Source organism: Spermophilus citellus, assembly GCF_964194105.1.
Source record: "Spermophilus citellus genome assembly, chromosome: X".
Classification (NCBI taxonomy): Eukaryota; Metazoa; Chordata; class Mammalia; order Rodentia; family Sciuridae; genus Spermophilus; species Spermophilus citellus.
The window spans coordinates 102,896,061-103,040,239 of record NC_138190.1 but is presented as its reverse complement, the minus strand read 5'-3'; positions in this window follow the sequence as shown (position 1 = coordinate 103,040,239).

The following is a 144,179-nucleotide window of genomic DNA, read 5'->3' as shown; positions in this document are numbered from 1 at the left end:
GGAGAGATGGTTTTCTAGCTGCAAATTCTTTTAACTTTTCTATATCATGGAAGGTTTTAATTTCATCTTCCATCTTGAAGCTTAATTTTGCCGGATACACAATTCTTGGTTGGAACCCTTTTTCTTTCAGTGTTTGAAATATGTTATTCCAGGATCTTCTAGCTTTCAAAGTCTCTGTTGAGAGATCAGCTGTTATCCTGATTGGTTTACCCCTAAATGTGATCTGCTTCCTTTCTCTTGTAGCTTTTAAGATTCTCGCCTTATTCTGTATGTTGGGCATCTTCATTATAATGTGTCTAGGTGTGGATCTCTCATGATTATGCACATTCGGCGTCCTGTAGGCTTCTAGGATTTGGGATTCTGTCTCGTTCTTCAAGTCAGGGAAGTTTTCTCAAATTATTTCATTGAAGAGATTGCTCATTCCTTTGGTTTGGAGCTCTGTGCCTTCCTGTATCCCAATGACTCTTAAGTTTGGTCTTTTAATGTTATCCCATATTTCTTGGATGTTCTGCTCATGGTTTCTTAACAGTCTTGCTGAGCTGTCTATGTTCTTTTCAAGTTGAAATACTTTGTCTTCATTGTCTGATGTTCTATCTTCTAAGTGTTCTACTCTGCTGGTAGTATTCTCAATTGAGTTTTTAAGTTGGTTTATTGCTTCCTGCCTTTCTAGGATTTCTGTTGTTTGTTTTTTATAACCTCTATCTCCCTGTATAGTTGATCTTTTGCTTCCTGGATTTGTTTATGTATTTCATTGTTGAAGAGATCTTTCATTGTCTGATTTTGCTGTCTAATGTCTTCCTTGAGACTCCAGATCATCTGAAGCATGTATCTCCTGAATTCTTTATCTGACATTCCATCTGCTGCAGATATTACCTCTTCTAACGTTGAGTTGACCTGCATTGCTTGTGGTCCTTTCTTTCCTTGTCTCTTCATACTGTTCGCGTTTCTTTCTCCTTACTGAGACTGTTGTGTTGTTGAATTTTCCCCCTATATATTTGTATTACTCCTGTATAGTTGCAACGTCTCCTGCGCAGGCGCGGGCAGGGGCTCTGCTCCTCCTCCAATTGGGGCACTGTGCCTACCACATCGGCAGGCCGCTGGGCCTGTTCTGCTGGTTGGTAGCAGGTGTGCCTACCTTGCAGGCGCGTGGGGCAGCTCTGCCACTCCCAGGTTGCTGGGCCTGACCTGCTGGTGGGTTGCAGGTCCGGCTACCTTGCAGGCGCGGGGGGAGGGTGCACCCCTATTTGTATTTAGACAGTTACTCGAAATGGAGGACGTAATGCTTGGGATGAAAGTTGGGGGGAAGGGGAAGGTAGGTGCTCTTGAAAAGAAAGAAGGAGAGGGAGATAGATAGCATAGAGGAGAATGGGAAGAGCAGTAAACCTTGGAAGGGGAGAGAGAGAGGGAAAAGGGAGAGAAAAAATTAAAATGAAATAGGAAATAAAATTAGGTCTTAGAGATCCATTTTCTTCTCTTCCCGTAGGCAAAGCTGTGCCCTCCGGGCTGAGTTTTGCCCTCAATGTGTCAACAGCAATCCCTGTAAGGCGGTTCCTGGGAGTCTCTCAATCCTGTTGGTCCAGAGCCGTTTCACTTCTACGGCCCCTCCTCCCCTTCCTCCTGCCAGCCAGCCAGGTCCTGCTCACCGGAGGCAGTTCCCCAAGGATCTGGTTACACTTTCAGCCCCACCGAGTGCTCTATTTCCCTAACTACTGAGCACTCTCGCTGTCATTCATCTAAGCCCCAGTGCTGTGGAGCTGTAGTCTGGGAGTCAATTGTTTAATTTTTCCAGACCCCTTTGGTGGGCACACCTTCGGAATCTGGCAGCTAAGACCATTGGTGTCGCTGCTGGTGGTAATAGGATTTGGGGGTTGAGGATCCCCTCTACTTCCCTCAGCCCCTACAGTCACAACCACACTGCTGGTGGTAGGAGGAGTTGGGGGTCTGGAGTGTCCTCTGTTTCCCTCCGCCCCTACCGTCACACCCTCTCAGTTCGCGGTTGGGGGAGTTGGGGGTGGGGAGTCTTCTCTGCTTCCCTCTACCCCTACAGTCACGCCCTCATCACTGGCAGTAGGGGGAGTTGGGGGTCGAGAGTCCTTTGGCCCTTACGGTCACGCCCACGGAGAGATTTTGAAGTTTCCTGGTTGTTTGTATCTGGTGTGGGTGGGAGTCACACACCTGCTAAAATAGATTCTGCTGGGAAGGAATCTCTTTGGTCGAACTTTGGTGACTTCCCCTCTCTGCTATGGCGGGCCCCTGGCTCCTTGCCGGAGTGTCCGAAGGGAGGGGTGGAACTGGCTTGTCTCTGGTCTGACACAATCTCTGGTTTTAGTTCCCAGTTCGCTATTTCCTAAAGGGTTGGTTAGATTCCCTTCACGCTGTCTCGGGGGGGGGGAGCCGTTCGCCGGGTGGGCGGGGCTGTTAGTAGAGCCGGGAGGGCACGGGCTGTCTGCTGGGCCAGGCAGGGACACTTCTCGCTGGGCCGGGCCGCCGGGGGCTGCCTGTAGAGCCGGGCAGCTGCGGCCGCCTGGCTAAGATCCGGGTGGGCGGGGTGGCCGTTCGCTGAGCGAGAGCAGGGCCTCCCCGGGACGGCGAGATGGCGGGTGCCGTCTGCGGGTTCGGGCGGGCTGCGCCGCTCAGGGCCGCCGGCCGCTTTCTGAAGCAGCTGGTGGCCGCGGGATTGTACCTCTGCACCCGCCGGGGGGCCGCCTGTAGAGCCGGGCAGCTGAGGCCGCGTGGCTACGAGCCTGGCAGGCATGGTGGCTGTTCGCAGAGCGAGAGCAGGGCCTCCCCGGGACGGCGGTATGGCGGGTGCTGTCTGCGGGTTCGGGCGGGCCGCACCGCTCTGGGCCGCTGGCCACTTGCAGAAGCAGCTGGTGGCTGCGGGACTGGACCTCCGCGCCCATGTGGCCGGCCAAGATCCACTTGTCTGGGACAAACTGACACTTCTAATAAACCTACCAATTCCCGGCAGGTCCCCTCTTAACGCAATTTTGCTAGAAGTTCCTCAGTAGGTAGACTGCCGCTGTTCCAATGGGTCTTTCTGATCCCGTTAATGTGGAGACATTGGAATCGCTGCTTCCTCGCTGGCGGCCATGTTGGATCCTCCTTAATCAGAGTTCTTGCTAGATGCCTAACCTAAAGCTCACTTCTCTAGCCAAGAAATTTGTAAGCACCAGATTCCCTGTAGTCAACTATTTTATCTTTGGTGGTAAAATAGCTATGTGGAAGGAAGGAAGGAAGGAAGTGTTGAGAGCCACAGCCAAAGGGGCCCCAGCAACCTTCCAGCTGCCAGCAAACTTCCAGCTGCCGGCTGATGATTGGCTCACAGCAGCCCCAGCAACATCTAGCTGATTGGCTCCTCTGCGGTGATGTTCATTGGGCTGTTTCCCTGCCCTTCAGACTGCCAGCTGATGATTGGCTCACAGCGGCCCCAGCAACATCTAGCTGATTGGCTCCTCTGCGGTGATGTTCATTGGGCTGTTTCCCTGCCCTTCAGACTGCCAGCTGATGATTGGCTCACAGCGGCCCCAGCAACATCTAGCTGATTGGCTCCTCCATGGAGCTGCTCATTGGGGGACTTCTTTGGCTCCGCCCACACGACCCAGCCAATCGGCCTCAAGAACAGGAGGATTGTGGGAGGTGGTGAGGGTTGTGTGGGGGTGAGAGGCTTGTGGGAAGCCGGTGGTGGCAGTTGGGCTCTGAGGGGTTTTTCCTGAGGAGCGGTTTTGTTTGTTGTTTGTAGTTCTAAAAATAAAGTTAGTTTCTTTTGACAAGTGGCTCCTGAATTGTGCCCAGCCAGACTGCGGCAAGGAAGGAAGGAAGGAAGGAAGGAAGGAAGGAAGGAAGGAAGGAAGGAAGGAAGGAGGAAAGGAAGGAAGGAAGGAAGGGAGGGAGGGAGGGAGGAAGGGAGGAAGGGATAGATAAAAGGAAGGAAGGAAGGGAAGGAAAGGAAAGAAAGAGAGAAAGAGAAGGAGGAAAGGAGGGAGGGAAGAGGGAATTTCATTAAAATAGAGGAAAGATAAATGGAGTAGATGAAGGGAATTGAGGGGGAAGAAGTAGGGACATGAAAAAGGAAGAACAGTGGAATGAATCTGACCAAAATTTTATATGGATTTGGCATGGTGGGTCCCACCATCAAGGGTATACACAGGACACACACACACACACACACACACACACACACAAAGGTAAACTATAAATGTATTGAAGAGTGATCAGAAGAGAGTATGGGGTAGGGGATTGAGTATTAGGGATTGAGTTGGAACAGATTGAGTTTCACACCTTTGTGATAATGTCTGAGTGTATCCTGGTGTTGTATATAACTAAAAAAATTTTTTAAATAGCTAGAGTGGCTCCGTTGAATGCAAACAAAACACTAACTGATACAGTATTTGGCACCAACCATTCAACACATATTCATTGAGCAATTATGACAGTTAATAAGACAAGCAAAAACCCCTGCCTTATAGACTTTACATTCTGAGACAAGTATACAAAGAATAAAAAATACATTCTAGAAAAGCAAATGATATAATGCCCTAGAAAGTGATAATGACATCAAAGTAAAATAAAAGGGATAAAGAGCACCAGGATCTGGAACAGAATGAAATTTTAAATGTAGTGGCTATAGTATTCTTTATTAAGAGTACCAATTTTTAGATTCCAAATAAGTGATATCATCAACTATGTCTTTCTAAACCTGGTTTATTTCACTTTTAATTTATTACACTTGTTATGTATTTATTTTATTCTTTTCAGTTATATACAATACCAGGATATACCCTGACACAATCACAAAACATGGAGCACAACCTGTAACAATTCAGTCCCCAGCAGTTTCCCTCACTCCCCCCCATTGCCCCCTCCCTCCACTCCACTAATTACACTTTTTATTTCTAAAAAAAAACACCTTACTTTCAGAAATATTCTTATAAGTTGATGAAGGTCATCCTACCTTGCTGAAATACTCCATATCATCACCCTTTAAAGCCAGATTCAGGGAAAGGATTATGTAAAAATAACTCCAAGATTCTTTTAATTTGTATCAGTAGAAACTTGAGTAATATATGCAGGAGTGGTTCTAATAATGCTAAAGAAGGAAACAAACACAATTTGGATTTGTAGAAATGGATACACCTAAAATAATTTCTGGAGTCAACATGCTATCTAAGTGATTTATCAAAACCCATAAGGATAGAAGCTCTGGTAAAATTCATGGACTTCCAATTGAAACCTTAGAAATTCGCACACTGGGATTCAGGGTGAATTGGCAGTAAAACATCTTACATACAGATTGCACCTTAGTTTTAAGTCATTTTGGTGACTCAGAATATCTTAGTCCTAATATTGTAAGATTGTTAGTGTTCATAAATGTCTGGAAGAAGCAACACAAAATGCTCCAGAAAATAAGATATAATCTGGAGTGTCACACTATTTCTAAAGCAAATATAAGTATCAAATGTGGCATACATGAAAGATGAACCAAAACAGGTGACTTGAACAAGGAGCAACAGCAATAACAGAGCACAGAAACTAAACTGCAGGGCTCCAGATGCTATGCATAGGTATAAAAATAAGTATGTTTACTGATTTTTAGGTGATAAGAAAAAGATAGGGAATAGAGAACATAGCCAATTTTTTAAAAGATAGAAGTTATAGATGTGAAATTGGCTATGGTTGAGAATAAGAAGTAGTGGTTGGGTTAAACAGAGATGAGATGCCACAGAAAGAGAAGTACTGAACTGAATATAGTTCTAAAGAAAATATCTAGAAAGAGGTATGGAAAGTAAAAACTATGGGGAAATAAAAGGGTAGTCAATTCTGCTTCTGAGTATATACCAAACAGAAAAAACATGCACATATGCATTGAGATTATATATATATATATATATATATAAATGCTCATTGACACATTTTTGAAACAGTACTGTTGTGGTTTAAATGTGAGCCTCCAAAATTAATATGTTGAAATTGAATCCCCAACGTGTTGCTCTTGAGAGGTAGGGACTTTGGTAACTAAATAGGTCATGAGGGTAGTGACCCAATGAATAGGATTAGTAACTGTATTCATTTATTTTGTGATATTATGACAAAATACCACAGACTAGGGGCTGGGGATGTGGCTCAAGCGGTAGCGCGCTCGCCTGGCATGCGTGCGGCCGGGGTTCGATCCTCAGCACCACATACAAACAAAGATGTTGTGTCCGCCGAGAACTAAAAAATAAATATTAAAAATTCTCTCTCTCTCTCTCTCTCTCTCTCTCTCTCTCTCTCTCTCTCTCTCTTCTCTCACTCTCTCTTTAAAAAAAAAAAAAAAAGAGGACTCTGGCTTAATGACCAAAACACATTATATTAAGCTCCACCTCCCAATACTGTTTTGTGGAGATTAACTTTCAATGAGTTCTATAAGGGATAAAACATTCAAACCACAGCACTGATCTTATAAAAGGACCTGAGTATTTGTTTGTTTGTTTTGTTTTTAGGTTTTATTTGTTTGTTGCCCATTTGCCCTTCTTCCATGTGAGGAACAGCTGGAAGATATCACCTCAGAAGCAAAGAACAAGTCCCTACCACCTACCAAATTGTTATCATCTTGATCTCAGAATTTTCAGCTGCCAGAACCATGAGCAATAAATTTCTGCTGTTTATAAATCACCCAGTCTCAGATATTTTGTTAAAGCAGTCTGAACAAACTAAGAAAAGTACCAAAGAAACTCAGATATTTTCCAACATAATGAATAAATTATAGTATACTCACAGAGTGAATACAATACAATGAATGTACACTGTAGTTATATATGACAACATGGATAAGTATCAAGACTCCAACAATGAGTAAAAGAAACCAGACAAATAACTCATACTCCTATTTAAAATATACTATTAATACATTCATTTAAGTAATACTAAAAACATGTAAAATTATGTGATTAGGGATGCATATTGAAGTAATAAAATTATAAATAAATATACAGAGATACATAAAAAGTAACATGATAATTGTACTTTGTTGGGAGGAAGAGGTATTTAAGAGATTCCATGCAGAGGATTTCTAGAATGTAGGCAATGCTCTATATTGTAATCTGCACAATTACTCTACAAATGTTCATGGTATAATATCTCACTAAGGTGTACATTTCTGTGTTATGTACTTTTCTAAGTATATATTATATCCCTCACAAAGAATGGGTTTTAAATGAGAACCACATACAGTGGTTTTTTTTCTGTGGTGTGTAGATAAAAATGCGAGATCCACAATAGAAATCTGTTCCCTTAATTTTAATAAGAATTAAGACTTCAGTTGAGCAAGGTGGTGCACAACCGTAATCCCAGTGACTCAGAAGGCTGAGACAGGGAAACCAGAAGTTCAAAGCTAGCCTCAGCAACTCAGTGAAATCCTTTCTCTAAATAAAATATGAAAAAGGGCTTGGGATGTGGCTCAATGGTTCAGTGTCCCAGGGTTCAATCCCTGGTATAAAATAAATAAATAAATGCATAAAGATATCAACAGTGACAGATACAAAGTGGTAACACTTAATGAACAGAGACAAAGTGAGCATGCTTACTGTAATAAGTAGCAGAGTTAGAGGGTTATGCAAATGGTTTGACATGAGGAAGATATTGGTAGTAGCTAGGAGGTCCTTGGATTAAAATACAAGTAATCAAGTAAGATGATACTGGATCTATATAAGATTATGGTCCCTTCCTCAATCCCCAAATCTGAGTCAATTCACAGATCAAGAGACTCTTGTGAAAAAAAAATCCTATAATACCACCCCCAAATATACACTGAACATCTTTCTCCCTAGCTTTACCAATGGGACCTTTTGGCTACTTATCAGAATAACTGTATGCTGGAGAAAGATAAGTACCTATAACCTTTAGGAATCATTGGATACTGCCTTTGAGTGACATTAATTAATAGGGCTCCATAAAGCCACTGTAGTCTACTAGTAAGTACAAAGACTTCACAAAATTAGATGACAAAATTGAATTTTGGCCATCTCACTGTTTGTTGGTACAGTGGATCTACAAAAGCATTCTGAGGTTATGTCTTAGTTCCTTTCAAAATGCAAAGTTGGAATTATTCCTTGGCAAATGACATAATACCAACATTGGCTTCCTAACCTATAAAGCCAAGGGCTATTATGGACAGAATGGCAAAGTAAAAACCTGAAGAATTACACTTGGTACAAAAGTAATATGGTATTCCTGGGAGAAGCACAAAGAGTAGTGAATGACACTATCAAAGATAGGTTTAGGGATTGTGATTCCTATCACATTCCATTTAAGTAGTGTATTTTGCCTTTACTGAAGAGAAGGATCATAGAGACTGACAGTGAATTATCTTTAGCTTAATCAGTGAGAAGCTTCAATTTACAGCTGCTGTTCTAGATGTAGTCTTTAAAAGAGATTGGTGCAAATCAACACAGTCCCTTGCACCTGGTGTGCAGTTATCAATCTGGAAAATGTGTTTTTATCACTGTACCACTAAGCAGAAAAGACCCAAAACAATTTTCATTAACCTGACAAGAACCACTCTTACATATTCACTATTTTATTTCAGGGATACATTGATTTTCTGTCATAATTTAATATACAGTGACATGATCATCCCACAGAATGTCACACTAGTGAATATTATTGACAACATTATGTTGATAGAATATGATGAGCAGGAATCCCAAATGTCTTAGTGGGCAAGAGATAAAACCCATAAAAATCAGGGATTTTCTACTTCAGTGAAAATTATGGAGACCCATTGGCCAAGGATATACTGAACTATCCTTTTCAATGTGGAAGATAAGTCTCTATATCTCACAATCCCTACCATTAACAAAGATGTGGGGATTTCTTTGTTATTTGGTGGCAGCCTATAATTGAATGAGTTGGTTTGACCCATTTTATCAAGTAACTGGTAATTCTGCCAACTATGAGAGTCTCAGCTCCAGTGGTTAGACTGCAGAAAAAGCAGCTCAATCACTTGGGCGTATGACCAAAACACTCAATGGAAACTTAAAAATACCTAAAAGCAAACAGAATGAAAAACTGTATTAAAAAAAACTTGTAGAATGTAATAAAATGTATTTTGAGGGAAATGTATACCTGTAACAAAAAGGAAGTTTTTGAGAAATACATAGCTTCACAAGAGAGTTATCAAAAAACAAAAGAATAAACCAAAAGAAAGTTCAAGAGACAATAAATATAAGACCAAAAACTAATGAAATGGGGGGGGGGAAGAGAAAAAAAATTAGAAGGTCTTGCTTTAAAAAAATAATAACAAAATAGAAAAACTTCTAGAATACCAACATTTTTGAAAACTGAAGAAATGGAGAAATTCCTGGGACAATACAATTTATACAAAAGTATTCAAACAGAATTTTTAAAAACAATTAAACTATCTTAACAGCTATTTAAAAAATTCAAAACAGTGGTTAAAATCCTCCTACAAAGGAAACCCTAGGTTAAGAATATTTTATAAATGAATTCTAATGAACTTTCAAGAAAAACATAATCCAAATTTTTTAAATACTTTCAGGTAATAGAAAAACAAGGAATTTCATCCAAACTATTCTGCAAAGCAAGTAAGTAGACCTTGACACCAGAATAAAAAATTTATGAGAAATAAAGATTATAGATCCATTTAACTTATGAATGGGTGTAAAACTCCTAAGAGAATATCAGCTTGAATTAAACACAACAGCAGATAGAAAAGATTATATGTATATACCTATATATACATATACATACACACATATATACATACATACATACACACACATATAAATTTTAAAAGCAGAAAATATATTCCAGGTATGCAAGGATGGCTTAGAACATCCATAAATGCAAATTATCATGTTAACAGATGAATTTTAAAAAACAATATGACCATTTCAGTAAAGAAGAAAATTCTCTCATCAAAACCATTTTTGAGGGGCTAGGGTTGTGGCTCAGTGGCAGAGCACTTGCCTAGCATGTATAAGGCACTGGATTTGATCCTCAGCACCACATAAAATAAATAAAAAATAAAGATACATCAACAACTAAAAATATCAAAAAAAATAAAAATAAAAACCATTTTTGATAAAATAATACTCTTGTTAAATTAGAAATTGAACCAATAAAAGTATCTGTAAAATAATCCAAATACTAGCATTATCTTAAATGAACAAACATTGGAAGCATTCCATTTAAAATCAGGAATGAGATCAGGAAACACATTATTACCACTTTTTTCAATATTTTACCTTTAGTCTTTTCCTGTGTAATAAAACTTTATTAGATATAAAGATTAGATATAAAGATTGGAAAGGAAGAAACAAAATTATGATTCCTTGCAGATTTGTAGATGATGTGATAATGTCTATAGAAAACCCAAATGATGTATCTTTGCATTATTAGAAACAACAGAAGACATTAGCAAAATGGCTGCACAGAAGATTCATTTGAATTTCTATTCACCAGCAACAAACCATTGAAAATGTACTTAAAGAAAAGACATAATTTGCAATTAATAGTACCAAAGATGTCAACTACCTAGGAATAAAACTTATAAAATATATACATATTTTAAAGACCTAAATAATTTAAATATGCTCTTTTTTTGGACAGGGATACTTAATATCTTAGAGATGTTGGTTTTCCATAAATAGATGTAGAAATAAAGTCAATGCAATTTCAATTTATATTTCAAATGTGTTTTCTTGTGGCATGATAATTAGAAAATTTATGTGGAAGATAAAAGGGCCAGTAGTAGCCAGAATACACTTGAAGACAGAGAGTAATTCGGGGGTATCTCCTTGTAGGATAATGGACATTACTATAAAGCTATAGTAGTAAAATAGTACAGTATGGAGCAGGGATAGATGAAATGACCATACCAAAACCAGACTCACCCATAATATAAGACAAAGATGGCACATGTGCTCAATAGGGAAAGTAGGGGCTATTTAGGAAATGAAGGTGGTAAGATAGTTACCATTTGAAAAAAGATTAAATCAACCCCTGCTTCACACCACATCCCCAAACCATCTTCAGATAAATAAAGGATTTAAAATTCAAAATAAAACTAAAAAAAATCTTTATAGAAAGCATAGGTGAAAATCATTTTGTTAATGAAGTAGTAAAATATTTCATTTTAAAATTTTATTGGTGCATTATAATTACACATAATAATGGGATTCACTGTGGTATGTAGACCATATATTTTGGTCTATTGGATTCCCTCTTACCTTCCTTCTCTCTCTTCTTCCCTCCCCTGATCTCCAGACTATAGTCTACTAGGTGTTTGTCAACAGATGAATGGATAAAGAAAATGTAGTATATATACACAATGGAGTTTTACTCATCCATAAAATACAAAATTATGTCATTTGAAGGAAAATAGATGGAACTAGATAGCATCATGTTAAGTGAAATAAGTCATCCTCAGAAAGACAAGTGTTCTAGGTTTTCTGTGTTTTCTCTCATATGTGGAAGCTAGAGACAAAAAGGGAAAGAAAAGAGACCTCATAAAAAATCAGAAAATATTTCCTCACAAGACACTAAAAAACAATATTTTTTACTATTTCCCAACTCTTTTAAAAATACCTTAAACAAAGTATAAAAGCCCAGGCATGGTGGCACACTCCTGTAATCCCAGTGGCTTTGGAGGCTGAGGAAGAAGGATCTCAAATTCAAAGCCAGTCTTAGCACCTTACCAATGCTCTGAAAAACTTAGAGAACCTGTCTCAAAATAAAAATTAAAAGGGCTGTGGGCTATGGCTCAGTGGTTAAGTGCTTCTGGGTTCAATCTGTAGGAAGGTATGTAGACAGGAAAGAAGGAGAGAGGGAGGGAAGGAGGAAGAAAGAACATACACAGAAATTCTATATACCACAAGAGAAGCTCAAACAATGTATTAGAAGAAGTGAACAAAGGACATTTAAAAGAAGAGGAACCACATAAGACCAAAATACATATGAAGAGAGTTTGACATTAGTGGTGGTTGTAAAAATGCAAAACAAGACATTAATGCCATACCAACCTATACACATTTTACTAGCAAAAAAAAAAAAAAAAGTCTGACAATACATAATGTTGGAGATGATGTGAATCCACCACATGGCTTACACATTGCTCCTAGGTATTAAAATTTGTTCAACCAGTTTGAAAAATCAGTTCAACTTTACTTGTTAAAATTGAACATTTATATAACTTATGGTTTTGCAATTTCACTCCTATATATGTACCCAAGATAAATTTAAAAAGCATACTGATCACAACATGAAAAGTTTGGAAATGACCCTAATGCCCATCAGTGAGAGAAATATTAAATTAATATTAAACATTTAAATATTAAATTAATTAAATAATATATTAATATAAGCCAGTCAAAATGAAAGAACTACAACAACACACAGAAATGTGTGACTTTTAGCAAAATAATGTTAAGTAAAAACAAAATAAATACAAAAAATTATATGCATCCTGATACCCATTGTGTAAGGTAAAACACAACTAAAATTTTAAAGTATACTCTTTAGGAATATATTTCCATGTAATAAAACTATATAAAATGGAACAAGAGAATCATGAAGAGGTGAAATATGCTGGTACTGTTTCAGATGGAGGGAAATAAGAGGGATTACAGGATGTAATGTGAGGAAGGTTAATTTCAAGGTCCTACCTTTTGTTTTGGGTGGTTAAGTGGAGAATCTTATTACATTGTTAAAAACTATACTTAACTAAATAACTCAATATTTTGAGACTGTGTTCCCCAAGTCCAGCAAAAGATAAAATTAATAGAAGACTACAGAAATCCAGTACTAGTAGAACTAAGAAGAACTTATGTTTCTCAGGAATGTTCTTAGGTCTTCTCACAAACTAAAGAGCTCTGACCTCAAGACATTTGACTAATAGCAGAAAAACATAGAGAAGTTAGAAGAAGCAATAATTTATAAATGCTATAAAACCCTGATCTTATAACCAGTTTCAAAATGAGAACTGCAGTAGGTACCCATTTTTTCTACCTTGCTTACACATAGACACATATACATATTTTCCTTTTCCCCAACTATTTTATATATAATGTGTTATAAGTAATTAAGTTCATAATACTCTTTAAGTTATATTATACCAAGGTGAAATGATGACAAAATCATAAGATGAATGATCATTATTTAGAGATGGATTTGGTGACTGATTATACCATGGATCTTCCCACTTTTGGTAGAACATGGCCATCGTTTTGTTGAGAAAGAGTTGCACCGTATTAGGTATTACATATCAGTCATCGCTGATTTTTTGGAAGGTTATGTATGAAAAGACAAAGATATATAATTTTTGGTAGCACAAAAAGATGGTGAATCTGCTGGATTGAACTCAACACTCACTCGGACCTCCTCTTACCATGCTTTCCTGTATTTCCCAGTATGGAAAAAATAAAATTTTATTTCTGAGACTGCCTTACAGTTGTTTCACCAATTAGATGTACTTTCATGAGATTTAGAAGAAGAGTGATTTTATCATTTTTCTGCAAATGTTTTGATTGTCATTGCTGGCAAGAAAAGTTTTCAAGACTTTGGATTTTTCTAGACCAGTATTCTAGTGTCCATTAGCTTAATTGTTGTTGAGAACTAATTATATTGGTGATAGAGGATGGACTTAGCTGTAGATGACCTGGCACCAAATTCATGGGGTTCACACAGCTGTAGTAATGGTGATTTCCCAATTCCTCAAGCAGAGCCCTCAACAGTTCCAGTGGAAGGGTCCTGATTCCCTGCCTTCCTGTTATGAGCAGAGGTAGCATATAATTTAGCAGACCAGTTCCACAGTGTTATTCTGAGATCCATATCTGGAGGCCCAGTTTATAACTAATTTTTCTAGACCCTGCCAATATATTTGAAAGACTCCACTCCCTATTTTAAATACCTAGAAAGGACAGTGGTTTTTTGTTTCCTATAACTAAACCCTAGTTGATAGAGTTGTGTTCTTGAGAAATAAACTTTACAGGAAGTCCTTATTTTCTTATTGAAGAAAAACATAATACAAGAAAATCACAGTTTAATTTTGATTGAATTTCAGGGGTTGTTTGGCTTACAAAATGTTAAATTTAAATTTTTCTCTAATGCCCAGCTTATCTATCAATCTTTTAATTATATATGCAAACATATTTCCATAAAATAAATAATTAACCACATGACAAAGAAAAATCCTGCTCCAAATATTTATGGATTTATAAATTGCACTTGTCATTTAAACTAAGCCTTTAAAATACAGGCATTTTCACTAAAAATAAACTGAATTAAACAGTCTAATATCAGTTTATATTTATCAAGGGCTTGTTCTGAGCTGAACAATTCTCTATCATCTTGCTTTCATTATTTTCTCCTTGCTACAGAAAATAGCATCCTTGCCTCCCAACAATAAACTAATCAGAAATTATTATTTTTCTTTTTGAGACAGTCTCACTATGTTGCCCAGGCTTGTCTCAAATTCCTAGGTTCAAGCAATACTCCCACCTTAGCCTCCCAAGTGCTAGAATTACAGGTGTGCCTGGCAATGTGAGATTATTTTAATGAGTAAAGCATACACAGGTGTTTTTGCAGCTTGACAAGCCGTCATCTTCTATGGATTTGGACTCATTTCTAGATCTAGTTAAATTACCACTAGAAGTATCAGAAAAAAATGCAAAGTAAATAAATTCCTACTTGTATGTTAATAGTAGGAAATGCAGCCCCACTCCATAAGGATTGTTCTTTAATGGGTTCATATAATGCTTTTATACTTAAATATTCTAATTTCTAGAAATACATTTCCCAGTGACAAATGGAGGGATACATTTTATCTCCAAACTCTCCTCTTCATCTCTACTTCTACTACCCTCTTACAAACTTCTCTAATTTCTCATTTTGTTTTCTACTGCTGCATCTTAACAGGTCTCCCTTTGTTATACTCTTTCCTTACAATCTACTCTTCTCCCAGTAGCCAGAGTGACCTTTGTTAATGGCTAAACCGAATCATACCCCTACCCTTCTTGAAATTCTTTAATTCTTTCTCTCTGCACTGAAGACAATGATTCTACATCCTTAACATAGGCCAAATGATCCTTGATGTTCAGGTACCTGCTAAATCTCTAGCCTTACTCTGAGGCTACTTTGCCATCTTAATATCTCCATTCTGGACTTGTATTTACTTCCTTGAATACCTAGGTCCTTTGCCATCACAATGCCACTTCAGCTGCTATTTCCTCTGTTTAGAACACTCTCCCTGTAACGTTCACATTACTGGGTCCTCTTCATCTTTTCACAATCTGAAATATCACTTCCTCCAATAGGCCTATTCTTTCTCTTTGGACTCTGTGCTCTTCCTTCATAACCCATATCACAGTTGTGTTTATGTACTTGCTTGAGTTGACTTTTCCTTTCTCTCTCACTAGACTTTAAGTCTCATTGTTGTAAGAATGGAGGACTCTGATTCCTTCACATGTTGGTATTGTTAGGGCAGAGTGGAGAACTAATGTTCCATTCCCTACCAGGCAGATCTCTGGTTCTCCCACCTCATGGTGTTGGCCAGCTGAGTAAGAAGTTGGTCTTCGATACTCTACCATGGGAAAAAAGTAAAGCTCTGATCCTCCTGTAAGAATAGTGTCATCAGGGTCCAGGGGAGAGCCAAGTTTTCACCTACTCCTAACACCAACAAAATTAAAGGGTTCCATACAAGTTGAAGCTAGTAAGCACTGTTATGCCCACTTTTCCAGGTGGCAATGAGGCGTCAATGTAGCAGCAATAATGAGAAAGTGTAAAGCATGGCCAATTGGTATTCAAATTCCATTTCCCCCAGAGTCAAAAGAACCCAGTGGGGAGCTAGTGAGTCTCAACACCTGCCAGGCATTAATGAGACTGAATGTAGCAGTGTTAGGCTTTGATGGCTGGTATTCTACTTCCCCTTCCTCTTCCATTGGTGTCAGTAGGGCCCAGCAAGAGCTAATATTATGGTCCTAATGCTGCAGCAACAAAGCAGTGTGAGTCAGCCTACTTGCCCCCAGACTAGGGAGCAGTTGGGCCCAACAGGGAGGTGACCTTATACCTCTTCCAGTTGGCAATGAGTGTACTACTGTCACTGAAAAGTATCACCAGTTCCAAGCAGGGAGCTAATCTTCTATCCCAGCCATCTGCAATGAGGCAGTGTGACTTGGTATCTCTTTGCCAGGTATCAGAGACAAGTGGGAAACATAACATATACACCCAACTCTCATGCTACATTTCAAAAGAGGACTGACTTCTAAAAAATATTAAATATGATTCAGAGTCCCATAATGTAAAAAATATACAGAATGAAATAAAACTTACTTATCATACCAAGCACCAAGTATAAAATAAGTGAGAAAATAAAATCAATAGATGCCAACATTAAGATAAACCTGATACTGGAAATATCTTTTTTTTTAAATGATTGAATAAACAATTACAAATGAATTTGAAACAAATAAAAAGAACAAAGAGAACATCATGGCCAAGAAATAGAAATTATAAAAAGGAACCAAATGAAAATTATAAAAATTAAAAAATGCAATATGTATAACAAAAAACTCAGTGATAGATTTGAGATGACAGAGGATAGAATTATTGAACTTGGGGGCAGACTGAGAGGATTCTACCAATGCAAACAACAAAATGAGGGAAAAAAAAACAGAATGAAAAAAAAAAAAAACATGAACCGTCTGGAGGATCTATGGGCCAAACAAAAAGAGCTAATGTCCATATCTTTGTAGTTCCAGAAGCAGAGGAGTGAGAGAGGAAATGAAAACATATTTTAAGAAATACATGTTTAAATCTTCCAGAATTTGGCAAAAACTCCACATAAATCTGCCGAATCATGAAAATGAGTGAACCCGAAATAGGATTAGCCCAAACAAATCGATGCCAAGGCACATCATAACCAAATTTCTGGAAATGAAAGACAAAGAATCTTGAATGCAGTCAGAAAGAAACAACACATTACTTATAGGTAAAAAACAATTCCAATGACACAGGCTTCTCTTCAGAAGAAGAAAAGGCCAGAAAGAAGTGGTGGCATGTTTCTCATGTACCGGAAGCAAAGAATTTTTAACTATGAATTCTATATTCAGTAAAAAATATCTTTTAAGATTGAAGGGGAAATGAATTCCCTGACAAAGGAAAACTAACAGAATTCATCACTAGTAATCCTACTCTTAAAGAACAACAAAAAGTTCTCTAAACATACTTGAAATGATAATAGAAGAAACTTGGAAATTCAGATAAGGGAAAAACATGAGAATAGGTCAAAATAACCATAAATATAATAGGTTGCCTCACTTCTCATGGGTTTATTAAGTAGTATTAGATGATTGTAGCAAAAATTACAACACCATATGATGTGGTATCCAGTTGTGTAGAAACAATTATAATTTAAAAGTGTAAAAGATAAATAAATCTAAATAGAAGTAACTTTTCTACACATCATTCAGGTGACAATATGTGAGAATAAACTGCTAATTCATACATATATATTGTAATATCTAGAATCAACTACTAAGAAAATTACACAAAGCAATGTACTTAGAACACCATAAAGACAGATTTCTTAAAATAATGTTCAAATAATCCACTGTAAACTAAGAAAAAACAAAACCCAGAAAAGAAATAATAAAATTTTATCCACTAAGAGGATAATAAGGAAATTCCATGAACAACTATCTGAAAATTTGACAACATTAAGGAAATGAGCAAATACCTTGAAAGACACAAACTGTCAAAATTCACACAGAATAAACAGATAGGGATATGGCTGTAGCTCAGTGGTAGAGCACTTGCCTGGCATGTGTGAAGCATTGGGTTCTATCCTCAGCACCACATAAAAATAAATAAATAAAGGTATTCTGTCCATCTACAACTAAAAAAAAAATTTAAAGAATAAATAGGGGGGGTGGAGATGTGGCTCAAGTGGTAGCGCGCCTGCCTGGCATGCGCAGGGCGCTGGGTTCAATCTTCAGCACCACATAAAAATAAAATAAAGAAAATAAAGATGTTGTGTCTGCTGAAAACTGAAAAATAAATATTAAAAAATTCTCTCTCTCTCTCTCTCTCTCTCTCTCTCTCTCTCTCTCTCTCTCTCTCTTAAAAAAAAAGAATAGGGGCTGGAGTTGTGACTCAGTGGTAGAGTGCTCACTTGGCATGGGAGAGGTCCTGGGTTAGATCCTGGGTTAGAGAGAGAGAGAAGAGAAAGAGAGAGAAATTAAATCAATAATTAATAAGATTTCAAAACTAAATCCCAGTCCACCAAACATTAAAGAAAGAAATCATACCAATTCTCCAAAATCTCTCTCAGCAATTAGAATCAGAAGTAATTCTTCAATACTTCCTAACTCATTGTCTGAGGCAATATTACCATAATATTAAAACCTGACAATGACATTGCAAATAAGGAAAAATAGAGAACAATTTCTCATGAATATATATGCATATATTCATAAATCTTCAACAAAATATTATCAAATCTTAAAGAGCAATATATAAAATCATTTATACATCATGACCAAGTAGGATTTACTTCAGACATGAAAAGCTGGTTCAACAGCTGAAAATCAATTTAATTCACTATATCAAAAGAAAAAATATACAATCATATTAATACAGGAAGAAAAATCATTTAGCAAAACACAAAACCTACATATGGCAAAAGAAAATAAAACCTCACAGAAAGTTAAGAATAGAGAAATACCTCAACTTGATAAAGAACATCCATTAAAATATGTAGCTAATATCATACTTAATGGTGAGACTGAAGGTTTCCAAAGATGAAGAACAAAGCAAGGATGTCTGCCCTTACCACTCTTATTTAACATAATACTGAAATCCTAACACTTGACAAAGATAAGAAATAAAAGTTATACATATTTCAAAGAAAAAAATCAGACTGTGGCCATTGGAAGATGACAGGAATGTCTATGTAGAAAATTCTAAAGAATCTAAAAATAACTCACCTATAATTAATATTTCAGGTTACAGGATACAAGATTGATATACAATACCATCATATTTCTGTATATTAATAATGAACACATGAAATTTGGAATAAAAGCAAACACTTTAAATTGCCCTAAGAAAATGAAATACTTAAGTATAAATCTACCATACATGTATACTCAAAATTACAAAACATTGCTAAAAGAAATTTTTATAAAATCTACTTAAATTGAGGTGTTCAAGGATTATAAGACTAAACATAACAAAGACATTGATTTTCTCCAACATCATCTACAGGTTTTATAAAACTCTTATCAAAAATCCTAGAAAAGTTTGGTAGACATAGACATGATTGTTCTAAAATTTGTATGGAAAAGAACTAGAAAATCTGTAACAATTCTGAAGAGAGTAGAATTAAGATGACTCCATCCTCCTGAACCTGATTCTAAAGCTTATTATACAGGTGTAGTAACCAAGACTGTGTGGTCTCAGTGGAGATTCAGGCACATAGATAAAAGGAAGAGAATAGAGAACCTAGAGAGCTACACAAATATACCCAACTGCTTTTGACAAAGGTGTAAAAGCAATTTGATGAAGGCAGGATAGTATTCAACAAATGGTTTAGAATTATTGGACATGTATAAGAAAATATAAAATGAAATAAAATAAAACTTGGCTTAAATCTTTCATCTTACACAAAAATAAGCTCAAAATGTGCTATGGAATTCAATGCATCCTCAGGATCTAGGGCTACTCAAAAATTTCTTAGATTTGGTAACTAAAGTACAGTTCATAGAACAAAAATTTGGTAAATTGGGCCCATTCAAAATGTAAAACTTCCTCTACAAAAGACTAGCAAAGGATGGAAAATGAGCTAGATAATGAGATAAAATATTTGTAAACTGTGTACACAGCAAAGAACTAGTAACTAGAAAAGACTGAGAAAGAATAGCAATATGAGCAAACAGATATTACAAATGATTAAAGAAAACTCACTTTGTGACTGATGTAAAAATCGGAGGGCTAGATTAGTAGGATAGCCAAAGGGCAACACATGCACAAGAATAAGTGTCTGTTAGGAAAAGTCTCTAGGCATAGGGCACTATGAAAGCATCTCTCAACTGGTGTTTGTATGGCTATGAAGAGAACAGTTTTGATCATGAAATACAAAAGAGCAAAAATGAAGCTTGCATTGTCAGAATTCAATGGCAGTTGGGAGGGAAATAACATAAGCTTGGTCTGGGATAAAAGTAATGGGGAATGCCAGGTGAGAGGGCACACACCTGTAATCCCAGCATGTCCAGAGGCTGAGGTAGGAGGAGCATAACTTCAAAGCCAGCCTCAGCAACTTGGGCCCTAAACAACTCTGCCTCAAAATTAAAAAATAAAATAAAAATAAAAAGGGCTGGGAATGTGGCTTAGTAGTAAAACACCCCTGGGTTCAATCCCCAGGGCCAAAAAGAATAAAAGAAAAAAAGTTGGGGGGTGGGGATTATCAGGTAAGGTATGAGAGAATTGCAAGAGTCAACCAATTAACCATATTAAATACTGAGTTCATGTGATATCAGATTTACATAATGAAATGTGTCCGTAACTGACTGACTTATATGTACAATACTTGGAAACCACTAAACCTGTAGTAAAGAAATGCTGTTTTGGTTGATAGATGATCACGTGATTTGCTGAGAACCCCTGTTAAAAAAGGTGAGTTCCTGAGAAATGAAAGACATTCCAAGTTTGAGGGGCAGCCTCTTTGGAAACCCACCCCCTAGCACAGGGGTATCTTCCTTGATAAAAGTGGTTTATAGTGTTGTCAATACACTCACTGTCTTTACCACTACTCCACCTAAGTTGGACTGCAACACAGGGAGCAAGACTCCACCCATGGGAGAATAGGACCATTCAAAATGAACACTGTGTTAGAACTCATTGGCAGGGCCAAAGTGCTGAGACCCAGCACTGGGCAGAAATCAAAGGTCCTGTACACAGGCCAGAGCTCATAAATGGACTGCTACACTTGCCCACGGTATCGATAAGCAGAGACCTGAATGCCAGTGGGACAAACTCAAGTTTCACATGACAACAATGCCAGGCTGGAGTGAACATGGGATACACCCAATCTCCCTGAGACTGTGTAGGTCCCCACATCTGTGACATTCAGGTAGGACCAAGCATAGTATTACCCTTGGTGGCTAAAGACTGTCCCACCTCCCATGCACCAACTTCAAGAACCACAGCCAGGTCAGTGCTCATAGACAGGACTATAGAATTGCCTCAGCATCAGGCAGGGACCTACACTCCAGTTGGATGGGCTCATGTTTTTACCCTGCATCACTACTGGCTCTGGGCTGTGGTGGAGGACTCAGTGCACCCTCAAAATTGTGCAGGTCCTTGCAGTTGTAAAATCTGGGTGCAAACCAGTTTAGCATCATCCTGGGCAACCAAGGGCTTGCTTTAATCAATGCTACCTCAAATTCAGTCAGCACAGCCTGATGACACAATTTGCTAGGGGTAGGACAAGGTTGTGAGCACAGGACTCTCTCCTGGAATTTAGCACCAAGCTGGAGAAATATAACACTAGATAGATCCTAATGGCCCCAATGTCCAGGCCTGCCTGTGGAAACAGACTCTGGAACAGCTTCATTGCCAGAAGAAGATGTGATGCCAGTCTATCAGACTTCTATTAAAGCCAGCATCACCTGTGGCAGGTCCTAGCAATTTTGGGCCACCAGTCTACCTCAGCAATAGGAAGCCCATACTAGCATGTACCCTGGTCCTTCCTCAGTGCTATCCTGTCTTGGCAAGATTTGGGCTCTAGGTGTGACATAGCATGGCGGAATTGTTGGTGGCATGTATAATATAGGAGCCTGGGGCTGGTCCATGGTTACTCTGGCCAGAACCAGGCAGAATCCCCCAAAGCCTTACCATGGGCTGGTGACTATGAATGAGGCATCTGGGCCTGCTCCATGGGGAGAGGCTTGTGGACACAGACTACTCTTTCTAGATGTCACTCTAGTTCATTTTGAACAACACACCAACTGTAGGTTTGGGACAAACCTGAGCTTTAGTCAACTTATAATGCTAAAAATGGGCAAATACACCACCAGCTAATTCCAAACAAAGCTGAACCTTGGTGCCATCCAGTGCTGAAATAGTGGAAGGAACTACAGGCACAGAGAAAATAACAACTTCCTTCAAATTACTGGAAAGACAGGCACAAACAACTCCAGGTGAGAAACACTGGATTAAATACCTAAACTTTCAGTGCTCAGATGGCACCACATGCCAACAAACAAATTACCAGGAAACCATGACTTCACCTAATGTTCAAAATGACACCAGAAACTGACAATATAGTAAACAGTATAGGCAAACACTTTGATGAAGAATTCAAACAGCTGTTTTGAGGAAACTCAATGAGCTTCAAGAGAACACAGGGAAAATATTCAATACTCCAAAAGAGAAACTTAACAGAGATGAAAGCATGTTTAAAAATCAAACAGAAGTCATTGACAGAATTACTGAGCTCAGAGATAGACCATGGAAAATCCATATTTAGAGGAGAAAAAGGGGAAAAGAATGGAGAACAATAAATAAAATACTTTTAGACAATATTAAAAAAGAAAATATTTAGTTTATTAGGATTCAAGAGGAACTTCAGAATGGCAAAGGGGTAGAAAGTTTACTCAAGCAATTAAACAGAAAACTAGAGAAGGATATGTGTATCCAGATACAGGAAGGACAAATGTTATCAGTCAGATTTAACTCAACCATGTATACCTCAAGACATCAAGATCTCAAAGGTGAACATCAAGGGTGCATCTCAAAGGTGAAAGTTATCTCAAGGCTGCTAGAGAGAAAAAAAGAAAACATACACATTTCTAAATCCTCCTGACAATACATTTCTCAACAAAAACCTTACAGGCTAGAAAGACTGGCATGAGATTTTCATGGTAATGAAGAAACAAACAACAACAACAAAAAAAAAACCCTACAAGCTATGAATACTTTGATTTATTTGGATTGTCTCCTTGATTGGATTAACAGATGCCAAAAATTAAGAGGCTTCAAGGTGCATCAATGAGAGTGGTTCCAGAGATGATTGCCATGCAAAACATCAAACTGAGAGTAAGACCTGCCCTAAATGTGAGCAGCACAGTACAATAGGATGGGGGCCTGGCTGATGCAGAAGTTCTGCTCTTGAGCAGGTATTGGGATTGCTACCGTGGTGAGGACATTGGACTCCACAGCTTCTTAACTCTTCCAAAGTGGTCTGACTAGTGACTCTCCATGGAGTTTCCAGGCCTTCAGTATCAGACTGGGGCTGTATCTTAGGTCCTTATTCTTCTGAGGTTCCAGCTTTGTGGAGTGAGCAGCTACTGGTTCTTCCAGCTCTCATGTGCAGATGGCCATTGTAGGACTATCCAGCTTCAGATCCTGTAAGCCAATCTAATAAATCCCCTTTTCAGAATCAGAATTACACACACACACACACACACACACACACACACGATATATATCTCCTATTGGTTGTGTTTCTCTAGAGAATGTTAATACAAATATTTTACCCACCAAAGCTATAGACAAAGACATTACCAGAAAAACAAAAGCTGAGGGAATATATCTCCACCAGAACTGTTCTACAACAAATGCTAAAGAAAGGGGATCCAGATGGCAGAGTAAAAGTAGGCTATACATCCCAGTTCCTCAGCAGTTTGGAATCAAAACTGCTGGAGAACAGCTATAGTGAGATGGGTGTCTAAGGGAATACACTGAGGTTAAATACTAGACTGGCGGAGACTTGGTAAAATTCAGAGATTGTGGTTATTGGAACAGAAAGCAATAAAGAGTTAATCAGATCCGAACCTGCACTGATGCTGCTGGCACAGGGAAGGTAGAAAGAGTAACACAAAGGAAAAGAAAGGAGGCAAATTTAGAAAAATCACTTTGGAAACAATGGTCTGATTTTCAATATGTGATGAGATACCTGTGGTGGGAAACCATTTTGTGAAGGTGACACCTAAGCTTTCAGCTTTAGGAAAGACAAATTACTGCATCTTCATCTCTCCTGGAGATAGCAGCAAATACTGTCATCATGAAATACCATTGAAGCAAGCCATCTAAATAATATATACAGTGTGATTTATGCCAGCCAAAGGTCGCTAAGATGTGCTGTAGCGATTTGGCACTAATCAGTGACAGGAACAGAGTCAGGTAGGGCACACTCTAGTGCCTGGGCACATGGTACTTCTCCCTACACACCAAGATCTTCCCAGGCACACACAGGACCATCATCCTTTCCAGGGAGAGTTCTGTCTGCTAGTTCTATAACATTGGCATCATCTCCTCCCTACAAGCAGAAGGCTTTCCAGGTCTGGGGCCTACTATGGAACTTCCAGAACAACCCTGACCTGGCCAAAGAAGGGCAGGTGAAAGCTTGTGTTAATAGTTCCGGGTACCTGGTGCTTCACTGTATGAACACACAAAGCAACTACCTGCATCAGGAAGGAATCTGGATACTGGGCACAAACATCCTAGGACCATCCCCTCATTGCAACCAAAGAACACACTGGTGCCCAGGTCATAAAGGAGCTGCCAAAGTCCAATAGATGTGTGCTAGAGTTGGGCATGGTAAGACTATGGGTAAAATTACCATAGAAAAACCTGTATCATTGTTATATGTAGATAGCAAATTATCTGAAATACAATTCAAAAAAAGCAATTCCATTTATATTAGATTATTTTTAAAAAATCTAGTAATCAACATTAACCAAAGAAGTTAAAGGCCTGTGTAATGCAAATTATAAAATACTGATGACAGAAACTGAACAGGACACAAATTATAGAAAGACACTAAAGGAAACAAAAATAAACATAAATAAATGGGATTACAACAAACTAAACAGCTTGTGTACAGCAAAGAACCTACAGAATGAGAGAAAATACAGTTATCCATCTGACAAGGGAATGATATCCAGAATATACAAGGAACTCAAAAAATTCAATAGTGGGCTGGGGATATAGCTCAGTTGGTAGAGTGCTTTCCTCACATGCACAAGGCCCTGGGTTTAATCCCCAGCACTAAAAATAAAACGAAGCAAAAACTCAATAGCAAAAATCATCATCATCATCATCATCATCATCATCATCATCATCATGACTTAAAAATGGGCAATAGACCTAAATAGACACTTATCAAAATAATACAGACATACAAGTGGCCAACAGGCATAGGAAAAAATGCTCAATTTATCATTAGGGAAAGGCAAATAAAAAACCAACCACAGTGAGTTACAACACACCCCAGTAACAATGACTATCATGAAAAAGACTAAAGATAAGAAGTATTGTTAAGAATGTGGGGAAAAAAAGGGAACCCTTGCACCATCATTGGGAAGGTAAATTAGTACAGGCATTATGGAAAACAGTATGGAGATTCCTGAAAAAAAAAAGTTAAATTTTAAACCGTATGATCCAGCAATCTCCACTACTGGATTTTTTTTTAATTAATTTATTTTTTTTTATTGTTGGTCGTTCAAAACATTACATAGTTCTTAGTATATCATATTTCACACTTTGATTCAAGTGGGTTATGAACTCCCATTTTTACCCCGTATAGAGATTGCTGTATCACATCAGTTACACTTCCATTGATTTACATATTGCCATTCTAGTGTCTGATGTATTCTGCTGTCTATCCTATTCTCTACTATCCCCCTTCCCTTTCCCCTCCCCTCCCCTCCCCTTTTCTCTCTCTACCCCCTCTACTGTAAATCATTTCTTCCACTTGTATTATTCTTCTCTTACCCCTCCTTTCCTCTTATATGTAATTTTGTATAACCCTGAGGATTTCCAGTTTTCCCAGCACCATTTGTTGAAGATGCTATCCTTCTTCCATTGCATGCTTTTAGCCCCTTTATCAAATATAAGATAGTTGTAGTTTTGTGGATTGGTTACTGTGTCCTCTATTCTGTACCATTGGTCCACCCGCCTGTTTTGGTACCAGTACCATGCTGTTTTTGTTACTATTGCTCTGTAGTATAGTTTGAAGTCTGGTATCGCTATACCGCCTGATTCACACTTCCTGCTTAGCATTGTTTTTGCTATTCTGGGTCTTTTATTATTCCATATGAATTTCATGATTGTTTTATCTATTTCTACAAGAAATGCTGTTGGGATTTTGATTGGCATTGCATTGAACTTATAGAGAACTTTTGGTAATATCGCCATTTTGATGATGTTAGTTCTGCCTATCCATGAACAGGGTATATTTTTCCATCTTCTGAGGTCTTCTTCTATATCTCTCTTTAGGGTTCTGTAGTTTTCAGTGTATAAGTCCTTTACCTCTTTTGTTAGGTTGATTCCCAAGTATTTTATTATTTTTGAGGATATTGTGAATGGAGTGGTTGTCCTCATTTCCATTTCAGAGGGTTTGTCCCTGATATACACGAATGCCTTTGATTTATGCGTGTTGATTTTATATGCTGCCACTTTGCTGAATTCATTTATTAGCTCTAATAGTTTCTTTGTAGACCCTTTTGGGTCTGCTGCGTATAGAATCATGTCATCTGCAAATAGTGATAATTTAAGTTCTTCTTTTCCTATTTTTATGCCTTTAATTTCTTTCGTCTGTCTAATTGCTACGGCCAGTGTTTCGAGGACTATGTTGAACAGAAGTGGTGAGAGAGGGCATCCCTGTCTTGTACCAGATCTTAGAGGGAATGCCTTCAATTTTTCTCCATTCAGAATGATGCTGGACTGTGGCTTATCATAGATTGCTTTTACAATGTTGAGGTATGATCCTGTTATCCCTAATTTTTCTAGAGTTTTGAACATAAAGGGATGCTGTACTTTCTCAAATGCTTTTTCTGCATCTATTGAGATGATCATATGGTTCTTATTTTTAAGTCTATTGATGTTGTGAATAACATTTATTGATTTCCGTATATTGAACCAGCCTTGCATCCCAGGGATGAATCCTACTTGATCATGGTGTATAATTTTTTTGATATGTTTTTGAATCCAATTCGCCAGAATTTTGTTGAGGATTTTTGCATCTAGGTTCATTAGAGATATTGGTCTGTAGTTTTCTTTCTTTGAAGTGTCTCTGTCTGGTTTAGGCATCAGGGTGATGTTGGCCTCGTAGAATGTATTTGGAAGTTCTCCCTCTTTTTCTATTTCCTGAAATAGCTTGAAAAGTATTGGTGTTAGTTCCTCTTTAAAGGTTTTGTAAAACTCTGCTGTATACCCATCCGGTCCTGGGCTTTTCTTAGTTGGTAGTCTTTTGATGGTTTCTTCTATTTCCTCAATTGATATTGGTCTGTTTAGGTTGTCTATATCCTCCTGACTCAATCTGGGCAGATCATATGACTTAAGAAATTTATCGATGCCTTCACTATCTTCTATTTTATTGGAGTATAAGGATTCAAAATAATTTCTGATTATCTTCTATATTTCTGAAGTGTCTGTTGTGATATTGCCTTTTTCATCCCGTATGCTAGTAATTTGGGTTCTCTCTCTTCTTCTCTTCGTTAGCATGGCTAAGGGTCTGTCGATTTTATTTATTTTTTCAAAGAACCAACTTTTAGTTTTGTCAATTTTTTCAATTGTTTCTTTTGTTTCGATTTCATTAATTTCAGCTCTGATTTTAATTATTTCTTGCCTTCTACTTCTTTTGCTGTTGTTTTGCTCTTCTTTTTCTAGGATTTTGAGATGAAGTATGAGATCATTTATTTGTTGTTTTTTTCTTTTTTTAAGGAATGAACTCCAAGCAATGAATTTTCCTCTTAGAACTGCTTTCAATGTGTCCCATAGATTCCGATATGTTGTGTCTGTGTTTTCATTTAACTCTAAGAAGTTTTATTTTCCTCCTTAATGTCTTCTATAACCCATTGATCATTCAGTAACCTATTGTTCATTCTCCAAGTGATGCATGATTTTTCCTTCCTTCTTTTATTGTTGATTTTCAGTTTCATTCCATTATGATCAGATAAGATGCATGGTATTATCTCTACTCCTTTATATTGTCTAAGAGTTGCCCTGTGACATAATATATGATCTATTTTTGAGAAGGATCCATGTGCTGCTGAGAAAAAAGTGTAACTATTTGATGTTGGGTGGTATATTCTATATATGTCAATTAAGTCTAGGTTGTTAATTGTGTTATTGAGTTCTATAGTTTCCTTATTTAACTTTTGTTTGGAAGATCTGTCCAGTGGTGAGAGAGGTGTGTTGAAGTCTCCCATGATTATTGTATGGTGGTCTATTAGACTCTTGAACTTGAGAAGAGTTTGCTTGATGAACGTAGCTGCACCATTGTTTGGGGCATATATATTTATGATTGTTATGTCTTGTTGGTGTATGGTTCCCTTGAGCAGTATGTAGTGTCCCTCTTTATCCCTTTTGATTAACTTTGGCTTGAAATCTATTTTATTAGATATGAGTATGGACACTCCTGCTTGTTTCCGCAGTCCATATGAGTGGTATGATTTTTCCCAACTTTTCACCTTCTGTCTATGTATATCTTTTCCTATCAAATGCGTCTCCTGTAGGCAGCATATTGTTGGGTCTTGTTTTGTGATCCATTCAACTAGCCTGTGTCTCTTAATTGGTGAGTTTAAGCCATTAACATTTAGGGTTATTATTGAGATATGGTTTGTTCTTCCAGCCATATTTGTTTATTAATGTTACTAAACCTGATTTGTTTTCCTATTTGATTACTTTCTCCCCTTTACTGTCCTACCTCCCACTGTTGGTTTTCAATGTGATTTTCCATTTCCTCTTCCTGTAATGTTTTGCCAAGGATTTTTTTGAAGAGATGGTTTTCTAGCTGCGAATTCTTTTAACTCTTCTATATCATGGAAGGTTTTAATTTCATCTTCCATCCTGAAGCTTAATTTCACCGGATACACAATTCTTGGTTGGAACCCATTTTCTTTCAGTGTTTGAAATATGTTATTCCAGGATCTTCTAGCTTTCAGAGTCTGTGTTGAGAGATCAGCTGGTATCCTGATTGGTTTACCCCTAAATGTAATCTGCTTCCTTTCTCTTATAGCTTTTAAAATTCTCTCCTTATTCTGTATGTTGGACATCTTCATTATAATGTGTCTAGGTGTGGATCTCTTATGATTTTGCACATTCGGCGTCCTGTAGGCTTCTAGGATTTGGGATTCTGTTTCATTCTTCAAGTCTGGGAAGTTTTCTCGTATTATTTCATTGAATAGATTGTTTATTCCTTTGGTTTGGAGCTCTGTGCCTTCCTGTATCCCAATGACTCTTAAGTTTGGTCTTTTAATGTTATCCCATATTTCTTGGATGTTCTGCTCATGGTTCCTTAACAGTCTTGCTGAGCTGTCTATGTTCTTTTCAAGTTGAAATACTTTGTCTTCATTGTCTGATGTTCTATCTTCTAAGTGATCTACTCTGCTGGTAGTATTCTCAATTGAGTTTTTAAGTTGGTTTTTTGCTTCCTGCATTTCTAGGATTTCTATTTGTTTGTTTTTTATTACCTCTATCTCCCTGTGAAATTGATCTTTTACTTCCTGGATTTGTTTATGTAGTTCCTTGTCAAAGTGATCTTTCATTGTCTGATTTTGCTGTCTCATGTCTTCCTTGAGAGTCCAGATCATCTGAAGAATGTATATCCTGAACTCTTTATCTGACATTCCATCTGTTGCAGCTATTACCTCTTCTAAAGTTGAGTTGACCTGCATTGCTTGTGTTCCTTTCTTTCCTTGTCTTTTCATACTGCTCGCATTTCTTTCTGCTTGGTGAAACTGTTGTGTTTTTGAAATTTTCCCCCTATTTATTTATATTGCTCTTGTATAGTTGGGAAATCTCCCTTGCAGGGCGGGTAGTGGCTGTGCTCCTCCTCTAATTAGGGTGATCTGTCTACCACGATGGTCGGTCGCAGGTTGGTCGCAGGTGTGCCCACCCTGCGGGCAGGGGTGGCGGCTCTGCTCTGCCCCCACTCCAATTGTGGTAACGTGTCTACCACGCTGGCAGGCCTCTAGGCCTGTTCCGCCGGTGGGTTGCAGGTCTGCCTACCTTGCGGGCTCGGGCGGCAGTTCTGCTCACCCCCCACTCACAGTGGGGGTGCCTGACTGCCTCTCCAATGGGTCGCTGGGCCTTTTCCGGACACGGGCGTCAGCTCTGCTCCACCCCCACTCCAACCAGTGTGACGTGACTGCCTAGGTGCTACTTGTCCACCACGCTGGCAGGCTACCGGGCCTGTCCTGCCAGTGGGTCGCAGGTCTGCCTACCTTGCAGGCTCAGACGGCGGCTCTGCACAGCCCCTACTCCAAATGGGGTGACTTGGCTACCACGCCGTCGGGTCACTGGTCCCGTTCTAGGCGTGGGCGGCTACTCTCTTCGGCCCCAGCTGCAGTTGGGGTGACGTGATACCACGCCGGCGGGTCACTTGGCCTGCTCTGGGAGCAGGCGGCAGCTCCACTCTGCCCCCTTGGCCCCCACAGCACCCAGCAGGACCCAAACCGAGAAGCAGTCACCGCAGGTTCCCCAGCCCTGGGCCAAAGCAGCTTCGGGAGCCAGAACCCAGCCTCTCTGATCCCAACCACGCTCCGCTAGGAGCAGGCTCCAAGGAGCAACCCCCGCAGGTTCCCCAGCCCCGGGCCAAAACTGTTCCGAGAGTCAGGGCCCAGCCGCCCCGAGTTCAGCGCACGCTCCACTCAGAGCTGGCCTCAACACGCAGTCTCCGCAGGTTCCCCAGCCCTGGGCCAAAGCAGCCCGGGGAACGAGAATCCGGCCGCTCAGAGCCCGGCGCACGCCTTGCCAGGAGCGAGCCCCAAGGAGTATTCTTCACAGGTTCTCCAGCCCCGAGACTGAACGATCTGTCTGCGAGACGCATGCAAATACCAGCCTGAAATCACCTATTCCGTAGCTGAATGAGCTGAGATCAGTAGAAAACAGGGATGATTACATCAGCTCTCCAAGATGGCGGCTGCTGTCCTCCTCCGTGGTCCGACTGGTGTCGAGAATCGAACTGGACCGCTTCTCTCCTCTGTCTCAAAGCCGGAACTCAGCACTAAGCACGGCCATTGCACCACTGGCAGGAGACCCCAGAATCCGCATCGCTGCATTCCCGCTCTGGCACCTCGCCGCTTCCCAGCGCACGCGGCAGACTCCAGCTGTGGGGTGGTCCGCAGATCAGGCAATGTGACCCTCCGTGCGGAGAAATCACCCGCGACTGAGCCCCCGCAGTTGAACCTCGCGCAATGGAAATCCGTCCACTAGATTCTGGAGCACCTCAATTTCACTGGAAATTCCCAACAACATAGCCTTCAGGTGTTTCACCTCGTCTTTCTTCTGCACAGTGACGCGGCGCACTGGGGTGATGCACTCCCTTCGCCGCCATCTTCCAAACTCTTCCACTACTGGATTTTTACCCAAAGAAAATGAAGCAGCATGTAGAGTGCAGGAGAGACACCTACATTCCCATGTTTTTTGTAGCACTATTCACAATAGCCACAAAATAGAAACAAAATATGTGTCCATCAATTGATGAGTGGAGAAAGAAAATGTGGTACATATACACAATGGAATATTATGTGCAAGAACATGTAAGGAACTAGAGATCATTGTGTTAAATGAATTAAGACAGACACAGAAAAACACATACTGTATCATTCAATCTCACTCATGTGTGAATTCCAAAAACACTGATTTCAGAGATGCTGAAAGTAAAATGGTGGTTTCCATAGGCTAAGGAGAGAAGGTGAGGAGCAATGGGAAGTAATTTGCAGTTACATAGGAGAAAGAAGGTCTGATGTGCTTTTTCCACAGTAGGGTGATTATAGATGAGAATGTAACTATATATTTCAAAAAAAGCTAGAAGAAAGCATTCTGAATGTCTTCAACATAAAAGTAGTGATAAATGTTGGAGAAGACGTTTAGCATGATAAAAACATCACTCAATGTATACATGCATCAAACCATTATTTTACCCCATCAATGTCTAATTTTTACGTCTTATGTAGGTTTTTAAAATAAATTTGATTAATGAAAATAAATGTACAATTGTCCGTTTCTTAGGAAATGATACCTTCAAATGACCAATGCTTACTTGTTGAAAGTACCCTGCATTTGTCTTTAATGCCTGACAATAGACAGTACCAGACTTTAAGCAAGGATGGCTACTCTCACAACCCACTCATCCTAGAAGGAACTCAGTGTTTGCATTTGTTCACCTTGATCCTTGATCTGTGAAAATGCCCACTCAGGAAGCTACTATCTATAACAGCTAACCTTAAGTTCTTCAGACTTTCTCATAAAAATAATGATGCAACCTCCTGTTGCTTCATATTCCATCTTGGACTCTTACTCTTAAATGCTTTCCAGTGCCAATCAGAATCTAAACTTTCTAAATCTTTTTTTTTAATATTTATTCTTAAGTTTTAGATAGACACAACATCTTTATTTTACATTTATGTGGTGCTGAGGATCGAAACTGGTGCCTCGTTCATGCTAGGTGAGCATTCTACCACTGAGACACAACCCCAGCCCCCTAAATGTTTCTTTATAAGCCTCCATTTTCCCAGAAGATAGCATTGTTTCCCAGGCTTTGGCTAAGATATTCATCTCTGGCTCTTCCTTCTGACCTCTATAGGTAATACTCAATGTTGTACACTGATTTCATTTCCAAACATGAAGCCCTTGCTTACTAGACCAGAATCTCAACCAGGCTCATAGAGACCCCTCTTGAAGCATACAAGGAAAATAATATTAGCTGCTGAAATTTGGCAGGGGGCAGCAATATAGAGGATAGATAGGGTTACATTTGTATTTTCTTCCTTCCTTCGTTTCTTTTTTTGCTGGAGGTGGAACCTGGGACCTTGTACATGCTAGGCAAGCACTCTACCACCAAGTTACATTCCAGCCCCACACCTGTAACTTATGAATCAAGACCAGAACCGGAATCAATGTGGGTTAGAACACAGGTCTTACTAACAATATCAGTGGTTACATTAGTAATGATAATAATTATTAAGCAATTTATTATGCACCTAATACTGTTGTAAGATATTCATGTTTAACTCATTTAATACCCACAACAACACATTAAGTACTATCATTATACCCATTTTTACATATGAAGAAATTGAGGCATAAAGATACTGAGTAATGGGGCTGGGGTTGTGGCTCAGTGGTAGAGTGCTCGCTTAGCATGCATGAGACACCGGGTTCGATCCTCAATACCTCATAAAAACAAAATAATGTGTCTACCTAAAAATAAAAATACATAAATATTTTTTTAAAAAATATACTGAGTAATATGCCCCAAAGACTCCCAGATAGGAATTGCTATCTAGGAGACAATCCCAGGTAATTTTCTGCAGAATCTTTGTTCTTAACTATACCATAGTGCCTCAAAGTAGTAACTAAGTAATAGGAAGATATTCAGTCACTCTAATATTATGTCATTCAAAAGAGGCAAGCTGGCTTTATTGTTTTCTCACCACTTTTTGAAAAAGATATAAACCTGCTATTGACTGAGTTTTGTTCCCCAAAATTCTTACATTGAAGTTGTAGTCCCCAGTTTTGAAATAGGGCCTTCAGAAAATAATTGGGTTTATATGAGGTCATGAAAGTGTGGCCCTCATGATGGGATTAGTGGCCTTATGAGAAGAGATACCAGAGCATCTCTTCTCTCTCTCTCCTTGTCATATGAAGGAAAAGTGACAAGATGACCACCTGCAAGACAGGAAAACAGCCCTCACAAGAAACTCACCATGATGATAACTTCACCTTGGACTTGAAGCCTCCAGAACTGTTAGAAAATAAGCAGTAGTTGTTTAAGCCACCCAGTCTATGATCTTTTGTTATGGCAGCCTGAGCAAAGATAGGGCTTTATAAGCATGCCTCGTCATTCTGCCCTCTCATGCTGGCTCTAGGTAGAATATTGATAAGAAAAACAGAAAAGACATTTCCATGTATGAACCCGGCACCTAAGTGGCCATAGAGACATTATTTAGAAATTAGTTTTATTGGGACATAAAAGATGCACAACAGTGAAGTAATTTCATTCAGATATCAACTTTTAGAGTTGTTTTAAAAGGTAACCTGATGCCAAGTTGGCTAAAACCCAAAGCAATACAGTGACCTGAAAGGGAAATAGGAAAGCCACAAAAAGTGAAAACCAGGCTAGATCCCTAAGGAGGAGCAAAAAGAAATAATAGGAAACATAAAAGGTAACAAGAAAACATTCCCTGATCACGCAGGGTAAGAAAGAAAACCCATAGAAGATGGCTCTCAAATAAATGATAGAAGCTGGGAGTAGGTGGATTGAGCAAAGCTGTTCCCTAGTCTTTCTGAAAATGTACCAGCTGTGATCAGTTACAAAAAATTAAAGCCAGTAGTGAAGAGAGGGTGGAAGTCAGACATAAGAAGAAGGAAATCAGCAAAAAAACAGCCATCACAATGCTGAATGGGTCATTTCAGAAAATTGGCCAATGTGAAGCCTTAGAGATCTTTTTTTGGAAGTGAGCGCATCTAGAATAAACAATGCAGACAACCAAGTTTGCAAAAGGTTAGCTTAATTTGCCTGTGATTCATTAACTCATTGCAATATGACAGCTGAAATCCTCTTTCATAGTTTTTCATGTCATTCTCCTCACACCTAGAATAAAGTGGAATACATACCTGGTGCTGAGTAAATACTTGACACCATCACTTAGAAGAGCACTGTATTCTGGGTAGCAAACATGTTTCTGTGAAGAGAAATTTATAACAAGTAATAACAATACCACTGTGATCAATTTTTAAAGTATGAAGAAATCATAGGTGAAATTTCATTGGGTATAATTAAGGAGTTTTATATTGCAATAATTGACACCTTCCCCAATAAGACAGAAAGAATGGACTTGGACCAAGAATACCAATTTAAGACTAAACATGAGAATTCACTAGTTTCAATAATTTAGAGCCAAGATGAATCCAAATCTTGCAAAGAATATAAACAAAAGAGCAATTAAAAAATTTTACTAGTTTCATGAAAATATTATTCCCACTGCTAGTTATAAAGTTTTTCATGTATCTCTATTTTACTAATTTTAGGCCTTACAGAGTACATTGTTACAATACTAAACAGAAAGATCATCCAACTGCAGGTGGTTTCTTTTTTTCTTTACATTTGCTTCTTGGTCATGTCTAAAGCCTTTGAGCAGCTATACAATGCCATGGAGCAGCAGTTTACTTGACTTCCACTTGGCCAATGCCACTGGAAGTTAACAAATTATCAATTGGTATTGGTTAAAAGGTAAAAAAAAAAGATAAGTACTAGAGATCTACAGTTGACAATGCTGAATTATATAGTTAAGAATTTTCTAAGAAAGTAGATCTTAAGTATTCCTATCTCAAAATAATAATATGTATTTATGGCAGGAAACATTCAGAAGGGGTGAATAGGTTTATGGCATAGAATGGCATAGACTGTATGGATGACATCACATCTGCTGTACTTATCTCCAAAACCATCAAGTTATATGCATTAGTTATGTGCAATTTTTATATGTCAAAAAACTTAAACACAAATAATAGTTATATTTACTCTCTGCAGAACACTGTTCTAGACAGGTTACAGCAGTGAATAAGATAGAAAGGGCTTCGATAAGTTTATGTTCTAGTGAAGGAAGCCAGGTAATAAAAAAGAAAACAAAAAATATAGTTTCAGATACTGATAAGTATAATGAAAGAAGTGATACAGTAAATAAAATGATGGAAGGCCACAGCTAAAGTGATCAAGAAAGGCTTCACTATAAAAGTAATATTGGCCAGGCATGTGTGCACACCTATAATCACAGTGGCTCAGAAGGCAGAGGCAGGAGGATCACTGAGTTCAAAGCCAGCCTCAGCAACTTACTGAGGCCCTAAGCAACTTAAATAAAATATATTTTTAAAAGGGCTGGGGATGTGGTTCAGTTGTTAAGTACCCCTGTAATTCTCAGTACCAAAAAAAAAAAAAAAAAAAGTTATATTGGAAGTGGGTCCTGAAGGAAGAGATAGCCATGTTCTTGTAGAAGAGCATTCTAAGGAGAAAGATCCATAACTAGTTGATAAGGCCATTATTTAATTGTTCAGAAAAATACTATGGTAAACTCTTAACTCTTAACTCTCTAAGCTTTGCTTATGGTCCTGTAAATCAGTGAATTTCATATTATATTCATTTCCATCTATGTTTACTATTTTCATCATTCCACAAAACAATTCCCTGAAGTAACTTTTCTAAGATTTTGAAAACGTCTACCATAACCTAGGATTGTCAAACTGAGAGTGCATCAGAATCACCTGAGGGTGTTAAAACATCACAGTCATAGCTGGGCGTGGTGGCACATGCCTGTAATCTCAGTGGCTCAGGAGGCTAAGACAGCAGGATTGCGAGTTCAAAGCCAGCCTCAGCAAAGGCAAGATGCTAAGCAACTCAGTGAGACCCTGTCTCTAAATAAAATACAAAATAGGGGTGGGGATGTGACTCAGTGGTAGAGTGCCCCTGAGTTCAATCCCTGGTACTTAAAAAAATCACAGTCATATGCACTATTTTATGGACATCTATCACTTCCCACTGTGACCCAAATTTTAAAGTAGCAAATGAGTGAAAGGTAATTTGATCCCAAGAGGAGGCTATTTTCCTGCTCAGAAGGCTAAGACAGGAGAATTGCAAGGTTGAAGCCAGCCTCGGCAACTTAGCAAGACCCTATGCAACTTAGTAAGAATCTATCTCTAAATAAATATTAAAAGGGCTGGGGAATGTGGCCCAGTGGTTAAGCACCCCTAGGTCTAATCCCTTGTACCTAATAATAAATAAATAAATAAATAAATAAATAAATAAATAAATAAATAAATAAATAAATAAGTGGCTATTTTGAGCTGTTAAAACATTTTAGCTATCAATACTATCACATCTCATAATTAATATGCAATTGTTTCTTACATGAGCCTAAGAACGAACAATGGAAGGAATAAAAATTCCTTCAAAGACACTTTAGATTCTCCAAGCTTCCTGGCACAAAGTAAAATTTTAATATAGCAGAATTGGCTTGAAGTTCTGTAGAAAGTACTGGGTACAGTTCAACTTTGAGCATGTTCTCTAATTTAAAAAGTCAATAATTGGAAGGTGAGAAATAATGAGCTCTATTACAGTGCTGATAGCTTAATGAGGGATTTGGGGTTTGCTTATGCACTTGGTATTATTTTTCTCCACTGGCCTCCTGTCAGAAATTGCTTTTCAGCAATAGTGCGGAGCGAATTCAAAAGTGAAAGGCCAATTCAGAATCATGAAAATACAACACAGTATGGGTAGGTTTTTTTCATATCACATTTAATGTCTGACTCTGGAGCCCAAATATGTGTGCCATGTTGCCAATAACTGGTAGGGATTCCTCTGCTGTTCTGGATGGAGGTGAAGATTTCCTCTCCATCTGCTGCCTCAACCCTGAAAGTCAAGTTTGCACTGTCTAAAGGAAGCCATGCTGATTTATATTAATGATACAGAAAATCCTCCCTCACTAAGGAGGAACTTTTTAAAAAATTTAGTTATAGATGGACACAATATATTTGTTTTATTTGTTTATTTTTATGTGATGCTGAGGATCAAACCCAGTGCCTCACACATTCTAGGCAAGTGCTCTACCACTGAGCCACAACCCCAGTCAAAAAGGAGGAATTTTTATTCCATCACACTCTTTATTCTCAATGAAAATGCTTTTATGAAGGATTTGCAACCAATCCTAGTGAAGGAAAGAAGGCTAGATATCTTGAGAAATGCCCATTTAGTGCTCAACACTAAATACAAAGAGACATCACTGTGGAATGTACCAGCAGGAAGTGCCCAGCATTCAGCTGTGTGAAACATCAATACTTTGAAGTTGAAGGGAAAATTCTTTTCCAATATTATTGTCTAAGTGAGGCATTTTTGTAATGCATTCTGCAACAAGGAGGACTACAATGCTCTATTTTCAAATAAACACACAACACACACACACACACACACACACACACACAAACACGCTTATGAAGCATCTTATGTAATGAACCATTCCTTCCTTGTCTCCTAAACCACTTCCCATATATTCTCCCCTCTTTTCCATTTTTATGAGAATCCTGCTTCTTATTTAAGCTAAGGCATTTGAATCAAGCTGTTGATATCTGATAATGGACTAATGAGTTCCATTACTCAGATTGTTAATTGTGCCTCAAATGGCAATAGATCTTTTCTCAGAGAAGTGGGAAGGGAGGGGAACACATTTTTACAGGATGGGCAGAAGAGAGAAATAATGAACAATCCTCCCGTCTTTTTCTAAGCACAATGGGAAAGACAGAGGGAGCAGATGAAAGCCTGGGACTGACTATAGGAGATCATGATGCTGAAATAATTTTTTTTGAATTTATTTTTTTATTGGTTGTTCACAACATTACAAAGCTCTTGACATATCATATTTCATGCATTAGATTGAAGTGGGTTATGAACTCCCAATTTTACCCCAAATGCAGATTGCAGAAAGAATTAAAAGGTGCAAATGGTGACGGTAATAACTATTATTTCTAGATGGTTAACTCTTTGACCAAGTCTCACATTTAAAACAATAGCTTAGGGGCTGGGATTGTGGCTCAGCAGAAGAGCGCTCACCTAGCATATGCAAGGCCCTGGGTTCGATCCTCAGCACCGCATGAAAATAAAATAAAGATATTGTGTCCAACTACAACTAAAAAATAAATATTTTTTTTAAAAATAAAACAATAGCTTATTTGATTCTCACAATAATCATATATGGGTTTAGCTTCACCTCCACATCACAACTGAGGAGACTGAAGCTCAGGTGGGCTGATTTTCTCAAGTTCCCAAGGAAAATAAACTACAAAGTATCTCCAGAGTCTCTATTCTTGACCATTACACTTGACTGTCTTTTACTAGATGAACTGAATAAAAATTCAAGAGTAAATAATTTCTTTACAAGTTTGGATTCTGTGTTCCATTAAAAGACAGTAGTGACTATCCCAGAAAGTTTACATTTGCTTCCAAGAGGCCATAACCTATTGTTAAAAAATCCCTAACCAGAGGAATGTAGAGTACTAGCACTACTGTACGTCATCGGATAGCCTTGAAAAGAATGATGCCTTTTTGATTATCTCTCTCTTTACTGTGTGTATGTGACGTATATACACATGTATATCCACAAACAAGTATACATGCCTATGTGCAAACACTTATGCATTTATACACAGTAAAGCATGTACACCCTGACATATAAGTGCTCCAGGATGTGATGAAGGGCTCTAGGGGGCTACTATGTTTGCCCTTCTCTCAGATGTCCCCTGATGATCCCTGCCTCTAATGTTCACACCACTGTGAGGTCCTCTATCACATTGTATAAAGGTTAGTGTATGTGAGCAATAGAATATAGTACAAGTGACATTTGTTTTGTGGTTTGAGAACTCCATCACCCCTCTCTCTGTCTCACCAGGTGCCATGTTGTTAGCAGCTCTATGGAAAGGTCCACCTGGTGAGGAAGTGAAAGCTCCTCAAATGACCATTAGCCTAAACATAGATACTTTAGCCAGGCTCGGGCTTTTGGATGACCACAGTCCCAGTAGAAAGCTTGCCTTATGAGGCATCTAGAGGTAAAACAACTTAATTCAAGTGCTTTTTGATTCCTGAACCTCAGATATCAGGAGATAATAAATGTTCATTGTTTTAAGCTGCTAAATCCTGGAGATATTTGAAGCAGCAGTAGAGAACCAATGCAGCTTCTAAAATATCAGCTATTTAGAATATCACCCAACAAAGCCTAAGATTCTCAAAGTAGGTATTTAAATCTTAAAGACAGTATATACTCAAAAAAGTTTTGGAATGCTTATTTGAATGAGGATTTACTATGGTACATATAGTCATCATTGGTCCTTAATGCCTTCATTGAAAATAAGTTACACAAAATATCTGTCACCTTACAAAACTTCACAAATGGGGAAATTTTTTGTTTTAATCTTACTGGTTTTTCCTGATTTTAAGTCTTTCTGTTTTTAAGCTCCTGATTATGAAAGTAAAGTTTGGTCACTGTAAAACATTTGGAAAATACAATACCAATTCAGAAATAATTGTGTTAATATAAATTAATAAAAGTCAAACCACAGATGAGATCAAATGAAGGAGAACTATTTTTTCTGAATTAATCATTTTATCTAGGACAGGAACTTTCAACACTCAACAAATATTTGTAATGTTCCCTTTAACATTCCAAAATGAAATTCATAGATATTAACTCCTTTATATACAAAATTTGAAAAAAAATAGCATGTCACAGTAAGTTATTCAAAGGGAAAAGGGACAGTCATTAAAAATATAATAAAATATCTTTTAATATGTAAATGCTTTGAGTACACTAGAAGATAAAATGAATTAGTCAGCTCTCTACTGTGAATGTGACAAATATAAATCCAGGTGGATTTGGGGCTGTTGTATTGGTGTTTTAAACACTGCAGGTACTAAGCCAACCAGACAATGAAGCAACATTTTTTAAAACACTAAAAGAGAAAAGCTACCAATCCATAATTCTATACTCACTGAAAATATTTCAGAAAGGAAAGAGAAAGACATGTTCAGCCAAAAGCTGAGAGAATCCATTACTGGCAGACCAAGAGTACAAGAGATGTTAAATAATTTTTTTAGGTGAAAGGAGTATGATGCCAGGTAGATACCTGGAAAAATGTAAAGACATAGAAAGAAGCCGCAATTAAAAAAAATAAATAAAGGTCAATACCACGAGAAGCATTGCCATCAATTATATGATTTTCCAAAACAATGATTGCAACTTTCTAAGGCTGTGGACCTTGAACAACTTATTTAAATACTCTATGCCTCAGTTTCTTCATCTGTAAAATGAGAATAATAGTGTGTATTTTTAGGGTACAGTGAGGATTAAATAAGATAACATACATCATGTGCTTACAACAGTTGCTGGCACATAGCTATTATTACAAAAATTCTAAACAAAAGTAAAATCATTCTTTGATAAGGGGTCTCATTCCTATATGTACTTTGTGTTTACAAGTAAAACTGACTTAGATTCTAGGCCCAGATAATCTTAAATATGTCTAACACCCACCTGAACATCTTGAATGATATTCACATGTCTTTGTGAGATGTGAGTGGAACAATTCTTCATTTTGTGGAAATGTCCTCCTCCTTTAAAAGCATCTTGCATCACTGTCTTTCTCTCTCCTGATGCACCCACCAACATTGTAACAACTGAAAACACCCTAGTAAAATCCCAAATGCCCTTTGCTGGCAGTTTAATCCTATTGAGAATCCCTAATCCAGGAGCGAGTCTGGTTACCATTCATCAGTACCTTAAGGCAATGGGAGAAACAGCTGATTTCCCAGGAGAATCTCATCACAGTCCAAATGTAATTCTGTCCTAAACTACTTATTAGCTATACGATCTTGGGCTGGTCTCTTAATCAACTCTATGCCTTGGTTTCCCACTTGTAAAGTGTGATAATAATTCCTGACTATGTTTATGAGAATTAAGTGAGATAATGTATATAGAACACTTATTTAATAATATGTTCCAAGCACTTTTCTAATAGTAATTGTTAACATTCCTGAATGTCATTAGAACAAACAAGTTGTCTATCCTTCCTGGCAGAGATCATTAGTACCCACCAAATATTCATATACTCAGTCATATTTCCTAGCCTCCTTTGCAGTTATGATGGGCCTTGTAACTTGTTCTGGAATGGAGCAGAAGCGATGTATCCATCAGGTGCTGAGGAAGGTTAGAGATGGTATTTTATCTTCATGTCCTTATTTCCCCATTCTTGCGGGAGAAAGAAATAAGCCTTTGATTAGTGTAAAATTATTTAACAGATAAGGAAAGTAAAGTACAACAGATGTAAGATCAAACTGGCTTACGGTGACTTTCATTCTCATTTATACCATGTAAACAAAGATTATGATTCCAAACCTCGAAATTCACTACCACATGTAATTTCCCTCATGAAACTGTAATACATAGAGAATAGAGCCCTGTTGAGACAAAGGTGAAGGTGGCTGGCTGGACTCACTCATCAACTAGGCAATTCTCTCCCATCCTCCATTCTTGAATAGGAAATTCAGTTTCATGTGTTAGCAAAAATGACAACTTGTCTACCATAGACCTGAAATGCTCATTCTTAAAGAGTCAAGAATACAAATGATAAAATCACGTATCTTAAGGATCCACTACAAGCTCATCACAAAATCGTAGAGATGGAGGTAGGTATTAGAAGTCGTATCATTCATTACATGTGAGGAAACTGATACTGGGAAGGGAAAAATGCTGTCACCAAAATGATGAAGCCAGATAACAGAAGTACTAGGATAAAGACCCAGGCCCCCTACATATTAAATCAGTAATCTTTCCACTAATGTCCACTTACTCTGACATATGACAGCCTATATACACATGGTTTTCTTTTCCTTTTTTTGGTATAAGCATATGGAGTGCTCATAACTTCTTAAATACTACCAGACACCAATAGACTCTGGTTTTATTTAAGAGGCTGAAATGTAACATAATGAGCTGAGTTAAATGCCTATATTTCACTGAAATATGAGAAAAGCTGGTTAAGAGTATATAAATCTATGTAGGACAAGAACATTAACCCACCAAATTCCTCACTCTCCAGAATCCCCTGGAATTATTCATCTACCACAAAATACTTGTGCTATCTGTGACTAAAATACATTTGGAGTTCATTTTCCCCAGGATAGGACTGCACAGAAGAACCTACCCCTGTTCCCAGGAAATTCTGAAATGAATGGCTGATAGGATACAGCATGAGCTAGGATCAGGAATGTGGCTGGCCATTAATAGCTTCTGGAGGTTCCTGCAGGTTTGTAAAAGGAATTGTCCAAAGTTGACTCTTGCCTTCCTGAGTCTTGTGTCTAAACACCTGGCTAACCTCACTTGATCCTTTGGTCTCCAGAAATAGCAGGATCCAGGGACTTTTATTCATACTGAGGGAGCACATTTTTCCATCCAAATATCTGTGCAGCTTCTCCATCTCATGACCATGAAGGAAGAGAAAACATCACTGGAATGAACTGTGCCTTGATCCCAAATCCTTTTCTGTGGAAAAGTTCCTAGCTTGCCCTCTCCAGTCCTACTACCAGATTGTAAACTAATAAATCTCAGCACCAGCAGCTGAAGGTCATAAAGGCCAACCTGTCCCAGCCCTTGGGAGCAGCATTTGTCCTGTGTTGCATATCAGGAGCTGCAATTACAGCATAAAAATGCCAAGGATGCTCCATTTACAAAAAGGACTTTTTTAAAAAGCATATTCCGTTAACTTTGGTATCATCTACATCTAGAAATGGAATCTTTTCTTCCCTTGGTGGGAGGGGGACTGGTGGGTAGAAAGGATCTAGTGAATACACCTGCTGGGATACCACCATTATGCAGGATGCTGACAAGGCAAAATATGGTGCATACCCAAGTGGGTTTTGTCAGGTTTTCCAGTTGTCAGTGGCTTAGTGAAATCATTAGTGAATTCCCTCAAGACCCCAAAATGCATATCCTCTGGACTTGCTGATTGGTACATATTTCAAGTTTCTCTTTCCTGCATTTTTATCAATAGCTATTGCTCAGAATTTTATTAATGCCTAAACGTTTCTATTCTTTCTTTTCTGTTGTTTTCTAAGGATGATTTTTATTGTATATACATTTTCATACATGCAAACATATACACACTTACATATATATCCATACACACACAAACACACATATATGGTTGTATGTTATAACTGTATGTTTGTGTGTGTGCATGTGCCGTAGGGGCAGTACCTATAGTCATTTTAGGAAAATTGCTATTTAAAGATCTGTTCTTTCCTCAAGCACAAATACCATAAATACAAACTTTACAGTTAAGTAATTCTTTCTACATTGTGGTGTCCCTATTTTCCTACTCAAATAACCCCACCACCACCACCCCCTACTATTCCAGCTGCCTCTAGATTTGAAGAGATGAAGTTTGGAGAAAGAAAATGTGTTCAGGCAGTGGTTCTCAAATTTCAATGTACATCAAAATTCCCTTTAGGGATTGTTAAAATACAGATTGCTGAGGCCACCCCATTTTCTGATTCTGTAGGTCTAGTGGGTACAAGATGCTGAGAGTATACATGTCTAACAAATTCCCAGGTGATAGTGATGCTAGTGGGCTGAGCACACACTTTGGGAACCACTATTGTTGTAAACACACCTGCTTCTGACTTTGACTCCACAGTTCAAACTTGGTTCCCAGAGCACAGAGAAACACAGAAAAATAAGACATCTATTTGTATGTGCCAGTCTGAGCAAAAGAACCATATAGTTTCATCCTACCACTCTCTTACAACAATGCAGGTTTGCACAGGATGAGGTAACCCACACTTATCACATGATTTGATAAGAAAAAATGGGGAAAATATGTAATAGCATATAGTAGTTAACTTGTGCATGTTTGCTGGACACTATCTTCACACTGGCCAATAAAGAAAAAAAAAGTAAGTTTAGCAGTTCACCTCTGCCCTTTTGCAGGTCTCATACTTTAGTGTGGAAATTCAGACTGTAAGGCCCCTCACCAGATGTGAATCTCAGAAACTCGCCCAGGAACTGAAACTTTCACAAGTGATTCTGGTACAGGGGGTATAAGGTCCACACTTTGAGAAGCACTGTTTTAATGGTGGGGGGAAAAAAGCAAAACACCTGGGAAAGAGACCATAGATTATTAGAAAATTTTGAGGCAAGTGTCACTTTGTATATAGTACAGATTCAGAGCTAGCAAACAAATGAAGTGATCAGAGTGAAATTTAGTCCTGTAAATGGCATCTTAGGATTTTTGGAAATAGACCCAATAAATAGAATATTTTAGTAAAGAAATTATCTGTGGCTCTGAAAAAGGCACTGAAAGATGTCTAGATTATTTGATGATTTTATGTAAAGGTTTATACATTTTCTTAAAAGCAAATGTTTTGGATTTCTTGGATCCTTAATAGTATCTCTGTGAAGTCACCTAGCCCATATTTAACAGATGAATCTATTTAATCTATTAAATGAGTCTATAGAAACAAGACTGCTTTGCCCCAGTCACAAGTTAAGCAATTGAGCCAACATTAGAACTTAGGCCTCAGGACACGGTCTAGAGACCATTCCATTGTGCCACATTTAAGTCACAGAAAGAGATAGCTGAAAATTATACCGTGTAGTCTACCAGCTTGGTATCATTTTGGGTGCTATACCATGTTTTTGTGCTGGAAGCTCATAAAACATGGTGCTAGTTAGCAGGAACCAGAATAAATAAGCAGATTGCCTCCTCTATTTAGGTGTGTTTTGCCTTCTGAGCTACTCTGCAAATTTTGCTACATTGCAGTCATAAAAGGAGGGTGAGGAAGAGAACAGGGCAGAGACACCAGTCAGGCCCATTACTCTTGCCATTATCATTGTTTCAGAAACAAACAGGAGAGTCTGATCTGCTACAAGCTTTTTTAAAAAGTTATTTTGTGAAAATTAGCATAATCTGGTGTTCCTTTGCCATCTGCAAAGGGCATTTACCTGAAGCAGCTGTTCCTAATTATTAGATAGCCTCATGTATCTGGTATGGCCCCATCTGTCTATATAGTAAATAACTTTTGCTAAATGAAAACTCAGGGAGGAAAGACAGACTAGCCAGGACAGAGTTGGTCCATTGTTGGTTCCAACATGTTATCTCTCTCTAAATGTTAAGACCATAACAGACAGCTGGTCTCAAAAAGTACCCAACCAGGGCTGGGGATGTGGCTCAAGCAGTATCATGTTCGCCTGGCATGCATGCGGCCTGGGTTCGATCCTCAGCACCACATACAAACAAAGATGTTGTGTCGGCCAAAAACTAAAATAAATAAATAAGTAAAATAAAATTCTCTCTCTCTCTCTCTCTTTTTTTTTTTTTTTTAAAGCACCCAATCACAGGAATCTGAGGGCCCAAAGCACTGGCCAGAAAAATAGACTTAAGTATCAGATGTTGACTACTAGAGTATCTAAATCTAACTGAATCTCTTCTACCCTACTAATTGGGTCAAAGGGCATGTATTTCATCTCCACCTACCTTCCTGATGGCTAAACTTCACTAGACATGAAAAAGAACCCACATTGTCCTGTTCCTTTCCTACTTATTGGGAGAAGATAGACATTTTAGAATGAGTTTTTATTGATTTGCTTTTTGCGTAATCTGTTCACATTCCAACTTGTCAGAATACTTGTTGTTCTGTAGCATTTGGGTGGGGAGATGCTATAAATAAATGGAGCTGTGAGAGTACAGCCCGCTGTCAGCATGGCTTGCAAGCCATCCCATTATACAAACACTCTGGAGTGTGCCTTATTACCTTCCACATTCAGTAGCTGGCCTCTGCCCAAGGTTAGACTGGAATACCTTAGGTACTTGACATTTCACCTTGCATTTCTTTCAAGCTCTTTTTTATCCCCCTCTACTGCAGGAAGCAGGTGAGATGAACCTCACTTCACAAGATTCAGAGAAAATTTTCATGAAAATAAGGAGCTGGATGCAAGCAAAAGGAAAAAAAATGCAGACACTACTTTTTTCCTATTGTAAGATAGTGTTCAGTATCAAGGACAGGATCGAGGCAGCACATGAGTAACAAACTTCCATCAGAACCCAACCCTTTAAAACCAATTGTTCCTTCACCTTTTAAGATAAACAGGTAATGTAGCAGAACAAATCAATATGGTTTTCTCATTTCCTGACATGTCCCTAACCTCTCCCTGTGCTAACAGTTATTTTCAAAGCAACATCAAACACTCCCTCCGCTTGTATTCCCAGATGCACAGCCATGGAATAGACATGTGCAACTATCCTGCCTGGATTTCATGTGGTCTACAACCTCTAGTTTGCTTTGATTTTGAGCAAAAATCACAGTGGTCTTCTTTAATTACTGTGGTACCAGGATTCAAGGTAGGTGTTGTGGGAGGAGAAGTATATAACTATGCTCCAGATCAGCTTCAGTTGAACTTTCCGATTTCTGAGGGAAATCCACTCTATGTTGCCTCCTCTTCCTTCGTTTTCTACTTCCAGTTTATCCTTTCTAACCTTCTGGAAGATAAACTGAGTTTTTGAAAGGAGAAAAAAAATCAAAAACCCCATTTTTCTCCTTTCTCCCCTACTACCAAGTACTACATACCAACTGGAACTCACACAATCTCACCTACATTTTTTCCAGAGGAAATTAATTTGGGTTGACATGCCAAGGAATCAGCTCTTGAGATAATGACCCACATACAGAACCTAGCTCATCTATTTAATGGGTATACCTTTGTTGCAAACAATGAAAATAAATAGCTACCACTTATTGATTACGTGTTCTATCTCATTTCTTACTAAGTACTATTATCATGTGTTTTAGTCAGCTTTTTTCCTGCTGTGACCAAAAGACCTCACAAGAGCAATTTTAGAGGAGGAAAAGTTTATTTGGTGCTCAGAGTTTCAAAGGTCTCAGTTCATAGACAGCCAACTCCATTCCTCTAGGTCTGATGTGAGGCAGAATATCACATAAGACAATAGCAGAGGAAAGCAGCTCAGGACTTGGAAATCAGGAAAGAGAGGGAGGGAGAGCAAGAGAGCAAGAGAGTGAGTGAGAGAGGGAGAGAGTGCGCTCCACTCAACATTGACAAAAATATGTACCTCAAAGGCACAACCCTAGTGACCTATTTCATCCAACCACACCCTATCTCCCTATAATTACCACCCAGGTAATTCATGCAAGTGTATTAATGCACTGATTAGGTTAAGGCTCTCATAACCCAAACATTTCACCTCTAAACTTTCTTGAATTTTCTCACACATGAGATTTTGGGGGACACCTCATATCTTGGCCATAACAATATGTATATTTTGTAGTTTTGGAGACTGGGGAGTTGAGGAGTTAACTATCCCAAGATCACAGAGCTAATATGTAGTGATATTGAGACTTAAAAAAAGATATGTATCACTTTAAAGCCTATGCTTTTAATCACTATATTACTGACTCTCAGCTCTCAACTTTGACAAGAGGTTAAAAATCATCAAAAAGAGAATATACTTTAAAAATTATTTTACTTTTCTTTTGCCTTTTTGAGTACTTTCACTTCAGCTTGCCTGAGGCAGCCATTTGGGGAGAGAGTGGGAGGGGGTAGCAGAGTGATTAGCATTTATGACAGAATAAAAAGAGAAAGGCAGGGCACCATTCACTTCTGACATGAACAAAAGGATCATGCAGTAGGGCAATAGCTTTACAAGCCAGGCTACTGTCTAAAGACAATATCAATGGTGAAACTGATGAAATTTTTATAGGTGCCTAAATGTCTCTACACTTTTTCATCTCTTGCTGAGGATGAGATATACACACATGAACAAATTACATGTAATGCTCTGTAAAAAATATATGTATGCATTATGCTGTATCTCATAAATATGTAAAACTATTATGTATCAATTTAAAAGTAATAGTAATAATAATATGTATATATCTAAATTCTTTTATCTTCTCCTTTAGCAAAATCAAGGACTAAGTTATGAGGATCAATCTCACAGAATGCCCTAGATAAATCACCCATTTCCCTGTGATATCTAGGCCAAATATATGGTAGATACAAGATACAAATCTAGGGAAGGTAAAATAACATTCCACCTTTACAGCTTTGGGGAATTATGGGAGGAAGAGTGGAGAAAGAAAGGTAGAAAAGGGAAATAAGTCTACAGGGAAAATCACAGTGTAATAAATGAGAGTAACAACATTTCCCACTTGAAACTATGGGAGTTGGCAGTGCACAGATTTCCCTTCAACTTCTAGTATAAGACTAGCTACATTAACATCTCTGGTGAGACAGAGTGTCACCAAAAGTTTAACTCGCCCCATCTGCCCTTCATTTCCATGAGGAATGCACACTGAATTCAGAGCCATTAAGTTTGTAATGGAAACCATTGGGGCAAAAATAAATGAGCCCACTACAAAGACAAGCCAGTTGGCTTAATGGAAGACATAACAGAGACTGAGTCTAAAGCAACAGAGACTGAGAAGAAGCACAGGCAACCAAGTTCTAGAAAAACCAAGAAAATGGAATTAAAACAAGGTTACTGAAATTTTAGCCTTCAGCCACAAATGCTACTAAAGCAAGCAGCAAACAGGTGACATGTGATGTTGGTCTGCCACCGTGATAACCAGAGGAAAGTACAAAGGCTACATGACTTTCCTTAACCCCCTTCTTCCCCTTTAACAAGCTCTCTACCCATAGAGTAAGATAACATCTTATTGAGGGAAATATATAAGGGCTTAAGCAGCCAGGGCAAAATGGCTAGTGAGGAGCTCCAAGGCAGAGCCAGAACAAAAGAGCACAGATTCTCTTTTCTGATGAGGTCAGCTTCCTGGTTGACATGCTGATGGACACAAGCAGGGGACCCAATCAGATAACCAAAATCCATACTCATGCTCCTAAGCAGGGAGTCCAATAGAAAGACTAAAACAGGGGCTGGGGATGTGGCTCAAGCCCAGGTTTGATCCTCAGCACCACACACAAACAAAGATGTTGTGTACAAACAAAGACGTTGTGTCCACTGAAAATTAAAAAAAAAATAAATATTAAAATTCTCTCTCTCTCTTAAAAAAAAAAGACTAAAACAGACATGTGGACCAATGAATAATAGTGAGGAACACGGGGATAATAGGGGGAGAGAGAAGGAAAGGAGAAAATTCCAGAGACCATAAAAAGAACAGGAAAAAACGCCTCTAACAATTCCCAACTCTGGGACCCCTTCTTTTCAGAAGTCTGTCTCTGTCACTTTTGCAATAAACATGCTGCTTGCTTGCTATCTCTATGTCCTGTTCTTCAAATCTTGGCTGAATGGAGACAATGAACCCAGCACCCCAAGATGGTAACATTAAAAATAATGTAGGGCATATTTATCTAAGCATTTTTGTCCAAGAGAAATTAAAATCTATTTAAAGGCATCATTTAAATTTGATTTTGGCCAGGCATGGTGGTGCACACTTGTAATCCCAGTGGCTCGGAAGGCTGAGGCAGGAGGTTTGGGAGTTCAAAACCAGCCTCAGTAAAAGCAAGGCACTAAGCAACTCAGTGAGACCCTGTCTCAAAATAAAATACAAAATAGGGCTGGGGATGTGGCTCAGTGGTCAAGTGTCCTGAGTTCAATCCCTGTTACCACAGGAATTTTTTTTTTTTTTAATTTGGCAATCTATGGCTTGTGGACCAAATCTGCCACCTGTTTTTGTGAATAAAGTTTTATTAGAAATTGGTCCCTCCCATTTATTTATATACTGCCTACAGCTGGTGTAGCTCTAAAAGTTGAGTAGCTACAATAGACACTACATGGTTTGCAAAGCCTAAAATATTTATTATCTAGTTTTTTACAGAAAAACTTTTCAATCCTTGGTTTAAACTATGAAATCAGGCCAAGGTTTAAATCAAATTGGATATTTAGTTCTAGAATTACATGGATCCAAATCTAGCTCTGCCATTTCCCAGCTCTATGAGCATGAAAACATTACTTAACTTCTCTAGGTCCCATTTTAAGGTTAAAATGGAGATTATTTTGAGGATTAAATGAGATGATTCATATGGAGTATGTAATGAATGATCTACAATGTGGTTAACATAAAATAAATAACCACTCGATAAAAGACTGTTAATGCAAATGGTACAGTCACTCTGGAAAAGATTAGAACAGTCTTACAAAATTAAGTGTGCAACTACCATGTTAATGTACTCCTGGATATTCATCCCAGAGAAATAAAACTATGCTCATATAAAAATCTGCATATGAATGTTATTATAATAGCCAAAATTGGAAACAGCCCAGATATTTTTAGATAGGTGAATGGTTATACATACTGTGATATACCCATTCAGTGGAATGCTACTCAGAAATAAAAGGAACAAACTATTAATAAATGCAACAACTTGGAAGAATTTCCAGGGAATCATGCTGAGTAAAATAGCCAATTTGAAAAAGTCACATAAAATATGATTCAATTTATATAATATTCTTGAAATGACAAAAGTATAGAAATGAATGACAAATTAGTGGTTTCCATGAGGTAAAGAAGGGGAAACACAATAGAGTACAGTGAGTATAAAAAGATAACAAAAAGATCCTTGTGTTTTTGATGTAACTTGAATTTGGTGGTGGTCACAGGAATCAATACATATGATATATAGAACTCAATACATGCCAGAAATAGTGCTGTACACCTGTAATCCCAGTGGTTTGGGAAACTGAGGTAGAAGAATCATAAGTTCAAAGCCAGCCTCAACAACATAGAAAGACCCTGTCTCAAAATGAAACATAAAAAGAGCTGGGGATGTGGCTCAGTTGTTAAGTGCAGCAGGGTTCAATTCTGGTATACAGAATCTCACTGTATTATTCCTTTCAAGTGCATTTGAATTTATATTTCAAAATGAAAGCTTAAAAAAAAGACCACTTGACCAGGTGCAGTGGTACACCCCTGTAATTCCAGCATCTGGAGAGACTGAGGCAGAAGAATCACAAGTTCAGGGCCAGCCTCAGCAATTTGGTGAGACCCTTAGCAACTTTAAAAAATAAAGGGCTGGTGATTTAGCTAATTGATGAAGCATTCCTGAGTTAATTCCCCAGGGTCACAAAAAAAGGCCATTAATATCATTCTGTTATGATATAAGCTTGTTATGGTTTAGATATTAGATGTCCCCCGAAATCTCCTTAAAATTGGTCTTGTAAGTCCTTTGGTCACAGCAGTGACAAAGTTGATAAAACATAGCCCAATATAAATCAATGTGTGTGAGAAACTATATTGTTTCACAATAAACAGAGGAGATTTTTTGAAAAATACGTTCTTATAATACCAGATTTAAACTCTTACCTTTACTTGCATCACTTGGGAAGAGAAGCTTACCACCTCCAATTTAACACCAAGATCTGCCAAAAGAAAACTGTTGACGAAACCATCCACATTATCAGCAGAAGTGGTTTCCACAAAATTGGGGATTTTCACTCAGTCAGACTTGGGTTTAAATACTTTGCTGCAATTTCATTCACTAGCGTTGTGATTATACTCAAGTCATTATACTGGGTTGTTACCAGGGCGAAATAAAAGGCATTGGTGGAACAACAGAGATTATCAGGGAGCAACTGTATTTCTTCTATTATCCCTTACACGCATTGAGCCCTAAAGCAGTTCCCATTGATGTGACTATGATTTATCATTTGCACATGGATAAATGAAAAAAAAAACATTCTTTGGGGACTTTCGACTATTTAAGAGAAGACATTTTTATAAATGGTGCACATGAATTCACCACAGTGAATCTCACCTTCAGGTATATCCACAAGGCACTAATTTTAAAAACTATAAATAAACATCAGAAAGATCAATAGAGGGAAGGGAAGAGGAGGAAGAAGAGGGGAGGGAAAGAGTAGGCACTAAGGACTGAATTAGATCAAATTATATTCCATGCTTGTATAATTATATCAAAATGTACCCTAATATTATGTATAACTAAAAGGAACTAATAAAAATGTAAAAAAAAAATAAGTGTTGAGTCAATTTCTAGGTGTGGTAATTGTACTATGGTTATAGAACATATAATCATTTGGGGAAACTGGCTGTAGGAAACATGGGACTAATCTAGTACTGTTTTTTTGCAATATTCTATGAACCTGTAATTATTTCAAAATTGAAGGAAAAAGGGTGTCATGATTCTGAACTTCTGGATATTTCATATTTATAACCTCTTAAAACTTTTTGATTCCTTCCCTCCAAACCAATAACCTAAAATATTGTTTAAAAAAAGTCAGCTGAAAAAAAAAAGTCAGCTGAATGAGACCTCTGAAGTTATCTGTATTAATTCACAAATAAATCCCTTGCACAATAGCCTTAATGTATTATCATTCAGTTTTAACAGCATCTATTGACAGGAAACTCCCTACTAAAAGAGCCCTACCTATTTAGTGGCAGATCTAATACTATAAAAACTTTTCCTGATGTGCATGGTGGTACATGCTTTTAATCCCAGAGGCTTGGGAGGCTGAGGCAGGAGGATCAGAAGTTCAAAGCTAGCTGCAAAAATTTAGTGAGGCCTAGTGAGACCGCATTTCAAAATAAAAAAGTAAAAAAGGGCTGGGGGTGTGGCTCAGTGTTTAAGCACCCCTGGGTTCAATCCATGGTAACAAAAAAAAAATTATAAAAAAAACCTTTTTCTTACCTAGATCTGAAATCTTCGTATAATTTTTACCTATGGCTCATATTTTCCCCTACTTCTCATTCCCAACATGTAAGAAAACGTTTAATGGACTCTTTATTTATTATATTAAAATAAATCAATCTTTCTCTATATAAATTAGGAAATAAGCAGTTGATAACCTTTCTTTTTCATCCCTAGAATCAGATAACAGCTATAATTTCCTGCAGAAACATCAGACCGATAATCAGCATAATTTAACAAATTCAACACTACAGGCATAATAACAGAAAATGATTAAGATTGTACTTTGGATTTATATTACACCTTTTCTCTGAACAGCAACTTATAACAAGGCTGGTAGTGGTATCTCTCCTGTCTTAGAAACAAGGAGGTTCTTGTTTTTAACTTAAGTCCTTTGGATGAACAATTTCCAAATTTGTGCTTTTAAAATATCCATTACATTATAAAAAGCTAAAGGGAAAAAGATGGCTCAGAGCACAATCCAGGTGTAAGGAATTAGCAGTTCTTTGGATTTTCTGGGAATTCACATGTGAAATCCTCATTAATGCTAATGTGTGTTCTGGAGCTGTGTAAATCTTCCATATCAAGGAAAAAAAAACATGTAATTTGGAGGACTTCAACTGACATATTCTATTAACTCTCTGAGATTCCTAACTAATCGATTTTCCTTTTATTTACTCCTTGTCTCCTCCCCACAATCCTGTTGCCCCCTGCAATGGATAAATGTATTTTTCATTATGAAAGTCATTCCAACTCTCTTTCTCCTTGACCAAGCTCAGAATGGGAACTATAAGTGTGACATGACCTTTTAAAGCCTTTTTCTCAGCCAAATCCTCTGCTCTGTCTGGCTCCCATGTGACAGCATGGGCTTCTGGCCCCTAGGGCACTAAGCACTCATAAAAATCCCTTCTTAGTAATTATTGTTATTATTTCCCATTTGGTAAGTGGCAATATTGTTCACTAGGCTAAGAGGCCACATCCTGTGTCCTCCCTCCTCCCAACAACTCACAGAATGGTGCTGACACTGTTTCAAAATATAAACTGTTGTCCTTGGTTGTGACAGGAAGAGAGTTCTTCTAGATTGTCAATTTTGAGGAATACATATGGCAGTGGGTTTAGAATGCAAAAGTGAAGAGCTTAGGAAAGTCTCGGATGAGGAAAGGGCAATGGCAACAAAAGAATGAGGCAGTCCTTTGGAAAGACCTAGGTCCCAGGGGCTGAAGAGGAGACTGATATGAGCATTCTAGAACTGGAGTGAAGATGGGAAGCCATAAACCAAAGGTCAATGCCAAGAAACAAGTAGAACCAGCCAAGTGATCTACTCAGGGCACAAAAGCAATATAAGGTACAGAGTGCCTAGAGAGTCAGAAATCCTGTAAAGTAGATTAGCATAAGGAAGTCATAAACACCAGGGGCACAGCAAGCCACTAAGTAGATCCTAAGAGGAATACAAGAAGAGAAGGGGGGAGTAGCAAGGCAACAACAACAGAAAGGACCTGGACAATTAAGCCATTTTGCTTTGTCCTATGTAAAGACTTTAAAGTGATTCTTATGAAGTCAGAAGCCAATTCTTGTATAAGTCAATCCTAGCAATCCTAGCTGAGCATATAACTTAGAGTGTGTGACAAACAAATATCAATTCCTAGAAGAAAGATATTTACTTGAATATAAACAGATATACTCAGGGAAAATCCAAGTAGATGCGAATAATCCTGAAATGTAAAGGGCAGATACCATATTTCTATTACCTTAGATTTTGGGGGGCAAGAAAAAGTGGAATTCTATTTAGGCCTGATGAGTCTATCTCATTTTATGGATTTCTGAAGTGGCTACTACTGATAGGGGTCATTTAGTGGTGGAAACATGGGAGCAAGGGAATAATTCTATAAAATGGGCTCACCCTGTTTAACCCACATGCTTTTTCAAGAACCAATTTACCTGCAGCCCTACCTGGCTTAAGTGTACAGGATATGTTACATTTCTGAACAAACTACCTGCTATCTGCAGGAGAAATGCAAGCCTCAAAATGCCTATAAGAAAACCACACATTACAATGAAGGGTAGAACTTACTTTAGTAACCTTGACAGACCTGATTCCAGAACTCAGGGAGATACGGATAATTCCTCCTAATTATAAAATCTGTAAGAATGGGTCCAGGGAGAACCAGTCAACATGGGCCAAAGTGACCTAGAGTAGTCATGGTAGTGGAGACTTGAAAGTCTGATGTCATCCTGCTGTCAGTCAAAAGTCAAGAAGTGGACCTAGGCGAGACCCTCTGGAAACTTCCCTGGAAACCAAGTAAAACTGGAGAGCAAGAAAGATGCACCATTTCTTTCCTCTTGAGAGGACCCACTCTTTCCCTTTTGACAGTGTCCCCTTTTCCCCTTTCTGATTCTTTCTAATAAACTCATGTGTTACTCTGAGCCACATATCTGAAAGAAGTCATATTGCTATAAAGTAGCAAGATATGAAGTGGCAAGATGGCAGCAGAATTTTCAGGGTGATATACATACTCTAGTTGTTGGCTTTTGGTGTGGATATGCACATGTTTCTGTTTTGCTTTCAGGTACAGGTATTTGAGTTAATCACATCCCTTGAATCATGTTACATCATCACAATTGGTCACTGGCCTTTATGAACAAATTAATTTATGTACCATTATGCCTATTCTATTCCCTATCCCTATAGGTCATAATGTGTTACTGTGAAACTTTTAAAAATGTGTTTTATAATTTGTATACTAAGAACTTCCCTCCTCATTTTTAACATACAGTTACATACAGTAAAATGCATGAATCTTTTTTATTGATTCTTTTTAGTTATACATGATAGAATTCATTTTTAATATAATTGTGTAAACATGGAATATATCATTATACCATTCTTGTGGATGTACATGATATAGGATTCACTATGGTATACAAATCTTAAGCTATTGGTTCTAGTTGTTAAACTGAGACATTGAAAATACCCTCAATTTGAGTCCAAAAAAAAAAGAGATTAAAAAATAGTACGTACTGGATAAGTCTGAAGAGTTTTCATACTGTATTTAGAATGCTGGTAACTCAAAGACCCACAGGGGAAAGACAAAAGATATGAAGTGATAAGTTTAGGATAAGAGATCTATTATTGTGACTTTTTCATATTTACCATCTTCATTCAATTATGAAATATTTATTCTCTGTATACTGTGTTCTAGATAGGGTGAATGTAGTGAAAGAGAACATAGACATATTCTCCATCCTCGTATGCCTTTAAATGGAATATGTAATATAAATATTAGAATAATCAAAGTAATATAAAAGGACACACTATAGTAAGTATGATATAAGAGAAGTACAGAATAGGGACCACAGAGCAGTGCTGTCTGAGTAATCTGAGAACTTAGGGAAAATGTTCATTGGTGGAATACTAGTAGGTTAAGCAATGGTTCAGGGGAAAGAAGGCAGAAGCTTCTTGATAAAGGGTATCAGCATATGCAAAGACACAGAGCCCAGACAGGGAGAGGGGAACACTACAAACTCCAGATTGTGAAAGAAAGCCAGTGCAGATAAACAAAAGAGAAAGAGGAATATTGATATGAGATGATATTGATGAGGACCACCCCATTCAAAATCACAACATTGTTTTGTACATGTTTGTTTTGCCCTCCAGTCGCTCCAGGTTTCTTATCTTGTTTTTACTCTCTCTTCCAGAAATAACCAGTTGGTCTATATCTCTGGGTTCCCTTATCAAGGTTTCAGGTTGTTTTGGACAGCTGGAAAGAACAGGAGGAGATATGAGAGGAGAGTCACTGTATTTATTCACCCAGCTCCCTTCCTTAGCCATCTAAGGCTGGCTAAGTCCCTTAGTCTAAGACCAGTGTGTATCAGAAGGGTTTTCTATACATTCTTTAATCTTTCCTATTTCTTATGACTTCTCCCTCCTCTTCACCCTTCAAATCCTAAAAGAGGTAACTAAATCCCACTATACAACTATACTTTATAGTTTACGTATATTCTGCCCACATCCTATAAACAAACTCTTTAAGAATTATTACACAAATTATCCAATTTGTGTGTTCCATCTCTTCCCTGCCAAGACCCTCTAACTGTTTCCCCATTCCTGTTTCTTGCCTTATTTTTCTCCATACCACTTACTCTATGTGACCTACTATATATTCTGACTTGCTTATTGACTGCCTGTCTTTCAACTACACCAATAATTCTATCAGGCTAAGAATTTGCATGTTTTATTCACCTCACATGTGGTAGGCACTTAGTGTTTATATAGGCAGGGGCCAGATCATGAAAGATCTTGCAGGCAATAGTTAGGAGCTTATATTTTATTTTATGTGCATGGGAAGCCATTTAAGAAAAAATTATGCAAGGAAGTGACTGAATCTGATTTAAGTTTTAACATCTCTATGAATAGTATTGTTGTGGGGAGACAATAATGGAATGTGAGTGACTAGTTAAGTGACACTCGCAATAGTGCAATTGACAGCCCAGAATAAGGTGGTGGTGGTGGTGGTAGCAGGGTTGAGAAGAAGAGAAGTGATTGGATGGAGATACTTCATGAGTATTCTCAAATTATAGGTCATAAATGGAATTTGTTCCTTTACAAGTTGAATTGGTTTGGCTAGAAATATATTGTCAGTACAATACACAAAGATCTCAGCAGGAATTGATCAGCTTTGTAATATTCTGAATATATTTGCTAGATTTTAGCAATTCAGAACATGTGGATAAAATTTTGGGGAAATCTCTATTTGGAATCCTACTAGAGAAGTAATTTTTGCGAGGATATAAATCCCCATATTACATCTACTCAAAACTGAGATGTCAATACATCATAGGAGCTACTGAATAATGTGACTTCTTAATAAGAACTGAGCATTTAAAAGTTAAATAATATGATATAGAAACCATTAATCCAAATGGTTATCTAATGTCTATGCTGTGCAGCACAAAGATTAGTCTTTTCTTTTCCTCTCCAGAAAATGCTCTATGATTCCATTAGCAGATAATATGCTTCAAAAAAGTGATTTCACATGTAGACAAATTCCAGCTCAGTAGCAAGCAATTTTATGTCAGCATTTCTGAAATGGAATTAAAGGTTGAAAAATGATAGGAATCCTTCTCTTGTCAGGGTAGATATTTAGAATATTTTCACCCAGGAGCTTCTTTAATACATTATCCATTAGAGAAAAATGGGATTTTACATCATCTATTATGCCAAACAGGTTCAAAGAGCTTTTAGGTGACATCAAAGACCTTAAGTCCCTATTCTTTGTGGATTAAATTATTTTAGCAATAGCTTCTATAATTCCTACTCTTTCAGCATTTGAAATAGGAACATTCCACCATACTATTCGATGGGCCTTTAGAGTATTTGAAAGATGCTCTTGAACAGGCTAAGTGGTAAGCATTCATAGAATTCCTACAGATGATTTCAAACCTCAGTGAAGACTAAATCAGGTTGAGACCTTTCTACCAGTGGAGATTTTTTTTTTTTTTTACACTTTGAGTTCTATGGGATCTATGGGATAAAATGTTACTTTAGGGAATTAATGCTTAAAATACCAATCCTATAATAAGAGGCTTAGGAGGAGCCTGGAAGGGATGGAGGATAGGATTCTCACATGGAACGATCAGAGAATATCACTGAAGCCAAAATAGTTGTTCCCATGTGCTTATTTGTAAATCTGTGCCAATTCATATTAAGGATTTTAATTGATCAAGGTGAAATGAGAAGAACATGGACAATGTGTTTTTCATAGCCCTAAAATAATTCAATATTTTTACTGTGAGATTATATTCCATTTCCTTTTTTAATATTGATTCATTCATAAAATGATAACATGAGCCAATGATAGGTGAGTTCTTTTTGTTATTTTAATGTGTTTATTGGCAAGCCAAAATGTTGGCAATCCAATATCAGTCTCTCTATACAAGGAGGATGAGGAAAATTTAATTAATTTCTGAAATCTAAATTACATGACCACCAACCTAGGTGTTTTAACATCCACCAATTTCTGAATGATGTAGGCCCAGGGAAAATATCATTCTCTCCCTTTGAGCTCTCATAGCATGTTATGTGGAAAAGTATGATTGTATGAACACTCTCCTTACCTCTTCTAGTGTGACTGTGTTGCTAATTTTGTAAATATATTGGCTATGAAAGCAACTCAAAGCTCCCCACCACAGATATCACATTTTTGCATCTATTCAGTTCAAAAGGAAGGCAGCTTCCTATGAACCCAGCCAAACCATATTACATGGCCACTCCAATTCAATTGTTGGCAGCCCAGGTCATTAGAAAGTTTTATATATATATATATATATATATATATATATACACACACACACACACACACACACACACACACACATACACACACACACACATATATTCTCAGCACCACGTATAAATAAATAAAGGTATATACCTTTATTTATTTATATGTGGTGCTGAGAATCAAACCCAGTGCCTCACACATGCCAGGCAGGTATGCTACCACTGAGCCATAGCCCCAGCCCGATAGAAAGTATTTCTTCATGTTTAGTTCAAGTATTACATCCCATGATTTTCATATACTGGTTTTAAACTTTGTGCACTGGGGCAACATAAATTAAGGCTTATCTTTTCTTTGTATCAGAATAGAGCTAGCATATCATATCTACCTGTCAAAATACTTTTTCTCTCCAGATGCCATCATTCCTTCTCAATACTTAAGCCTCTATAAATTCTAAAACTAATCTTTCCAGGAAGACTTCTCAAAACCCTCTTCATGTCCAGATCATACCAAGGTGGATGTGGTTAATTCCTAGTCATCCATTGCCTCCATTGATGTAGATCTTTGCTTGAATTCATTCATGATAATGATTATTTTTCGGAACCTATTAAGTATATTAAAGTCATAAAATATACAAACATTGGGAATCATAACTATGTATATGTTCATTATTTTAGGAAACACTACATTACCTTCCACATGGATGACACTATGGATTTAGAGGGGGTATATGAATAATAAAAACATGCTTCTTGTTTTCAACCATCCTGAAAAATAACTCAGAGATCAGCCAGGCACAGTGGTACATGCCTATAATCCCAGTGACTAGAAAGGCTGGCCCTAAGCAACTTAGCAAGACTCTGTCTCAAAACAAAACATTTAAAAATCAGTGTTACAATATTACTCAGCCATAAAGAATGACTTTATGACATTTTCTGGTAAATGGATGGATCTGGAGACTATCATGCTAAGTGAAATAAGCCAATCCCAAACAACCAAAGGTCGAATGTTCTCTCTGATGTGCTAATGCCAACATACAACAAGGGGGGTGGAGGACATAAATTCAGAGGATTAGACAAAGAGGAATGAAGGGAAGAGAGGGGGAATAGGAATAGGAACACAGTGGAATAAATCTGACAGAACTTTCCTATGCATACATATGAATATGCCACAGTGAATCTCCATATAATGCACATATACAAGACTGGGACATAATTAGAATAAAATATAATCCATGTCTGTATAAATTTATCAAAATACACTCTACTATAACTAAAAATAACAAATTTTAAAAAACACAGGATATTCAAAAGTTGTTAAAATAATTACATCTAAATATCTTATATCCATTAGGACAAAATGATAAAGTGGAAAATGAACTCTTTTTCTTTGTAAGGAAAATTTACTTGGTAGTGGATAAATAAAAAAGTCAGTGTTAAAGTGCTCCTAGATTCAATCCCCAGTACCAAAAAGTAAATAATAAAAAATGAAAACAATTCAGAGATCATAATATTCCAAAACAAAATTTTTAAAAAATAGCTGGCATTTATATAACATTATGGGCCAAGCATAGGTTAAATGCTTCGTATATTTCAACTTTTTTTAATCCTTATAATCCTATTAGGAAAGTGCTATTATTATCTCTACTTTGCAGATAAGGAAACTGAGACATGAAAAGGTTAAGTAAATTGTCCCAAATCACATCACTAATATACTGCAGAACTAGTACCAGACCCTGACAGCCTCTAGAGCTTGAGCTATTGAACACTGAACTGTAATGCAGAATACAAGTGTATAAAACATATAAATGATATTAGAACACTACGAAAATGCCAAGAAATACAAATAGAATTATATTCAGCAACATGGGGAACTGTGAGTATGAGGAAGGTGTGGGTGTGTTTGGAGAGGTGGTTGGTCAGAGAAGTCTTTTTAAAATAAATGCATCTCGTGTCAGAACTTGAATGAAAAGGACTACACTTGTCAGACTTATTCTTTTTTTTTTAGAGAGAGAGAGAGAGAGAGAGAGAGAGAGAGAATTTTTTAATATTTATTTTTTTAGTTTTCAGCGGACACAACATCTTTATTTTATTTTTATGTGGTGCTGAGGATCGAACCTAGCACCCCGCACATGCCAGGCAAGCACGCTACCACTTGAGCCACATCCCCAGCCCCAGACTTATTATTCTTAACCTCAGCCATTTTAATACTGAAAATAACTTAACAGGATTTAAAACAATTATACTATGATAAGGTAGTCTGGTTCTTGGCCTCACATATAGATTTGAAACGATGCTGGCACATGCATTCTACAGGGACACATAATTAAAAGGAAGTAAGGGCTGATTTACAAGACTTTATGAAATGGACCATAAACTTTGGAAATTGGCCATAGCAGTTGGAGATGTAGTTAATCTTGTAGGATTGAGGAGTGAGTTAGCTATTCAGAAGAAATCACTGATATAGAAATCAATGTATCTTGTATAAGACCCTGGAGTAAGAATGGTGGCAAAGTCGGAGGGCACATAAGGTCAACATTAATCACCACAAAATGTTATTTAAAATTACTAAGTTTTTTCTTTCAAAGAAGATGATTTATTCACTGAAATTTGATGCTTATCTGGTTTTGTTATCATTTTGGTACCCTTTATCTGAATTCATATTTTTAATCACTGAATGACATTATTCCTACTTTGTATCTTCTATTTGCAAATTTCTATACTATATAGGAATTTTTAAAGATAAATAAATGGGAATAACTGTTAATCTTGAAAATACAGCTCCAATTGCATTCAGGACCATGAGTCTTTTCTAAGTAGTTTATATAAATAAACAATTGCTTTTCATCAAACTCATAATTTTGATCTTGGAGCTTTTACTTTATTTTCACCAGCTGAGGCTAAAATTAACTATGCAAACTAAAAATCACACTATTTCAAATCTATTCATAAGTCATTTCACCTATTTCTAGCACATGAAAAATAACTGATTCAGCAAAGAATTCCTTTTAAAAATAAAACATTGGGGTTTTAGTCCCTTTGGGGCTAATTTATGCATTGAATGTGTTTAAGAAAGGTGAACATTTAGAACCTGGCATGACATTGCTATTTTTCTAAAAAAAAAAATCACTCCAATAAAAATGAAATGTTTCAATTATCCAGAAGATTTCAAATAACTAGACTGACTATGGCCTTTAGCACAACATCTTCACTAAGGTTTTTACAGTTACCTAAGTTTTTCTTGTTAATCCTTTTCCTCGAGTACCTGGAACATGTGATAAGTTGTACTTTGCTCATGATTGTATGTACATCTTGTAGCCCAGCTCTCCAGAGAGAATCTGTATCTCTAACTTACATCATGATAGTCTATCATAAAGTTGAACTCAGAGGATGGTGACAATGGAAATGTGAATATATCAATGAATCTTTTAAGGTTCCCAGGAATCAACAAATGAGAACAAAATTGACCAAGTAAAATTTTACCTTTGCATAGACTTATACATAGGATTGTACACTGAGACAATTCCTTTAGCTATGTCCTGCAAATAACTCTTAATTAGAACTTATAAATTCCTATATGGTTCCCATTACTGACTGAGCTTCAGAACAATACCATGAAACATCTAAGGAGGGGCTGAAGTTGTAACTCAGTGTTAGAGCACTTTCCTAGAATGTCTGAAGCACTGGATTCAATTGTTAGCACCACATTAAAAAAATAAATTAAATAAAGGTATTTTAAAAAATCTAAGGAACATATATTTATTGAGTACCTATTATAGCCCAAGTCTCCTACTGGGTACTAGAGATAGGAAAATGAAATCAAAACATGTTCTACTTTCTCAAAACGCTGACAAACAGTGAATATGAATAACCATTAACCATCTCTAGTGGACCCAGTCACACAAAGGCCATATTGCAGAATAACCCAGAATAGGACTCAACTCCTAGTCCCAGTCTGCTTTGACCTATACATATCTGTCTCTGCATACTCTGAACACCCTCACAGAAAGAGGGGGACAAAAACCCACCAGGGAAGAATGTTTCAGCTTATACTAATGTGGCTAAGCAATTCTTACGAGGTGGAAGTAGAATATGGAAGTTACATAAGCAGACTGTGAATGCTCAATATATCACAGTTCTGCTGCATATGATTAAGATACAATCATGTAAGTCATACTGGACTCTTCAAAATGGTTACCAAAGTCGATGGATGTAATTGTTAGAAATTCTCCTACACAGCCATTATGTTCAACAGATGATATTTTTCAGTTTATATTTCAATTCAAAATTAACCCTTGTCCAGGAAAAGTGAGTTAAGGGACGTAGGCCTTTAAAAAAAAATTATCAGCATCTGGGCCAGACTTGCTAGATTAGATTCTCTTAACTGGTAAACTCATCTCTAAGAAAATTGCTGCCACCTACTGATAAGAATGAAAAACAAATCCCTCCCTCACCCACACACAAAGAACAATAATAATAACAGATAAAATCCCCAAAGAGTTCAAATTCCCGTGCCCTAGATCAAAATTAATCCTTTACCTTATTATTTATTATACCCTTACTTTTTTTCTTAAAGTAATTTTTCTTAGGGGAAACTGTTGTTTTGGCTTGGTTTTTCAGGTTCAATTAAAGTCAAGAAAGAGAGCCTCCAGCTGATAATTTTCTCTTCCTGACATTACTGAGAAAAGAGATGGCACGTGTACAAAGAGATCTGTATCAATTTTTTTAATCCTGTTAAATACATATATATGTCTATATATTATGTAGATACACAAAAATAGATATAGATATGGAGAAAAAGCAGCCATGTGGTGTAGTCACAAGATCAGATGTTTTGGAGCTACTTAAATGTGGAACTGAGTTCCATCTTCAGGCACCTACTATATGTTTGCAATTGCTCCGAGTGCAAAACATATGTAGATGAATTTAATAAAATCTCTGCTCTCACAGAATTTCCATGCTGACATGGTAAAAAGATAACCGAGAAAGGAACAAATACATAAATTAGTTAATTTCAAATATTTAGTAGTAATGGTTGTGAAGGGAAAGAAAACAAGATGGAGGAATGGAGATTGATGAGAGGGCCTCTTTGTTTGTTTGTTTTTTGTTGTTGTTCTTGGTTTTGGTACTGGGAGGCTTTAGTAGTTAGCTACATTCCCAGTCCTTTTTAAATTTTTTACTTTGAGACAAGTTCTCACTATGTTGCTGTGGCTGGCCTGGAAATTGAGACCCTCCTGTCTCAGACTCCCAAGTCACTGGGACTATAGGTGTACACCATGACACCTGATAAAAGGTCCTATTTGGACTACAAAGCCTATGAGAAGGTTGAAATTAGAAGCAAGTTACTAACCTGGGAAGGTCAATTTTCTCATCAATAAAATGGAAATACTTATAGTTCCAACCTAACAGGTTCAGTTGTAAGAGTGAAAAATAGAGAAAGCATATCCCCTGCCATATTATAAGCACAAAATGCTGGCAAACATTATGGAATGCTGTTTTGTTATTGTTTTGAAATATTGAATACCAAATGCCCCAATGAGTCAAAGAATGAATATGGAGCCTCTTAATCTTAAAATGGTATTTTATGAATACTGTTTCAATATAATATGATTTTCTGGAGACAAAACACTTTCAATATAATCCATTCCTCTAATTCCATTCCTCAACTCCTCTGAGACCTGAGTGACTCTAGTGTTTTCCCAAAGCAGCCAAATGCCATGACTATTTTCTCATGTAGGAAAATTCTGGCATCATGGAGTAACCTCACCCGTGTCTACTGTCTTAGAATGGGAGCTCCTAAGTAGATGGAGTTCTCTGTGTTGGAAGTGTTGCATTCTTTCACAGCCTCATGCATGATGTACCCTAATATCCACCCCTATTTCTTCTCCCTTCAAAGGATGCTATTCTGTCAGGTAAACCTAAGTAGATGGAGTTCTCTGTGTTGGAAGTGTTGCATTCTTTCACAGCCTCATGCATGATGTACCCTAATATCCACCCCTATTTCTTCTCCCTTCAAAGGATGCTATTCTGTCAGGTAAACCTAAGTAGATGGAGTTCTCTGTGTTGGAAGTGTTGCATTCTTTCACAGCCTCATGCATGATGTACCCTAATATCCACCCCTATTTCTTCTCCCTTCAAAGGATGCTATTCTGTCAGGTAAAGGCAAACCACTACGATCTACGAGAAAAAAGCTGGCTTACTCTCAAACCTTCCTTTCTGCTTTGTTCCTTTGACCCTGACCTGCCAGTCTGCTTTCTACTTTGTTAGGTCCCCTTGGTATGTGCAGAGGTCAGCTTCCTTCCTCCTTTCCCTAGCCTGAACTTGTATTAATCTTTCCTTTCTTTTAAGTTGAAGGCTATGCTATTTTACCTCCACTACTGCCTAATATTTCAAACTCTTCTACCCTGAGATAGGGAAATTCAATACAAAACAGATTTTAAATGAAGTACAACTTTGAAAATATTTACTGTTTTCGTTTTACAATATCTCAGGCTTGTGGGTGGGGCAAGCATAATTAGTCACACTTTTTGTTGTGGAAATGGAGGCTTGGGAAGTCAAAGGTCACACAGAGAGTAAATGGTGTAATCTACCTATCACTGCCTCTAACTGGTTGAAGAACTTCTAAACCCAGGCATATTTCCATATAGTTAAAATGAAGTATTAGTAAAAATCCTAGTGTAGAAAACCATTCTTACTTTTCTTGCCGACAGCAGCAAGGAGGCAGAACATGCATGAACTTTGATGATAGAACCAGACTCCAGAGGTATTGAAATCATGGTGCTGCCATTTCACTAGCTGGGTAAACTTGGCAAGTGACTTCATCTTTCTTTGCATGAATGTCTTCATCAATAAATTGGGGAAAATAAATACCAACTCACTGCATTGTGGTGAGGATACATGAGTAATACCTACCTGTTTATACAAGTACCTAGGACATAGTAAGCACTCAATAAATGCTAGCTATTATTGTTGCTGCAGGTGTCCAGAGCCCTAATATTTTCACTGTCAATTCAATTCTGCCAAAGCAGATTCTATATTAGAGATAATTTCTGGTCCTTGGTTCAGGTCAGCTTAGCTCACCAGGGGGTAATTATAGTTGAGGGTCTTTGTTCACTGGTAAACACTCCACTTGTTGTTCTGGCAATACCAATATATCTATATGAGAGGGCGGGCAGCTTACAATGACGTCAACTCTGACCAACACAGCAAAACACAATAAGAAGGCAATGCTGGTGACCTAGCAATAACTCTCTAGTGAATGCTGAATTGAGGGAAGCCTCTGAGCTGACTGTCATTAGGGAAGTTCATGGCACAGCTCTTTTAAGCTATTGTAGGCAGGGGTGAACCTGGCTACCAACTAGAAAAATCACTCCACATCCCTGGGTACCTGTACATCCACTTAGATGCTATGTCTACCTGACATGTGAATCTCCGGGCACTCACAGGCAAGGTAACAATACTGTTTTAGACATATCATGGTTGTCCCCCTGCCCCACCCAAATGCAAGAACTCCACTCAAAAGTTTCCTATAACATCTTAGAATCCAAAAAGAATGTTGATCCTATTCCCAACCCCAGTGTTATGAAAGTAGCCCATGTTGAAACGAAAGACCAGGATGGTCCAAATAAAATCCCAATTCTTCACATTGCTTCAAGTACATACTTTTACACAATACAGAAGTATCCTATATTCATTTGGGGGGAGAGATACTTGCCATATATTACTGCTATGGGGATGTGCCTCCGTTGTACATTTTTTCCAGATGAACTCCCAAAGGGAATTGCAAGAGCAGTACCCAGAGAGACACATCTGCAAGTAATTTACTAGGCAGGATGGAAAAAAGTCTTCATGGCATTCTCCCCAAAGGGAAATTTCTGTAACCTTTTTCTGACAAGCAAGTAATAAGTATTCACACAGGAGCATATTGCTTATATTCCCCTGACAGGCAAGAATGCTTTTTACCCTGGCAAAAAATATGGAGGATAAACTGCAGGTATATTTCTTGTGCTAATCCAGGTGCAAGATTTCATTGCTTGAGTGAAGCCAAAGGCAAAGAGTCAATAAAGTACTCAAAGACTATAATAGAAGAAAAAAGTAGATCTTAAGGTGAAGACAAAAGACAGCTCTTCAGGGATTCTGGCTACTGAAGCTGGCTTCAGTCTCCAGAATACAGAAAAACCATTTGGATACCTCTCTGCTTGCCTTTAACTAGGGAAAATATGCCTCTTAAGAATGATAGAGACCAAATTATGCTATGTGCATGTGTAAATAAATCAATGAATTTCACTTTATGTATAACTATAATGCACCAAAGGGAAAACAATAAATAAATAGAAGGAAAATCAGTTGAGTAGAGAAAGGGGAACAGGTGGAGGAAGAAGGGGAGAGAAAGGGGAAATACTGTGAATTGAATTCAAGCAAACAATGTTATATGCATTCAGGAATTTGTCAAAATGAACCCCACTATTTTATATAACTATAATACATTAATAAAAACATTTTAAAACATAAAAAGGATGATAGTTTCCTACAGATCATAGCTACTATCCATAAATAAGCAACTTTATATTGTCATCCTCTTCTTATAGTAATATTCTGTTTTTATTTAAAAATACATGTTACATATGAATTATTAATGTTACTGCCATCATTTATAGATATCAACCACAACAATATTTAATAATTAGCCTTGAGAACTGAAAATGAAATACAGTATTTGCCAGGCTCAGGAAACACTATGAGTTGCCAGTACTTCTAGCAATAGTAGATACAAGTTAATAATAGAAGGAACTCCAGAAAGAAGTGTCAGCAGAAATTTCATGGTGGTTGATAGGCGTTAGTCAGGGAATGTACTATATCTGTGACTACATGTGATAGTGTCTGTAGTCTTAGATATTCATTGAAAGGATACACTGAATATATCTGAATCACTTACCTAGGCACTGCCATGTCTTGCTCTGTGAAGCTAATGGCATGAGCTTTAGTGGTAGTCCAGCAGGTTGTAGGATGGCTTCAGCAGGTTCAACACAGGTACTAAGAAGATAAACAATGAAAACCATTAAATACTTGTTTAATGTATGTGTCAAAAGAGGACTGAGTTAGTAAGCAAGTGGGGCTTTGATGGTAAGGAGCAATAATGTATCTATTCTTCCAGGGATGTGGCTTGGACTGTTATTTTGTTATTCCCTCCAGTGATTCTCTCCAGGAATGTGGCTTCATCTATTGACATCTCAGTTTTCAATTTCTTACTCTTGCTTTCCATTTTAAGTTTCTCATTCCTTTTCCATTCTCTATTCTGTATCATTTCAAATTTAATTCCTTACTTTAATTTATGTGACCCTCTACCATTTCTGGTTCTCTGTAGGATACATCCTTTTTTAAGTAAAAGTCCCCAAGGCAAGGTCTAAGGTATACTTTTTCATGTTGCTAGGGGTTTCACTTGGTGCCAGAGATTATAAGGAATCTCTTCCCCTGTAACTAGACATTTCCCTGAAGCAGACAATACCCCATTTGCTCAGCTTTTTCCAATCTGACTGCCATATTATCCTTATCCTATTTTTTACACAATGCTAAGAAGCTAAAGTGTATTGGTGGTTAATGGGTTACTATAGCCCTTGCAATTTATTGCATTTTACTGGAAACTTGCTGAAGATAATGTCACGATCCTCAACAAGATACTCTGATAATGGAAATACTAGATATTGTCAGGGCAGAGAGAATCTTCTCATCAGAGTAATCTCTAGGATAGGACAATGGCCCCCAGATCACATCTTCAACAGGGTCTAATACTAGGACAGGTCCAGATCACAAATCATCTACAGATTATTAGTCAGCAGGATTCTGCTGCATCCATCCCTGAAAAGCAGATGGCAGAATGTGAGAAAATACCAACAGGCAAGATGAACTATGAAGTCACAATGTCAGGTGATACCTGTCCCACTGAAAGAAGGTCGCTTTTTTATACTCAAAAAATGATTAAACAAATATTCAAGTGACAAATTCCATGAAAAAGTATGTGCAAGATACCCATTACCAGGAACAATAAAGCAACCAACAATTAATAAGGATTCAAATGATAAGACCTTTACTAGTTTCTAAATCAACTGTTAATATCTTTTCAGCTCTTTATTCCCTTCTGTGGAGTAAGAGCAGGAGCATCATTATGCCTAGGCTGTTTTTTACCAAGTGCTTGAGGAGGCGCTTGAATTTAATTGCAGCCAGTCAACCTACTTCGCAAGAGCTGTTAGGCAGGTGTGGAGAAGGGAAAAGGCAGGATGTGGGCGGGAGATGAATTAAGTCCTTCCCAATGCATGCTAATGTGCTTTCAGCTACCCTTCCCTTATCCAAGAAGGCTTAAAAGGGTCCAAAGTAATTGAACTCCCTTATTGCAGGGAAATTTTTGTTTTCAGATCCTTTACTTTTTGGGAAAGGGATTTAAGGGTAAGAGTGTCTAGCTAGAAGCTCTGATCATTAAAGATAACCAGAAATATTTTTTAAAAATCTTATAAATATTGATAAGATTCATGAGACAACTTATCTGGACAAGCCACATGTAAGTCTGGTGCCCATGCATTAATTCTGGGTAGTGTTAAGCTTGATAGTGATAATTATACCAGAAATTCTCTGCCTTGGTCATCCTGGGCACCTCTTCAATGTTAAGTTTACAGGAGAAGCTTGAATAACTTAAAAAAGAGAAAAAAAACCTGAAATATCAATAACTTAATACATTAGAAGTCTTACTCAAGTAAAACCAAATATGAATGTTACTTGTGAATGACAGAAAGTCACAGTTATTCAGGCAGCCAAAATAGTGGATGCTCTATTAGTTTTACCATGCTGATACACAAGGTCACTCAGTATCATTTTCTAGCCAGAGGACAGGAAAAGAGAAATGGTGAAAGATCACAAGAGGGTTTTTATGAGACAGCCCTAAAAGTAATACTACCTCTATCTACTTTCCACTGGCCAGGACTCAAATGACAATGCTTTGTCCTGGGAAAGCCAGGAAATATAGTCTATGATTAGGATTAATAAAAAAAATAGATTTTGTGAAGAGCTCTGCAACATACCCTATTCTCATTCCTACCTCCAGCATCCCTCTCTGAATCTCTTTCTACTCCCTTTTCTCCAAATTCTTGCAACTCCACTAAGCTCCAATCAAACCTTCCCTTATCCCTAGTTCTAATATGTCTTCCCATTTTCACAGATGTTTTTACACTACTGTTCCCAAAATATGGTTCTGCTGTTCCCAGCAGCAGAATTACTTAGAAAACTTGATTAAATCATTATCCCAGGCATCACATCGCCAACACACGACTTGCAAAATCAGGCTGTCTGGATTTCAGGAATTTCTGTGTTTAACAGGGATCTCAGGTGGTTCTGAAGCACACGAATATATCAAATCACTGACCTATAAGGCTTGTATTCTGTGCCCTTGATTATACAAGATTTACAACCCTTCACTAAAATTTTCCCATCTTCAAATAATCTCCAATAAAATTTTAGGCTTTCTATAGTACGTAGTGATGTTATTCCCTTCTATTTTTTCTTGCAAAGTGTCTAATGCTGCATTGGGCACATAATAGAATCACAAAATGTATTGCTAGTTGATTGTGGATTGATCAATGGAATGGGCAGCTGCCAAATAAAATGTGCTATAGAGGACATTTCAAACTGAAAAGATAAAGACTGAGAGGGGATATGATGAGAGCCCAGAAATCACGAAAGGCAGAATTAGAGGGAATTAGAACTATATCCTTTCTTCTGTGGCAACACTAGAATTTGTCTCACATCCCAACTACAAACACCCAATCATATTTTAAAAGGCAAGAAACAGCAGCAAAATGAAGGGCTACTTTTTATCATGATTAATGAACTCAAAAGTATTTGTTCCTGTCAAAGAGAATGTATATATATACTTTGAAAATAATTAGCAAAATTGTGGATCCAATACAGAACACAAAAACTAGGAAATTGGAGGACATTCCTAACCTATGAAGAGTTTTGATGTCATTGACAAAGCCCATGGCTGACCTTCAACTATTTTTTTGTACCCCTTTAGAAACTAGAATCTGCAGTCTATGAGAAAGAATGTTTTGCAGGGACAGAGTTGTGGCAAAACTGAGCAAATGGTCACCAAACCATGAACTAAAAAATAAGCCACAGGTACTCTGGCCATATTTCCAGTGTCAACTCCCTCATCTTGCCTCTACCCTTGTTCCTCTTCTCTTGTTTTCCTGCTCCAAATTCTGCCTGGCTACTGAGCCTTTGCTTTCATCTTTGGTTTGTAGTCCACTCTCACTCTTTGTATTCAAAATATGAATTACTGCCTTTTTGCTTTTGGTTGTTGTCATTAATAAGTACAAGATTCCCGTTTCTTGTCACTTTGAAAACAAAACCACATCAGTCCCAAATCAAGACCAATGCTCAGATCCTGGCATGCAGCTGGGTCTACTTAAGCCCCTTAGAAGGAAAACTCAATCTATTACCTTGATGCCATAATTTTGGGCAGTTTCCAGAAATGATCCTTGTTATTGTGTCCCTACTCTAAAGTCATACAATGCCATTTCTCTGAGGCAAAATGCCACTATATCCTGACTTGGGTAGGGGGGCAGCTTTGAAATTGGGAATGAATGTTTAGCTCCTTGACATAGTATAATCTTTTAGTCCCCTAATTAAGGCCAACATGATTAGAAACGTCATATGTAACATCCACAATAATAGTAGCTTACATTCATAGAGTACTTATTTTGTGCCTGGCATTGTGCTACTTTAAATTATCTAATTTATATTATCTAATTATCTATTATGTAATTTCATACACACAACGACCTATGGATTAGGCACTGTCATCATTCTTTACTAAAGAGAAGACTAAGATTCAAAGGAATTAGATAACTTGCCCAAAGTCACCCAGCTGGGAACTGGCTAAGCTGGATTTGAACAGATTTTATTTTTACTGCAGAGCCCAAATAATGACTATAGCATAACTTCTAAATGACATATGATTGATATCACTGGAGGGGTTTCACACTGGAAAATTCCAAAGATTCTATTTAGCCATGCTCTTGACCATCAATGAACATAAGCTTTTTAAAGCCAGAAACCACATGTAGTCTGTGAATGGGAATTGGGAAATTAATATTACAAAGTTCCCACTAGTGCAAGACACTAAGAGAATTGTTTCTGCCTGAAAAAAATTTCAGATGATGGTTGAAGATTGGAGCAGGGATGGAATTTTTACAGATGGGTAAGGTAAGAGGGAACAGACTTTGGTGCTTGGGGGATTGTGGCTCAGTGGTAGAGCGATTGCCTAGCATGTGTGAGACACTGGGTTTGATCCTTAGCACCACATAAAAATAAATAAAATAAAGGTATTGTGTTCATCTACAACTAAAAAAGATATTTTAATAAAAGACTTTGGTGCTTTATCTAAAATAAGCTTAACCTGGAGATTCAGATAATGTAGATCTCAAAGAGCACTACCAGATATAGCACAATAGGCTAAAATATGACATAGCCTGAAGTTTTAATATGTGGAAGGGGGAGGAAGCCTGATAAGAGAATAGAACTGACATACCATGAGGGCTCTTAATTGGGAAGATATAAAGCCTGCATTATCAAAGATGGGCCAACACCTTCAAAATCATCCTTAACAACTCCAGTGAGTCAAGCTCTTAAAATTCCACCACCTAAACAATAGAAGTATTACAGTATTTTCTCCTAAAAATGTGTCTCCAATTGCTTTAAGAACTTCTTTTAATCCAAAAGTGACTTGGTAATAATCATCACTGTATCTGTACATTATGACATTGGTGCAGGACAAGAAATTCTTCGCCTACAGCAAGGATAATTAAAAGGTCAGAAACAGTTTCTGGGTAGTGATATAAAAAAAAACATTTAAATAAAATCAACTGACTGGTTAAATATAAAGACCTGAAGAAATCTTACAAATTTATTTTATTTTATTAAGATTCTTGGTATCCTAATAAATTGATTAAAAAGCAAAGAAGGAACAAAGATATGTTTATTTCTGATACTATCCATGAAAAACTAGTAAAAAAACTCTTACATAAAACCCTTTGTCAGTTTACATTTTTCAAAAGTCCTTGATACCAGTTCATCATATAAAAATGTGATTTCTGTAGAGGCACTTATTCTATTTTCATATTGCTTAGTGAATGTAACAGAATACTCTTGACCACCACTTCCTTATAAGAACAGATTAATAACTTAATGAGTGAACATTGAAACAATTGCTTCAGTGGCAAACAGTGCTCGATTCATGATCACAGCAGTCCTCAGCAGAAATCCTAATTGAATTCAAGGGGAAAATGCCCCAAGAAAAGGGTCTCATTACTTTTTCAATTTAAATCACCATTATCATTGTGTGCGTGCGAGTGTGTGAATGTGTATGTGTGTGAGAGAAAAAAAAGCAAGACATCAAAAAGCAAAAGAGTACTCCATATGACATCAAATGTATTCATTCTGTCATTTCAAGGATTTGGAAAAGTTTGGACAGGTGCCATTTGACATGTAATTAAAAGGCAACAAAAGTGGTCACCTATTTCCTATACCAACCAGTTTTCCAACTATATCTTTTATTTTCCACAATATCTCATTTGAAATAAAAATAACAAGGGAGGAGCAACCACTAATTCCTTGGTTCAAGTTTGTTCATGAGATTTCCTTTAGTCACAAAGAATGGAAGAAACCAACAAGCAGACCATCTAGCTGACTTCTTCTCCATCCTAGTACCACAACTAGAGTATATTTCCAGACACACTGAAGAAGGCAGAAAGAAGTTGCCTACATAGCCCCTCCCCAAACTCCATGTAGCACACAATGGAGACAGATGCCTCCTGCTTGAGGAAGGAAAGGAGAGGATATTAAGTCCAGACTTGGGACATGGTACCAGGACCACCACAGTGATACCAAGTACCCGCAGAACCCAATGACCCTTACCGCTAGGTCAGTATCCACAGACTCAGCCACTGGAACTGACCTAGCCAGGTGGCAAAGGGACTGTTTCTACCACCTCTCTTCCAACATCTGGCACAGAGCAAAGAGCAACACTCCACCTGCTCACTGGGGAACAGGGCAGGAAAGCTTGCACAGTGCTTTGTATTGAAGCCCAGTGCCAGACCTCAAACAGTGAGATCCAACACCAGGTAGAAACTGAAGGCTCCTAAGGAGGACAGATCTCACAAATGGAACCTCTAGACTGGCCCCAGCATCAAGCAGAGAATTCTGTGCCACTGGGACAGACTAGAATTTCAGCATGTATAGAATTCAGCTTTAGAATGAGCATGGGGAACACATGTCCTCCTCCCAAGACCATGCAGTTCCCTGTGGCTGCTAAGATTCAGGTGTGATTCAGCCTACTGTCAACCTTGGAGGCCGAGTGACTATCTCCACCACCCATTCCCCAAATTTAGACAATATACTACAATTAAGCTGGCATTCAGACTGAGTTCCAAAACTGCCCCAGCACCAGGTAGATAGCTGTGTCCCTATGGTACAGACTCATGTTTTGGCCTGCATCACCACCAGCTACAGCATGGGCCCCTGTGCACCCCTGCAACTGTGCAGGATCTTTGACTGTGAGACTCGGGTAAAACCAAGTTTCATGTGGCCAAAGGACTGCTTTCACCAACCAGGAGAAGTATAACATGGTGCAAGATCCCATTCAATGAGGGTAAGACAGGGTAATATTCATGAGACTCTATTCTGGAACTGAGTGCAAGGCTGGTGGAACCTAACATTGGGTAGCCTCAATAGTCCCAATCCTCAGGCCTGCTTACAAGTGAAATAGCCTCTTGAACAGCTCTGAGCCAGCAAAAGATGCATGGCCCCAGTGTATTGGACTTCTATTTCCAGACAGTGTCACTTGGGAATGGATGCAGGTGTCTTGGGCCATAATTTTACCTCAACAATAGGCAGCCCAGAGAAGTGTGAGCTGTGGCCCTTCCTCAGTGCTATGCTGGTTGTGGTGGGCAGTGGGCATAGGGTGTGACAGCCTGGCAATGGTTGTGGCCTAAAGTGTGGAATATGAGCCCACGTCTTATACATCCACAGTGATTCTGCCTAGAGCCAGGTGGAATTAGCAATGACTGGCCACAGGCTATTGACTGTAGATGAGGATTATAGGCCTTCTTTGGCCCTGGGGAGAGTCTTGTAAGACACAGATTTTTCCTTTCTGAATACTACCCTGCTTCATTCTTCACAACACACCAACTGAGGATTTGGGACAAACCTGTGCTTAGATGGCCCTCTAGTGCTAAAACAGGGATAACACCCAACAGCCAACTCCCAGGAAACTTGGACCAGGGCGCCACCCAGTGCTGAAATTGCAAAAGTAATTATAGTATCAATGAAAATAAACAGTCAGCTTATAATTTCTAGAAAGACAGGCACAAACAAGCCAGATTAGGAAGACTAGAATGAATGTCTGATCTTTCAATGCACAGACAATGTTGCATGCCAACAAGTATCAAGAGTTTTCAGGAACCTATGACCTCACCTTAATACTCAAATTAAGGTTCCACAAACTGACCAGGTGGTGATCAGTATGGGGGGATGCTTAGGAACAGAATTTAAAACAGCTGTTGTAAGGAAACTCAATGAGCTTAAAGAAAAAAGGGAATGGTTCAATACACTAACAGAGAAACTTCACAGGGAAAGAAGCATTGAAAAAAAAAATTCTGAGTTAAAAAAAAATACACTTAGTGAAAAACCAGATAGAAGGTAGCAATAATGGGAACTGGTGACTCAAGGACAGCTATCTGAAAATACATGTTCAGAGGAGGAAAAAATGAGTGTGAATGAAGAAAGCCTACAGAAACTTTGGGTCAATATTAAAAGAGCAAATGCTTAGATTATTGGGGTCCAAGAGGGTCTTGAGAATTCCAAAGGAGTAGAAAGTTTACTCAAGAAAATTGTAACAGTAAACTTCAAAATCTACAAAAGGATGCAAATATCCAGGAATAAGAAAGTCAAAGATGGGGCTGGAGTGGTAGCTCAGTGGCAGAATGCCTGCCTGGCACTTGTGAGGCACTGGGTTCGATACTTAGCACCACATAAAATAAAATAAAGGCATGCTGTATCCATGTACAACTACAAAAAAAAATGTTTAACAACAAAAAAAGTCAAAGGTCACCAGTCAAATTTAACTCAACCAAGTCTACCAAGACATCCTCTAATCAGGCTCCCAAAGGTGAAAGATAATGTTCTCAAGTCTGTAAAAGACAACAACAAATGGGGGGGGGGGCAATTCTTCTTAGAAGAAACCTTACAAGCCAGGAGAGAGTGGCATGAAATTTTCACAATACTAAAGGGAAAAAAAAACTGCCCATCATAAACAATTATATTTTAGAAATAAAGAGGAAGAAAGGACAGTCCCAGACAAATAAATGCTGAGTAGATTATCTCCACTAGGCCTTTTCTATGAGAAATACCAAAGGGAGTTCTTCAAACTGAAAGAGAGATGTTAATAATTAAGAAAAAATCATGGGAAGAAATGGAACTCACTGGTAATAGTAATTATACAAAGAAATTCAGAATGTTTTAATATTATAAGCATGATGAGTAAACCATTCATATTTTTACTATGAAGTCTGAAAAGAACAATCTAAAACAATGATAACTACATTGTTATGTTAAGAGATAGGTAATATAGAAAGGTATAAAAGATGTAAACTAGGATATCAAAAATTAATATTGTGGGAAGAAGTGAACGGCAAGCATAGAGGGTTTTATTAGTTTATTTTCTTTTTATTTCTGTTCTTATCATTACAACCATGTTAAGTTGCTATAATATCAAAATAACTTGTTATAATCAAAATATGTGTTTATTAATCCTTATGGTAACTGCAAAACAAAAGTCAATAGCAACAAATCAAAACATGCTATGAAAGTATTTGATCATCCACCAATGTAGAATGTAAGAGACTAAAAAAATAATACTACAATAAAACTATAGTTACAAAATAGCTGTAGTAAGACATTACTTATCCATAATTACCTTCAATGAAAACAGATTAAATTCTTCAATTAAAAAAAGATAAGCTGAATGAATGGAAATTTTTTTAAAAAGACCCAACTATATATTGCTTAGAAGAACCTCACTTCACCTGTAGGAATACATGTATACTACAAGCGAAAGGACTGAATAAAGATATTCCATTCAAATGGGATTCACAGCAGGAAAGCCATACTTACATCAGATAAAATAGACTTTAAATCAAAAGCAGTAAAAAGAGATCAAGGAAGGTTATTTTATAGCCTTGGTAGCAGGAGATCACATTTCAAATATATATGCACCCAATATTGGAGCACCCCAGTATGTAAAGCAAATAGAAATAGACCTAAAGGGAGAGGAAGAACCCATAACAATAATAATAGGGGACTTGAGTCCCCTATGTTCAGTAATAGACATATCCTCCAGCCAGAAAAATCAATAAAAAAACAGGAGAATTATATTGTGCCCTAGAATATATTACTCATCTTCCCTTGGCATCACGTGTGGCAATGGACTGTGAAAATAAGCTACGTCACCAGTCCTGGCTCATAAAACCTTCACAAGCATGATTCTCCATGCTCCTTTTTTTTTTCTTTTCAGTACTGGGGATTGAACCCAGGGACACTTAACAACTGAGCCACATCCCCAGCCCTTTTTTATATTTTATTTAAAGACATGGTCTCACTGTGTTGCTTATAGGCTGGCTAAGTTGCTGAGGCTGGCTTTGAACTTGCAATCCTTCCATCTCAGCCTGAGTCACTGGGATTATAGGTGTGTGCCAACGCACCTAGTTCTCTATGTCCTTTTTTCTTCCAGATGATGCATAAGATCGTGGCAACCTTGGGATAGACATTTAGGATAATACAGTTACAGAATGAACCCAGCATAGTCCCTTGATGGGGAGCCTCCAGTTATTCAGGAGCATCCAGTTTGGACTTTATATGAATGAAAAATCAGCTACTCTGTCAGGCCATTAAGACTTGGAATTTTACTCTTACTGCAACTTAACATTCAGCAAAGCCCTGAGGGAATGCAATACAGGACAGATAAAACTCTGATGTGGGAGGGAAAGGCCAGTATTGGATGGGTCCTGCAGTGGGAAGCCATGACCAGCTGTGGAACAACTCAGATGTGCAATACTGAGAAGTGAAGAGGCATCAAAGACAAACTTCTCTGATTTGCTATTTTGCCTAGGGACAATCCTTGTTACAGTAATAAACCTGAAGCCACAAGATGAATCGCCTCAGCATGATACTATTTATACCTCTGATCCCTACTCATGTTCCTATTCAAAGAGCACAGATTTATAATTTTTATTATCTAAAACTTGTAGAGATTTAAACATCTGTTTTAAGTGTTCAATAAGTATTAGAAAAGCAATCCATATTTCTTTAAGCCAAGCAATAATTTACAGTTTTCTGCAAATTGCACAACTTACTGCAGCCAATGCCCAAGGGGAAACTTGAGAGAGAAGCAGGGAGCACTTTAATTAGCCTACAATTAATTCCATTAAGGCTGCCTCCATGAAATGTAGCCACCCTAAAGAAGCGTAAATCATTCAATTACCAATATTGATGTATTATTCAGCCCTGAAGACAAAAGCAATAGTATTGATATTAAGTGTTCTCAACATTGGATTGAAATCCTATGGCCACCTGCTCAGGCTGCAGAATATCTTGGAGGCATTTTAGCAATTCAGAAGATTTCACCTGATCCACAAGATGAAGGTTACATCGGAGGGCCTTTATTATTCCATTCAGGAGACTTGGTGTATCACCTTCCCCAAGAACAGTATTTTTTAAGGCATTTTTCAAAAAGGGAAACCCAGGAGACTGAAAGACACATAGTTCCAGAATCAAACAGCTGTAACTTTTGAGTGCTGTTAATTAATATATCATCTCTATATTACCTCTATAATATATATATATATTATATATATATATACACACACAGAGACACACACACACATACATACATATTTTCAAATGGAAAAAGAAAACTGAAACCAAGAAAGGTGCAGTCCTGCATTCAAAACACTAATAAAGGGCTGGGGTTGTGGCTCAGAGGTAGCGCACTTGCCTAGCATGAGTGAGGCATTGGGTTTGATCCTCAGCACCACATAAAAATAAAATAAAGGTATTGTGTCCACCTATAACTAAAAAATAAGTATTAAAAAACACTAATCAGGTATGATACTACTGCACAAAACCTTTTAGTGTGCTGGATGCAGTGGCACATGCCTTTAATCCCAGCAGCTCAGGAAGCTGAGGCAGAGAATTTACAAGTTCAAAGCCAGCCTTAGCAATTTAGGGAGGCCCTGAGCAACTTAGCAAGACTGTGTCTCTAGATAAAATATAAAAAAGGGCTGGGGATGTAGCTCCGTGGGAGAGTACCCCTAGGTTCAAGACCAAAACAACTTTCAGTGGCTTCTTACTATTTTAAGATTAAAGTCCCAATTATGTGGCCCCTATCCACCCTCATCTGTTTCTCCCATTTGTATTGGCTTCCTTGAATTCCTTATTAGCATCAAGCTTGTCACCTCTGGGCCCTTGACCAGACCCTTTCCCTGGAATGCCCTTTACCCTTATACCTATTCATTCAAATAACCCTTACTCATCCTTCAGGTTTCTACTCAAAATGTCCCTTCCCCAAGCAGACTTTTCCTGATCCCTTAAGCAGGCTCATGCCATCCATTATCTATTTTCATAAACCATTGTCAATTTCTTGCATTACAAAATGCCTACAAAGTGATAATCTTTATTTACATATTTAGGTACCAGGGATTTAATCCAGGGGTGCTTAATCATCCCCAGCCCATTTTTACTTTTATTTTGAAATGGGGTCTTGCTGAGTTGTTTAGGGCCTCACTAAGTGGCTGAGACTGGCTTTGAACTTGAGATCCTTCTGCCTCAACCTCCTAACTCACTGGGGTTACAGGCATGCACCACCATACCTGGCTGCTAATCTCATTTTAAAAACAAAAGTCAATGTTTAAAGTGAACAGCTACCAACACTACATGCAATACTGTGTCATATCATCCAAGTACAGAAGACTACTGTTTGAAGAATAGGGAGGGTGAAAAACCAAATTAGAATACAAGATACTTTCAAAAAGGGCAACACAGAAGGAGTAGGACTGGGGAAAACCTCAGGGACGAAGACCTTGAATTTGCAACTAAGAGGTATCTTGCCTCTGAATTCAACCCAAAAGTCTTAAAAAGATGCTGGGGTACAGGTTAGGGGAAGGATACTGAAGACTGACTCCATAATTTAGCTGATTATCTTTGCATTCCTCAACCTGTGGGAAGTGAAATTATGATGTTCCCTTTCTGATTCAAACATTCTGACAACCTTAAAAAAACACATTGTAACTCTTTTGGTTTGGGCTTTTGCTTTTTAGTTATTAAGTAATGTGGAAAGTATAATTGTGGATGAGGTACAGATTAGGTGGAGGTCAGGGACTGAGTGGGGATCAGGCACATCTTCCAGTCACTACATATTAAACCATAGTACTAATGTTACTACACACATGCTCAACTCTAAAGGGACCATTGATCATACTGAGCAGAGAGTATCTGGTGAATTCATCTGCTGTCTAAATAGTCTTCTCAAATTTTTCTAGTTCTCCTCTAGACTTAGAATTTACTTTTAGTGATAAACTTAACTTCCCGATAATAACATTTACAGATATCCCTTAGAAAAGCTAAAAGATGGGCACCTCTGTTTTTGTAGGATTCCTAATTATACAAACATCTTATCAGATATCTGATAGGATTATGTGAAAAACTAGTGAACTACAACATGATCCTTTCTTTTCAGTTCCAAACTTGCAGAACCATTACTAAATATACATATTATATCAGTACCTTTATCTATATTGATTTGTATGTGAGAGGTACTAGAGATGGAGTCCAGAATTATTCTTCCACTAAGACACATCCCCAGTCTTTTTATATTTTGAGAGGGGGGCTTCACTAAGTTGCTGAGACTGGCCTTAAACTTGTGATCACCGTGCCTCAACCTCACAAGTTGCTGGGATTACAGTCATGTGCCACTGGACTTCACTTTATATTGACTCTGTAAAAAACAGAACTAGAGGGTAATGCAATTCTAACAGCTTTAAAAAAATTATTGTATTTACTGATGTTTAAGCTAATATGCACTCGTAAAATTGTTAAGACAATTGAATAAAGTAGAGATAACAGCTGATATTGACTAAACATTTACAATTACTACCATTACTATAAACAATACTATGCTAATATACCCATAGGACTATTAATAGTTTCCATTTTACAGAAGAACAACTAGAAACTTAGATCATATCAAATATCCTTCCTGAGGTCACATGGCTAGTAAGTGGTAGATAAAGGACTTTGACTCAGGACAGGACCTGATGGTAACTGGCTTAACCATTATTCTATATCATTAAGTCACAAACTTATAATTCCAGTCCTGCACTACATTCCCGTACAGTTAGTCTTTCAGCATTTTGGGCTAGTTCAAGAGACAACGATGTGGGCTGGTGCTGTAGCTCAGGGGCAGAGCACTTGCCTAGTACACATGAGGCATGGGGTTCAATCCTCAGGAACACATAAAAATAAATAAATTTAATTTAATTTAAAAATGCACATAATATTTAAAAAAAGATTCAATGATGTCTCTTGTGTGCATTATTGATAATTACAAACAAATAGCATTTTTAATAATTTCACAGGGTTCTCTTGATGTCATGTTTCAAAATGACTGTGTAAAAATGTCCTGCTTCTTAATTCTATCCAAAACCCTTTACAGAGAAATGTCCTGGGAGAAGGTGAAAAACCTAATAGTCAACTAGTGCCCTGGAACTCTGCTTATCTGGGTTTAGCACAGTTACACTTCTCTTAGTTTGCTAGACAAAACTGTTACTACACTGACCAAATCTCCAAAATCAATTAGCCAGAAAATCCCAAATAAGGACTAAACTGAAGAAGATGTGATTGAACTACAATTTAAGATCTTTTGGGGCTGGCGATGTGGCTCAAGTGGTAGCGTGCTGGCCTGGCATGCACGAGGCACTGGGTTCGATACTCAGCACCACATAAAAATAAATGAAGATATTGTGTCCACCTAAAACTAAAAAAAATAAAAAATTAAAATTAAAAAAAAAGATCTTTTGATTGTGCAATGTGAAAAAGACTAAACAGTAGGCCTATTGCTTAAAATGGCTTGTGACTTTTCCCTCTCTCTCTCTCCCCCCCCCCACCTCCTTCTCCCTCTGATCCATCACCCTGGAAAGGAATCAAAACAACTTTTCCAATGATAAGAGGATTTTCATTTCCCACCCCTGAGCTAGGAAATATTCCTGCTCCTTGTAGTTGCAAGGAGGGCAGCAGCTGACCAGGCCCCTCAAGGTCCTCTGTGCAATACACAGCAGGCCCACTTCTTCTCTTTTCCATTCACAGAGCTTTTACTACAGTTCTCTGACATCTCCAGTCTGGTACAGGATAGCTGTGAGACCTCCAGGCCCTTTAAAGAGGATTATTTTTGAGAACTTTCTTCATCTAAACCTACCTGGAGTTCCAATGAGAACTGTTAGACAGTATTTGAAATGCCACTTTCATAACAAGGTGAGGGTCTGTCATTTGAACTAGAATTTTTCCTAAAAATGATCAGTGGCCACTTGGTATCTCAGGAAGTGGGATGAAGGGTACGTGTTTGATTCAAACCTGATTCTGCTCCCAGTTGCACAGCGTGGGTGCTGTTCTTCCATACTCTCAGGTTTATACTGTCAAAGAAAACACAAATTTGTACTTAGTAAGGAGAGACTATTTTGAAAGGATTACTGCAAATGCAGGGAACAAAACTATTGTATAAAAATGATCAGCTATTATTTTAGTCTCATTTAATGCACACATACAGGTATACAAATCAATGTATGAAAATAATAAGGGGAGAGAAGAACAAGGAAGAAAACCCTTAGCTATGTGAGAATTGAAATAAATTATGGAATGTGGACACTGTTTCCCTTGAAGCATTCTCAAGTGGTGACTAAGTATTTTCTCACACCTCAAGTACCTCAGGGACAGGAAGGTTGCTAGGCATCATCCCTAGTCCACACTGCTATTTCTTTACTCTTGTACACCTTTCTTTTGGCTTATGTCATCTAACTACATGAGCCTCTTTCCTTCTTTCTATTTATCAAGACTTGGCATCTTCCCCCCTAATCCAAGCCCTGTCATCATTCTAGGTGACATCAATGTCCAAAAAGATGGCTCTTCCAAATTTGTGGGCTCTTACTTCCTTGATGTACTGATTACCATTGACCTTTTCCTGTACCTCATCTTGAACACTCATCCCTAATATTCCTGAATCTGCTTTACCTTCCATATCACTAATACCTGCATTCCTATTTTCTGTCCATAATCTCTTCTGTTTTCACTTTGCATTTTCAAGTACTTCCATTACAACTATTCTTTGTTATTCTAAAATCTCCAGTCTGTTCACTTTTTCTTACTTCTAATCCATCAACTAGCTTTTTTTTTTCATCTTGCCCTTTATTCAGTTTAGGTCTCTCCATCCAGCTTTTCAATAATTCTCATCAACATCCTATACTCCCTTGTCTCTCTGTCATTCCATCCATCTGGTATAATGTGGATGAATGCTATTGCCTACTTTCAAAAGTCCTGCATCGGGCTGGGGATGTGGCTCAAGTGGTAGCGCGCTCGCCTGGCATGCATGCGGCCCGGGTTCGATCCTCAGCACCACATACCAACAAAGATGTTGTGTCCACCGAGAACTAAAAAATAAATATTAAAAATTCTCTCTCTCTCTCTCACCTCTCACTCTATCTTTAAAAAAAAAAAAAGTCCTGCATCAAGTGTTCAATAACTACTACACAAAGGTGCACAAGAAGAAGCCAGAGATCATATGTGCTTGTGACTTCGAGCCTCACACATGTTCATTACCACCTGCAATTCTAATACATGTGTTTAATCATTTCCATTTCCCACTCTCCACAGACAACTTCCCATTTTCTCCATTATTCTCAAATCTCCACTTCTTGACTCCATCCTCCTTCTCTCTGCAGATTACAGAAAAGTTCAAACCACTAGACATAAATGCCCATCTTTCCATCATTTCAACCACAAAAACCACTTGCATCTGAGTATGTCCTTTTAGTGAAGAGTCAGTTCTATTACTTAGTACTTGTGAGAATTTTATCAAATAACACAGCTTTTCTTTTTTTTTGTTTTCTATAAGAGTTTTCTAATAAATAGAAGCACCTAATTAATATGGTCATAAAATTAACATTAACATGCAAAGTGCTTAGAGTAGTATTTGGCACATAGTAAGCTCTATATACTTGTTTGCTATTTTGAGTGTTATTAACTTTCTTTCCTCCTAGTATATCATACCTCCTAGCTTATGAAAATTCCTATCCCTGTACCTAGTATCCCATTCCTTTCATTTTTACCAGGGACCTGTCATCATTGAACAAATATTCATTAAGTGCTCACCATGTGCCAAACACTTCGTAGTATTCAAAGTACAGTAACAATTCCATTGGGGCTAATGCAGAAAGTAAAAGCAGTCATAGATAAGATAAGAGAGGTAGTTGTACCCATAACATACAGGGAATTTACAGGATTAATGGCTGATGAACTCTCACTAACTGTCATTTTGTCTCAGGATTATAGAGAAAGCCATAAAATAAAATTTTCATATGATTAGACATGGTGGGGTACACAGGTAATTCCAGCAACTTGGGGGGCTGAAGCAGCTGGCAGGAAGATCGGCCCTAAGCAACTTATCAAGACACTGTCTCAAAAATAAAAAATAAAAAGGGCTGAGGATGTTGTTCAGTGGTTAAGCACCCCTGGGTTCAATCTCTAGTTAATCTCCCCCATATGTACATGTGAATTGATAGCTGATATTCATTAACCATCTGAACCAATCAACTCCTTCAGAAGGTACTATACAGTATCATAATCTACCCTAAAGCCCAGTTGGATAACAGAGTTCATTCAATAATTTTTAAAAGTTAAATTAAGAAGCTATGGGCTGGGGTTGTGGCTCAGCAGTAGAGCGCTCGCCTAGCACCTGCGAGGCCCTGGGTTCGATCCTCAGCACCACATATAAATAAATAAATTAAATAAAGATATAAAAAAAGAACCAAAACATGGGGCAGGGGCTGTAGCTCCATGGAAGAGCACTTGCCTCACATTTCTAAGGCTTTCGGATCAATCCTCAGCATGGAATATAAATAAATATAATAGATAGATAGATAGATAGATAGATAGATAAAGGCGTATTTTCCATCTACAGCTACAAGGGAAAAAAAACCTAAATATGCTCTTATCAAACCCACCTACCACCATCTGTCCCTGTTAGTTGTAACTTATACCTTGGTTTCTCAAGGATTCACTCCTAATTTTCAATTTGATAATATTTCTGATTCATAACTTTTCCTTTTGCCTCACATTTTTGGCTTGTGCTTTATAACAGCACTGAATTGCTATTAATTAAACAGACAAACTTTTCAATTTCTATGTGTCTTGGTTTTCTCATATGTAACTCTATGATAATACGAACAGCTATTGATGGGCAAGATGGCACACGCCTGTAATCCCAGTGGCTCTAAAGGCTGAGGCAGGAAGATCACAAGTTCAAAGCCAGCCTCAGCAACTTAGCAAGGCCCTAAGCAACTCAGTGAGACCCTGTCTCTAAATAAAATACAAAAATAAAGGGCTGGAGATGTAGCTCAGTGGTTAAGAAGTCCTGTGTTCAATCCCAGTATCCCACCCCCACCCCCTGCAAAAATAATCATGTATCTCATAATATTGTCATAAGGCTTAAATGGTACTGGCCTGAATATCATTCCCAATTCTTCACCTAACTAGCTATGGGACCACAGGTTAATTTACCTGTTTAGGACTCCAATATCTCATCTGTAAACTGGGGATAACATTACATAATGGGGATAACATTATGTAAATAACATACGTGATTTACAAGTTGGTTGTGGGAGTAGAATGAGATATAACACATGGAAACTGCATATACAATAGCTGAATTATTATGATCAAAGTCTCAAACTTTGCCTTTAAAATGCCACATTTCCAGTGCCCCCCTCCCTGTGGAAAACTACATTACCTGCTGCCATGTATTTCCTTTCTCACCCATTGGCCAATTTCCCGAATCCTAATTACCTTTCTTCTCATTATATGATCCCTTTAAGACTAATGTCCTATCCACTATCTGAAAGATTATGTAACATTATATGCCACTTCTCTCACCCAAAACAAAGACTCCAGACAAGAGTGAACATATTTCAACTGTCAGTTAGTTCATCTTTGCCTCATTTGTTTTCACAGGTGATTATCACATTTTGAAATCATTCTCAAGTCAATCAAAGTTCAGGGGCAAAGAGATACCCAGGCCAAACAAAGGGCTGGAGCCTGACTATGAGAAACTCCTCCTAAAGAATCCCAACTTTATTGAGAGTATTTCTTTCATTTTTTTTTCTTTCTTTCTTTATCCTTTTTTTGTTTTGGTTTTGTTTTTGAACTGAGGAGTGAACTCAGGGGTACTTTACTACAGAGGTTCACATCCAGACCTTTGAATTTTTATTTTGAGACAGTTCTTAGTAAGTTGCTGAGAATGGCCTCGAACTTGCAATCCTCTTGACTCACCCTCCTGAGTCACTGTTATTACAGGTACACGCCCTACGCCCAGCTACAGAATACTTCTAGAAATCCATAGTGTATTCATAGGTGCCCATAAATCCTTCCAGTCTCAGCTGGTTGAGGTGGTAGTCTGCAAACTTAGGTATGAAAAGTGGCTGGGAGAAAGTTTTCTCTGGCTGAAGTGATTACTGCCTAGAATCACTAGATCTTAGGAACTATGTGGCCTAAGTGACACATTATTTCAAGGTATAGCTTCCATTGTAGCTGCTGCCAAGTCAATTCAGAAGGTGAGGCTGGGCACACTGGTGCACACCTGTAATAACAGTGACTTGGGAGCCAGAGGCAGAAGAATCTTAAGTTCTGAGCCTGCCTCAGCAACTTAGCAAGGCCCTAAATAATATAGTGAGACCCTGTCTCTAAATAATAAGTAATATATAGTGCTGCGGATATGACTCGGTGGTTAAGCACCCCTGGGTTCAATCCCTAGTACCAAAACAAAAAGATGACCAGGTAAATGAGAAATAATGTCAGGATCAGAGAATCATTACGGGTATTTCATAGTCTTCAGCCCTCCAATGAGACGCCCATTGTTTTGGTTTAGATATGAAAGGTCCCCCCAAAGCTAAAATAGTAATGCAAGAATGTTTAAAGGTGAAATGATCAGATGAGAGCCATAACCTAATCAGTGGAGTAAATAATTTCCTGGACTGGGTGGATGAATGGATTGCTGGGTGGTAACTACAGGCAGGTGGGGTATGGCTGAAGGAAGTAGGTCACTGGGGGCACACTCTTAGGGATAGTTTTTCCCTGGAGCCTCCCTATCTCCCCCTCTCCCTCTCTCCCTCCCCCTCCCTCCCTTCCCCTCCCCCTGCCATTTTCCTAGCTGCCAAGAGCTGAGCAGCTTTTCTCTATCACATCCTTCTGCCATGATGTTCTGGCTCACCTTGGACCCAGAGCAGTGGAGTCAGGCAACCAGGGACTGAGGTTTCTAAAACTGTAAGCCAAAATAAACTTTTCTTCCTCTACATTATTCTTGTCAGATATTAAAGTCACAACTATGAAGAGCTAACATGCCCATCAACCACCACTAATTGTCCAGGGGATACCATCCATCCACAATAACTTATCCTAAAGAGATCCCTGCCCAAGCCTTTTACATTCAAAGGCAACAACAACAACAACAACAAAACAAGTGACAGATACAATCGAACCCAATTACCCTGTTCTCATCCTATATGGAAGCCCATTTCATTATTACCTTTTTTCAGTCTAATCATTCTCTGGGGTGCCCATGTTATCCTGGGGACCAGAAAAGTGCCAAATATATAGGGATGCTCTTGGAAACTGTAATACTACCTCATAAAAAAAGTGGCAAATATACAGGGATGCTCTGGGATACTGCAATAATACCTCATTTCTTTTAAGCCTTCCAGGTAGGCTTAAAAGAAAATAATACAAAAGCCAACACTTACATGGTACATACATTTTGTCTGACACTCTTTTAAGTACTTTAGTATGATATAAGATAAATTAAGGTGCTCCCATTTTACAAATGAGAGAAAAAAATAGAGGTTAACTAACTTGCCCAAGGTTATATAGCTTACCTGTTGAACAGCAAAGATTAAAACTCAGCATTTATGTGCTAAATCACACATTTTACTGTAATTGTCCAGATGTATCTCTGAAAACAATAATTATTTATTTTCAGACAGGTATTTGTCTTTCCTTCACTTAACAACAATAACTACCATCCTACCTCACTGGTAGCCTTTTCAGATCTTCTGACTATACCTATGTACCTATAGCCTTAAGTAGGCCTGCTTTTAACATTGTGGGAAAATGAGACAAGTGTACAAATAGAGGATCATATGTAATATATCCAAAAAATTCTAATAAGCTATTAAATAAACATATTCCATCTCCTAATTCAATAAATGCTTGAAAAGAACCTGTACATCCAGGTTTGCAGGATGCCTGAACTCCTTAGAGATCTTCACACAAAATTTGTTAGTATAAGTGAATCCAGATAATGCTTCCTTATCCTTCCTTTCCTTGTTCCATAATTTACCATCCTATCTATCCTTTCTTAAATATGTACATGAGTGGACACCTTAATCTGAGGGTGGAAGATCCATCAACACTCCCCACACTCTTTGAGCCTAAACTATGCCCAGTAATAACATTGGAAAAACAGACCCTACAATGGAAAGACAAATGTGAAAACTCTGGAAGTGGAGTCTAGGCAATTTGATAAGGATTTATGTGTGTTCCAATATTGCTTTGCACATAATAAAGACTATAGAAAGCTATGATTAACCCTGTGTGTAAATATATGCCTTACCATGATCATATATGTTAATGAGGCAGATACCTATGCCTTTAAAAATCATGGCAGCTCTGATTGCCCACACACAGAATAGTTTTCTAAAGTATGAAAACTACTCTTTCAGTCTAGACCATCTCAATTTTCATGTATGAATTTAAACAGAAAATTCCGTAAGCAAATTCTTAATCTCTCAGTAAAGAAAGTTATGCAAAGAAAATTAACTAAAAACATGTTCCCAAACTCATTATGATGAATTTAACACAAATGTGGGGGTTACCAGTTTTTCTTCTATTGTGTATAAGCGCAAAGAGCTGAAATGAAGACATGTAATATGTAAAAATAAAATAAATGAAGTAAGTGTAGGACTGCCTAAATGGCATGGCAGTGAGAAAACTGAAAATTGCCCTACTCAAGGTTAATTTCCCCAAGGTAGCAAAAGTTACATCACTGGAACAAATTTCTGAGAGTAGACATTATCTTTTCTAGGAACTATGTCTTTGAAATGTCATTATAGATTGGAAAGTTATTTGTTATCCCATTATCTCCAATATATTTTTAGTGATAAATTCATCACTGGATGACTAAGAGCTGAAAGCAAGATCCTAGGGCCCAGATTCCCCAAGGGCTCTGGATTACAGAAAAGAATGAGCCCAGTGAGATGTAGTGGTGCACAGCTGTTATCCCTGGTAACCCCTGTGACTCAGGAGACTGAGGCAAGAGGATTGCAAGTATGAGAACAGCCTCAGGAACTGAGTAAGACCCTGTCTCAAAATTTTCAAAATAATAATCAAAAGGGCTTAGGATGTAGCTCATTAGCAAAGCATTCCCAGTAACAAATTTAAAAACTGAGGCTCAGTGTTTTGGAAATAGGCCCAGAAAGCCAAAGCACACACCTTACTTCAAGAGTTGTGTTATTACAACTCAACACCAACCACCACTTAAAAAAAAAAAAAAAAAAAAAAAACCAACAAACCATTTTTTAAATAGGAAAAGGATTTGAATACATAGCTAAAAAAGATACAAAGATGACTAATAAACAAATAAAGATGATCAACTTCACAAAATCATTAAGAAATTAAAAGCATAAAGAGATACTACTTCACATCTATTAGGCTGATTATTAACAATAATAAAAACAAACAAAAACCAGCAAGTTTCAGTAAAGGATATACAGAAGCTGGAACTGTTGCCTCTAGAATTATAAAATGGTACAGTTGTTGTGAAAAACAGTATGGTGGTTACTCAAAAAATAAAACCCAGAACTGCGAGATGATCCAAAAATTCCACTTCAAAGAACATAATGGAGAGAACTAAAATAGGTACTCAAAACAGTATTTGAACACTCAAGTTCATAGTAGCATTATTCACAATAATTAAGACATAAAAGCAATACAAATATTTATCAGTAAATGAATGGATGAAAAGATGCAATGGAATATTATTCACCTTTTAAAAGGAGGGGAATTCTGACAACGTTTTAATATGGATAAAACTTGAAAACATCATGCTAACTAAAATAATTCCATCACAGAAATAATATATTGTTTGGTTACACTTATATGTGATACCAAGTATAGTCAAATTCAGAGACAGAAAGCAGAATGATTATGTTATGGTTTACATGTAAGTTGTCCACAAAAAGTTCATGTGTGAGACAATGGAAGAATGTTCACAGGTGAATCAATTAGATTATGAGAGCCTGAACTTAATCAGTGGATTAATCCACTTGAATGGATTCCCTGGGTGATAACTATAGGTGGGTAGAATGTGGCTAGAGGATGTAGGTTACTAGGGATATGCCTTTGAGGTTTATATTTTGTTCCTGGTGAGCAGAGAGCATGCTTACTCACTTTCTCTCTCTCTCTCTGTTTCTTATAGCCATGTCCTGAGCTGCTTTCCTCTGCTACACCCTTCTACCATGATTTTCTGCCTCATCTTGGGCCCAGAGCAATGGAATCAGCCATCTATGGACTTAAACTTCTAAAACGATGTGCCCTCAAATAAACTCTTCCTATCCTATGTTGTTATTATCAGGTTTTTTGATCACAGCAGTGAAAAAGCTAACTAAAACAGGTAGTTTCCAGGGACTAGAGGAAAGAGTGAACAAGTCAATTAACATTGACTTATTCACTAAGAAGTTTTACTTCAGAAGATAGAAATGTTCTGGATATAGATGGCAGTGATGGTTGCACAACAATGTGAATGGACTAAATATCACTAAACTGTACACTTAAAATGATTAAAATGGTAAATGTTATTACATATATTCTACCACAATAAAAACATTTCTTATTAATGGACTACTAATACTTCTAATCTCAATTAATACTATCTAATAGTCATAAAAATAGTATTTACAAAATTTCTCACATGAGGAAATAAAAAGTAGAATCTTAAAATACTTTGTATTCTAGATCATCACCTGCCCATATTTGTTTTGATGCTTTAAAATGGATCCCAAAACCTTTGAACAAACTTAATTCTCTAGGAAGGTATTTGCCCTGAGGCTCTAAAACAGGGCACTATGACCTCTGGAAAACGGAGATATGAAGGAATCGAGCAGTTTCTCAACCATGGGATTATTGGCATTATGAACCAGATAATTCTTTCTTGTTGGAGGGCTAGCCAATGCATTTCAAGATGATTAGCAGTATACCTGGTGTCTCCTTAATACACACCACTTGTAAGATAGACTGAGCCCTGTAAAAGGCAGTCCTGGGAAAACAGAAAAGTGAGGTTCCTTGAACAGGCAGATGGTACCCTAAACATATTAAATGCCTGTATGGATGAGGAAATAAAATTTGTCTACTTGGAAATACTGCTGAAAGAGGTTAGGTGGGTATATGAAGACAATCTATTCACTGAAAATGTTTAAATCATTGCTTACTCTCCAGGTGCACAGGCAAAGGAGTTATTTCTCCTTGAATTTTATTTCTGTGACATAAGTGACTTCTTGGGGATATTTCTGTACTTTCATGAGGCTTTTTAAGACACACAACAAAGTCAAAGTACCTCATGACTGTGACTGTGCAACTCTGAACTTCACGTTGGGGAGGACAAAATTACCTTGTGAGTAATTTTGCTGTTATCTTAAATTATCCAAATAATGGGTCTTATATGAAACTACTTGAAGAAAGCACAGGGGAAATACTTCAGGACAGTGACTTGAGAAAATATTTTTTTTTATATATGACCCGAAAAGCAATGAAACAAAAGCAAAAACAGATAACCTGCAAAATGAGAAATATATGCAAATCATACATCTAACAAGGATCAACATCTAGAATATATAAGGAACTCAAATAACTCTATAGCAAAAAGAAAGAAAAAATATTTTTAAAGTTTTTTATATTTATTTTTTAGTTACAGGTGCATACAATGTCTTTATTTTATATTTATGTGGTGCTGAGGATTGAACCCAGTGCCTCACGCATGCTAGGCAAGCGCTCTACCTCTGAGCCACAATCCCAACCCCAGAAAAAACATTAATAATCCAATTAAAATTTGGCTAAAGAAATAAATAGGGATTTTCCAACACATATACAAATGACCAATAAGTATATGAAAATTGCTCAAAATCACTAATCATCAGGAAAATTCAAACCAAAAGCATAATAAGATATCACTTCAACTCAGTTAGAAAAGCAACTATCAAAAAAGAGGTTGTAGGGAACGGGAAACTCATACAATTTGGTAGGGATCTAAATTAATACAAACATTCAGAAGGTTGATCATAAACTAAAAACACTGTATGATCCAATAATTCCACTATTAGGTACATACTCAAAAGAAATTAATTTAACACGTCTAAGAGACATTTACACTACCATTCATTTTAGCATTATTCAAAATGGCCAGGATATGAAATCAACTTAAATGTCCATCAACAGATGAATTGACAAAGAAAATGTAGTACACTTATATAATGAAATACCAGGCAGCCATAAAAGGCATTAAATCCTGTCATTTTACACAATATGGATGGACTTAGAAGACAATTTAAGTGAAATAAGTCAAGCACATAAAAGAAACACCCAATGATCTCACGCATGTGGAATCTCAATGAGTTGATCTAATCAAAGTTGAGAACAGAATAGTGGTTATCAGAGGATAAAAAAGTAGGGGAAGGGGAATGGGGAGAGATTGTTCAACAGGTACAATATTACATTTAAAGAGCAGAAATAAGTTCTGGTGTTCTTTGGCATCGTAGGGTGAATATATTTAACAATAATGCATCATACATCTCAACGGAGTTAGAAAAAATTTAATTTACCATAAAGAAATGATAAAAGTAAGTAACAGTTTTTCTGATATGATTATTACCCAATGTATACATAAATCATCAAATTGTACCTTATAAATATTTAAAATATATGTCAATCAAAAACAAATAACAAAACAAAATAATGAGTCATAAATCTTAGGATTCTTATGATTATAGCTTCAATTTAAATTGTGTTGTATTATGTGCCAGGCACCATACATATAACTTAATTCATACCTTCACTTTACTTCTTACAGCAACTCTCATAACAATCCCTGTAATCTAGACATCATAATTATAATTTTCTACATGATGAAAGTGAAGATCGAGATGATATAATAACTTAAGACTGCATAACTAAGAAGTGCTAGATTCAGGGTCTGTCTGACCAAAGAATCTCCTCTCTTAACTGTTCTACACTTGGTGCCTCTTATGGTGGCTCTAAGCACCTTGTCTCAAAGCAGATTCCACCAGGAGAACAGGGAAGAACTCAACTAGCCTGGGGACCAGTAATGGAGGTGGTGTGGACCATGGAAGAGGGTTAGAAACCAGGACAGAAGATGTTAGGATACCACATCAGATCACTTATGCTGAATTTCTGAGAATAAGTACCTCTACTCTCTATGTATTAGTTCAATCACTGAATCTATTATTCAGGGTTTTCCAGAGAAACAGAATCAATAGGAAGCAATTTATTGTGAGAAATTGGTTCATGCAAATATAAGGATGAAGAAGTCCAATGATATGCCATTAGCAAGCTGAAAACCCAGGAAAACCAATGGTATAATTCCAGTCTAAGTCCAAAGGCCTGAGAACCAAGGGAGCCAATGGTACAAATGTCCCAAGGGAAGGACAAAACCAATGTCACATCTTAAGCAGGCAGGCAAGAAACAAGAAATGTTAAATTCCTCCCTCAACTGCTTTTTGTTCTATTCAGTCCCTCAACAGTTTGGATGATGTCTACCCATATTTAGAAATGGCAATCTAATTACTGAGATCACCAATTTAAATGATAATACCATTTAGAAACACCCTAAAAGACATAACCAGAAATATGAGTAATCCAGTATCTCTGGGTCAAGTTGACACAAAAATATTTACCATAATACTTCAGTTATCAAGAGTAGAAATATTGTGCTGGGATTGTAGCTCAGTACTACAACGCTTGCCTGGCACATGTGAGGCACCAGGTTGATCCTGGTTACCATGTAAAAAAAATAACTAAATAAAATAAAGTTTTTTCAAAAAGAGCTGGGATATCAAAGAATAGTGGTGTTATCTGAATATGTAGGATGCCCTGCTGGTTGCCATACAACCTCGAAGACTAATGATTCCCAAAGTCTGATCCTGATCCTGTACAGAGATCAATCGTCCTGATTTGCCCAGGAGTGTTCCATTTTAGCACTGAAAGTCCCAAATTGGGGAAAATACTCAGTAGTGGGTGAGCTAACATGCTTGGTCACTCTATAACCAGCAGCAGCAGTAGCAATTGGAAAATTGTTAAATGCAAGTGTTGAGCACAGCCCCATACCTAATGAATCTGAAAGACGGAAGGTGGAACACAGTAATCTGTGTTTTAACAAATTCCCAGGTGACTCTGATGCATGCTAAAAGGTAAAAAAAGCAATCCAGAATGAACAGTTTTGATGCCTGGGAAAAGTATTCGGTTGTCCTTCAGGTGAATTTTAATCTCTTTTTCTTTAAACTTCTAAATGAAACATGGTTTTGAGAAAAACCTGTTTTATACTTCCAAGGTTGTGTGTGATTTCTAAATCAGAGCTTCACATGCAATTAATTAATCCATTACTCAAATAATTATTCAACACCTACTATGCATTCACTATACTTCCCACTGGTGACCTTAATGTTCTTCCCTCTGAATTTTGACAATTGAATTGTCCACAATATCAGACATAAACGTGTAAGTAACATTATTGAAGAACATAGCACAATTGTACAGGATTGTATGCATTGTGACAAACTAAAGATAATTTTTATATGTTGCCAGTATGAACTTAATGAAATTCTCTATAGACTTAAGAATTTAGGATTGAAAGAAAAATGTGTGTGTGTGTGTGTGTGTGTGTGTGTGTGTGTGTGTGTGTGTGAGAGAGAGAGAGAGAGAGAGAGAGAGAAATATTTTGTTAAAATAGGCTAGATCTCTGTAGCCTGCAGATACTAGCTTTAACTTAAATAGAAGCAAAATATGCTGTGACTATTATGGGAAGATGCACTGGCAGAAATTAATAGGAACCCTGACATCAGGGGTATTGAAAGTGAAGGCCTAACAGCAAGCTAGGGGCTCAAGAACAGATGATGTTAAAGGATGTCAGCTAAAGAAACTACATAACAAAAAGCAACGAACCGTGTGTAGAAAGGACTCCAGGTCTCGGTATGTGCTATGCAGAGCCCTGGGGTTTCTGGCTGGTGAGCAATCTTATCTTCTGGCCTCTGACTGGGGTACAGCATGTTGCACAAGCATTTCAGTCAATCCAAAAGGGTCATATTGAACCCAGGGTCAGAAAAGCTTTCTGGTGTCTGGGCTCTACATCTAAATGTGCAAGGCCAAACTTCTCTACAATATTTTTAAATCATAAGATGCAAACTAAGAAATATGACCAGTCAATAGATTTGATGTGTACTTGGAAATCTCTGGGTGAAAAATTCTCTGTAGTTGTTCCAACAGGCTTATTGTTATTAAGCTTGGCTAATAAAAGAGTAAGGTAGCAAGCACACACTTTCAACTTCTGTTTAATGAAAGTGAATGGAAAATATAAATGATTCAAAATGCAACATGCTTGATCCAATTCAATATTCTCAATTATCTATATTAAATTATGTTGTAAGCTGGGTTGATTAGCAATACATTAACTCATTAACTCTGAGAGTCTAACTACCTTGTGCTCTCTAAGGACCACATCAGAACGCCCTCATTTATATGCATTTGATTCACTTATGGAAGTTTTCCTGGGAGAAAAATAAAACAGATAATTAAAAAAACACTAGGGAGACAATATAACAATAATTCTAAGGAACAATATCACAATTATGCCTTCAAATTTTGACAGCATAAATGCAAACCTACTTTAAGCAGGAACTTGTAAAATTAACAGGCAGATGGTATGTGGAAATTCATACAGCTTTAGAGAAATGCAATAATATTATGCTTTGTGTTGACAGAACTCCTTCCTTGAAAGGAGCCCTAATCTCCAGACTTATGTTCAGTATCTTCAGTGCAGCCTACATGCTGAGTTACCAATGAGCCGAGTGCACACAGACATGTTGTGCAAGGGTTGGCAGCCCCCTTCCCCAACCTCATATACACTTCTGGGGCCTGAGAAATAATTTGGCCTTCAGATAAAACTACCACCTCCTGCTCTGCTCCAGACACTATGACTGCCTATGCTTCCCAGCCAGACAACAGAAGAAAGGCTGACCCCCATCATCCATCCATTACTGGTTCAATCAGTGCTTACATAAAATACAGTCATTCATTCAGTTAGTGTAGAACTTCTCAGCCAGGGCTGTATATTAGAACTATTTGGGGAGCTTTTAAAAATTACTGAAGCTTGGACCCATTCTCAAAACTTTTGGCTTTTTGCATAGGAATAATAACAGTATCATCATTTATTAAGTATATACTTTATGGTTTGCTTGCTAACACATTTATTGAGATAAAATTCACAACCATACAATTTTCTCATTTAAATATAAGTCATGGTTTTAGTGTATTCAGAGTTGTACAACCATCACCATAATCAATTTTAGAGCATTTTCATCATCTCCCCAAATAAATCCTGACCTGAGACAATCCAAGCCTGGATTCATACTGTGTATTCTTGGGCAAGTCCCTTAAATTTTGGATTTCAATTCCTTAACTACAGAAAGTGAAAAATAAAATATTTATTTGTTTATTGTGAGGATAAAATAAAATAAGGCAAGGAAATTTTTAAAAAGAAAACTGTAAAATTCAGCTATTGAAACTGCTTTAGTCACAGGAAAATGCTAATCTACTTTGTATATATTTGCCTATTCTAGAAAGTCTGTAAAAATTCAATCCTATAATATGTGTCATTTGGAGCCTGGCTTCATTCACTTACCATAATATTTTTGAGGTTCATCAATATTGAAGCATGAATCAGTACTTCATTCATTTTTACTGCCATTATATGTACATGTGATGATTTGTTCACCTATTAAGCAATTGATGGACATTCATATTGTGTCTACATTTGGTTATTATGTATAATGATATGAATATTTGTGTACACATATTTGTGTAAACAATATTTTCAACTTTTTTGGATATATACCTAGAAGTGGAATTACTAAATCAAATGGTGACTCATGTTTACATTTTTGGGGTGTTTTGGTTTTGTTTTTTTTTTTGTTTTTTGTTTTTGTTTTTTTAGTACTGGGTATTGATCTCAGGGGTGATTAACCACTGAACAACATCTTCAGCCCTTTTTTGTATTGTATTTAAAGACAGGGTCTCTCCGAGTTGCTCAGGATCTCGCTAAATTCCTGAGGCTGGCTTTGAACTCTCGACTTTACTTTCTCCTCACTGAAAGGTCTTGTCACCTTTGTCAAAAAATAAATTAACCATATATTCATTCAGGTTTATTTCTGAACTCTTAGCTCTAGCCTATACATTCATATATCTATCCACATGATTTTACCATACTATATTTCATTTGTTGGTTTGTTTGTTTTTAGTAAGAGGGATTGAACATATTGAAGCATGCTTAACCACAGAGCAACATTGTCAGTCCTTTTTATTTCATTTTTTATTTTGACACAGGGTATCACTAAGTTTCCTAGGGTCTTGTTGTTGACCAGATTTTAAGAAAAGTATTACTTCTCCACAAGATTTCATAATTGAGAAAATTCTTGAGTTAATAGCTCTAAATGTAGATATGCTGTATTTGCCTTTAACCCATTTTTTTTAATTATTTTATTGTTGGTTGTTCAAAACATTACATAGTTCTTATTATACCATATTTCACAGATTGATTCAAGTGGGTTATGAACTCCCATTTTTACCCCGTATACAGATTGCTGTGTCACATCAGTTACATTTCCATTGATTTACAAATTGCTTTTCTAGTGACTGATGTATTCTGCTGTCTATCCCATTCTCCACTGTCCCCTCACCCCTCCCCTCCCCTCCCCTCCCCTACTCTCTCTCCATCCCCTCTACTATAAATCGTTTCTTCCACTTATATAATTTTTCTCCTACTCCTCCTTTCCTCTTATATGTAATTGTGTATAACCCTGAGGCTCACCTTCCAGTTCCATGCAATTTCCCTTAACTCTCACTTTCCCTCCCGCCTATCATCCCTGTTTAATGTTATTCTTCTTCTCCAGCTCTTCGTCTCTACCCTGTCCTTGGTTACTCCCCTTATATCAAAGAAGACATTTGACATTTGTTTTTTAAGGATTGGCTAGCTTCACTTAGCATAATCTGCTCTAATGCCATCCATTTCCCTCCAAATTCTATGATTTTGTCATTTCTTATTGCAGAGTAATACTCCATTGTGTATAAATGCCACATTTTTTTAATCCATTCATCTATTGAAGGGCTTCTAGGTTGGTTCCACAATCTTGCTATCGTGAATTGTGCTGCTATGAACATCGATGTAGCAGTGTCCCTGTAGCATGCTCTTGTTAGGTCTTTAGGGAATAGACCGAGGAGGGGAATAGCTGGGTCAAATGGTGGTTCCATTCCCAACTTTCCAAGAAATCTCCATACTGCTTTCCAAATTGGCTGCACCATTTTGCAGTCCCACCAACAATGAACAAGTGTACCCATTTCCCCGCATCCTCGCCAGCACTTGTTGTTGTTGGATTTCTTAATGGCTGCCAATCTTACTGGAGTGAGATGGTATCTTAGGGTGGTTTTGATTTGCATTTCTCTGACTGCTAGCGATGTTGAGCATTTTTTCATGTACTTGTTGATTGATTGTATGTCCTCCTCTGAGAAGTGTCTGTTCAGGTCCTTGGCCCATTTGTTGATTGGGTTATTTGTTATCTTGTTATCTAATTTTTTGAGTTCTTTGTATACTCTGGATATTAGGGCTCTATCTGAAGTGTGTGGGGTAAAGATTTGTTCCCAGGATGTAGGCTCCCTGTTTATCTCTCTTATTGTTTCTTTTGTTGAGAGAAAACTTCTTAGTTTGAGTAAGTCCCATTTGTTGATTCTGGTTGGCCTTTAACCCATTTTTAAACCTGTCCCCCCCCCCCCCTTTTTTTTAAAGACTTCACTAAGGGTTGATGATGTACCATTGTATGGGGCAAATTTAAGTCAGCTAAGGCTAATTATCCTTATGCATGAACATTTTCCAGACTTCCAAGAAGATGTTGAGGTCGTAGACAATTGATAAAGCAGTTGTGATAAGTAAAAACCTAAGTCTCCTTTACTTCATAACATAATTAACAACATGGTACAAAGCTCTTGGCTTAGGGAAAGATAACTAAATTTTAGGTTTTAGGATATGGACTTAGAGTGACTGAAACAAATTGGCTGACATCTTAAACTGATAACCTGCCTTTCCTCTGGTTTTCCCTACAGGATTGTTACACTAAAGTTTATTTCTCAAAAATTTTACTGCATATTATTGTATGTAAATGATTACCCATAAGTGTTCCAGATGTATCCTAGCTAAAACTAGCAAATGCCCTTAAATTAGATGGTTTTTGAAGTCTATAAATTTGGTATTGTTTGGCCCTTAAGCTTTTACATCTCTTAGCATGGAGGACAAAGAGAGCTGTACATTGTTGCTTGAGAGTCTGTATATGTCGACCAGATTTGTATTTGCACTATCAGCATGGCAAATGAGTGAAAAAATGCTAATACACTATTGGCTTTTTTAAATTTCTTTTTTCAATTCAGCTTATATCTGACTAAAAACCTCAATTTATGTTCATTATAGTGGGAATTTTTTAAATGTCTACATTCTTTCTAATGAACTGTTGGAAGACTTCAAAGTTGCTGAGGCTGGATTTGAACTTGTGATCCTCCTTAGTCTCAGCCCTCCCCCTGTTCCTTTCCCTCTACTCTACTGATCTTTCTTCTATTTACTTATAGCTGCTTTTAATTAGTGCATGTGGATGTACATGATGGTGAGATTCACTGAGGTCTATTCATATATGTACACAGGAAAATTAGGTCATATTCATTCCACTGTCTTTCACTACCCCTTCCCTCCATTTTCCTTTGTCTTCTCCACTGATCTTTCTTGTGTTTCTGTTTTGACTGCTTTAGCTTTGTAGTAAATTTTGATATATGGAAGTATGAATATTCTTTTTTCTTATTTTTCAAGATCTTTTTAGCTATTTAGAATAAACCCAGCCATGCAATTTCATATGAATTTTAGGATTAATGTGTAAACTTCTTCAAAGGAAGAATGTGGGATTCAGAGAAGACAGAGATTTTCATTTAATTAGTCATTATAAAATTACAAATGGTCATTATAAACAATTACTGTGGATTTGGACTGTACCAGGAATTGGAGATACAGCAATAAACACAACATAGCATCCATTACTGGATAATTTATGGTCTAGTAGTCACTCAGAAATATTTATGGGAAGCATAACTAGGATGCCAGACATGATATTAGGGTACAATTTATCCCAACACATAGCTTCAATTCGGCTACTGCTTAGCTCTTGTCCCAGAATCAAAAAGTAAAGAATCATGTCTGATGGAGTGAACAGGAGATATTTTACAGATAGTACCAGTTCCAAGAGATCGAAGATCCTGGTTAGCCTCCACCTGACATAAAATACACAAAATTTAAGCACACAAGTATTCATTTCATCCTTGGGACTTCAGCATTACATTAAGTATTTCAGAAGACATGAAGGAGGAAGAACAAAAAGAGTAAGAGGGGAAGAGCAAAAAAGAGGAAGAATAGAAGGAAGAAACATATTTTGAGCACTTTAGGCAAACACCATGCTATATGCATTCAAATGTCTTAACAAAATATAAGAATAGGTTCTGTCCCTGGAGAACCCACCTATATTTGAGCTGGGAAGAAAAAAACAAACACCACCACAGAATATTTGCCATCTATTGACAAATCATATAAAATTGGCTAGTCCAGGCTATGAGTCCAAAGTCCAAAGAAGAGAAAGAAAAAAGTCAATAATGCTTGAAGCTGGGAGAACTACAATGGACCAGTTGCTGTGGTTACCTGAAATCCCACTTTAAAAAGCATACACATTTTTTTTCCCTTGGCAGGGGTACTCAACCACTAAGCCACATCCTCAGTCCTTTTTATTTTTTATTTTGAGACAGGGTCTCACTAAGTTGCTTAGGGCCTTGCTGAGTTACTGAGGCTGGCTTCAAACATAGGATTCTCCCAAGCTGCTGGGATTATAGGCATGTGACACATATCTCACCTGACATAGAATTTCAATGGGGAGAGTAGTAGAGCTTCCAGAAAGCAGAGGGTCAGGAACAAACATGGGCACCGATAGCTATCATTAAGAAATATCTCACACTAAACTATTTCCTTCAAAGTAAACTTCATTAGAAATACAAGTAATGTTTTGCATTCCATCTGCTTTACCATTCAATTGCTTTAGGTCTTGATTGGTGAAGAGGGTACTATTTATTCTCTCAAAATCTCAACTTGTAAACTGTTTGGATTCCCATACTCTGAATGTAACAAACAAATTATAGGATTCACTTTTAAATCCACTTATGAAGATCTGAGACTGAAAGAACACTAATACAGTCCAGAATTCCTGAAGGCCAAAGCTACACTAATGTTTGAAACTGCCAGAAATTCTGGTTTATACACAGGTCAAAATCCTCTCTAACCTATGTTTTGTGAGTCAACATAGTGAAGAACTTTAAGAGTAAACTCTGGAGACTTTATGCCTGGATTTGAATCCTTCATTATTATTTGTGTGACATTGAGCACATTATTTTACTTCTTACTGCCTCAGTTTCTTCTTCTGGAAAATTGCATGTGTTTTTTAAAAAATTAATTTTGTTGAGGAATATAAATTGTATAAGACAGTGCCTGGCATCTAGCAAATACTATGTTAATGTTAGGTTTATCACTGGATGGATTTTGCATGTGAACCTATTGAATAAGAATTGGTACCTGCTGCAAACAGTAACAATCACTCATTCTTGTTGAATTTTTTTAAAAAAATGCTCTTGCTCACTGATAGTATTAATGACCCCAGTGAAAGCAGGAGAACTTAGGTCAGAGAAGTAATTAGTATTCACCACAGAAATATATTTAAGTCTCTACCAAATGAGTGGAACCATCACTCTTGCCAGCCTAGATATTAAGGAGAGCCAGGATATCCATCCTTTACTTAGACAGAATGTAGGAACCAGGATCTATCCTCACATATTGTTGATTTGGTATTTAAGGAGAACCATTTTTAAATAAAACTGTAAGTTTCTTATTTGTGAAAATGGTATTTTCTTTGTTGAAAACAGGCATACATCCTTTATATGTCACATAGCAAAGAGTATTTATCTTGGGTCCTCCTGCTATTCATATTTAACTTTGTCCATTTCCTTCTACCTCTTGGAACATTGCGTGTTTCAGCAACACTCAGAGCTCTCAAATTGTACAGCTTTTGATTAAAAGTAAGACTGTGTGTGCGCATGTGTGTGTGTGCGTGCATATCTCTCTTGAAAAATACATGAACTGGTTCTATATATCCCCAGTGCATACCTGTTATGGGAAAGGGCCCTGAGATAAATTTTTTCAAGGTTGCTTAGATGTCAAGTTTCTAAATAGATAATATTAGTCAACAGATCTTGAGTGCCTTCTATATTCCTCAAAACTACATGCATATTTCATTTGGTCCTCACAACAACCCCCAGGAGATGGATGCCATTATGATCCCTACTTGGCATATGTGGAAACTGAAGCATAAAGAGGTTAAGTAAATTTCCCAAGGTCACAGAACTAGTAAGTGACAATACACGAGTATTAAAAGCCAGCCTCACCCTACACTACCTTCTATCAACACTATTCTTCCCTTTCATTCAGGTTGACCCTGGGTGTATACTCTGGCCCTTTTTTGGTAGGCATAAAGGGGATCAGAAACAGAAAAAAAAAGTATTTTCCTAGATATAGAGAGTAAAGGTTAGCTTAATTCATCTCCCTGATAAGAAGAGGGAAGAGCTAGAACTGACCTGCCAAGTTTTTCACTTAGCCAATAAGTATGCATTGAAAGCCTGCATTGTTCCAAACACTGTGCTAAGTTCCCCATTCCAAATGTGCTCCTCTCTGCTAAACTGTCTCTCTTATCCTTCACAGTTCATTTCAAGATTTCTCTTACAGGATAACATGCCAAGCTTAATTCAACTCACTCAGCTCTGACCACTGTCTGCTCTGCCTACCCTCAGTATCCCCTCTTTGCTCAGCATGCTCCCACAGTAGTACAGAGGACCATGCACACAGTCAGAATTTACTAAATGCATATGGATAGCCTGGTTCCTTAGGAAAAAGTGGGGCAGAGTTTATTTTCAGTTCTATGCAGAGATACCAAGCACTGATGGAGAAAAGAAGAGACAATAGATTACGGTTATAGTTAGGGATGTGGGCTTTGGAGTCAAAGAGACCTGCCTCTGCCCCTTACTACCTGCATGAGTTAGGTAAGTGACTTGACCTCTCTTTACCACATTTGTGAAATGGGCATGATAACAACAAAGTATTCAATACTTCTGTGAGAATTCAATGATATGTTACATATCAATCCCTTAGCAGAGTCTAGCATATAAAAACCATTCATTGATACCATTCATTGATACCATCTAATGAAATGCCTACAGGTCCTACTCTGGAGCACATCTAACACAGGTGAACTATCTAGCTGTCTTGGGATAGGCACAACATAGAAGGAGGGCACATGAATTGATAGGATACAGATGCCCTGGCCACGAACGGAACAGAAGTAAGTGTTCCTAAATATTATAGCTCAGCAATGACTAGGACAGATAGAAATGGCCCCCAGGCTACTTACAAATACAGCTTTAAGCTCCTAATATATCCAAAAGACAAGTACAAAATGTCAACTCTTGGGATACACCTCCTTCCGCCACTAATGCTTATAATTTGTCTGCATCTAGACATGGTGCTCAGGTGAGCTCCATGAAGTTAAGTTCCATAGTGTGGCTCAGCTTTTATACTGTGATCCCAGTACTTTCTCAAACATCAGTCCTTGAAACCTAAGGCTGTGAAGGACTATTTTTGCCTCATTCCATTTAAACTGCCTACTCCCAGCTAACTACTATCTTTGAGGGGGCAGCCATCATCTCTATAGTCTCATCCTGACAACTCCCACAGTGCTCAGCTGCAGAGGAATGGCCACAGACAAAGCAGCAGGAGTAGGCAGTCATTGCCACAGCTGAACTTTGGTGTCCATTCCTTTTCAGCTCATTGGCGTTATTTTCACAACACTTCATCACTGGTTGATGGAATTTCTGACCAAAAACAGCAACCCAGTGGTGTGTCACATTTTCCATAGTGTACATCAGTGTTGGGTCAATCCAGGGAGACCACACTCTGGCTCTCTCCTCTGGCTTCACTTTCTCCCACAAAGTGGGCCCAGGGCCAAAGAGATATGCCTACTTGGAGTCCAGACCCTCAGCTTCTAGACCATTGTCCAGGTAAATAGACACTGGAATTTTCTGCCCAACCAGCATGAATACTGCTGGGGCCAGGTGTGGTGGCTCACACCTGAAATCCCAGCATCTAGGGATGCTGAGACAAGAGGATCACAAGTTCAAAGCTAGACTCAGCAACTTAGCAAGACCCTGCCTCAAAATAAAAAATAAAAAGGGCTGCAGAAGTGGCTCAGTGGTTAAGCACCCCTGGGTTCAATCTCTGGTACCAAAAGAAAAAAAAAACACTAAATACTGCTAGGGGTATGGGTGGATGTTCAGACCTCTTCTCTAGGACTATCCTTGCTGCTGGTATGCCCATGTACATATTATGAGGCCTCATATAGAGGGTAAAGGTAGTCAGGGGTAAGAGAAGAAAGCTGAGAAGATAAGGGGACTGGAGTGAGTAGACTACAAGCCAGGTGCCTCACTTTGTCACTTTGCTCTGCGCTCTGCAAATGTTAGCTGGAAACTGCATGTCAATAGTGCTTTGTTCTTATAAATTACATGGAAATGACAGTAGAGAAGTAGCACCATCTTTTACTCTTTACAAAAGAATGGAGCGGTTGGGTCCGCAAGGGAAATTTCGTTTTGGGTAGGAGAGAGTAATCTATAGCAGAATCCAACATTTTGTTGTCAATTTCCAAAACAGATCTAATTTCAAACATTTCTATCCTATTCTATCCTCTGTCAGATATGTTCCAGTTTGGGCTCTGGTAAAGTCCTCTGCATCCATAGTTAGCTCCCTATGTAAGCTGTCTTCCCAGAACCTTTGTTCTGTCACTATCACTGTGATAAAAATGAACTCCATGTTCTCTCCCAATAGGAAGGCATCAAGCCTCCTGAGTGTCCTTATGAGTGTCCTAACCCATGAAAACCTCCTCTCTCCTTCACACACAGTCCAAGCACTTCCCTGTCCTTCATTCAAAGTGTGGTTCTAAGGAGGAGGGCACTGCCATTCACTAGTTCCAGGTTCCCAATACCCGTCCCTCACCCCACTTTGGGGAAAGTGATTAGCACTCCACATTGACTATTAACTTTCACAGTGGAATTGTTGATCTTTTCCAGGAGAAATCTTGAAAGCATAAAACTTCTTTAATGCCAAACACTTAAACTAGATCAGAGAAGATTTAAACCACTAAAACCTGATGGTGTCTAGTAAAACAGGACCCCATCCAAGAGTCTGGGCACTGCTAATGCTGTCTGCAGCAGCTTATTCGGCTTCAAGTACATTTGAAATGGCAATTGTTTCACCATGAGTAGCTGCCATATGTCTGATGCACCACACTTCCAAATAATAAGAAAATCACTCACCTGTTTCTCTGCTGAAAAGGCTGACTTGTCTGAGCAGTCTGGCTGGCGGAAGCCTCAGGGATCCTGGAGAGAAGCAGTAGTTTGCTGATTGGCATTTCATCCAAGTACTAAGGACATCCACTGAAGACAAGATGCTGGATTTTACCTCCACTGGCAGGTTAACAAAAGTCTCTCAAGGTTAAAGCTTTTATAGATCTGTCCTCTGCCCTCTTGCCTTCTGCCCCTTGGCCTGTGAGTCACAAAAGTTGGCCTTTGGGGACACAGTCCTGGCCTTTCTATTACAGGGCTAGTCTCCTGTAGACACATCATTATACACAGCTCAGGGGGAGGAAAGAAACTTATTTCATTAATAAAGACTGTCACAACTCCAAACTCACTCCCTAAGCCCCCATCTCCACTCCCATTCAGCCTCCCTAAATCTGCATCAGTCCTAAACAGCATGACAAATTTGCTTCTGCTCTTGTCATCTCTCTTTTAACACCCAAGATGAGGCTGCCAGCAAGCTGCTTCAGGGGTAACTCCTTATTTGTCCTCTTCGTGAGTTCTCATTACTGTCACTTCTCAGTAAGGCATACCTATCTTATATCAGGCCCTCTTATGTGATAAGAACAAATAAGCTGGTGTATACAATAATTCATGATGAACAAAGGAAAATAAATTAATAGCCTAGCCTCAAGTGTCACATTCAGAATTTAACAAGGTCTTTCAATATCTTTAGGATAAATGATTGAACATTTATTCCAAACACTAGAATTATGCCATGTGATGTAATACCCACTAAAGAGTATCTGTGGCCATTTTATTTAAATTAATTTAAATGAAATGCAATTAAAATATTAGGTTTTTCAGGTATTGCATAGCCACATGTGTCTAGTGACTACTGAATTAATGCAGATAGAGAGCATTTCCCTCATTTCAGAAATTTCCATTGAATGGTATTGCTCTGGAGGATGATTGTAACAGGGGGACTTTCAGGACTTATGGCAGGGTGGTAACTCTGACAAGAGAGACATGATGAGTAAAAGGGCCATTTTGAACTCTTTTGCTTATACAGAATGTCCTCTCTACTGTTACTACCCAAATGGACTCAGATGTTGCCAAAAAGCCATTTTATTACCCTCCCAAGTGGCACACAGCTCCCGGACCTTGCCTTTAGAAATAGTTCTATTTTAGCAACATGAAAAATCATGAAGCCATGAACTTATCCATGTACTGTAGTTCACTTAAACTATGAAAAGTAGTTCATAGTAAAGACTAAATGGAGAATTATAAATCCCAAGAATTTTGCTAGCATCAAGGGACCACCATGTCCCTTAAATCACAGTTAAACAAGGGAACATCAAACCTATCACCTTGGACTTGGAAGATCCCTTGTCTCTACCATAGACCTGGGGGTAGGCTTAAACCTTATTTAACAAAGAAGAAGTTAGCTATGGACATCTAAGAAAGATTTCTGACCAAGGCTAGGGTTGTGGCTCAGTGGTGGAGTGCTTATCTACCATTCATGAGGTACTGGGTTTGATCTTCAGCACCACATAAAAATAAAATAAAGATATTGTGTCCACCTAAAACTAAAAAATAAATATTAAAAAAGAGAAAGATTTCTGACCAAAATGATTGAAATCAATAGGGCATTCTAGTCAACACTTGGTTAATTAACTAGGAAATTAAGCTCAGCAGAATATCCCAAATTGGATAATCAAGGTTTGGCTGTAAGCAAAGAATATAGCTAATGTCACTTCAAATTTTGACCATTTCTGTGTAGCTGATTTAAGAACCTCTCACCAATTTCCAAATTAATGTTTTTCCCATTAGTTCTGGTGAGAAAGCAAGCTATAATAATTGTAACTGCTAAAATTCATGCTTACTATGTTCCAGACACAATTCTTAGTGCTTAGTATCTATTAATCCATTTAATCTTCGCAACAATTCAGTGAGATCTGGACTATTATTATCCCTGCTTTACAGATGAGGGAAATGAAGCACAGAGATTAGGTAACTTGCCTAAAATCAAAAGAAGAAAATGATAGAGACTGGATTGAAGCCTCAGTGATTTGATGTCAGAGCTTGTGCTCTAAGCTATTATACTGCCTTGCAACCCTGGTGACAAAGAATGAGTCACAGAAGCTCTTTGAGAGCTGGCCTTATCCCCAGCTAGCATAATCCGTGGCAAACAGATTCTCACAAAATGTTTGATGAATGAATAATAACTAAAATCTACACTTCCCTAAAGGACTCTCAATGCTATATTATAATACTATCATAACATAGTATTATACTATAGATATATACTATTCAGCACTGATATTAATGCTTTATTATAATACTATTATTTGTACCATTGAGGAAACTGAGACACAGAGCAACTAAGGCACTTATTTAAGATCACAGAGGTAGAGAGTGACGGAGAAAGGATTGGAACCCAAATCAAAATCCACTAGAGTGAATAAATGAATGACCTTTGGCAGAATATATAATGTGGCCTATTACACTCTTATTTATTTGTTGTGCCGAGTATGAGTTACAGCTGACTCTTCCTAAGTCTTATCTCCTCAAGGTAACTGTGAGTTCCTTGAAGCAGGAACCATGCTTGACTGCTCTTCCCCCCAAGCTCCTAGCCTAGTGCTGAGCATGTAATCAGTGTTCAATAAGCACTTGCTAATTGATTCAGCACCCTACTGAGGAGGGGTTTTCCAGTCCAACGCCTGCTGTCTAGTTTCCTGTTTTGCCTTCTGGCCTTATACAGCATCTCTGGCTCCATTTGAATGTAGGGTGAGGAAGAGAACAGAAAATGACACTGGATAGACCAACTGGGAAGCTTTGCCCCCCCCCCCAAGAGTGCTGGGTGTGGTTAATCCCTGCAAGAAGCATTAACTTGTTATTAATTATTTACAATTGTGGAAGCATCAGGATAATAAACAGCAGACTGACTTAAAGTTGGTTTTATTATTGTTTTCTTTTTTATTACAATGCACCCATTTGACTGAACCTCGCAGACCACTGCTACCACCCTCTTTACAAACATTATAAGCTGTTATGTTTTCCTACTAGAAACAGAGCACAGAGGAGCAGGGCTGTGACCATTCTAATCAAGTACTAGCCTGGAGCCCAAAGGCTAGGATTAGAATTTCAGTTGTTATTAACTAGCTGCCTTTGGGCAAGTCACTGAACTTATTAATGTTCTAATAAAGTGGAGGCACAAAATTGGTCTACAGAGCAGAAAAAATGTAGATATAGATGTGGTGCATAAAGTAAAGTGATAGTGATCACAATTTTGCTGATGTACACATTATCATTCCTTTTGCAATTCACAGAATTAGTTGGATTTTTTTTTAAGTAAGAGCTTTGACTAAAACAAAGCAAATATTTGATTCAAGCAGGTTCTGATTTATCCCCCATAAGGCAAACATGGAGCCTTTAATGAAAAATGTTACCAAATATCAACACAATGCCATTGTCACCACACTACATTGCAGGTTAAAAAAAAAAAAAAAAGTTACCACCACAACTAAGCACCTTTGGGCCAGAAAAGAAGGAAATTGTGCCTAGCCTCATGACTTCTCTCAGTCATTACTGTTTAGCACACAGCAGCCAGACTGAGTCAGGTTTTTAAACCAATAACAACAATAGCAGGAAGTTCAAAGATGTGAAGAAGGGTGCTAAGGTACAGTTCCCATGGCAATTCCTTCCCAAACAAGTAGAAATGATGCAAATGTCTCAGTCCTATACACCATAGCTGATAGGACTGCTCTGTTGAAGTTCATTCCAAAGAAACCCAATGTACTGTCCTATTACAAAACATTCCCAAGACTTACCATCACCAACTAGCACAGAGATGCATCAAAAGGCCTTTGTTTAGCAGTCAATCAAGAGATGACATTTCAATGAAAACTGATGTCTCAAAATTTAATTTGGCTCCACAAATGAGTGAGAGTTCATCAGAGGGCTTTGTTGATCATTACATACCAAACATGATTGCCTAAGAGGAAGGCCCAAGGCAAAACTCCATGGCTGTGGGACATGGCTATTAACAATTAATACAATATTCAGACCAAAGGGACCTTTGAACTCATGGAATTCAGCCTTGTCAAATCATAAAGGAGAAAAATGAGGCCCAGAGAGATTAACTGATGAATTCAAAGTCAGTGATAGATGGGACCAGAGAAGCCAGGTCTTCTGATATGCAAGTAAATGTTCTTTTACTAAAATGCATGGCCTTTTGTTCTTTCTCCGGAATTGTCTGGTAAAGCTATCATCTTGTTGATCTCCTCCTCTCATTACATCACATTTTTTCTCTCACTTCATCACATTTTTATATAGGTCATTTTTAATTATATGTTTGACAGGTCACTTCCTGCACCAAGTTCTCATTAGCATCAAATACATTCCCAGTTCCTTCTACCAGTGGAAACTACAAACTCATTTTTTATATTCATTTAAATAGGCCACAATTTAGAAGGGAAATAGGCTGCCTATAAAAAAGTCACAGATACTGAATTTATTCATTTTTTTTTTATTTGAGTGATCTCTGACAGATATCATAACATTTGCAGTGCTGAGAATTGGGGTTTTGGTGTTTGTAGAGTACCTGTTGTATGTATGACAGGGTACTATGGTTCGATGTTCCTTCTGGTCGAATTAAAAAATTTTTGAAACTGTATTTGCATGCTGGAGGAGTGAGGCAATATTAGTTGTGGTGATTTTATGGTAAAAAGTTCCAGACTTACATCGCTTTGCTCCTATTTCCTAAAAACCCAGTCCTGCATTATCTCTGTAAGAGAAGGTTTTGATTCATGTTTGACATTGAATGAAAACATATTGTATTCATCTAGACTGATGGTAGTGCCAACTTGGAGTGCATATAAGAATCTCTAAGGGTTATTCTCAAGCCATAGATTTTCCTATAGGGAGTCTGATATGCTCCAGGAGAGAATGAGTGATAATTACTATCCTTTCAGTCACTAGTTACCTACTTAAATGGTATGGAAGCAGAAAAAGGGTTGACTGTTACCAATATATGCTTTTCACTTTTCAAGCAATTTTTAATGGTAAGGACCAACATTTGCTCATCATGTACTGCATAACAGATTTAGCTTTAAATATTTTACATGGATTTAACTCACTTAAATTCCACATATACAACATGTATATGTACATTAATTATTTTCCTGGTGTTACTAATGAAGAAACTGAAGCAGAGAGAAGTAAGGTCACACTGATTCTAAGTAGGTAACTGAGGATTTGAAAAAAACAGGCTTAACCCCACCCTCATCCTCCAGCTCTAGTTCCCTCCTCAAAGGTAACCTCGGTTAACTATTTGATATGCAGCCTTCCAAGAACTTTGAATTTATAGGCATAGGCACATTCATATGAAACAAATATCTTTGTACTTATTAAGAAGGATTCAGGTTCAAGTCCAGGGCAGTGGTGCACATCTGCAATCCCAGCAAATCGATATAGGCTGTGGCAGGAAGATTATAAATTCAAGCACCATTTTAGCAATGTAGCAAGGCCTTAAACAACTTAGAAAGACCCTGCCTCAAAATAAATAAATAAATAAACAAGCAAACAGATAAATAAATAAAATAAAAAGCTGGAGATGTATGTTGCTCAGTGGTTAAGGGTCCCTGGGTTTAACCCCAGTGTCAAAAAAAAACAGGATTCAGAAAAACAAAAACAAATTTTAGATATTAACTTTCTCCCATGGAGTATGTTAAAATCCTTAAGAATTTGTATTCCATAATTTATAAAATAGCTGGGCTAAAACATACTTTTCTAGATTACTAGTTCTTCTGGAACACTACTGCCCTTTAGAATAATCTGAGGAGATTTTAAAAAATACCAATGTCTAAGGAGTTATGGATTTGGGTCAGTGGTGTAGAAATTGCCTGGCACACGTAAGGACCAGGGTTCAATCCCCAGCACCATAAATTAAAACAAACAAACAAACAAAAACTAGAATAACCCCAGAATAACTGAGCCCAAATCACAGAAGATGGTATCTAGCATCAATAGTCTAAAGGCTCCGCAGGTGACCCTGATGTGCAGCTCAAGCTAAGAACTGCTGGTCTAGGGCAGAGGTTGGTGATCTATAGCCCTTGGGTGAAATCCAGCTAGTCAGTTGGTTTTGGCTTTGGTTTTGTTTCAGTTTTGATATAATTCATAATATAAAAATGGCTTTTACACCTTTGAATGGTTGGAAGAAAGATCAAAAGAATAATAATAATTCATAACACATGAAATATAAAATTCAAATTTATATGTCCATAAATAAAGCTTATTGGAACACAGCCATACCCATTCATTTACATATTGTCTCTGGCTGCTTTTGTGCTACTATGGCAGAGCTAAGTAATTGCGACAGAGACCATATGGCCTACAAAGCCTAAAATACTTACTAAATGGTCCTTTATAGACAAAAATTTACTGCCCTATGGTCTAGGTCATGTCCTTTCTAAGAGACCCATGTTCAACAACCTTGCAGTCTTGACAGTACTGAGTACACAACTGTCTAAGAAGTTCCAAACCGAGGTCATGGCCTTCATTTGTATCATTCTATAAATAGAGTTATAAGCAAAATTTTGAATGGGTCTGTATTTTTCTTGGAAAAAGGTCCATAACAAGAGTACTTCTTTCACATATTTTCACCAGATAATTAGCAAGTCAAATTGCATAGGTACAAAACAGAAAGGGGTCAGGGTTTGGCTAAAAATTAGCAGCACCTGGGATGGGACATTAAAATGAAATACATTAGGGCTGGAGTTTGTGGCTCAGAGGTAGAGCACTTGCCTCACATGTGTGAGGTACTGGGTTCGATCTGCAGCACTATATAAAATAAATAAATAAAACAAAATAAAGATTTTTTTAAATGAAATACATCAAATTCAAGTTAATATTGTTTCATGGGAAAGAAAAATACCTCCTAATCCAGGCATCATGTTAAAGGTTACTAAATTTCCTCACCTGGGTAAAGGGAATGATCATTTCCAATCCCAGAGTTATCATGAGGATAATCAGGTCAGATTATGGGTCCTTAGAAAAAAGAATAAAACAGGACAATTAATACTTTCTGTTTAAAGATTTACTTCTGTTAATTGTAAGGAAAAAAGCTTATCAGATTAAACAAAAAAGAGAGGAGGAAAAACAGAGACGATCCAGAGAAGCCCTAGAAAATAATCCACTTGGACTGTGGCATTAGGAATGTGGATCGAATTTTCCAAATATTTGAAAATTTGTCTCAGAACTGTACAGGCATCATTGGCCCAGGGCTCCTGATGACCAAATTCAACATGGTTCTGGAATTTCCAGAGGGTTTTAATGAGCAAAGTTGAAATGTTCTTAGTTTTCAAGTCTCTCTTAGGTTGAGAAAACATGCTCCCCTAATCCCCCTAAAAGCAAACAAACAACTGAATAAACAACTGCATAAACAGAAAAGGAGATTTTTTTTTTATCCCTGAAAAGATTGCATATTGATATCAGGGAAACAAAATTTAACTGGTTGGCATATTCAATTTTCATTGTGTTTATTTCTTACAATATTAACAGCTCATGATTTGATTCATTAAATTGAGTGTGTGTACACACAATTTTAGTCAGCTTTTTCATCACAGTGGCCAAAAGACCTGACAAGAACAACATAGAGGATGAAAAGTTTATTTTTGGCTCACAGTGTCAGAGGTTCAGTCCATGGTCAATAAGTCCAGAGCTCTGGGCCCAAGTTGAGGCAGAACATCATGGCAGAGGAAAACCACTCAGGACCTGACAGCCAGGAAACAGAGAGCTCTGTTCAAAAGGGACAAAATATAAAACCCAAAGGTACTCGTCTGCCCCCAAGTGACCCATCTCCTCCAGCCACCACCAACACCTGCCAAGTTAATCCATATCAGTGGATTAATTCATTGATTAGGTTACAACTCTGAGAATCCAACTATTTCAACCTTGATCATTCCTTCATGTGAGCTTTTAGGGGACACCTCATATCAAACTACAACACTCACTATGTCCAAAATGCTTATAAAATTGAAATACTGAACAGTTAAATCATCTTTCCCCGAGTAGCTCACTCATGCCCATAAACAAAATTCTAATGACAGTCTGGCTCAAGAATTATTCCAAAAGACCATTCCTAAGATTCCTGGGAGATTTATGATATGTGTGTGCTAAATTTTGTTATTGCTTAAGTAAGACAAGCAGAATCAGCACATGGCTCATTAAGAAAAACCAAATGGTATAGATTGTTAGCATTTTTAATTGTGGGCAGGTTTTCAGATTTCACAGAATTGCCTGTAAATAAGTTGTATACAATGCAAGGTGAATTTATGAGGAATACCCCTTTAATTGAGTCTCTTCATTCTTGGCCACCCCTGAAAAGGGAACAAATAATTTCAGAGGCTTCATTTCACAAGTGGTTTTGGGATTCAGTCTTATTACTTTATAGTCACAATTTGCACACCCGGTCATTAAGGAGAAATCTACAAGCAAGGAGCTTTACTGAAGCCCATACCATTTTCTATTCTGATCCACTGCAAATGTTCTCTCCCCAAGGCACAGGAAGGACACATGGAGCGCATCTTGGCTACAACATATGGTGCTGAAACAGCAAGCTGATAAGTCTTTAGCAGTACTTGACAGTAGTAAGAGATCAATTATTGTCACATAAATATTAAAAAGCTCCCCTAGTACTCTGTTGGAATGAGGTATATTTAACTATGATAACTACTTCCCTGTTAATAGCAACCAAATTTGCCTGGGAAACAATGTATCACTCCATCAGGTGAAGTTCAATTAAATGTTCAGTTGATCCAAGGTTGTGTTGCTGCTGTTGCTGCTGCTGCTTCCATCTGCAGTGAAAGCCAAAACATGAAATAAGTACTTATTATCTTTCTTGGGGACCATGATTCTTTCATCACGCAGATGATAGAAATTTGCTGGATATTGCCCAATGTGAGTTTTGTCTAGAAGATTCTGACCTGTGTAAATCCTGCAAGGAGATTGGATCTAGCCCTGAAGCACAATCTTTTTCTTTTTCTCTTAAGTTTCCTAAAGTTCTTCTGTAACAGATTCTAGCAATCAATCCACCAGCAGGCATTGACTGAGTGCCAGCCTGATAATAACTTAAGTTCCTTCTCCCCAAGGCTCAGTCTTCTGTTGGACAGGATTGGGAGAAGGGATGGGGGAGAAAAAAGCAGTGTTCTACAGGTCGAAAATTCCACGACTCAGCTGCTTCTCTAATCTCTTATGATTCTGTATGTGGTCTGAAGCACTCAAGTGAAGAATGTCTAGGTCAGGTCATTCTGTAATAGCTTACCATTTCTCTAAACATACAATGGCAAAGCATTCACTAAAAATCAAGTGTCTCCCCTGATTTGAGTTGCAATTCAGATTACAGTACACCCAAGCTCCAAAGATAACAACAATGTCAGCTTACTGAATCAAGGGAAAACATTTTAATTATTTGAGAGTGTGCATAGTTGTTCACAGGACAGATAGGAAGGTGTTCAAAGCATCAAGAGATTCTTGAACACCAGGTGCAGTGGCACACGCCTGTAATCCCAGCAGCTAGGGAGGTTGAGGCAAAAGGAACAGGAGTTCAAAGCCAGCCTCGGCAACAGCAAGATGCTAAGCAACTCAGCGAGACCCTGTCTCTAAATAAAATACAAAATAAGGCTGGAGATGTGGCTCAGTGGCCGAGTACCTGTGAGTTAAATCTCCAGTACACCTCTCCACACACACAGACACACACATAAAGAGATTCTTGAATTAAATGAAAAATAATAACAACACACATCTGTAATAAGGCTATTTATGTTAATAATAACCTTTAATTTGATTTTTTTTCAATACTGAACTCTAGCCTTTTATTTTATATTTATTTCTAGGGATTAAAATCAGTGGCACTCTACCACTGAACCAATTCCCAGCCCTTTTATTTTGCATTTTAAGACAGGGTCTTTAAAAAGCTGCCCAGGCTGGCCTTCAGCTTGTGATCTTCCTGCCTCACCCTCCCGAGACATTGGGATTACAGATATGAGCTACCACACCTGGCTTAGAATTCATCTTTATCTTCAATTCATCTTCAACAAAGAACAGCTGCAACCACTTTAAAGTTAGCCATTCTGTCTCTCTGCTTCTCTGGACAATAAAGCTCAAAGACTTATAAGAAAAGATTTAGCTTTTAGCCAAGTGCCAGGTACTTCAAGGAAGACTAAAGGTGAATCATTTAAGAAAGCGAATCTTACCCGTATATTCAAGGAACTTTGGAATGTGGCTTCGGATCAGTATCCAATGTTTTCAGAGTGGACCCAGCCAGGTGTTCAAGCTAGAAGCAGTTTCTCAGAAAATTCTCATGAGGAGCAGGCTCCCCTCTGGCTGGCAGAGTTAGGGAAAGACTATTCATTTCTGGGAGTTTTATTAATTATTTTGATGCCTGCCTCTGGCATCTGCACCTTTTGGTGTAAATAAATGATTGGCTAGGGTCACTGCATTGCCTGCAAAGAAATGATTAGAAGTGAAGCTTTGGTAAAACCACCCTTGCAGCTCTTCCTGTCAGCCCCTCCATATCAAGAACATATTTTCCTCCCTGTCCCCACTATCCCACTGGTTTTATTCAATGGAGAGAAAAAAGAAACCTGTCTTTTCTTCAGATTCTCATCCCAGCTGGTGTTTATTCTCTCTCCCTTTCCCTTCCCCCTCACCTCACTTAAGGGGAAAATGAAAGAAAAACTGGTTTCTAAGCAGTTAAGAATGCCTTATTCTGTGGTAAGGTCAACAATTTGGATATGAGGGGATAGAAAAGAAAGAGGATGTGTTGAAACCACCAGGTGTAACAACCATTGGAATGAATGCAACCTCCAAGGCCCTTCCACCTACATTTTTTTTTTGTTATTTGCATCTCTCTATTTTAAATCATTTTGAGTACAAGCCCTAAGAGGTCAGGCTGGTGGCCTCCTTTACACTGTGCTCAGCTCCTAGCAAAATCAGGGTACTAGTACCTCACAGTTGCTAAGTATTGATTATATGCCATGCACAATGATAAACATGACCTCCTTTAATCCTCACATTAGGCCTATAGAACTGGTTCTCATCCCTCTATGACCTTAAGAAATTCACTTCAGCTCTCTGAATGTCAGAGAGTGAGGACAAGCAGGAGGAAGCACCAAAGCATGCAGAAGTAACCAAGTCTCCCACTTAACAATTTAGGTCACATTTTTTTAAAGAAGTAGTTGGACACAATACCTTTATTTATTTATTTATTTTTAATGTGATGGTGAGGACTGAACCCAGGGCCTTGCACGTGCTACCGCTAAGCCACAACCCCAGCCCCTTTAGGTCACATTTAAGCTCATTATAAGTACAAGCCTTTGGAGGGGAGGCTACAGTTATTCTTCCACTAACTGCTAACTTATTAAAAGTGCCTCATCCACACACAAAAAATTCTTCTTATGCCTGTTAACAGTACCATCTTTAAAGGGTTTTTTTTTTTTTGGGGGGGGGGTGCTGGGGATTGAACCCAGGGCTTGTACATGCTAGTTGAGCATGTTACCACTCAGCCACATCCCCAGCCCAAGATTTCTTTTAAGGAGGTAGAAAGGTCATTGATTCTAAACAAGGTATTCCCCAGCCATATGTCTGACAAGTGAGAGGTGAGCTATATGACTGACAGGATCATTCTGAGTTAAAGAACAGCCCTTTGTATGGAAGCATTCTTAAATTGTCCCCAACAAAAAAGTGAGGAGAAACATAATAGAGCAAAATTACAGAGCTATTTTTTAAAAATAGGGAGAGTAAATTTAGTGCTCATGAGAGTGAGGAACTCAACAGGATGATCTGGAGCAGACCACTGAGTTTCACAACTCAGACTCTGCCAATCTCCTCCGTAAATACCCAGGCTATTCCAGGCCTGCTTCCTCTCTGGAGCAGATGCCACCAGTCTCAGAACATCATGAGGGTAGGGATGTAATAGGCAAAAGACCATGCGGTGACACCATTGCACATTCATTAGCACTTTAAAGTGTGCAAAGTGCCTTTGCCTACATAATCTCATCTGCTCTCCTTAAGTTGGGAGCCAAGTCTAGACAGGGCTGGTTATTAGTGGCAAGTCCCTTTTCCACATCAGGATCGTGAGATTTCATGAGGTGACTGAATATATCCCAGCTCCCACTGCTACTAAATGAACAGAACCTGGATTTAAAACCTAGTCTCCTGACTCCAAATTCCTGATAACAAAATTTAATGAATTTTCCTTTTGCACCAGAGGAGATAGGGGTGTCACTCAGTGGTAGAGCACTTTGCCTGGCATGCATGAGGTCCTAGGTTCCATCATGAGCACCAAAAAATAAAAGAAAATACACCAAAGCATTCCTGAGTACTAAAAATAAATAAATAAATAAATAAATAAATAAATAAATAAAAAGGCTGGGGATGTGGCTCAGTGGTTAAGTGCCCCTGGGTTCAATCCTGGTATAAGAAAAAGAAAACTGTTTGAACTTTAAGAAGCTCCTTGGGTTCTCACTTCACACAAGATTACTTAAAAAGTGATCAGATTTGAACCACAGCATTCTGAAAATATTAATATGTATGGGCTGCGGTTGTGGCTCAGTGGTAGAGTGCTCACTTAGCATATGTGAGGACCTGGGTTCAATCCTCAGCACCATATAAAAATAAAGACATTGTGTCCATCTACAACTAAAGATATTTAAAAAAGAAAATATTAAAATGCATATATAAATAATGTACCCTCACTCTTTCTCTCTCAGACACACACAAGCTCACAAGCATATACTAAGCTATATTGTCACATAAAAGAGATTTATTTGGGCTGGGGTTGTGGCTCAGCGGTAGAGCACTTGCCTAGCATGTGTGAGGCCCTGGGTTCGATCATCAGCACCACATAAAAATAAACAAATAAAACAAATGTAATGTGTCCAGCTACAACTAAAAAAAATATTAAAAAAAATAAGGGCTGGGGATGTGGCTCAAGCGGTAACGGGCTCACCTGGCATGCGCAGGGTGCTGGGTTCGATCCTCAGCACCACATAAAATAAAATAAAGATGTTGTGTCTACCAAAAACTGAAAAATAAATATTAAAAAACATTCTCTCTCTCTCTCTCTCTCTCTCTCTCTCTCTCTCTCTCTCTCTCTCTCTCTCTCTCTCTCTCCTCTCTCTCTCTTTAAAAACAAAAAAAATTTAAAAAAGAGATTTATTTGGTTCCTCTAGTCAGGGACAAAAGAGTATCTACATAATTTGGGGGTCAATCATTGTGATAAGTGATGTGTCAGACGAGCTCAGATGTATACTGCGTAGTTTGCTCACTTGGGGATGGCTGACTGTCCAGGGCTCTTCTCAGTCTGCCCTGAAGATGAAGCATACATGTTGTGTGGAGCTTCCTCTATAGACCTCTTACTCTAGAGCCTCTAAGCTTCTTCCACATATATTGGCAAAGGGCAGAGGTTCTACTACTAACTTTTTAACCCTGAACAAGTGACTTAATCTCTCAGAGTCTTAGTTTGCTCACCTGTACAAGAGAGATAAGAATAATACCTACCTCTCATGGTTGAAAAGACTAAAAATGGTACACACACATTGTTGGTGGGACTGCAAACTAGTGCAACCACTTTGGAAAGCATTATGGAGAGATGCCTCAAAAGACTAACAATGGAGCCACTCCATAATCCATTATCACACTCCTTGGTTTTAGGGAGAAAAATAAACAACTAAAATCAGCACACTATAGTGACACATGCATACCAATGTTTAGCAGCACAATCCACAATAATTTATCAAATAATTTATCAAACCAATCTAGGTTCCCATCAATAGGCAAATTATATAATATCTATATATATATATTACATATATATCACATTTTCTTTATATTTCTATATATGAGAGAATATTCTACTCAACCACAAAGAAGAATGAAATTATGTCATTTGCTGGTAAATGGAAGGAACTATAGAACATCATGATAAGCAAAATAAGCCAGATCCAGAAAGTCAAGGGTTAAACATTTTCTCATCTGTGGAAGCTATGAGAAAAAAGAAATAAAAAGGAAAACTCATGAAAATAGAAGATCGGGAGAGTAGTAATGCGGGACCAAGGGGAATGGAGGAGGGAAGGGAAAGAGAGGAACTGGGGAATACATTTGGACATATTATGCTGTGTGTGTGTGTGTGTGTGTGTGTGTGTGTATCACAATGAATTCCAAATTCACATAACTATAATGTACCAATAAATAAATGGAAGATCAATAAAGTAGAGGACGGAGCTCAGAGAGAGGGAGAAGGGAAAGGAAGTGGGTAGTATCCGAGATTGAAATGGAGAAAACTGTTATATGTATTTATCAATGTGTCAAAATGAACCCTAGTACTATATATAATTATAATACACTAAATTTTACAAAACTAAAATATAATGTATGTACAACTTTTAACAGAGATAGCCACATAGTTAATAAATTATGGAAGAAAATGTCATAAAAGAAATAGTAAATTTGGGCTGGGGTTGTGGCTCAGTGGTAGAGCGCTTGCCAGGCATTTGTGAGGCACTGGGTTCAATTCTCAGCACCACTTAAAAAATAAATAAATAAAGGTATTGTGTCCATCTATAGTTAAAAAGATACTTAAAAAAAGAAAGAAGGGCTGGAGTTGTGGCTCAGTGGTAGAGCGCTCGCCTGGCACATGCAAAACCCTGGGTTCGATCCTCAGCATCACATAAAAATAAATAAGTGAAATAAAGGTAAAACAAAAATCCATGACTGAAATCCTTGAAAATTAAAAGAACTTAAAAAAAAGAAAGTAAATTCTACTAACAATAATTTGTTGATCCTTTATCACAGTGCACAATGCTTTACATATTATTCATTCAATGTTCACAACAACCCTTAAGACTAGGATTATTTTGCTAACGAGAAACACTCAATAGATTAAGTCATCCAGATGGAATGAATCAATGTCAAAGTGTTCAGAAGTGATGGTACTAGAACTCAAACCCAGGTTGTGTTATTCCAGAGACTGAGCTTAGAAACATGGAGTTCCCCTCAAACAAAAGTCAAAGCTGCTACACATGTAAGATTCAGCAAACCAAACCCTCATCCTAAAATTTCCTAATTAAACATGAGCTCAAGAAAACAAAAGAGAGCCAGGCACGGTGGTCTATGCCTATAGTCCCAGAGGCTTAGGAGACTGAGGCAAGAGGATTGCGAGTTCAAAGCCAGCCTCAGCAAAATCAAGGCACTAAGTAACTCAGCGAGATCCTCTCTCTAAATAAAATACAAGATAGGGCTGGGGATGTTGCTCAGTGATCAAGTGCCCCTGAGTTCAATCCCTAGTACCAAAAAAAAAAAGAGAAAGGAAGGAAGGAAGGAAGGAAGGAAGGAAGGAAGGAAGGAAGGAAGGAAGGAAGGGAAACATTTTAGCTAATAGTGTACCAAGGGTCAAAAAAGATAAACATTATCAGTGTCCACGGATGTGATAACAAACATGGCTGCCCACAGGTGGCAGGATTAGAGGGTACAACATCCTCCTAATCATTGCTTATTTGTTTCAAAGCTTCATAATTTCATTCACGACCTCTGCACAAAATCAATGGGAATCTGTTGCTTCATTCAATTCCTCTTCATTGACTAGGTACTGAGCCTTGCAAGCACCTAGCGAGCTCTGAGGCAACATTGTGGAAGCCAGAGCCCCTTATTGGTGATCTACAGAGTAATTAGTGGTTGATGGTCCACTTATTTTCCTGTCACTTCAAAGTGAAACACACAGATACTTATTTCATTTTATCACTTTGCAAGCGAGGCAGCCCAGGCAACTACTGGAATGATACTTTGCTATCATGTTTATTCCTCCTCCAGAAACATTAGTGACATTTCCAAGGCAGAAGCTGCAAAAAGCGAAGGACTCCTTCACTGACTGTCTCAATGACACCCACAGTAAAAAAAAAGAAAAAAAAAAAAGTAAAACAGAGAAGGGGGACCCTAGGTGTATGAATCAAAACACAATGCCACATTTTTGCCATTGGTATCAGAATGCATTATTTGTTTAAATATTAGCAACATGCAATTGCTCTGTGTGGGCTGAAGCAAGGGCTTTAAAAAATAATAGCTTACATGGATTCAATGGATAATATGCCAAGCACATGCTTTACATGTATTAACTCAGTCCGCACAACAGCACTATGACAAAGATACAATTATTCTTTTTTACAGATGAGGAAACTGAGGCAGAGAACTTAAGTGAATTTACTAAGGTTAAACAGATAGTAAATTTGAATTCAGGTAGCTTTATTCTGGAGTTGTATTCATGGGCTTGGCACAAGAAATAGTGCAAAATATTCTAAAGTAATCTATAGGATCTTATTTGAAAAGTCCTTCATTCATTCGGCAAAATCATTGCTGAGCACCTAGTGTGTGTGTCAGGAATTTAGGGATCCCATAGATAAGAGAAGTCTCTGCCCCTGTGAAACTTTCAGCCTAATGTGGGAGACAGATATTAATCCAAAAGATTCTCACCAGGAAAGTTAAAACAACAGCTATGATAACTGACAGCAAGGAGAACTATGTGATTCTCTGAAAACAGGTAATAGGGGACTGTGACCTTGAAGCACTGGAGAGGGCTTCCCTGAAGAAGTGAAAATTGAGTTGCAATCTCAAGAGGTGGGGGAAGAGCATTCCAGACAGAAGGAACAGCACGTGAAAACTATTTTTTCTTCTTTTTTTCCAAGCGTCTTTGACAGCTGCACTAGGCTGGTTCTCTAGCCTCACTTTGAGTTAGATGGTTCGCTTTATCATGGTGAGATAAACATGACAAACCTAAAAATAATGGCTTCCTTTTTTTTAAGCAGCCTGATTGCATAAAAAGATTTAAAGCTTGGTGCTCACCATTTTATCTCTTTTCTCAAAATGTCCAAATTTGAGAGGGGGATGTTAACAAAGACTAATTGTTCCAATTGCAGTTTAATTTCCCCCCTCTTCAGGAACTGGTTCTGAAAGTTCCCCGTTGACAAAGGAAAAAGGGCAAGTCAGAGCAGGAAAGACAGGGAAAGTTCTGAGGGATGGTGTGTAGGGAAAGGACAAAACTCAGAGGAGGTACTGCCTGCTGGACAGTGTCACAGTCCCTACCTTCTTGGTTCACTCCCTTAACCTCCTACCAAGCTGATCCTCTCTACGGATCAACCTATCAACATTGGAGCCTGAACAATGAAAAGGGACATCTCTGAATTCAATACATTTAGGACTAGAGATGTCAGCCCCAATAAGGCTTGAAATCAAGCTTTCCTTCGCGGCAAGAGGGACTGGCACAGTCCAGAGACAGAACCATATCAAGCAAGCATCCCCCAGTCCTCAGAGCCCCCAATAACTGCTATGCCTTCTGGCTTAAAGGCCAATTGAATTTCTTCTCCTTTTTCCCTAGCCACAGAGCCCCAGAAGTACCCTGACATACAGGTCCTTAAACCTGATACCATAGGGCAGTATCCAAGGAGCCATAAACTCATTTTTTAAGTACTTATTTATTGAGATAATAAGGAAAGACTAAGAACACCCTAACCATGTTTAAACATGATGAACTTATCAATTCTTATGCCAACAGCAGCCACAGTCCTTAATTTAGTGATTTCCATTTCTGGAACGCAGTTTCACCATCTCCACAATGCAGATATGATAAGAGTAGAAAGGACTTGATCTAAGTATCTATAAGGTTTCCTTCAGGAGAATGTTAGGATCAGCATCCCCTATTCCTAAGTACTGGTTATAAACATAAACTCAAACTACTTGGGTTTAAATCCCAGCTCCATCCCTTACTAACTATATAAACTTGGGTGCATCTTTGATAAGCCTGTTGCCTCTTTTTAAGGTCGGTTCACTCCCCTAATAATGTAAAATAAAGATTATAATAGTACTTACCCCTAGCATAAAATTTTCACAAGGCTTGAATGAGGTGATAGGTGTAAGAGTGTCTGACATCTATTAAGACCTCAATACTTCGTAATTACTTTTAATGAATCTATTTAATATCATGAGGCTCATTAAAGAATTTAGTAAAGACATACAAGCACACATCTAGTGCTACCAATAATAACTTTGTTCCATTAAGCATTTTTTTTTACCTTTTTAGCTATAAATAGTCCTTTCTGGTACCTCTTTTAGTTTTGAACTTGAGTTCTGCAAAGGGTTTTATCCTTTCTTCATTATGAACTCTTTTAAGCACATGTCAAACCATTTTTTTCTCAAATACAGTTATACAATAGATTTTTCATAATCCCATGTATGTAGTTGGGGTTAAAATATGCCAACCCTGAAGGGACATTTATTCTTCCTTTTATTGGAGTCGTTTCCTTGCATATATTTAAGCCCTGAGGTTGACACTTTCCCTATTTTCTCTACATGCCTGGAAGTCAGTGAGAAAAATCTGTGAAGATGCATTGTTTTTTTCCCCCCTTCCTGAATCAACAGTGACACTGATTTATAACTTAATAGTGATTCTCTTGAGTACTTAATAATATAGATTACACCCTAATAAATGCATTTCCTGTAGGCTTAAGTGACTAACATGCTGATCTACTAGACTAGTATAATGATATAGGAACTTTCATCTTGGTTACTGAGAAAATTTCTAAGGAATTGGCACCTTGTAAAATAGGAGTATTAAATAAAAGTTGTTCTAGTGGCAGATTCTTTCTACAAATTAATTCTTACCTGGAAAACAGAAATGTATAATTTGATATTCTCAGAATATGTTCACTATGTGTATTTTAAAGAGTAAGCCCTTTTATTTCAGTTAAATTTAATTATCCTTAAGACATTCAGGATCATTACAATAATTGAGATGTTTAGTACTCTTCAAATATAGTAACTAATGTCAGGATTCCTGTTTTGCATTTTATTTTCTGGTTCCTGAATCTAGGTCAAATCTGTATGCACTGCACATCCCTAAATGTTCTTTATCCCTTTTTTTTTTTTTTTTTTTTTTGGCTAGGCCTCAGGCCCTTTTATGTGTTGATCGGTAAAAGAAAAATCTTAACATACAGACACTTGTACTTAGCATCTGTCAGTAACCCCATGATTAATGACTCCAATGTTGCCTAGCATGTCCAAACATCATAAGGCTTAGCTAATGTTTTGATCAGGCCTGAACAGCGTATTTAAGAGACTCTCTTATGGACAGCTAGAGGGTAGGAAATAATCACATTGAACGAAGAGTCCAAGTTCTTGCAACTATGGTGAAATCTTTCTGAATATTGATTCCCTTTGCTAATAAGCTCAGAAGTTCAAAGCAAAGACCGGAGGCCATGGCTCCCCCTTGCCTCCTTCACACAAACTGCACTCCTCCTCCCTCTAAATGGACAGGATTATGAAACAGAATTTTTTAAAGCTATGTTAACCCGTTGACCTCTTTTCAAGAGGTTCTGTTATTAACATTAACTTAAATTCCCTTTGCCAAAACTGGGTTTTCAAATAAATTACACTCAGATCATTCTTTCCACTTCATCCTCGTGGTATTTTTTAAATGATGCAATGTGGATAATTTTGCATCTAAGGGCGAGACTTAAAAATCATCCTCAGGTGAGGGAACATTGTTCTTGATGAGTGGCAGGCAGGTGCAGCAACTGATGAGCCAACAGAGGCTCTGCTACTGGTAATTCAGACACATCACAATTTAAGGGTCTGCCCATTGCTAGGTTATTACAGAAGCAAAAAGGAGCCCAACCAAATCACATGGAGTTGGAAGTTGCTATCCTGCCACACAGAATATACACAATAGTATAGTCAAATAAATCAATGAAAGAATGAGCTATTTTATTTTTAATCACAGAAACAAAAGCAGGACCATAGCTCCTCCCTACTCCCACCACCCCACCACCCTAATGCTCTGGTGCCACTCAAGGAAAAAGCTTCAACATCATGAGTTCTGATTTATTCCTTAGCAATAATAGACTGGACCTTTTGTATTTGGCCACTGAATGAGAGAATCAAAGTACCTAGGAAAGCTTCCTTAATTAAACCAAAGGTTTAAAAAGAGGCCACTAGATTGAGCACATAGGAGGCCATTGGTGGTTTTGAAGCATCAGTTTCAGTACAGTGGTGAAAGCAGAAGCCACCCTGCAGTGGGTTAGGGGGAGTAGTAGGAAAACAACAGAGGCAGGAAATGTAGGCCACACTTTTAAGAAACTTGCCAGCAAAGGGAAGGATGGAGACAGAAAAGAGCAGCTTTAAGGAATAATTATACTCCTTCCCTCCATCCCCAACCAGGGAAAATGCTTTTAGGGATGGCATCTATTTTATATGGACTAGGTAATCCCTGAGACTTCGTTTCAGCCAAGGGTACAAAACTGACAGAAGCAAAAAGGTCAAGGATACAGGAAAAAGGAAGGAATAAAATCAGAAAAGGGTACAAAAAAACATTTGCAGGTTAGTCTTATCCACAGAAGCCAGGGCAGCAGTAGAACTATACCTTCTCTTTGTGAGGATAGAGGATGAAGAAAGAATGCATTTGAACACAGGGAAATGTGGAGAAGAGGCAGATGTAGTGATAGAGATGTGTTAAGGATACAATGAAAGGATTTTGAAAGCAAGACAGAGCTATGAAGTTCAAAGGAGATTTGGTGATGGTGGTGACTAGGAGAGCACAGAAGGCTTTCTGGAGAGTCAAGAGGACATTTGAGATAGCCAAAAAATGTGTGAATACAATGCTCCACATCTCTAGGAATCAGGAAAATGCAAAATCTACACTAAGATTTCATCTCACCCCAGTCAGAATGACAATCGTCAAGAACACAAACAATAATAAAAGTTGTACTAGACAAAGGTGCCATGAACATACATTGGTGAAAAGATACACCCCTCTTCAACAAGTGGTGCTGGGAAAATCATATGTAACAAAATGAAATTTAACCCCTTTATCTCACCCTGCACAAAACTCAACTCAAAGTGGATCAAGAAGAACCTAGGCATTAGACCAGAAACCCTGTGTCTACCAAAGGAAAATGTAGGCCCAACTCTCCATCAGTTAGTTTAGGAAATTACTTCCTCAACAAGACTCCTAAAGCACAAGAAGTAAAATCAAGAATCAATAAATGAGATAGTATCAAACTAAAAATCTTCTTCATGGCAAAGGAAACAATCAAGAATATGAAAAAAAGAGCCTAAAGAATGGGAAAAAATCTTTGCCATCTGCTCCTCAGAGCATTCATCTCCAGAATATGTAAAGGACTTGAAAAACTTAACACAAAAAATACAAATAACCTAATCAATAAATGGGCAAAAGAACTGAACAGACACTTCACAGAAGAAGAAATACAATCAATCAACAAATATATAAAAATATTCAATATCTCTAGCAATTAGAGAAATGAAAATCAAAACTACACTGAGATTCCACCTCACTTCAGTCAGAATGGAAATTATCAAGAGTATAAGTAACAATAAATGTTGGCAAGGATGTGGGGGTAAATGTACACTCATACATTGCTGGTGGGACTGCAAATTGGTCCAAAGACTCTGTAAAGCATTATGGATATTCCTCAGAAAAGCTGGAATGGAACCACTATTTGACCCAGCTCTCCCACTCCTTGGTATATACCCACAGGAATTAAAATGAGCACACCTCAGTAATACAGCCACATCAATGTTTATAGCAATTCAATTCACAATATCTAAGCTCTGGAACCAACCCTAGGTGGCCTTTAACAGTTAAATGGATTTTTTTAAAAGTGTGGTACATATACACAATGGAATATTATTCAGCCATAGGAAAAAAAATGACTTTATGACTTTTGCTGGTAAATGGATCCATCTTGAGACTATCCTGCTAAGTGAAATAAGCTAATCCCCAAACACTAAAGGCTGAATGTTCTCTCTGATATGCAAATGCACACAATTAGGAGGGGGAACAAAGAATAAAAGTTCATTGGAATAGACAAAGTGGAATGAAGGAAGGGTCCAGGGATGGGAATAGGAAAGTAGAAAAAATCAGACATAACTTTCCTATGTTCATATAGGAATACAGAACCAGTGAAATTCCACATCATGTACAACCACAAGAATGGAATCCTAATTACAATAAATTATACTCAAAGTATGTATGTCAAAATACACTTTACTGTCATGAATATCTTTTTAAAAAATACTGAATAAGTCAATAGAAAAGGGGCTTAAAACAGTCTGGAGCATCTAATAAAGCAATCAATTAATGTTAGATTTTTAAAAATAAAAAAATGCTGGTGAGAATCTGGGTATTTTATTCATCTTTTTGCTGCTGTGACTAAAAGATCTGACCAGCACCATTTTAGAGGAGGAAAAGTCTATTTAGGGGCTCACGATTTCAAAGGTTTCCAACCATAGGCAATAGACTCCATTCCTAAGGACTTGAGGTAAGGCTGAATATATATCTTGGCAGAAGAGTATGGCAGAGGGAAGCAGCTCACATGTTGCTCAGACAGCAGAAAGAAAGACTTGCCACATACAAATATACACCCCAAAGCCATGCCTCGAATGCCCTACCTCCTCCAGCCATGCACCACCTCTTCCAGCCACAACCCATCTGCCTTCAGTAGCCACTCAATTAATCACATCAGGTGATTAATTCAACAACTGGGTAAAGTCTCTCATAATCTGATCATTTCTTCTCTGAACCTTCTTGCATTATCTCACATGTAAGCTTTTGGAGGACACCTCACATCCAAATCATAATATTCTGCCCCAAAAGCTCACACTCATTTGGTCCATTCCCAAGAGTCCCAACAATCTCAACAGTTTCAAGATTGCTCCAAAGTCTTCTCTGAGGCTCAAGGCAATCCTGCATTGTGAGGTCCTATAAAATTAAAAGCAGTTTACAAGTATCCAATATATAATTATAAAGAGTTATCATTTCCACTCAGAAAAATAGGGGCATAGAAAGGACAAAAGCAAGACTGAAATCCAGCTGGGCAACCGATAGTTCTGTGTCTAGTATCTGGGGCACATGGCATCATCATGTTCTCTCCAAAGGCTTGTGTAGCTCTACCCCTGTGGCCTTATTAGCTGCAGCCCAAGCAGCCCTCAATTCCTGCAACTTTCCAAGGATGGTGTCCCAGGTTACTGGCATTTCTTAAACTGGGGGTCTCCACTGTAGCTTCAGCTTCCTCCTCACATTTCCATGCTTCACCCCCCACCCTGGGGAGTGCCCAAAGAGACTCAAACCGTGCACAACTTTGTCTGGCCTCCCAGGCCTTCCTTTAAAATCTTGGTAGAAGCCTCCATGACCCCCTAATTCCAGCATCCTGCATTCCAGCAGAACCAGTACCACATGGTTGATGCCAAGGTCTACTGCCATCTGAAGCAGTAACCAAGCCTCCAGGGACTCCTTGGAATGCTGGGTAGCTGAGCATGTTGAAAAAATTCCCTAGGCACCCTTGCACAAGAAAGGTACCCCACGGGTCTCAATATAATTTTTACTTTTATTTCCTTGAGCCTGAGATGGATATGATCTTGCCAAATCCTGAGATGCCCTCAAGCCATCTGTCTTACTGTCTCTGTGCAAAATCTTTAGCATTTCTTTAGTGGTTTAATGTCTTTAACCACTGCATTTTCCTTACTCCCACCTTTCAAGTCCAAGTTTTTCAAATCTTTCTGCTCTGCTTTCTGCTCCTGAATATTACAATAAATTTGGCTAAATGCCTCCAGAAATACCCATAGCACTTCCTGAATGCTATGCTGCCTAGAAATTTCTTCCACCAGATTAAGAGACCATCACTTAAAATCAGCTTCACAGGGGCTGGGGATGTGGCTCAAGCAGTAGTGCGCTCACCTGGCATGCGTGCGGCCCGGGTTCGATCCTCAGCACCACATACCAACAAAGATGTTGTGTCCGCCGAGAACTAAAAAAATAAATATTAAAAATTCTCTCTCTCTCTCTCTCCCCTCTCTCACTCTCTCTTTAAAAAAAAAATCAGCTTCACAGAAAGGCTCAGGACACAGTCAAAATGCAGACAATGTCTCAGCCAGAAGTCCAATTGCCTCTAGTCCAATTACTGATAGTGTCCTCCTTTTCCTCTAAATCCTCTTGAGCCCTGTCTTTGCTGTCCACAGTCCTACTGGCATTCTGTATTCTGAGCTCCCACCAGAATTGGCCATTAAGCTCCGCTTACAACAACCTAAAGCATCGCCAGCTTGCACTGCTAAACATCTCAAAATTCTTGCAACAAATTTCAATATGCTCTGAAAGCTTATGAACCACATGGTCAGGTTACTCACAGCAACAACCTCATGCTTGGTACCAATTTCTGTTTTAGTCAGCTGTTTCGCTGCTATGACTAAAGGACTACCACCAGAACAACTGTAGAGGAGAAAAGGTTTTTTTGTTTTTGTTTTTTTTTTTTTTTGAGTGCTCATGGTTTCAAAGGTCTCAATCCATAATCAGCAGGCTCCATTCCTCAGGCTCAAGATGAGGCTGAACATCATGGTGGAAGAGTGTGGCTGGAGTGGGTGGGTCACTGGGAGCACATCTTTGGGGTATATAATTTGTATCTGGAGAATGGAGTCTCTCTGCTTCTTGATCATCATGTAAGCTGTTTCCCTCCACCACACTCCTCCTTGTGTCCTAACTCGCCTGGAGCCCAGAGGAATGAAGCCTACTGTCTATGGATTGAGAACTCTAAAACCATGAGCCCTCAAATAAACTTTTCCTCCACTGCAATTATTCTGGTCAGGTCCTTTAGTAACAGCAGCAAAAAAATTACTAAACACTGGGGAAAACCGTACACTTATACATTGCTGATGGAACTGCAAATTAGTACAACTACTAAAGAAATCAGCGTGGATACTTCTCAAAAATCTAGGAATGGAAGCACCATATGATTCTGTCCCACTCCTTGGTATTCATCCAAAAGAACTAAAATCAGCACATTATAACCATACAGCCTTCAATGTTTATAGGTGCACAATTCACAATAGCCAAATTATAGAATCAACCAAAGTGGGCTGGGGATGTGGCTCAAGCGGTAGCGCGCTCGCCTGGCATGCGTGCGGCCCGGGTTCGATCCTCAGCGCCACATACAAACGAAGACGTTGTGTCCGCCGAGAACTAAAAAATAAATATTAAAAAAAATTCTCTCTCTCTCTCTCTCTCTCTCTCCCACTCTTTCTTTAAAAAAAAAAAAAGAATCAACCAAAGTGTCCTTCAATAGATGAATGAATCAAGAAAATGTGGTATATGTACAAAATGGGGTTCTACTCAGCTATAAAGAAGAATGAAATAATGGCTCCACTGGCAAATGGATAGAAATATCATGGTAAATGAAATAAGCCAGACTCAGAATATCAAGGGTCAAATGTTTTCTCTCATATATTGAAGCTAAAGCAAAATAAGGGAAATAAGGTAGCAGGGAAGGAGATTGGATATCACAAAGATATAAGGTCAATCAACAGAGTAGTGGAAAGAGAACAAGAGGAAGAGAAGAAAGAAGGTAAATGGGTAGAAATATGGAATGAAATAATAATAACATGTTACATACATATATAAATGTACCAAAAATAATTACTTGTATGTAAGTATATGTACATAAATACCAAGCAAAAATAAATAAAGATGGGAGGAGGGAGAAGAGGAAATGAGAATTTATTACATGTATAATTTTGTCAAAATGAACCATAATACTGAAGCCAGAATTAGGCAGTCAGTATAGATAGGTAAATCGAATCATGTCAGATCCAGAAGGACAATTTTGAGTAAGGGACTGAAATGTTAATTCCTTTAGAGCCCTTCCTCCACCCTTATCAAGAACCTACCCCTGCTCCAAACTGTTGCTAAGGTAACCTGTCCTAGGAATTGCCCCTCCCTACAGGGAGCTATAAGGTTGTTAATGTGTCCTGGGCTGCTCCATCCTGGACTTCCCCCTTCAGCCCACCAGTTTCCCACCTTTTGGCCATCCCACCAAGCATTCCTGGGCCTAGTCAGATACCCAGGAAGGAGAAAGATAAGGGGAAGAGGGCAGGAGAACAAAGGAAGCCTAGGACTTATAAAAAGGGCAGAACACCTCACTTCTTGGGATACCAGCTATGGCCCCCTTTTCCCTCCCAGAAGAAGTCTACGTTACCATTACCCCTTTTTAAATAATCCCTGTTTTATATGCTTGCCTCCACGTGCTTCTCTAAATATTCAAACTTCAACATACGGGGAAGCAATCACCGATATCCAGCAGTATCAATATTATATAATTACAATGCCCAAACAATTCTTTATTTTTTTTTTTTAAAGTTGTAGATGGGCACAGTACCTTTATTTGTTTTTATTTGGCTTTGAAGATCAAACCCAGTGCCTTCCACATGCTAGGCAAGTGCTCTACCAATGAGCTATAACTACAGCCCCACTTATAAATTTTAAATAATAAAAAGGAGGTAATTGAGGTGTTTTCTGAACCATTGGATCCAGCAATAGTAATAATCTGACCTGAGATGAAGGCAAATGAATTTGAACCAGATCCTATTCTTCAAGTTTTTGCTTTAAAAATCTCTATAGGGTTGGGGCTATGGGTCAATGGTAGAGCACTTGCCTAGCAGGTGTGGGACACTGGGTTCCATCTTCAGCCCACATAAAAATAAATAAATAAAATAAAGGTATTGTGTCCATCTACAACTAAAAAAAATAGAAAAAAAATTAAAATCTCTATATAGACAAATGACCCATTGTAGCTATTAGTCCAGTTGCTATTTTCCTACAGCAAAGACTAGAAGATTGATCATTTTTAGCCTACAGAGCTAACCAGTTGTAAGACTATCTTTTTGCCTGTGGACAGGAAAGGGCTAGAGCTATGTGATTTACATTTTTAAAAAATGTCCTGGCCAATAACTGAGAACAAGCGGAGAGTTATTTGAAATAACCCTGGCTTCCTAGAAGCTTTAATACCAAGCTCAGTTCATTCCAATTTCAAGATCTTTGACCCCATTCCCTAAAACTTCACCACTGTTTTTGGACTGTGTTGTCTCCCTGCATATTTACTCACATTCTTCCCTACCAGCCAGCCATTCTGCCTCAATTAACTATTAGAGTCACTTATTTGGATTAAAGATATGTTTTATGAGATGCATTAAAATGAGAGAAACACCTGGGTACTCAGTGATACCCACAAAACACTTGCATGAAGCTCTGTGTCTCATTAGCTTGTTGTCACCCCACAAGCTTGGGGCAGGTCTGGGGCTGTGGCTTAGCGGTAGAGTGCTTACCAAACACATGTGAGACAGTGGATTCAATCCTCAGCACCACATGAATAAACAAATAAAAAAGAAGGTGTCCATCTACAACTAAAAAAAAAAAGATTTTAAAAAAAGAAGTGTGGGGCCTAGAGGTGATGAAACTTTAAAAGGTCTGGAAAGTTGGTAGCACACAGTATATTGCCAGGAAGACACAGGCAAGAATATGGCAATTCAGCGTGGGAAAGTTCCAGTGCTACACAGGGCACTGGACTCTAGAAATGGCTCTCATCTAAAGGTCTGAAAAAGGGCTTAAAGTCCTCCAGAAGACAATTTGCCCACTATTACTTTTGTCAAGGTTCAATATGGGGCTCTGCAGGACACTATTTTTATGGGCGCACATGAAAAACTATTCATCTTCCTGATGCTAACATCTTCCAACTTACTGTTTTAACAGAGGCAAAGCGACACTGTGATAGCTCCCATGGAGAGAGAACAGTTAGTTCAAAAGTCTTAATCCATAAACTACCTCAGTGCAGGCTTAGACCCAAAGAGTTATTCAGGAGGCCTACTACTAAAAGGTCTTATTCTGACTCAAGATGTCAAGGATCATTTCTTCCTGATTAAAATCTGTCACTTTCAAATGCAATGGATGCATTAGAGCATATATAACCCTGGGATGGATAACACTTCCAAAACACATTGCAATTTTAATGACTGAGAGTACAGCCATTCTGTGAGCAAGACTATGTTTCTGCAAAACAGAAATATCTTCATTGTTTCTGTAACTCTAGAAATAATACATGTTCTCTGTGAACAGTAAGACAATACAAAGGTACAGACAGTAAATATAAAGACAGTAAAGTACTTTGTGGCTAGGGAAATGGCTCAGTGATAGAACATTTGCTTGGCATGCATAGGGACCTGGGATCAATTCCCAGCAGTGCAGGGGGAAAATGTCCTTCGTAATGCCTGTAATGCTACTTTTTTCTTTATTTCTTTTTTTCTTTAGTACTGGCCATTGAATCCATGGGCACTTAACCACTGAGCCACATCCCCAGCCCTGTTTATTTTTTATTTGAGGCAGGGTCTCACTAAGTTACCTAGGGCCTTACTAAGTTGCTAAGGCTAACTTTAAAATTTCAATCCTCCTGTCTCAGCCTCCTGAGTCCCTAGGATTACAGGTATGCATCACCACACTTGGCTCTAATGCCACTTCTCTACAGATAAAAATCTTGTCTGGGCTGGGGTTGTGGCTCAAGTAGTAGAGTGCTCGCCTAGCATGTGTGAGGCACTGGGTTCGATCCTCAGCACCACATAAAGTTTAAAAAAAATCTTGTCTATATTCTTCCATATTTTATTAAGCTATGGAATAATTTCATTTATGTTATTTTATACCTTCAGTTTTTTTCACTCAACAATATGTTATGGCTAATAGGGAGGAGTAATTTTCTAACAAATTGACCCTCCCACAGATAGCAATCATAAACTTTGAGCAAAACAACCAACCACTTGAGGTCTTTGGGCAATAAACAAAAGTGGTCATGAAAGAAAGCATTCCCCTGAGAATCTGTAACCAAAACCTGGCCTCCTTGTGGGTTCCAAGTTGGGATTTATGATACATGTCTAACAAATCTCTAGTAAAATAATTCAATTTAAAGTGGTCCAAGGTTGGTAGCATCCTCAAGCTACTGGCAGAAGCAAATGCAAACCATCTCTAAAAGAACTCACATTATACACACACACACACACACACACACACACACACACACACGTGAATATGTGTATAACCCAACAATGCCTTTCCTAGCTATACACCTAGAAAAATAGAGAAATTCTTGCGTATATAAATGGAAAAGATATACAAGACTGTTGATACAGTTGGTTCTTTTCATATGAAAACAAAACTTGGTAACAACCCAGGTTCCTGGACAAAATTTTAAAAATAGGTAAATTCTATTACAGTTAAGCAATCATACAGTAATTAAAGTGAACTATAGCCACTCCAACATGAATTAATGTCAAAAACATAATATTGACCAAAAGAACAAGATACAATAATTTAACTTACATGAATTTCAAAAGTATTACATAATGAAACAATATTTAGGAAGATGTATAAAAAAAGGAAAGAAAAAGAAGGGGAATGATTTCCCTGTATTTCAGGCCAGCAGTTACTGCTGGGTGGGAGGAAGAGGAAGACACTCAAAGGCAGACAGGTGACTTCAGAAATACTTTACATGTTCTATTTTCATAAGCTGGGACTGAAGTGCCCATTTTATTTTACTCTGCTTTTAGTTTTTAAAATGCACATGCATGTTACATATGCTCTTGCAAGTATAGTTTAAAAATCCAAACAAAGGGGCAGCTGGCTATTTAAATGAGCTTTAAAAGTGAGGGCTGGGATTGTGGCTCGGTGATAGAGCGCTTGCCTCGCGTGTGAGGCCCTGGGTTCAATCCTCAGCTACACGTAAAAATAAATAAATAAAATAAAGGTATTGTGTCCATCTACAACCAAAAATTATTTTAAAAAAGGAATAGTGAATTTTTAATTTTAAAAAAGTGTCTTAAATGGTGTGTGTTCTAAGATTTCAGGTTTTTCTTTCCATAGGTTTTCATAGAGATACACCTATACCTGGGTGACCCTAAGATGTGATTCCAGAGCAGACTTTCCAGTAGGTCATCCAGTCCAGCCACCAGTCCTTGACAGACTTGAGTTAAATCTCATCAGACTGTATATTAAAAATTATTGAGATCTTATCCACAATCTCTTTTGGTAGGTTGCTCTGGGTATAACTTTTCTCTAAGTGAAACTTTATCATGCCTCCTTTATAAACATGTATCATGAGCTTTTTCAAATATACAAAAATGTAAAGAGAATAGTATAATGAACATCACACAGATCTATTGCCTAGGGCAACAGGAAATTCAATGTTGCAACTTTTACTATAACTATCCTTTTCTTTTTTTTTTTACTTCTAAAGTATCATAGAACAAATCTCATGCCATTTAATCCCTCCATTCTTCAGAACTCATTTTTAAACAGTACAGACAATGTTATTGTACATCCACAATAACATTATCACACCAAATACAATAAACAATTCCTTGGTATTATCTAAAACCTAATGCACATTCACATTTCCAAGAATGTCTCAAGATGTCTTCTAAATGAACTGTATACCCCCCAAGTTGTGTGGGCTTTTTTTTGGGGGGGGGCGAGATCATCTTGTTGTTGTTTCATAGTACTGGGGATTGAAACAGGACCCCGTGTATGCTAGGCAAGTGATCTACCACTGAACTACACCTCTCTATACTGCATTTACTTTTAAACTACTACTTAACTTTTCATTGATCTAGACCAGCCTTTGTATTCAAAAATGGCTTACTGTCCCACTAACACAAAGGCTGGGCTTTTGGCTGTTTTTCCCAAGTGCAGAGGAATTTGTCCTCAAAGCTTGTAAACTCATTCACTTGCTGCCTGTCAAGGCTAATGACACTTGTTTGCCAGTTGCCTTTGTGGAGCACAGAGTGGATCGATCAGACCTCCATAGTAATATAGCCCACAAGAAGATTTCTTGAGTAGTAGATCCACTTTGCCTGCTAGTGGACCAGCTGCTATGTTGCTTTATAACCCCAAAAGCCATTCAGAATTCCACCTAAGGCTATACAGTAGCAGTAAAATCCCATGGTTTAGGAGTCTCCAAATAGCAACCATAAAGCCCAGGAAATGACTTGTATAAATGTTTTACTGTCTCCTTGTTAACAATAATTTTTTAAAAATAATCCCATTGATGCTATAAGCAGTGTGTCTCAGGGAAAGACACCCACCTGTTTCCATATGGCTCAGAAAGACCTACATGACCCACATGAGAGGGTTTCATTATTTTTTTTAAATATACACCCTATGACCCAGAATTTCCACTTGTTAGTATTGGTTCTAAAGAAATACATGAATGCTCAAGGAGCTGTATATGAGGAATTTTCATTATTTGGTTATTTGTAATAAGCCCAAAATTAGAAAACAAAAACAAAACAAAAAACACTAAATGTTCATTAATAGGGGATCAGTGTATCCAAATTATAAAGCACAACACAACAGTTTAAAAGGATAAATTAAACCTATAATACTAGCCTGGGAAAATTCCCAAGATGTTTTTAAATTCCAAAAGCAAGCTGCAGAATAATAGGTATGACAACCATTTGTGAGAAAGCACACACAAATCTATAAATCTCTATTACCCATATATATTGAATGCAGAGAAAAATGTCTGGAAAGATACCTACCAAACTGTAAACTGAAATTATCTCTAGAAAGAATATTGAGATGAGGAGAATGGTCAAGGTTGCATAGAACTGAACACCACCTACATCATTTGATATTTTACAGTAACAATGTAGTTATATGTGATGTGTACAATTTATGATAAAATGTTATAAGAAAATCTTAAGCACAGTTTTCACTAGCAAAGGGTGAGGTTGCAAGTTCATTTAAAGTTTCAAACACTGCTGAGAGAAGATTCTGTGACAGATGCAAAATGTTGGAAACATGTACTCCAAGAGCTTCTCTTCTAGTCAGACAGATAGGACATGAACCCATGAAAAGATTCTCTACAAGCAAATACCCGTCTATACCCAGTATGGCATAAATAGGGAGGAAGAGCACTAGAGACTGGGGTGGACAGGAAAGGTCTCAAGGAATACATGGTTGCTGTGCTGAACCATAAAGAACAAGACAAGATGTGAGTAGGAGGGACACTCAGTTCTGTTCTGTTTGGAATCTGAATAGCAAACAGACAGAGGCAGGGAATCCCAAACACTTCTCACAGTCCTTTTAGATTCCATGGGTAGCTCTACCCACCAATAGACTCCTCTTTCTGGGCTCATTACCAAAGAAAGTCCAGCTATGGTGCAGCTCATCTAAAACTGTGAATAATCCAAGAATTATTTCAATTTGGCTTTGAAAGGTGTTGTGCAATTTTTTTCTTTTTTTCCCCAGCAGATTTAACTTCCCTAATTATCTTCTGTTCATCAGATGCTAAAATGAGTTTCCATTTTCTAAGCCCACATTGTCAAAACTATCCCTGCTTGATTCTCCCCTACCACTCTCTCTACACTCTGTACTGCCACTTGCAACCAGTTTTACCCATTTCATGTTCAATCTCAGTAAGGGTCTTACAGGTTCCCATTCTCTGTTGGGCAAGTCAATGGATGCTAATGAAATAGTCACCAAATAATCCCTATCTGTGTTTTATTTCTCTCACAAATACTATATTTGCCTACACAGGCTAAAATGACTAACCCTCCAAAATTTCTCTATGAAATTATTGATGGAAAGAGTTTCAGCCAATGGTTCAACGACTGAAGTAGAAGCTATTTGGAGACCTTGACTCATCTCATCAGTGTGGGCCTACATGCTTAGGCCATCTCTGCCTGGGCAGGGAAGACTTCCAGGAAACAGATTAGAAAAGACTCTCAGTGGGCTGGGCTTCTGCCATATGTTACCTGGAGCTGGAACACTCCAGAAGAATCCACACACCTTAGTAGGTAGGGCCTGTTGGTTCCATAGTGAGAACCTTCTGTTATTGAATCCTCAGCCTAGACTGTGAGCAAGCTCTTTTCTATAGGCTTGTCCTGTACTTCAACACTAAGCCAGGTACTTTTATCATCCTAACTGACCTGATAACCAAAATAGTCAATTTTGCAACCAGTCAAGAATACATGGGTTTCCCCCTCCCTCTGCCCTATTACTGAGATCTGAAATTTTTCTAGGAAAAAAAGAATTGAAAGCATCCTTTGTCATTCCTTCTAGAGAAGTCACTGCAATTTTCAGAAGAAGCAGGCCTTTCTCTTCCCAAACTTAGGAGAAATCACATGACTCAGAATCACAGCTTTACCACAACCAAGCACAGGTGGGGCTAGATTATTTCCTTTCACTTCCACCCCAGCCTCTTGAGCAATAAATAAAGTGGTGGCTTGATCCTCAAAGTCAGAATTTGGTGGATCAAGTCATTAAGAGCTAGGAAGAGGAGATGCAACAAACCCATACAGATTAACAAGGATGGTAGAAGTTTCGAACTTAAGAGCCAATGTTTATTGAGTACTCCACAAGTATAAGCTAGACACGGTGATAAGTACTTCCCATAACAGCTCCATGAGGCAGATACCATTATCACCATTACCATTTTAAAGATGAAGGGTAAAAATGTGGTTCAGAAAAGTTCAGAAACTTGCCAAGTGTCATATAGCAAGTTGGTGGCATAATTAAATTACAAGATGTGGCACCAGCTGCCCCTGTACCCTTAAGCATTTTATTATGCCTCGTTAGGTGCAAGGAAAACCTCTGGGCCACCAGGGAAAGAATAAATATAAGATTGTTTGAAGAATAGCTAAAATATAGGTATTTGCCATCAGGGAACTCCAGTGGCGGCTGGGATATAAGAGGGCAATACGCAGGACAGTGTGACACAGGATCTAGTGAGGATCATATCACTTGGCCTGAAATCAAGTGGTGGCCTCCAGGGGCCAGGAGGATAGGCAAGCACACAACAAGAGCACAACTACATTAAGACAGGCACTTAGGCATCGTAAGAATCCATCAGGAAGCCCAAGACAGAGCTGTCTAGATTCTGATCTATGTGTTAGAAGTCAGGTACTCCATAGATCTCGCCTGCCTAGAGACAGTACTTGAGGTAAGGCTGGGCCTTTAAGTATGTGGAAACAGTTGTACCAGTGGTGGGAACAGGAATTCAAGAAGGATTAGAGCTAAGAAAGAGTGGATTACTTTATGCCAGCAATCTTAGAATCTCTCAGTTCAGGGCATGATAAAGGGATACTGGGATTAATTAAACTTTGAACTATTTATTATATATTATAATGGGTCTGAATCTACCTGAAAACAAGGCTACTTTGAATTGTTTTTCCTTTTGTTGAAATTAAAATGATACCTTTAGGTAGAAAATGCCCCTTTTACTCACAGGCAGTAGTGGATTCAAACTGCAGAAGGATGTCTCCTTAAAATGTTCTCCAGGTCTTTCAAATTTAGAGTATGATATATAATCTGGATTTTTTTCCCTGCTTCTCTTTGGACCATGAGATGGAAATAAAAGTCATTACCCACTATGCAAAATATGGAAAATAGAATCCATTGCCTAAATACTACATCCAAATGGCTCATAGGGACAGAAGTCCTAGAAAATTGTACAGAGATCATTGTGTTGATTTTGAAAGACCTTGTATCCACACACAAACCTAAACCCTTTGGCAATATCAGGATCTTGGTCGCTATTCTGTGGAAATAGACCTGAACTATATACCATTGCTTCAAGACCTTGATGGCAAATTAAGCCCAGCTAACAGTATTATATGTTGTTGACTACTTGGGGAATGAGAATCTTGACTGCAATTGACAGTTGAATTCACGCAAAAATCACTCCTGAAAAATAAATGCCAAGACTCTTTTATGAACATAGGAAATTCAGAATATCCACATCAATGCTATGAAATGAATTAAAGTTATTGAGCAGTGTACTGGATACTCTGGAGCCCCCCCCCCCCCAGATTTACCCTTCAGGAATAAAACATTCATTTCCCACTTGTAGAGAGTACTGATATCCTGAAAACTTTAAGCTTAGCCTTCTCCAGGTCTTCCATGACCCTGAGAGTGAGTGTTTCCTTGTCTTTCCCCAGTCCTAGTCCTGAAGTGAATAGTTTATAATTACAGTTTATAATTATAGTTTATAATTTTATAACATACATGATATATATATATATATATATATATATATATATATATATATATAATCCTGTGAGAAGAATTCTGTTTGTCTCCTCCTTCTTACAATGAAAAAGTTGAGGTTTAGAAGCAATAAAGCGATCTATACAAGATTGTATAACCAGAAAGAAAAACAAATCAAAGAATAAAATTGTATATATACATGCACAGAGTGGGGGGGGGGGGAGAAAAACGCTCTTGTTCTGTGCTTGCCTATCTCCCTGGCCCCTGGAAGCCACCACTTGATTTCAGGAATAGTGATGTGATTCTCACTAGATCCTGTGTCACTTTTCCTACACAGTGTCCTGCCTATTGCCCTCCCATATCCCAGCCACCACTGGAGTTCCCTTGATGGCAAATACCTATAGTTCAGCTATTCTTCAAACAATCTCATAGTTATTCTTCCACTGCCAGAGATTTTCCTGGTACTTATATTATATGTATGCATACATACATATTATATATTTTATATTTGCCATTAAAATGTTCCTAAAAATTAAACTCTATTCTCACATTTTTTTTTTTGCTGGTTCAATTATTTTTTTTATTGATTATTTAAAGCATTACATAGCTCATGATATATCATCTTTCATACATTTGACTCAAATTGTGTTTTGAACTCCCATTTTCACCCCAAATACAGATTGCAGAATCACGTCTGTTACATATTCACATTTTTACATAATGCCATATTAGTGACTGTTGTATTCTGCTACCTTTCCTATCCCCTACTATCCCCCCTCCCCTCCCCTCCCCTCCCATCTTCCCTCTCTACCTCCCCTGCTGTTGTTCAATTCTCTCCCTTTTTTTCCCTCCCCCTTGCCCCTCATAACCTCTTATAATTTTATGTATCATTGAAGGTCTCCTACTATTTCCATGTGCTTTCCCTTCTCTCCCCGTTTCTCTCCCCCCATTCGTCTTTGTTTACTGTAGTCTTTTCCTCATGCTCTTCCTTCCTGTTCTGTTCTTAGTCGTTCTCTTTATATCAAAGCAGACATTTGGCATTTGTTTTTTAGGGCTTGGCTAGCATCGCTTAGCATAATCTGCTCTAATGCCATCCATTTCCCTGCAAATTCTATGATTTTGTCATTTCTTAGTGCTACATAATACTCCATTGTGTATAGATGCCACATTTTTTTTATCCATTCATCTATTGAGGGGCATCTAGATTGGTTCCACAGTCTAGCTATTGTGAATTGTGCCGCTATAATCATTGATGCAGCCGTATCCCTATAGAGCGCTTTTTTAAGGTCCTCAGGGAATAGTCCGAGAAGGGCAATAGCTGGGTCAAATGGTGGATCCATTCCCAGCTTTCCCAGGAATCTCCATACTGCTTTCCAAATTGGCCTCACCATTTTGCAGCCCCACCAGCAGTGTACAAGTGTACCCTTTTCCCCACATCCCCGCCAACACTTATTGTTGTTTGACTTCATAATGGCTGCCAATCTTACTGGAGTGAGATGGTATCTTAGGGTGGTTTTGATTTGCATTTCTCTGATTGCTAGAGATGGTGAGCATTTTTTCATGTACTTGTTGATTGATTGTATATCCTCCTCTGAGAAGTGTCTGTTCAGGTCCTTGGCCCATTTGTTAATTGGGTTATTTGTTATCTTATTGTTTAATTTTTTGAGTTCTTTGTACATTCTGGATATTAGGGCTCTATGGGAGGTGTGGGGGGTAAAAATTTGTTCCCAGGATGTAGGCTCTCTATTTACCTCTTTTATTGTTTCTCTTGCTGAGAAAAAACTTTTTAGTTTAAGTAAGTCCCATTTGTTTATTCTTGTTGTTAACTCTTGGGCTATGGGTGTCCTATTAAGGAATTTGGAGCCCGACCCCACAATATGTAGATCGTAGCCAACTTTGTCTTCTATCAGATGCAGTGTCTCTGATTTGATATCTAGCTCCCTGATCCATTTGGAGTTAATTTTTGTGGATGGTGAGAGAAAGGGATTCAATTTAATTTTGTTGCATATGGATTTCCAATTTTCCCAGCACCATTTGTTGAAGATGCTATCCTTCCTCCATTGCATGCTTTTAGCCCCTTTATCAAATATAAGATAGTTGTAACTTTGTGGATTAGTCTCTGTGTCTTCTATTCTGTACCATTGGTCCACCTGCCTGTTTTGGTACCAGTACCATGCTGTTTTTTTTACTATTGCTTTGTAGTACAGTTTGACCTCTGGTATCGCTATACCTCCAGATTCACACTTCCTGCTTAGAATTGCTTTTGCTATTCTGGGTCTTTTGTTTTTCCATATGAATTTCATGATTGCTTTGTCTATTTCTACAAGAAATGCCATTGGGATTCTGATTGGCATCGCATTAAACCTGTAGAGAACTTTGGGTAATATCGCCATTTTGATGATGTTAGTTCTGCCTATCCATGAACAGGGTACATTTTTCAATCTTCTGAGATCTTCTTCTATCTCTCTCTTTAGGGTTCTGTAGTTTTCATTGTATAAATCTTTAAATTTCACATTTAAAGAGGACATAGTGTCAATTCTACCCTATC